Source organism: Jaculus jaculus, chromosome 3 (assembly GCF_020740685.1).
Source record: "Jaculus jaculus isolate mJacJac1 chromosome 3, mJacJac1.mat.Y.cur, whole genome shotgun sequence".
NCBI lineage: Eukaryota > Metazoa > Chordata > Mammalia > Rodentia > Dipodidae > Jaculus > Jaculus jaculus.
This window is the reverse complement of record NC_059104.1, coordinates 105,130,711-105,274,889: the sequence shown is the minus strand read 5'-3', so window position 1 is coordinate 105,274,889 and position 144,179 is coordinate 105,130,711. Positions and strand designations below refer to the sequence as shown.

The 144,179-nt window shown below is 40.6% G+C and overlaps 2 protein-coding genes across 3 annotated transcripts; both read left to right on the top strand.

Annotated features, from left to right (window-relative positions):
- The first annotated feature begins 50,703 nt into the window (after positions 1–50,703).
- C3H11orf53 (chromosome 3 C11orf53 homolog) lies at positions 50,704–91,356 on the top strand. Its single transcript, XM_012950664.2, has 5 exons — positions 50,704–50,732; positions 60,161–60,270; positions 87,194–87,236; positions 89,769–90,046; positions 90,696–91,356. Exons 1-5 carry the CDS (start codon positions 50,723–50,725, stop codon positions 91,095–91,097), a joined length of 843 nt encoding a protein of 280 aa, XP_012806118.2. The 5' UTR covers positions 50,704–50,722; the 3' UTR covers positions 91,098–91,356.
- Positions 91,357–101,662: 10,306 nt separating this feature from the next.
- On the top strand, positions 101,663–111,372 carry Colca2 (colorectal cancer associated 2). 2 transcript variants are annotated; one of them, XM_045146185.1, is made up of 5 exons: positions 101,663–101,770; positions 103,578–103,708; positions 107,427–107,481; positions 109,078–109,307; positions 110,711–111,372. In XM_045146185.1, the coding sequence occupies exons 1-5, from the start codon at positions 101,764–101,766 to the stop codon at positions 111,077–111,079; spliced, it is 792 nt and encodes a 263-aa protein (XP_045002120.1). In that variant the 5' UTR covers positions 101,663–101,763; the 3' UTR covers positions 111,080–111,372. The 2 variants fall into 2 exon arrangements, with proteins under 2 accessions (XP_045002120.1, XP_045002118.1); XM_045146183.1 differs by lacking the exon at positions 101,663–101,770 and adding an exon at positions 102,278–102,406.
- Positions 111,373–144,179: the final 32,807 nt, after the last annotated feature.

Below are 144,179 nucleotides of genomic sequence, written 5' to 3'. Positions count from 1 at the left end.
AGACAGAAACAAAGAAGAAACTCTCCAAAACACATTATAGTTAAAATTCTTAACAACAAAAACAAAGAGAAAATGTTAAATGCAGCAAGAGCGAAGTAATTCACAACATACAATGGAATCCCATCAGAATTACATCAGATTTATCAATGGAAACCATGAAATCCAAAAGGACTTGGACACTTCAAAGTCTGCAGAATTATGGCTTCCAACCCAAGCTACTTTACCCAGCAAAAGTATCCCTCATAATAGACAGTGAGAGAAAAACTTTCCATGAAAAAAAGTCAGCTCTATGATTATATTAACACAAAGCCAAATGTATAGAGAAGACTTGAGGGAATATTCTACACAGAACAGTCAAACTACCAATCTCAGGAGCCAACAGAACAAGATCACAATAACCAAAATGAACCAGGTGCAAAACAGTACATAACACAAGTAAGCACCCAACCCCATAAAACACCTCATCATGGCAAGAATTAATTCAAACCCCATAGTAATAACCTTAAATAGTAATGGACTTAACTCTCCTATTATTATTATTATTATTATTATTATTATTATTATATCACAATTATTAGAATGGATCAAAAAACTGGACTCTTCTATCTTCTGGCTTCAAGAAATCTACCTCACCACTAAAGATAGACACGTCCTCAGGGTGAAATGCTGAAAAATGATAATCCAAGCAAATGGAAATTAAAAAAAAAAACAAGTAGGTATTGCTATATTAACATCTGATAAAAATAGACTTCAAACAAAAAGTGATCTAAAATGTAAAAGAAGGCCACCTCTTACTCATCAAAGGAATGATCCAACATGAGCATACCACAATCATAAATATATATGTGCCAAACACAGGTGCACCACAGTTTATAAAACAAAATCTTCTCAATAAGAAAAGCAGAAATAAACAGCATCATAGTCAGAGACTTCAATACTCCAATCCCGTCAACAGACAGTTCACCCAAGCTGAAAATTAACAGGGAGATAATAGAGCTCCATATCATCATAGATAAACTAGATTTAATGGACCTCTTCAGAACGTTCCACCCCAACTCAACAGAGCACACATTCTTCTCAGTAACCCATGAGATGTTCTCTAAAATTGACCATGTATTAGGCCATAAAGTGTGCCTTCATAAAGTCAGGAAAATTGAAGTAACTTCATGCATCATGTCAGATCACAATGCATTAAAGCTAGAAATTAACAACAATAAAGTCATCAAGAACTCCACCAACTCCTGGAGACTAAACAACACACTTTTAAGCAATAATTGAATCATGGAAGAAATCAAAGAAGAAGTTGTAAAATTCCTAGAATTAATGAAAATAAAAACACAACCTACCAAAACTTATGGGACTCAATGAAGGCAGTCATAAGGGGAAAATCAGCCCTAAATGCCTTCATTACAAAGACAGAGATATCCCAAATCACTAACCTGACTGTCCACCTAAAGGCACTGGAAAAACAAGAAAGATCCAACACAAAGAGCTCTGAATGGAAAGAAATAATCAATACTACAGCAGAAACTAATGAATTGGAAACTAAGACAACAACTTTAAAAAGTAATGAAACAAAGAGCAGGTTATTTGAAAAAATAGACAAGAGAGACAAACCCCTGGCCAAACTGATCAAGAAAATTAAATTAAACAAATAAATAAAAAGTCTCAAATTAACAAAATCAGAAATGAAAAAGGAGAGATCACAACAGATATCAATGAAATTGGAAGACTCTTCAGGGCATACTTCCAAAACCTCTATGCCACAAAACTGAATAATTTAGGGAAAATGGATGAATTCCTACCCACATACCACCTACAAAAACTAAACTCAGAGCAGAATAATCTCCTAAAAGAACTCATCACATCCAATCAAAAACCTCCCCAAAAGAAAAGTCCAAGACCAGATGTCTTCTCAGCTGAATTCTATCAAACCTTCATGGAAGAACAGAAACCAATTTTTCTCAAACTCTTTCACATAATTGGAGACCAGGGAATCCTCTCCAATTTCTTTCATGAAGCTAGTATCACTCTAATACCAAAATCAGACAGAGATGCAACAAGGAAAGAAAATTATAGGCCCATATCCCTAATGAACTTAGATGCAAAGATCCTGCACAAAATCCTTGCAAACAGAATTCAACAACACATTAAAAGAATTATCCACCTTGATCAAGTAGGCTTCATCACCCAGATGCAGGGATGGTTTAACATATGGAAATTTGTCAAAGTAATACACCACAAAAATGAACTGAAACTGCTGGGCATGGTGGTGCATGCCTTTAATCCCAGCACTCAAGAAGCAAAGGTAGGAGGATTGTCGTGAGTTCGAGGCCACCATGAGACTACATAGTGAATTCCAGGTCAGCCTGGGCCAGAGTGAGATACTACCTCAAAAACAAAAAATACCCAGGTGTGTTGGCACACGATTTTAATTCCAGCAATCAGGAGGCAGAGGTAGGAGAATCACTGTGAGTTTGAGGCCACTCTGAAACTACATATTGAATTCCAGGTCAGCCTGGGCCAGAGCGAGAACCTACCTTGAAAAACCAAACAAATAAAATAAACTGAAACATACGAACCACATGATCATCTCAATTGAGGCAGAGAAGACCTTTGACAAAACACACCACCATTTCATGAATAAAACACTGGAAATAATAGACATGGAGGGTTTATATTGCAACAAAATGAAGGCTATATATAAAGTTCCTAATGCCCAAATAATACTTAATGGAAGAAAGCTCAAGGAATTCCCACTGAGATCAGGAACAAGATAGGGATGCCCACTCTCACCACTGCTCTTCAACGTAGTACTAGGAGCGCTAGCACAAGCAATAAGACAGGAGAAAGAAATAAAAGGGACTCAAATTGGGAGGGAAGATGTCAAGTCAGCTCTATTTACAGATGACATGATCCTATATATAAGTGACTTGAAAGTCTCCATCTCAAAACTTCTAAAGGTGATGAATTCCTTCAAGAAAGTGGCAGGACACAAAATCAATGAGCAAAAATCAGTAGCTTTTCTATATGCAAAGGATAAATATACAGAGAAAGAAATCAGTGAGGCTGTCCCATTTTTAATAGCAACAAAATAAATCAAATACAATGGCATAACACTAACCAAGGGTGTGAAAGACCTATATAATGAAACATAAAAACACTCAGGGAAGAAAGAGAGGAGGACTTGAGAAGATGGAAAGATCTCCCATGCTCCTGGATAGGTAGAATTAACATTGTGAAAATGGCAATTCTACCAAAAGCAATATACAGATTTAATACAATACCAATACAAATACCAGCATCATTTTTCACTGAGATTGAAAAAATGATCTCAAAATTCATATGAAATGGCAGAAGGTCTCAGATGTCCAAGCATATCCTCAGCAAAACAAACACCTCTGGTGGTATAGCCATACCTAATCTAAAGCTATATTCCAAAGTCATAGTGACAAAAACAGCATGGTACTAGAAAAAAAAAACAGAAACATTGACCAATGGAACAGAATTGAAGACCCAGAACTTAGGGCAAGCAACTACAACTGCTTGATCTTTGACAAAGTGGTCAATAATGTAGACTAGAGAAAATACAGCATCTTCAGCAAACAGTATTGGACAAATTGGATGACCATATGTAGAAAAATGAAATTAGATTCAGTCATTTCACCATATACAAAAATCAAGTCCAAATGGAGTAAGACCTCAATATAAGACCTGAAACTCATCAAGTACTGGAGAAAAGATAGGAGGCACACTCCACGATGTAGTACTGAGAAAAGACAAGGAAATTAAACAAGCACTCAGCCAATGGGATCTAATGAAGCTAAAAAGCTTTTGCACAAACATCCCATAAGCAGAGCCAATAGATTACTCACTGAATGGGACAAAATTTTTGCCAGCTATTAGCTGACAGAAACTTAATATCTAGAATCTACAAAGAACTCAAAATATTAAAATTTTAAAAATCAAAAAACCCACTCTAAAAGTGGGGCAGAGAACTAAATAGGGAGTTCTCAGAGGAAGAATTACAAATGGCTAACATCTACCTAAGAAAATGTTCACCATCCCTAACCACTAGGGAAATCAAAACAACTATGAGAATCCACCTTACCCCAGTAAGGATAGCAAACATCAAAAAATCTAAAATGAAAATAAATGTTGGTGAGGCTATGGAGAGGTAGGAACGTTCATTCACTGTTGGTGGAAATCAACCACTGTGGAAATCAATACGGAGACTCCTGCAATGAATGACTATAGAGTTACCAACAGCACCTGTTATTCCCTTAATAGGAATTTACCCTCAAAGTTTCACAGATTAGTTCAGAGATGTGTGCTAAACCATGTTTATAGCTGCTTTATTTATAATAGCTAAAAACTGGAATTAACCCTGGTGCCCACTATTGGATGGATGCATAAACAACATGTGGTATATCTGCATAATAGAATTGTACTCAGCAGTAAGAAAAACTTACACTTTCAAACTTATAAAAGAAATGGTCAAACTTGGAACAGATCATTCTAAGTGAACTCACACAATCACAGAAAGACAACATCACATGATCTCACTTATCTGCAGTTCCTAACCTGGATCAGCCCAAGTTGCTGATGTAACTTTCTAGAATCTTGAGGTTTGGATGGTAGGGATGGTAGGGCTTGGAGTAAGGAGAAGAGGTGGGGACAAAAACTGGGCCCAAACTGAACTGGCAGCATAGAATCCTATATCCTGGAAGTCAGACTAAAAGGTGGAACCCTTAAGAGGACCTTAGGGGGTGCACCTGAATTGAAAGGCCCTGGAGAGAGTAAGATTAAACATAACCTCAAATTTCTCCTGTTCCTCTTTCTTTACTGGCTTTTTCCTTTTTCTTTTCCATTGGTACTGGCCTATTATTCCCTGTACCAGGATGTGGTCTACATCTACAATGAGCTGTTGATCAGAGAGACCTACTAGAACTCCCAAAACAAACAAGATAAACATCTGTCAGATCACTTACTTACCCACCAGATGTAAATGGTAAACCCCTATTGCTGAAGACACCAAACACTGTACAGACCATGGAGAGACCTGGATAGAATCCAGAGGAGAGCCAGTCCCCAGACAATTAGCCCATCTAGTGCTTGAAAGCAGTAGGTGAGCTACCAGGAGAAAATGGCCAACATCTGAGCAACTCAAAGTCTAAGTGACTCAGAAGCAAACAATCTGATGTGATGCTCACATAAGTGCAATAGTGGCACACAGCCATGGTGGGTAACCAACTGCTTTTGGATTGACTATCAGATCCACTTAGTGGAAAGGAAACCATTTATGGAACAGGGAAACAAGTCAGAATCATATCCAGATAATGATTCTGCTTTCCATTGTCAAGCTCCCACTAACCTTAGACTATAAGAGGATCTAAACCCTTTTAATTATCTCTAAATTAATAATGGTTATCCCATTTAACCAGTGCTGACTTCATTCTCTATTTGAAAATCTGCTTCTCTTTTTCAGAGAGGAGCTAGACCTGAGGAGATAAACAACCAAATGCACTCCACCCCAGGCACAGCTGAAACCACAGAGGAATTGGGGAAATGAACAAGAGTGCTGCTTTCTTAATAAATCTGATATCAGCACAAAGGTGACACAGACGACACTCAACACTTACCGAGTCAGAGATCCAGAGGCTCCTATGTGCCCATCACTAAAGCAGACGTAAAATGAACCCAGCATGACTCAGGGATATTTGTGGAAGAGGTTGTGGAAAGATTGTTAGAGCCACAAGTTGGGACATTTTGCACAGAGACATTACCTCCCCGCCATCATGCATGACCCACAATCCCCATGGGGATGATCTGTATCCCCATTAAAATGGTTTCCTCAGAAAAGGACAGGGAGGAAGGGAATGATGGTACCAACATGTACTGTTTACATATAAAATATGTCCATATCTATTAAAAAAATAAGTAAAAACCATAAAAAATTTAAAAGTCAGACTTTAGTAAAATCAAATCTTATCTTTAAAAAATGTTGTTAGAGAATGAAAAGATGTCCACATTCTGGGTGAAAATCTTTGAATACGTATTCAAGGTACTTTTAAAATTCAACAATATTCCCTAATGAACATAGATGCAAAGATCCTGAACAAAATTCTCGCAAACCAAATCCAACAATGCATCAAAAGCATTATCCACCTTGACCAAGTGGAATTTATCCCAGGAACACAAGGGTGGCTCAACATATGGAAATCTGTCAATGTAATACACCACATAAACAAGATTAAACATTAAAACCACATGATCATTTCGATAGATGCAGAAAAGGCCTTTGACAAGATATAACATCACTTCATGATCAAAACATTGGAGAGAATTGGCATGATTGGTCCATATCTTAACATAATAAAGGCAATATACAAAAAAAGCTCTGAAGGCCCAAATAATACTTAATGGAGAGAGACTGGAGGAATTCCCATTAAGATCAAGAACAAGACAGGGTTGTCCTCTCTCACCTCTGCTTTTCAATATAGTACTGGAAGTCCTAGCTCAAGCAATAAGACAGAGAAGGAAATAAAAGGGATACAATTTGGAAAGGAAGAAGTTAGCTCTGTTCACTGATGGCATGATTGTATATGTAAGAGACCCAAGAGACTCCATCCCAAAATTCCTGAAGGTGATTAACTCCTATAGCAAAGTAGCAGAATACAAAATCAATGCACAAAAATCAGTAGCATTTCTATATGCAAATGACAAAGATACAGAGAAAGAAATAAGGGACGTAGTCCCATTTTCAATACCAACAAAAAAAAAATAAAATACCTTCGAATAACGTTAACCAAGGAAGTAAAAGATCTATACAACAAAAACATAAAAACACTCAAAAAAGAAATTGAGGAGGACTTGAGAAAATGGAAAGACCTCCTATGCTCCTGGATAGGCAGAATTAACATTGTGAAGATGACAATCCTACCAAAGGCAATATATAGATTTAATGCAATTCCAATTAAAATCCCTACAGTGTTCTTCACAGAGATAGAAAAAAATGATCTCAAATTTCATATGGAAAGGCAGAAGGCCTCGCATATCCAAACATATCCTCAGCAAAAGAAATACCTCTGGTGGCATCACCATACCTGATCTAAAGCTATATTACAAAGCCATAATAATAAAAACAACATGGTACTGGCATAAAGACAGGAATATAGACAATGGAATAGACTTGAGGACCTGGACTTTCGGTCAAGCAACTATAGCTACTTGATATTCAACAAAGGCCTGAACAATATAGGCTGGAAAAAAGACAGCATCTTCAACAAATGGTGTTGGACAAACTGGATAACCATATGCAGGAAACTGAAACTTTATCCACACATTTCACCATGCACTGCACTCAAATCCAAATGGATCAAAGACCTCAATATAAGACCAGAAACTCGATTACTACTGAAAAAAAAAAAATAGGAAGTACTTTCCATGATATAGGAATGGAAAAAGACTTCCTGAACAAAACCCCAGTAGCTCATGATCTTAAACACTCACTCAACCAATGGGATCACATGAAGCTGAAGAGTTTCTTCACAGACAAGCACACAATAAGCAAAACCAATAGATTACCCACAGAATGAGAGAATATATTTGCAGGTTATTCAACTGATAGAGGCCTAATGTCTAGAATCTACAAAGAATTCAAAAATCTAAACAGTAAGAAGTCAAACACCCCGCTCACAAAATGGGGCAAAGAGCTGAACAGGCAGTTCACAGAGGAAGAAACACAAATGGCAAACACACACTTAAGAAAACGTTCATGATTCCAGTTAAGATGGCGGCATAGGCAGTACACCAAAGCAGTTGGGGGGGGGGAGGCCAAAAAACTCTCAGCAAAATACACACTTTTGCTAAAAAGTGAGGTGTATGGGAAATTGAAACAGCAGTGGAGAAGTAGAAGAGATTCAGAGCATCCAGAGCCCACACAGGCTGGCAAAAATGGCTCTGGCAGGTCTGCCGACTGCGGCAGCAACGCACCAGATAGCCACCAGGCTCAGATCGAGCTGCAGGAAAAGCCAGGTGTGGGGAGCTTCCACTCACACCAGAGCTCTCCGCAACTCAAGAAACGTGAATGGAGGGTGACAGTGAACAATGGAGGAGCAGATCACAAGGTAGAAGAAAACATGGAACAGTGAGAGAACTAGAGCAGCTGCGGCTCCTTCCTCTCCCCCACCACCTCTACCCAGCAAACAGAGCACCGGTCCCGGGACCAGTCATGACAGTGGGACCCAAGCAGGAGCAGAGTCTGGCAGCAAAATCAGTGGCTCTCAGCAAAAGCAACAGCAGCCCCAGTGGCAGCAGATCCAGCAGCAGCAGCGGCGGCAGTTTCAGCAGCTTCAGAGGCAGCAGCGGTGGTTCCAGGAGTGGCAGCTACAGCAGCAGCAGGAGGAGCAGCAGCGATGGTGGTGGATCCAGCAGCAGCAGCTTCAGCAGCAGCAGTAGCAGTTCCAGCAGTGGGGGTGCCAATCTGCAGGGCCACAGTTGACAGGCTCGGTTTGCCCCACAGGAAAAACCAGTGCCCAGCTCCAGAAATCAGAACAGCAGCCGAATGACCCAGCAAGCAACTTGACTGAGACCAAAACCATCCTAAGAGGTAACTGGGATTGTACCAGGGAAGGGTCTCACTTGGTCACAAGCTGACTTGGATCCCTCAACAGACCAGAAATCTTAACCTCATTGTTGATAGAGGATCTGGTTGTTATAATAACTACTCTTGCATAAAAACTCAGTGCTGTTTTTGATTGAATGTGTACAGTGCTTAGTTAAATTTTAGAATCTACCTGTATTTTATTCCACTCAGCCTCCTTGAATACTCCCATAGCAGGGAAACTCAACCCCTAGGAACATCTTTGTAGATACTCTGAGAGTCTTAAGAGCCACACCTAACACCTTAAGCTCCTACCCTGAAAATATATAACATCAAATCAATTGCTACAGCTAAGAATACCCAGCTAGCTAGAAAATCCAAGCATTAACTTGCAAAAAAAATATATACATTATAACACAAGAAACACTGAAAAGCAAAACAATATAAATCCACCTAAAAGTATTAATGAATCAGAAATGTCCTCCAGTGAAAACCTGTTAGAGGAAATTCCTGAGAAAGATTTCAAAAGAATGACTGTAAATATGTTCAAAGAAGTCAAAGAAGAAATCAAAGGAATCAAAGAAGAAATCAAAGAGGAAATCAAAAGAATCAAAGATGAAATCAAAGAAGACACAGGAAACCAATTTAATGAAATAAAGAAGGCAATAAAACATAAATAAGGAAATAGAAATAATAAAGAAAAACCAGTCAGAATTACTAGCAATGAAGAACATAGTTAATGAAATAAAAAAACTCTGTAGAAAATCTCACCAGTAGAATGAATGAAGGAGAGGACAGAATATCTAAGCTAGAAGACCAGGTGGAAGATCTAATACAGTCCAACAAAGAGAAAGGTAAACTTATAGAAAAGTATGAGTGGGAATTTCAAGATTTTTGGGACACTATGAAAAGATCAAATATAAGAATTCAGGGCATAGTAGAAGGAGAATTCCACTCCAGAGGCATAGTAGGCATCTTCAATTAAATCATAGAAGTAAACTTCCCCCAAATTGAGAAAGAGGTGCCTTGCAGATACAGGAAGCCTTTAGAACACCAGCCAGACAAAACCTGGAAAGAACCCCTCCTCGCCATATTATAATCAAACTACCAAACACACAAACCAAAGAAAAAATATTGAAAGCAGTTAGAGAGAAAAATCAAGTTACATACAAAGGCAAGCCCATCAGGATTACAGCAGATTATTCAACACAAACTTTAAAAGCCAGAAGGGCTTAGAGTGATGTATTCCAAGTTCTGAAAGATAACAACTGTCAACCAAGATTACTTTATTCTGCAAAGCTATACTTTCAAATAGACGGAAAATAAGGATATTCCATGACAAAAGCAGGTTAAAGGAGTATTTGAAGACAAAACCAGCTCTACAGAAAATACTTGATAGAATCCTCCATGCTGAAGAAAAGGAAAAGCACACATATAAGGACCCTGGAAAAAAAACAAGCAATCCTCAAATACTAGTTAACACAAGAGAGCAAAGGTAGAACCAGAACCACAAAAAAAAAAAAAAAAAGGCAGACATAAATACGTACCTTTCAATAATATCTCTTAATATCAATGGCCTCAATGCCCCAACTAAAAGACATATGTTTACAGACTGGGTTAAAAAGCAGGATCCTACAATTTGTTGTCTCCAAGAAACTCACCTTTCCACCAAGTATAGACATTATCTTATGGTGAAAGGTTGGAAAATGGTGTTTCAAGCAAATGGGCCCAGAAAACAAGCAGGGGTTGTTATCCTAACATCTGACAAGGTAGACTCCAGTCCAACATTAGTCAAGAAACATAAGGAAGGTCAGTTTATATTGACTAAGGGCACACTCCAACAGGAGGACATTACAATCCTAAACACTTATGTCCCTAACATGGGGGCTCCCAAATTCGTCAAACAAACACTATTAGAACTAAGGTCACAGATAACACCAAACGCAGTGGTGGTGGGTGACTTTAACACCCCACTCTCATCAATTGACAGGTCATCCTGGGAAAAATAAACAGAGAGGCATCTGGACTAAATGAGGTCACAGAAAGAATGGACCTAACAGATATATACAGGACATTTCATCAAAAGGCTGCAGAATATACATTCTTTTCAGGAGCACATGGAACAGTCTCTAAAATAGACCATATATTAGGACACAAAGCAAATCTTAACAAATTCAGGAAAATTGAAATAATTCCTTGCATTCTATCTGACCACAATGGAATTAAACTACAAATCAGTAGCAAGAAAGGCTATAGAGCATACACAAAATCATGGACACTAAACAATACACTACTAAATGATGAATGGGACAATGAAGAAATCAAGAAGGAAATCAAAAAATTTATAGAGTCAGGGCTGGAGAGATGGCTTAGCAGTTAAGCGCTTGCCTGTAAAGCCTAAGGACCCCGGTTTGAGGCTCAGTTCCCCAGGTCCCACGTTAGCCAGATGCACAAGGGGGCGCACACATCTGGAGTTTGTTTGCAGAGGCCGGAAGCCCTGGCACGCCCATTCTCTCTCTCTCCCTCTATCTGTCTTTCTCTCTGTGTCTGTCGATCTCAAATAAATAAATTAAAAAAAAATTTATAGAGTCAAATGATAATGAGAACACAACATACCAAAATCTCTGGGACATACATAAAGGACCCTAAAGACTCTACTAGCAAACTGTTCGAGCTGATAAAAACCTACAGCCATGTAGCAGGATACAAAATAAATACACAGAAATCAGTAGCCTTGCCTTCATATATGCTAACAACAAACACACAGAGGATGAAATCAGAGAATCACTCCCATCCACAATTACATCAAAAAATAAATAAATAAATAAAGTACCTTGGAATAAACCTAACCAAGGAAGTAAAGAATTTCTACAATGAGAACTTTAAAACATTCAAGCGAGAAATTGCAGAAGACACTAGAAAGTGGAGAAACATCCCTTGTTCCTGCATTGGAAGACTCAGTATTGTGAAAATGGCAATCTTACCAAAAGCAGTCTACATATTATTGCAATCCGTATCAAAATTCCAAAGGCATTCTTCATGGAAATAGAAAAAACAATCAAAAAACTCATTTGGAATCACAAAAAACCTGGAATATCTAAAATAATACTGAGCAACAAAAATAAGGCTGGTGGTATCACCATACCTGATTTTAACCTATACTACAGACCAATAGTAACAAAGACAGCGTGGTACTGGCACAAAAACAGACATGTAGATCAGTGGAACAGAATAGAGGACCCAGATGTAAGTCCAGGTAGCTATAGCCACCTGATATTCGATAAAAATGCCAAAAATACTCATTGGAGAAAAGACAGCCTCTTCAGCAAGAGGTGTTAGGAAAATGGCTATATATGTGTAGAAGGATGAAAATAGATTCTTCTCTCTCTCCATGCACAAGAATTAAGTCCAAATGGATTAAAGACCTTAACAACAGACCTGAAAGTCTGAAACTGCTAGAAGAAAAAGTAGGGGAAACCCTTCAACATATTGGTCTTGGCAAAGACTTTCTGAACACAACCCCAATTGCTCAGGCAATAAAACCACAGATTAATCACTGGGACCTCATGAAATTACAAAGATTTTGCACTGCAAATGACACAGTGAAAAAGGCAAAGAGGCATCCTACAGAATGGGAAAAAATCTTCGCCAGCTATACATCTGATAGAGGATTAATATCTAGGATATACAAAGAACTCAAAAAGTTAAATAATAAGGAATCAAACAAGCCAATCAAAAAATGGGCTATGGAGCTAAATAGAGAGTTCCCAAAGGAAGAAATACGAATGGCATATAAGCATCTAAAAAAATGTTCTACATCACTAGTTATCAGGGAAATGCAGATTAAAACCACATTGAGATTCCATCTCACTCCTGTCAGATTGGCCACCATCATGAAAACAAATGATCATAAATGTTGGCGGGGATGTTGAGGAAGAGGAACCCTCATACACTGCTGGTGGGAATGCAATCTGGTCCAGCCATTGTGGAAATCATTGTGGAGGTTCCTATAACAGCTAAAGATTGATCTACCATATGACCCAGCTATAGCACTCCTAGGCATATATCCTAAGGACTCATCTCATTTCCTTAGAAGTACGTGCTCAACCATGTTTATTGCTGGTCAATTTATAATAGCTGGGAAATGGAACCAGCCTAGATATCCCTCAACTGATGAGTGGATAATGAAGATGTGGCACATTTATACAATGGAATTCTACTCAGCAGTAAAGAAAAGTGAAGTTATGAAATTTGCATAAAAATGGATGGATCTGGAAAGGATTATACTAAGTGAGGTAACCCAGTCCCAGAAAGCCAAGTGCCACATGTTCTCCCTCATATGTGGATCCTAGCTATAGATGACTGGGCTTCTGCATGAGAATAAAAATACTTAGTAGCAGAGGCCAGTAAGTTAAAAAGGAGACATAAAGGGAAGAGAAAGGAAGGGAGGAGGGTACTTAATAGGTTGGTATTGTATATATGTAAGTACAATGATTGTGATGGGGAGGTAATATGATGTAGAATGGAATTTCAAAGGGGAATGTGGGGGGGGGGGAGGGAGAGTATTACCATGGGATATTTTTCATAATCATGGAAAATGTTAATAAAAATTGTGAAAAGAAAAAATAATAAAATTAAAATTAAAATTGAAAAAAAAGAAAATGTTCATCATCCCTAATCATCAGAGAAATGCAAATTAAAACAACTATGAGATTCCTCCTTAGCCCAATAAGGACTGCAAACATCAAAAAATCAAACGAAAATAAATGCTGGCGAGGATATGTAGAAGTAGGACCTCTCATCCACTGGTGGTGGAAATATAGGATGGTACAACCACTTTGGAAAGCAAGATGGAAACTCCTGAAAAAGCTGACTATAAAGATACCAACAGACCCAGTTATTCCCTTACTGGGCATCTACCCTACAACCTTCAAACCACAGGCAAGAGAGTTTTGTTCAACCATGTTTGTAGCGGCTCAATTCATAATAGCTAAGAGCTGGAATCAATCCAGATGTCCATCACTAGAAGAATGGATAACTAAGAAGTGGTATATATACACAATGGAATTCTATACAGCAGTAAGAAAAAATGACACAAAGAAATTTGAGGAAAAATGGGTGAACCTGGAACAGATCATTCTCAGGGAACTTACCCAATCACAGAAAAAAAAAATCACCGCATAGTCTCAATTACCTGTAGCACCTAAACTGAATCTACACATGATACCTTACATATCCAGGAAGCATCTCATGAACTAGATACTAGGATGGATGGGAATGGAGGGGAGGGCATCGAAGGGGTGGGAAACACTAATCTAGACCCAAATGGCAATGGTACCATAAAATTCTACTTCCTAAACGGCAGGCCAAATGGTTGAACCTTCACCAGGCCCTTACAGGAAACACCTGAACCACAAGACACTGAAGAGGGTAGGATCAAGTCTAACCTAAACCTTCTACATCTTCCCTCCCTCCCTCTCCTCTATAACTCTTGTATATTAGTTATATTTTTCCGCATTTTCTTAATGGTCACTGACCTGGAACTCCCAGTACCAGCATGGGGCTGTAATCCACAATGAGCTTTTGATCAGAGAAACCTACAAGGTTTACTAAAAGAATGGCAGATTTCTGTCAGAGTACTTGATGACCCACCAAAGGTCAGTGGTAAGACCCTATTGCTAAAGACACCATATGCAGCTGACACGTAAAATGGAATGGCATGGCTGGAAGCCAGGAGAGGGTCAGTCCCCAGACAGTCAGCTTATCTAGTGCCAGAAGGTACTACATGGGCGACAGGGGGAAATGACCAATATCTGTCCAAGCAACTCATGGTAACCTACTTAGCAACAAATAACGGGTTGTGATGCCCACATAAGTGCAATAGTGGCACACAGCCATGTTGGGGAACCAGCTATTCTTGATTTGGCCAACTGATCCCCTCAGTGGTATGGGACCCATAGCTGGAGCTGGGAAACAAGTCAGAATCATATCCAATCATAAGCCCTCTCTCCAATATCAAGCTACCATCAATCATGGGCTACAAGAGAGTCTACACCTATTAAACTCTCTATTAAAAAAAAAAAGTAAGGGTTATTTCATTTGTCCTGGAGTTAACTTACTCTCCATTGGAGAATCTGCTTCTCTTTTTCATATAGATGCAAAGCCTAAGGAGAGAGCCACCATATCATACCTCAAAAGGGCCCTGGCGAAACTAAGGAAAATTGGTGAAACAAGCAAGGGTGCTGTTTTCCTGATGAACCGGATACCAGCACAAGGGGGAAGGAGACCAACACAGAGAAAAATAAATGCCTACCAAATTAGAGAGCCAGAGCTTCAGAGGCCCCCAACACCTCATCACTGAAGCAGACCAAAAATGAACCCAACATGGCTCAGGGAAATTTTGCGGAAGAGGGGGCAGAAAGAATGTCAGAGCCACATGTTGGGTCATGATATACAGAGACATTTATAGTACCAATAACTGTGGGCTAACTCCACAACGCATGACCCATATACCTCAACAAGGAGGGACCAATGGGGAGGGGGTAGGTCACGGATGAGCCTAATAATGGTACCAAACTGCCTGTATTTGCTGAATAGAAAACTAATAAAAATAAATAAATAAAAATAAATTCAACAATAATAAAGTAACCCCTAATTTAAAAGTGGATAGAAAATGTAAACAGAGCATCCCCACAGAAGGGATACCACATAAACATATGAAAAGTTGTTCAACACTATTTGTCATTTGCAGAATTACAAATACCAGTACATACCTATTAGGATGGCTAAAATGCAAAAATTATGGCAATACAATTTGTCAGCAAGGACGTGAATCAGTAAGAATTCTCATTTCCTTGTTGGTAGGAGTGGTGGTTTGAATGTAAATTGTCCCAAATATCCTCATATCCTCATGTTTGTGATTAAGCCTCATACTTAACCCCCAGCTACTGGAGCCTTTGCTGGAGGAGGTATGCCCCTGGAGGCAGGCTTTAGGATTTTATAATCCAGCCCGTCTTCTCAGTGCTAGCCAGCTAACCCTCTCTCCTTCCTGCCTGTTGATGGGGAGATGCAGCCCCTAGCTATCTGTTCCTGCTATGCTTTTCCCACTATGATGAAGTTTCCCCTAAAAACAAGCCAGAATGCACCCTTACCTTCTATATGGTGCTTCTGGCCAGGTGTTTTATCCCAGCAATGAAAAGGAAACTGCTACAATGGGCAAATAACAATGGAAAACAATTTGGCAGTTTCTTATAAAGCCAAATAGAATCTCACACTATCATAAGTATTTATGCAACTGAGTTCAAAATATGTCTGTACAAAAAACCTCCACACAAATGTTTATAACTGCCTTATTTATAATTGCCAAAAACTGGAAGTAACAAAGATGTATTTTAATAGCTGAATAACTAAACTGTGAAGCACCCATATAATAGAATGTTATTCAATAACAAAATGAACTGAGCTATCAAGAAACACAAAAACATGGGTGAATCTTAAATGCACATTGCTAAATAAAAGAAGCCAGCCTGAAAAGGCTACTACTCTGTTATTCCAATTACATGACATTCTGGCAAAGGCAAAGGTATAGCAATCATAAAAATATCAGTAGTTGCCAAAGATTTAGTGGAATGCTTGGAAGATTGACTAGGTGAGACACAAGGGAATATTTCAGACCAATAAAAATATTCAGGTACTAAAGTTTTAGATGCATGACGTTATATATTTACAAAATTCCATAACGCCTTAAAGCACAGTGAATAACATAATGTATGCAAATATAAAAAGTCCATTTTGGGGGCTAGAGAGATGGTTTAATGGTTAAGACACTTGCCTGCGAAGCCAAAGTACCCATGTTCAACTCCCCAGGTCTCATGTAAGCCAGATGCATGAGGGCCATATGCATCTGGAGTTTGTTTGCAGTGGCTACAGGCCCTAGAGTGCCCATTCTCTCTGTGTATATCTTTCTTCTCTCTATCTCTGACTGTGTGCTTGCAAATAAATAAAGTTTTTTGAAAAAGTTATTTTGGGAGTTTACAGAGAAGCAAATGTAGGGGAAAAAAGACAAGATTACAATATTCCATTCTATGCGGCCATGGGTTAGTCAGAGAGATAAGTCTCAATTCATGGTTAGCTTAGTATGGATGCAAATGGTTATAGCTACACACATGTATAATCAGGATCATAATAGATTCACTTTTTCTGTCAGCTGAGAGCACCTAGAAAGAGAGACCCCAGTAACAACAAGCACATTCAGCTTTAATAAGTAAAACCTTCCAATAAAATGCCTTTTGAAGAAATGGATGATTATAGGACTGAGGCAAGAAATTAAAAGATGAGCCTGGAATATTCTATAATGACAGAAAATGGGGACATACTCAAAAGATAGAAAGAACACAAACACATGTGCATAACTCATACACATACAAATCAGAGACATGGAAATGAGCTGAAAGAGCCTCCATGGCCAAGGCTGTAACAGTTTGGGTAACACAATAAGATAGTTTTGGATTACAACACAAACTATTCAGTAAATACCCTTGATCCACACATATTAAATGAATTACTAAGTAAATAAATACCTCAGAGGAAACAAATTTCCAGTGCATAATTCTAAATAAATTATAGATATACCCTCAGGGAGATGGATCTTAACCCCCTCTGTTTTTTTGGGGGGTGGTATTTTGAAGTAGGGTCTCAGTATAGGCCAGACTGACCCGGAATTAGCACTCTGTGGTGGTCCTTCCCTACCAAAAATATACTTTAGTTTCATCATGATAACAATATATATAAGATAAATACAAATTGGGATATATTCCACAAAACATTTTTCCCAGCACTTCACAAGTTTGTCAAGGTTATCAAAAACAAGGAAAGAATGAAGAGCCAGAGCCAAAAAGAGTATGAGACATGTCCACCAAAGGTAAAGTGCTATCATGACTGGGATCCTGGACTAGAAAAGGAACATTAAGTAAATACAAAGGAAATCTGAATTAAATGTGAACACTAGTAAATAACAATACATAAAAATGCATTGTTATACACACACACATATATAATATATATATCATAAATGAATCAGACATTCTGATGACTAAAGCTGTGTCATCACTCACTCTTCCCTTCTTAGTGAAGTCTACAGTGACAACAGGGAAAATGAGTTATTTTTCTTTCACACTGCTGCCATATTGTCTACCTACCACCCCTTTGGGATCATGTAGGGTGAAGCAAGAGGACAGAAAGGAGGAGTTGAAGTTCATATTAATAGGCATAACTACTACAGACACATCGGGCTGGCTGCCAAACTGGTTTGAAGCTAAAGAGTGCCTCACTGGAGTCTTTTAGGAACCACTTGAAGATTCCCCTCTGATCCCAGGTTCCCAGAGGCTGGCATTCCCTTCATCTCTTCTCAGCCCTGTGTCTTGGAAGCTCTGATTTTGTCACAGCCTGGGGATGCCCCCACAGAAACATACAAACTCTCTGCTTTCTTCTTCCCTACCTGCAAGAAACATACAGCACACATTATGAAGGATCACCAGAAGCCCCAACAACACAGTTATACACACACACACACACACACACACACACACACACACACACACACTCCACACAGTTAAAACTAAAATGTCTCCAGTGAAATGTCTCAGAACTCTGGGCCCCTTTATTTCACTAGGTGATTTTAGAATCATGAGATTCTTCTTAGCCACTACTTTGTAAAATACCTGTATTTCTTTTCTCACATCCCATTTTTAGTAAACAACATCTGTTGTCTGAGTTGGAGCCTAAATTTTAATGCACTGTTATAGATGTACATACTAAGCACGTATTCAGGGACCAAAAAATGTTTGTGAGATAGCTAGGCCATGAGACAATGCTAAATATAGAACCATTAACATTATAGTTTACACTTGAACTAGATCAGGAAGCCCTCAAGTCCTATAATCACATCTTTGATATTTCTGTGATCATACACACAGAAGCACACAGATATAATTTATATCCTAAAATTAATTCCAGTAATCCCAGTAGCTGCTTGATAATATATCTATGTATAATAAATTCTACAACAGCAATCAAGCATGGATTTGGGACTAGAATACATAATTTTCAGCCAGGAGTTGGACTGTTATTTTCCAGCTAAGCCTTCAATTATAGCCACCTGCAAAGTTGGCATTACCAGTCACAGACAAGTCCAGGTCAGAAGCAAACCCTGCAGACAAAGGGGATTACAAATGATGCCTCCTGAGTGAACTGAGTGCCCAAACACACCACTATCACATGTCATCCAGGTAAAATATCCGTTTGTACCTTGTAATTTATTTGAATCTGTAAAAAAACAATAATATTCCAATTGGAAGATTAGCCCCATAGAATTGGCAGGAATAGAAATATTTGAGTGGAATGTGTCATTTTCACCCACAAGGTAGCAATACAGCTCTAATCACACCTAAATGTGTAATAATTGAGATCATGCCCATGGATTGCCTGGTTCAAAAAGGAATCTATTATTATTAAAAGTTCTTCCCTGGGGAGGAACACAGTTTTTCTTTGGTAGCCTTTCTTTACCAAACTCCTTAGGGATTTCTTTGAAACCCAGGACTATAAGCTGCAGGCCATGTGTGGATAATGGATGGAGTGGTGAGTTTGGAGGACCAATCTCCTGGTCCATCTTCAACCATCACCATTACTGGTTGTCATTTCCCCACTTCAAACACTCCAGGATAATTTGTCTCTCCACCTTCACTTCCCTTTTCCCAATCTCTGAGCTTGACTGATCTTTGTAAAACTCTAGCTGGAAAACATACATGCATAAAAGTCTCTCCTTTCCCAGGTAGGCCAACAACTCTAGAGCCTGTGTCTGCCTCTGTCTGGGCTGTGGAAGAGAAGGTAGGCCAGAGTTTCCATGACACATCACAGAAAGATACATTGACCCTAGAAAACACACCATGGAACACCTCAAGCTATAGCTCTGCCATAAATGCTTTCCAACCAGCATCCTGTCTCCTTTGTAAACATTGCTATGTTTATTCACCTTTGATGCCATGTTCTTTGAAAGCAAAATTGTTTGAAAACAAACAATGAGGGGTTGTATGTGTTGCTTAGTGGTTAAGGCATTTGCCTGCGGAGCCTAAGACCCAGGTTCAACTCCCCAGTATCCATGTAAGCCAGATGCACTGGGTGTTGCATATGTCTGGTGTTCGTTTGCAGTGGCTGGAAGCCCTGGCATGCCCATTCTCTTCTCTTCCCTTCTCTCTCTCTCTCTCTCTCTCTCTCTCTCTTTCTTTCAAATAAATAAAATTTAAATTAAAAAGACAATGATTCAATATGAACATTTTCAATAGTTCTAGTAGGCACAGTGACAATCATGCACAAAGAGAATTTAGTTAGATTAAGCTGATGTCATAGTCTGAGGAAATAGACAAAAGAATACTAGCCAGGCAGAACTAAGGTCACTGATAGTGGTCAGTGACCAGGGAAAGAAAGGAATCAGTGAGCAAGAGAACATGCCTAATGCAAATCCATGTCAGGTAGACACACCCAACCTGGTTGAGGTGAAAACTAAGCACCACGGGGCTCCATTACTCTTTAAAGAATAAAGTGACACTCCTAGGAGCTAAGCTGTAAGACAGATGTAGGTTCTAGAATAATTTGAAAGAAGATTTTTAGAAGTATTGGGGACTATCAATCTATGTTAATTTGTTTTATATTTTGTTAGTTTGGTATGTGTTTGTTTTTTTGATATTTTAATGATAACTTCCATGATTGTAAACAATATCCTATGGTAATTCCATCCCTCTCTCCACCTTTCCCTTTGAAACTCCATTCTCCATCATATCCCAACCCCGGTTAGTCTGTCTTTTATTTGGATGTCATCATCTTTTTCTCCTATTATGATAGTTTTCTGTAGGTAGTGTCAGGCACTGTGAAGTCGTGGATATCCAGGTCATTTTGCATCTGGAGGAGCACATTGTAAGGAGTCCTACTCTTCCTTAGCCCTTACATTCTTTTTGCCACCTCTTCCACAATGGACCCTGAGCCTTGGAAGGTGTGATAGAGATGTTGCAGTGCTGGCCACTCCTCTGTCACTTCTTCTCAACACCATGGTGCCTTCTGAGTCATCCCAAGGTCACTGCCACCTGAACAGAGAAGGTTTTCTAACCAAAAGTGACAGTAGCATTAATATATGGGTATTAACATTAAGAGAAGGGACTACTGGGTAGTTTGATAAGCATAGTATATACATGTAGCCAGACAGCAGCAGATGTTACTCCCATAGGGTTCATGACTACCCCTGTTGTAGGCTTTCGGTATCAGGGATGTATTCCCTCCCATGGAGAAGGACTCCAGTCAAATTACAGGGAAGTTGGTTTCTCCCATAACAGACATGCAACTATTGCACCAGTTGGCTCATTTGGCCTGACTGGCCAAATATAAGGTTTGTAGTTTTCACTGTTGAGTATCTTGACTGGTGATTTCTCTCTCTCCCATTGAACTGCGTGCAGAGTTGCTTTTTTCCAGCTTTCTGTCAGCTGGTCTACATAAGGAGGTTTTCAGCTCAGCTCCAGCAGGATTTCTCAGTGACCTTGCAGCCCAAGTATGTGGTGTCTTCAGCAATAGTGTCTTTCCATCTATTCCTGGTAGGAAACCAAGGGCATTGGCAATGGCCTGTAATGTTTTGGGGGCATCAGGAACCTCCCTGGCCAACCACTCACTGAAAGGTATCCCATCCCTGGCACTAAAAATTTTCTAGTAACAATTTATGACTCCTGAGTGCTCAATTGTCCACAAAAGTAAGTTTCCATATGACTTATTTATATTTTCTTAGATTTTGATCAGACCTCTCTTCACATTTCCTATACTCAATCTCTTCCCCTGACCTCACTTAGGCCTTTTCACCCCCATTAATCTGTTCTTCTACTTACATGTATATAATACCATCCTATTAAGTACCCCTTCCTCCCTTTCTATTCCCTTTATATCTCCTTTCTAGCTTACTGGCATCTGTTGCTTGATTTGTTTTTGAGACAGGGTCCTCAAATCCTCCTAGCTTAGTGTCCTCCACCCACAGTCCTAGGAATGCAATCATGAGTCCATAGCCCCCGCTGAATCTGCTTTTAAAAGGCAAGTAAAGGAAGTTTAGGCCAGTGATAATAAATATTCACTGTTCAAAAGGGACAGAACTCTTCCAGGAACCCAATATCAAACAATGTTTTTAAATAACAGCTTTGGATAAAGACATTAACATTGGGGGGCGGGGGGGAACTGTCTTTGCATCCCAAAGCTTTTATAACATCTTACTTAGAAAATCCCAATTTATCTACAACCTATACTATCTTTTTCTTTTCAGATACTAGTGTACCTTGTAGAACAAGGTGCGTTTACAAGGTTTATAACCATTATGTTGCTCCCTCTCAGCTCAATGATGTATGAACATGGAGCAGTTTTAGTTTGTTTTTAATTTAATCCCTGCCTTAACCCAAGCTCAGTTCAACCTATGCTTTGTATTTCTGTTTTTTTTTAATTATTTATTTATTTATTTATTTGAGAGCAACAGACACAGAGAGAAAGACAGATAGAGGGAGAGAGAGAGAATGGGCGTGCCAGGGCTTCCAGCCTCTGCAAACGAACTCCAGACACGTGCGCCCCCTTGTGCATCTGGCTGACGTGGGACCTGGGGAACCGAGCAGGGAGAAGGGAAAGGATGGTACCAGCATGTGCTGTTTATATACTAAATATGTCCATATAGAATAAAAATAAATTTTAAAAAATCAGAAATTGACTTGATATAATTCCAGAGACTGGGATGTCCAAGTTCAAGTACCAGTATTTGGTGTCCAATAAGGAACTTCTTACTGCATCTTGTTCATGTGGAAGGAGGAGTGAACACTGTTAGATGACAGAAGATGGAGGGATGAAATAGTCACTCATTACTTCCTTATAGCTCACTAATCTCATCACTAAGGGTAAAGTCCTCATGACTAAATCACCTCCAAAGACAGCACCTTTATTTTTTTTAATCACATTGGGTCTTTTGTTTCAACCTAATGAGTCTTTGATAGACACATACACATATAATAAAACTCACAGAACTGTCACCCTAAGTTTTCTTAGATAAACTTGAGGGAGTGAATTGCGAGTGTTTGGGGATGGTAGTGATACCGGATCTGTGGGGAGTTCAGGAAACCCTTGAGCCCTGTATCCTAGGTTTGGGTTTGTATTTAACCAAAGAATAGGAAAAAACAAACTGAGAAGTATAATTATTATATTTATTTAGGAAAGTACACCACCAAGGAAAGGAAAATAAATACATCCACATGGTCTGAGAGCCCATGTGGACCTAGAAGAAGTGTGAAAAAAGATTTAGAGAGAAAAGAAAAAAAAACAGAGAGCTCCTGCCATATGGAGGGCAAGAGAGGGTAGAGAGGGGAGACGGGGGCTCAAGAATAGGGGAGACTTACCAGATCCTGGAGGTACAGGAGTGATGAACAAGCCACCAAGAGAGTTTGTCCTCTCCTCATAAACATATTTATAACTTTACTGTAGTGGGCTTTACTTTCTGGCTCAGGTGAGCCATGGTGACAGTTGATTGGTCTGGGCTACGGGCTGGCTCATGAAGAGGCCAGCCATGATGCAAAGTTCTGGAGGCTGAACTTGACTAACCACAATGCCAGGATTAGATTTAAATTCTAGGAAAGGGGACCTCCCACCCAGGAGGGCCTCAGGTTGTTTGTGGTAAAACAGGTCTAGGGAACTCTTTTAGGCCAGACATAAGAAGTAAGACTGTGAAAAACAGGTCTAGGGAACTGTTTTAGACAAGATATAATAAGTCAGAACCTTTGATCTTTAGCAAGGGCAGATTATGAGGACAGATATTCCTGCCTTTACTTTCAGGAGCCCAGTCACCTTAACTGCCTAACAAAGCTCCCTGACTCCCACTCAGTAGGATTGTCCAGTGCTTCTTAATAAGCGCGGGGGGGCGGGGGACGGACTTGATGACTCTCTCTATAATGAGAGACAGCTCATATTTGTTGTTTTCAACTGCTAGTCCTACTGCCCATTGGAGGTATTAGGAAAGGAACCACCCAGCAACATCCTTCAGCAAGCTTCAACAGGAAAAAAAAAAAAATACAATGGTTTCAAAAACAAATAAATAAAAGGAGGACAAAATATTTGTACCAAAGACTCCACTTGCACCTGGCCAGCTACTGTGCAAGTACATTTTGTGTGTGATAGGCATCTTTCCTATTGTAGTTCTGCATCTACAGCAGCTACTTGGAGAACTGATAACTCTGTATTCCCTACCATCCGCTATGTGGACATACCGAAAAACTGGGCTCTCCTCCTAGACTGCTGGAAGTGAAGAAGCACTGCCCATTAGCAATGCACAAAAAATATACCAGCTTAATGGCTGGCCAGAAAAGCCACTGAACAAGTCTATCAAACCAGACCGTGTTCAAAGATGTTTGGTCTAGGGCTGGAGAGATGGTTTAGCAGTTAAGGCGTTTGCCTGAAAAGCCCAACAACCCAGAGTTCAATTCCCCAGTACCCATGTAAAGCCAGATACACAAGGTGATACATGCATATGGAGTGCATTTCCAGCAGCTAGAAGGCCTGGAGTGCCCATTCTGTCTGTCTCTCGTCTCTCTTCTCTTTCTCTCTCTTGCAAATATATAAATAAATATTCTTTTTAAAAAGATTTTGATCTAATAGAGTGTCCAGCTATGGAAAAAAAAAGTATTTTAAATGCTGGAGAGATGGCTTAGCAATTAAGCGCTTGCCTGTGAAGCGTGAGGACCCCAGTTTGAGGCTCGGTTCCCCAGAACCCACGTTAGCAAGATGCACAAAAGGATGCATGTTCTGGAGTTTGTTTGCAGTGGCTGGAGGCCCTGGTGTGCCCATTCTCTCTTTCTCTCTCTATCTGCCTCTTTCTCTTTCTGTCCGTCGCTCTCAAATAAATGAATAAAAATAAACAAAAAAGTATTTTTAAAATGCCAGTTACATACACAATGGTTACAAAGGGAGGATATGCCAACAAAAGGACTCTGGACTACGAGGGTTCAGGGAGGGGCTAGAACAGATAACCTTGAGTGTTATCATGCAGAGCATCTTCCCCCAAGGATATAGTCACCTAGAAGCAGGATAGGTAGAGAAGAGCAAGCTAACATTCCTGTGCCAGAATTCTGGTCAGACATAAAGGTGACCCTGTCCTGTGGGCAGGAGGCATAGCTAGGTGCCTTAGAGAAAAGACTAAGAGAAAAAAAAAAAAAAACATGCACTTGTGCTCTATCCATAGGGCACCAAGATGGTAAACTGAGCCTACTAAGGAGTTTTCTGGGTGTGATCTAGCATGTAATCTGAAGTGTGCTGATCAATAATAGCCACATTACCACAATGCAACAGTCCCAAGGCAATACACCACTCTTCTCCCCATTTTTCACACGAGGAGAGGAGGGCCAGTGAAGAGTAGAACTGGGTAGAGACTGGAAAAATGGCCTCCTTTCCTGAAGCCACTCATGGAAGAACCTTTTAAGTTGACTTCCTGGAAGAAAACAAATACACTCCCTCCATGTCAATTCTCAAAAAGACCTTGCTTTTAACCCAGAAGTCAGAACAGGTTCTTTAGTGAGCTATGCATAGGGTTGAGCCTCCACCTAGTGGCTGAAACTGAAAATATTCCCAAAAGGAATGTATTGACTAAGAGGCAAGGAAATAATGATCTTCCCCAGGCAAGAAAAAGAAACCAAAAGCAACCTTTCCCTTCTTTCTGCACTCTCCTGTAGCTGACAGCTACACATCATTAAATATGTCTTTTTAAACTTTCAGCCTGTTCAAGAACTGTAAGTTTTGACTAGTGTGAACCAATTAAGTGCAAAGCAAGAGCCAGCATGCAAGAGATCTAAACTCCACAAGGAGTCACTTACTCTCCTATATGTTGTTCCCTAAAATCTTGTCCCAGGAATTAGGACAATCCTGAATATCTGTGGACCTTGATCAACATCCGGGAAACTTCAATATATAGGTCAGTGCAAAGGAGGAGCAGGGAAAGAAAGAAGAAAGAGAAAGTTCAATAAGTTCAATCACAGAACAGTTTTCTGCCAAGAGTGGTGGCCCGTGCCTTTAATCACAGTACCAAAGGCTGAGATAGGAAGATCACCATGAGTAGAAGGTCATCCTGGGGCTACAGAGTGAGTTAAAGAAAGAAGGAAGGAAGGAAGGAAGGAAGGAAGGAGGGAGGGAGGGAGGGAGGGAGGGAGGGAGGGAGGGAGGGAGGGAGGGAGGGAGGGAGGGAGGGAGGGAGGGAGGGAGGGGAGGGAGGGAGGGGAGGGAGGGAGGGAGGGAGGGAGGAAGGAAGGAAGGAAGGGAGGGAAGAAAGTTTTCTGGTGAGCGTCCACAGAAACTCAGGTCCATCCAAAAAGGGAATGACACTATAGCCAGGCTGTGTTCCTCTGTCTTACAGTTGTAAAAGCTACTGATGGGTTACATCTTGCCACCTTACTTCCTACATTTTAAGGAGCAGCCAGAGGTGACCAGAGTAAGCAGGAGTAAGACACTTTACTTGAGGCCAGAGGACCAAGCACCTTCTTGGAGAGGTTAACGGGTCAGATAAGTGGGTCCCAAAGCCTCCAAAGAACTGTGATCTGGATGAGGCATGCGACTGGGAAGTATTAATGGAGAAGGACATCTAAGAGATGAGGTCTGGGGGAACTGGATTAAGTACACCTCCTAGGACTCTGAGCAATGTTGATGGTTTGATCTTGGATGCAGATGAGACTATTAACTGGTAAGACAAATTCAGAGTGACTTAAGATAGGTTTATACTGGAGCTCAACCCCAGGAAACCAGCAAGCTGACTGGGCTGCCCCCACAGTATCTCTGGAAAACTGGAGAGACAGAGAAATTCTGAGCACTCTGCATATCAGACAGGAAAGATGTAGACAAGATCAGATTCAAAGAAAAAGCTCAATCTCATGCCAACCAATATCAATGTCAGGTTGAATTTCAGTCCATCTATACAAACATGGCTCCAAATCAGTCCATGATGGTCTCACACTGGGTGTGAAAGAACACTGACCCCATAGGAACCACATTTCTGATGTTTCCCATGAATTAAGTTCCAGATGTTTTTATATGGCCCTAGACTAAGCATTGGAACATTTGTGATACAGGCTTCTCAGCCCCTGAAAAACCCAGCATGCAGACCAAGACAAGAAAAGACATTTCTCCAACTTGACCTTCAAGATTTCTGACATGTAGGTCTATCAGGAATGGTGTTGCAGTTCACTCTTTGGCCTTCCTGTCTCCCTCAAGTCCATGATGTGCCAGGCTTCCTGTCCATGTTCTCTATTATCTGTTTCGTTTCACCTTTGTATTTGCTTTTCAAGGTCACTCTGTTGTTGCACAGAGCATGGCTTCTTTATCTATTGTAATAAGCTGAACTCAAAACCTAACGATACCAATGGCTTTATGGACTTCCTGATCAAAACCATGTCAAAACATTCTCCATTCCATGCTGAATATCTGTCTCAGTTACCCAGACTGTTGCCTAACTCTAATGTAAAGCTTTAGACCACTGAAGAACTCCCTAAACCTAGTCAAGCTAACAGTCACCTCTAGGTGTTTGTTTATTTGTTATTCACAACTAACTAGCCTTCCAAGATATCAATGAACAAATGTGTTATCCTCGTATATATCAATGAATCACCTACTCTTTTATGTTCCTTGATATATTTGTTTGAAAAGTTGAGATGTACTAAAGAAGTACCTTAAAGTTTTTTTCTCTCTCAAGTTACAGTTTAGAAAAGTAGCAGGCTCCTTTCTGGGCAGTCAATTTGGAACCCTCCCATTATTTTTTCTCTATTATCTTTTAGAGAACTTTTCTGGATTCAGTAAATATTTAAACACATCACATTCAATGTTCTGGGTTACATTCCACAGGTGATTCATGTTCTCAGCCTTCTCAGAACCCATGTTCTAATGGGATGTCAAAGAGAGTAAATGAGTATGTATAGTTCAGAGAAGAAGAAACGATGAAGTTAGAAGATATGTAGGTATTACATGAGGAAAGGATAACCTCCAATAAAATATGAGAATGGATAGGAAAGAAACATTTAATTATGTATTCATTCATATATACATTGCAAAACAAATAAAATGCCTAGTTCTTTAAGTATTTATACCAACTTTGGAGTACCTATGTTCTTTTCTGAATGAATTATTTTTATTTACATAGAGCTCTTTTTTTCCACTACAACAGTGATTAAAAGAAGGAGCAAGAAGGAGAAAAGAAGGAAGGAAAGGAGGGAGGTAAGGAAGAAGAGGAAAGTGTCACTTTCTGAGTCATTAGGAGGGAGTTTGGTGTTTATCAAAAAGAAACATGAAATGTAAAATGGTCAAGGACCTGCATGGGAATATAAATACCCAGAGAGTGGGAAAAATGATCTCCAAATGGTACATTTTTAAAATTAAGTAGAAACTTCATATGGATTTGTTACTCTGATTTTCCTCCTCCCTACCCCAACTCCACTGAGGGCCCTTTTTAGTGGGATTGCTGGTATTCACCATGGGGTTGTGGGTTATGAATGGTGAGAGCAGCAATCAGTCACTGTGGTGGGGGGGAAGCCTCTGGATATTCCCTCCCACCCTGTGGCTCTTGCAATCTTTCCACCCTCTCTTCTGCAAAATTCCTTGAGATTTGATGGGTGTGTCTTAAGTCTACTTTAGTGTTAAACTCTCAGAAGCCTCTGGAGTGAGATCAGGACAGGTTAAACAGGATAGGCATTGCTAGTTTAGAGAGATTTTGATGGATGTAGCCTCACATTTGGCCAAAGACTAATGAGAGCATCTCGTTTTCATAGTACATTCTGATCCTTCATAGATTTCTGTCTCTTCTTCCATTAAAAAATGAATCATCAACTCACTGGAGGTATCCCATCCCTGGCACCAAAAATTTTCTAACAATGATCTATGGATCCTAAGTGTTCCATTGTCCAAAACTGGAGGATTCCATATAATTTATTTGTATCCTCTTAGATTTTGATTAGCCCTCCCTCCACCTTTGTTTTACTCAATCTCTTCCCCTGACATCACTTTGGGCCTTTTCATCTCCAGTGAGTTCTTGGCCAGGGAGGCTCCTGATGCCTCCAAAACATTATAGGCCATTGCCGAGGCCATTGGTTTCCCATGAGGAATAGATGGTAAGACCCTATTGATGAGGACTCCACATACTTGAGCTGCAAGGTCACTGAGAAATCCTGCTGGAACTGAGCTGATAACCTCCTCCATGTAGACCAGCTGACAGAAAGCTGGAAGAAGCCATTCTACATGTAGTTCAATGGGAGGAAGAGATACCCCCAGTGAAGATACTCAACAGTGGACACTGCAAGCCTTATAATTGGCCAGCCAGGCCAAATGAGCCAATGGGTGCAATAGTGGCAGGTCTGTCATGGTGGAAACCAACTGCCCTCCAATTGGACTGGAGGCCTGCTCCAAGGGAGGGAATACATCCCTGATACTTAAAACTTAAAACAGGGATAGTCATGAGCCCTAGGGGTGTAACATCTGCTGATGTCTGGATAAATGTATATACTATGCTTGTCAAACTGCCCAGTAAGCACTTCTCTTAATATTCATACCCTTATATTAATGCTACTCTCACTTTGGGTAGAGAATCTTCTCTTTTCAGATGGCGTGACCTTGGGATGACCAGAAGGTGTCATAGTGCTGGAAAGAAGTGACTGGAGTACTGAGTAACATCTTGGTCACACCTTCCAATGCTCAAGGTCTAATGCAGAAGAGGTGGCAGAAAGAATGTAGGAGCCAAAGGAAGGGTAGGACTCCTTACAACGTGCTCCCTCCAGACATAAAATGGCCTGGATGTCCATGACCTCATAGTGCCTGACAAGACCATCATAAGAAGAGGAAAAGATCATGACATCAAAATAAAAGAGAGACTGATTGAGATGGGGAGGGGAAATCATGGGAGGGAGGGTATTACCATGGGATATTTTTTATAATCATGGAAAATGTTAATAAAAATTGAGAAAAAAAATCATCAGGGCATAGTGGCACACATCTTTAATACCAACATTCAGGAACCTGAGGCAGGAGATCACTGTGAGTTCGAGGCCAGGCTGAGACTACATAGTGAATTCATAGTCAGTCTGGGCTACATAAAGGCACTACCAAAAAAAAAAAAAAAAAAAAAAAAAAAAAAAAAAAAACAACTCAGCAAGAGAATAGATTTTATAGTTTACTTCCACAAAGTATGTGTATTCATTGTTTTTACATCATCATGATCAAATACCAGGTAGAAAAATTATAAATGGGAGGAATAGTTTGTTTTAGCTCACATTTTCAAAGATGTCAAACTGTCATGGCAGGGAGGGTATGGAAGAGCAGAACAGTTTATATCCTGGTGGTGAGGAAGGGAGACAGGCAGGGATCAAAGACAAGATCCTTCCATGAATGTTCCCACAGTGACTGAGTTCCTCCAGCAAGGCCCAAATTCCCAAGCCATTTAAAACACTTCAGTAGTACCAATAGTACCAAGCACATGAGCTTGGGGGCCAGGGGTAGCACTTCATAGTCAACCCTCAGAGTGGTAATCTACCTGAAGAACTAAGTGAAAACTACCTTGTGCTCCTCTCTAGAGAAAAGATATAGGGAAATCAACATTTAGGCCCTGCAGCATCCCCAGAGGGGCAGTGCCAACTATCTAAGTAGCAGTTAGGGTAAAGCCATCCCTGCCTACATCATTGCATCTTAGTCACACATACCTGTCATTATATCACCTCAGTTGAGTCACCATGTGATTTTGTTTTCTAAACTGATACTCTTTTGAGGGACACTAGCTAGAGGAGATATCACAACAAATGAAAATGGGACAATCCAAGAAAATGTGAGTAGTCACCCTAGTAGTTAAGTGCCTTGTTAGTACCATTTGGGTTGGCTAAATATCAGTCAAAATGGCTTCTAAAAGAGTACACCATGATAAGCATTGAACACCCAAAATGATCATATCCACAAAAAGCATAGACATGGCCATAAACAGACATAAATTTTATATTTGTAAAATAACTATTTGATTTTGAAGAGATAAATAAAATTCCATGTTTTCTTATAAAGCAAAATCTACTTCTCATAGAAAGGAAAGGAAATGCCTACAAGTACATAAGGTTGGAAATGTGCAAGACTATTGCCTCTTAAATGTCACATAATGTAACTAAAAGCAAAAGGCAATGCTAAGTCCTTTAAAACTGTTTTAAAAAATAAAATAAGGACTGGGGAGAAGGTTCAGTGGCTAAAGGTATCTTTTTGCTGGGTTCAATTCTTCAGTACCCATGTAAATCCAGATGCACAAAGTGGCAAATATGTCTGGAGTTTGTTTGCAGGGACAAGAGAGTCTCTGTCTCTCTCTCTCTCTCTCTCTCTCTCTCTCTCTCTCTCTCTCTCACACACACACACACACACACACAAAAAAAAAAAAAAAAAATTTGTAAAGAAAATTTAAAAATCTTCAAAGTAGAGGTTCTGTGACTAAGCCATGTAGCATGACTCTTGTTGTTCATACACAAAGCCACAGTGTGTTGAATGATCAACGATAACTGAGCTTCAGTGATGTTGCAGCCAGGTTCGCATTGCTGGCAGAAATCACCTAATCAAGAGCAGCTTGTAGGGAAAAAAGGATTATTTTGGTTTACAGTCTCAAGGAGAAGCTTCACGATGGCAGGAAAAATGATGACATGAGCAGAAGGTGAACATCACCCCCTCACCAACATCAAGTAGACAACAGCAATAGGAGAGTGTGCCAAACACTGACAAGGCGACACTGAATATAAGACCCATAAGCCTGCCCCAACAATACACTGCCTCCAAGAGGCATTAATTTCCAAATCTCCATCAGCTAGAAACCTAGCATTCAGAACACCTAAGTTTATGGGGGACACCTGCATAGAACCACCAAAAGTGAGATGCACTATTGTGTCCTAATCCTGAGAAAGACCATTGCATCAACACATATCTGGATGTACCTAGATCAAGACTATTTCTGAAGGTGATTTATGCCCCATTGGTCCTTCCTGGAAGTGAGCTCAGGCCATGTTGAGGCTGAGTCCTGGGTAGAACACAAGAGTCCTTCACTGGGATTATCTATGTCTTTCACTTAGTGATGTCTTTTGAAATTCCAGTAGAAAGTAATATGCATGCTTTTTAAAACTGCCCTAGCAAACCATGACATTTAGTGTGACATGTAAGCCTGACTATTATTTCATATTACATCAGAGCATTTTACAAGGTTGCATAATAATGACATCACCAAACTGTCACTTTGCAAGCTGAATCCAGCAGTCTGCTATTTACAATGTCTCAATGACATGGAGAGGTGATCTTATCACTCCTTCCCAGAGCCTCCTGCTCCACATCCAGCTCACTATATGGCACCTAAGGATTATCAAATGAAATCTCAACTTGAATATATTTCACCAAATCTATTTCTTGAATTAAGTTCTCCAGCTGCCATCATCAGGATATTGAAATAAATGGGAACTTGATGATTCTAAAATCCTAGCATTTTTTTTGCAACCAATGAACACCTCTGTGTTAGGAAAAGGGCTTAGTTGTTATATCCCTCGCCCTCACCACTGTTGCTTCCCCTCACCATACGGTTGGTTGTTCAGGGCCTCTGAGATAGCCTCTCACCAAGGAAAAGGTAATTGAAGCAAGGGTTGGATGGGCGGACTCTCACCTCCTGAACTATGTTCCAACTTACTTGGTTTCCCCCTCGTGGATCACTAAACCGCTTTCTCTCCTGGCTTCTGGGAGTGGACTTGGAGAATTGGCTGATTTGTTAGTATGAAGTTCAGGATCAAGACTCTTCATGGGTCCTGTGCACTGTTCAACACATAAACACATCCTCTCTTCTACCTCACAGATACCTGAGGCTTTCTGCAGAGGAAAATGGTTGTCACAGAATGGTGGAGCCATTTCAAAAGCCATCATTACAGATACAGTCCCGATGGTTGTGGATCTATCCTCCCTGAAGTATGCCCTGCTATGAAAGCAGCACCCCTAAAATCTGCATCTCTAATAATAACAAGCAGAGGTCATGATCAATTTCATCATTTCTTTAGCAGTGGTAATTTATTCTGACCTAGCAGACCCAGGACTGTATTTCCTCATGTTTAAACTATTCTATAGTGACAGCTTCCACATACATGCCCAAATAAAATGGTATTTGCAAAACAGCTGTTTTCACATTCAAAGGAAAGCTTGTGGTCATGAAACTGGCTGCAGATAGTGGAATCCAGATGATTAAACAGCCAAGTCACTCCACTCCAAATCCCAGGCAGAACCCCTCTGGAGTTGTCACTCTGACAGATTTCCCTTCCTACTGCTATATCCCTCCAGCTCAGCAATATAATCCATTCAATATTTTCTCAAGCCTGAACCACTGTGCCTCTGGGAATGGAAGATTCCAATAGCCCAACTCACTGAACAGCCCTAACCATCCCCTAGCACCCTTCATCATAGAGCCTGAGAAAAGTGAAATTGTGAAGACCTTAAGAAAAAGGCAGGGTGAAGGAGAGACTGCACTTTGGCTCCCACCTGGGTGTGTTTGCTCCCCAGTGCCTTACCCGTTCCGTCACATCTTCATATCCATTGTATGTCTCACAGTGAACTTGTCAAGAAAGCTCCTGCCACATAATCAGGAGCTACCTAGCCCCCAGAGCAGGGGCCCAATCCTGGAAAGAATAAGATAGGTACTACAGAAAGGCTATGTATCTGAGGGATGTTTCCCAAATGAGGTAATGAAGACACATACTTACAATGCCTGTGCTCTGTGGATCTGTGTTTACCAAAAACTACCCTGGCCAGCTGTGGTGCTGCACTCCTTCAAGCCCAGAATTTGGGAAGCAGAGAGAGAAGGATCCCTGAGAGTCCAAGGTCATCCTGAGAATACATAGTGAGTTTCAGGTCAGCCTGGGCTAGAGTGAGACCCTACCTTGAAGAAAGAAAAAAAAAAAAAAAACTACTTTTGGGTATCTGGCTTTACATGGGTACTGGAGAATTTAACCTGGACAGCTTTATAAACAAGCACCTTTAACCACTGAGTCATTTCCCCCAAAACTACCCTTGAGTGTTAGCTACTTTTCTCATTGTTGAGACCAAATATCTGACATGAAGCTGTTTAAGAGAGTAAGGCTTTATTTTGGCTTACAGCTTAAGAAAGGGTACAGCCCATCTTGGCAGGGAAAACATGGCAGCAGGGCAGGAAGCAGAGAGAAGACAGAAAGTGGGGCAACATGGGGCCAGGCCATGCACGGCAACCTTCATCACACAGGCCTAGGTGTATGGATTTGGGAGCCAGAAAGAAAAAGTTCCACATGCTTCTATGTCTGCATGGATCTGAAAAGTTGTACACACAGTTTAGCGGGCCAAGGTCTGAGCTACGGCAGCATTTGAGATTTTGATAACTGTTTATATGCGTTGAAAACCAAAATGACGTCTTTTTAAAGCTTGCCCATAAGTAAACATAGATGTCTTTTATAGTGGAAAAAACACATGGGAAAAAATCATCTATTTTGATGCAGCATTTGATAATGATAAAGCCTTCACACCTCACTCCTTATAGTGCACAAAATGAATGATGTCTGGGCCAGTTAGAAAACAAAGGTCTTTGTTGTTTTTGGTTTCTTTTAGTACATTTTACCAGCTTTTAACCAACTGACATACATAGTAGACACACTCTCATAGTTAAGTTCAGCACTTGTCTCCATTTTAACATAATGATTTGCTGCCATTTTCTTTTTTTTTTTTAATTTTTTATTTATTTATTTGAGAGCAACAGACACAGAGAGAAAGACAGATAGAGGGAGAGAGAGAGAGAATGGGCGCGCCAGGGCTTCCAGCCTCTGCAAACGAACTCCAGATGTGTGCGCCCCCTTGTGCATCTGGCTAACGTGGGACCTGGGGAACCGAGCCTCGAACCGGGGTCCTTAGGCTTCACAGGCAAGCGCTTAACCGCTAAGCCATCTCTCCAGCCCAGCTGCCATTTTCTATATGCAGTCTCTTTCTCATAAACATGCTGTGCAGGTGCAATTGTTGCTCTTATATTTTTAGAAATGTTATTTTCCTCTAAGTGAAATTTCTAGCCTGCCTTTTGATGCCATGTGTGCCCTGTGTCTTTCAAAGTCTTAAGTTTCCTTCTGGTCCTCTCCTGGGAAGCCTTCCTGGAGACCTTACCCCTAGTCCTCTCCTGGGAAGCCTTCCTGGAGACCTTACCCCTAGTCCTCTCCTGGGAAGCCTTCCTGGAGACCTTACCCCTAGTCCTCTCCTGGGAAGCCTTCCTGGAGACCTTACCCCTAGTCCTCTCCTGGGAAGCCTTCCTGGAGACCTTACCCCTAGTCCTCTCCTGGGAAGCCTTCCTGGAGACCTTACCCCTGGTCCTCTCCTGGGAGTCCTTCCTGGAGACCTCACCCCCAGCTGTTTGGACTTTTTTCTTCTTTAACTAATTTAACTACTCTTAATTACTTAAAAGAAGCTTTATGATTTTCATAACTTATTGCTGATTTTAATGTGTTGTCAATTTAAGCCCTGTAATTTTATTTTGTTTAGAGATGGCAGGGCAAGAAAAAAAGAAAATAAAGGCAACCATATTTAGCAGTGCAGTTGAGTTGTGTGTTAATGTTAGACTGTCTTTTTGTGTGTGAATAGCACTTTAACAGCATTCACTGCTTCTATATATGGAAGTGTACCATCTTGGCCATACATAAGGCCTGAGCATATATACTCACTTGTCCTCACCCTACGCCTCCAAAAGTATTTTTTTCCTTGTTGTGCTATATTTGAATGAAAGAGATTCCTTTTGAAGTAGATGTGTGAAAAACTGCATGCATGTAGAAACCCGACATGAAAACTTGCTACTCTTCAGGTGCTAGGGACTTAATGAAAAAATGTAACAAAACAAATTCGTTTTTGTCACCCAGGAAAATTATTTCTGCTTTCACTTACAATTATTCCTGGCCAGGTAAAATGCGCTCTCTATATTTCTTTGCTTTGGACCTTGCCAAGTGAGACAGTTTAAAGGGTGTTATGCCATGGAAGTAAATGGAGGGCTGGAGAGATGGCCTACCAGTTAAGGCACTTGCCTGCAAAAACTAAGGACCCAGGCTTGATTTCCCCAGAACCTATATGTAAGTCAAATGCACATGGTGGTGCATGGATGTAGATTCATTTGCAGTGGCTACAGGCCCTGACATGCCCATTCTCTTCGTCTCTCTAAGAATAAAATAAATAAATAAATAAATAATTTTTAAATAACCAAGCCAGGCATAGCAGTGCATGCCTTTAATCTCAGCCCTTGGGATGCAGAAGTAGTAGGATTTCTGTGAGTCCAAGAATACCCTAAGACTACCGAGTGAATTACAGGTCAGTTAGGGATAGATCAAGATCCTACTTCGAAAAACTAAAATCAAAAAAGGGAAAAAACTAAAGGGAAACCAATGAGTGAGGTTCTATTCTGTTATCACCATGGTATTAATTGGCATAACCTTAGCCTAGGGCTGAGACTTGGAACATCATTCTGGCCAACTGTAGGTGTTGCCATTTTGCTATGTGTATGCAGGATGATGGGCGGATACAAGCCTATAGTACACACTAAAACTGCCTCCTCCCCAGTACTTCTCATACTGTTTTATAGTGGAGGTGGGGGAGGGGGAAACATGACAGACTGTATGATATAGTATTTTTTAAAAGACACATTGACTTTGAAGAAACAAAATTAGGCAAGAAATAAAATCTGAATAATGAGAAAAGGGAATGGCACAAGCACTTTTAATATCATCATAAATTGTTGGGAAATTCTACTTTAAACCCAAGGCTAAATTCATTGAACAATTTTTATGAAACTCAAGTCAGCAAATCAAGCATTAATTTTTAAAAGCAAACATTCTAACACAATACAATCAAAAAATCTACTAATTTTATAGCTACATGCTAAATACTAGTAAAATATTAAAAGTCTTGTTTCCCATAATCAAACCATTATGTTTCTACAAGAGCAGGAAATTTTGTGTGTACGGTAAAAACACTGCAATTCATGACATACAATAGTCTAGAATTTGAGCTGAGGTGCTTCAGGCAGTATGCATTGGTATTATGTGGTATGACAGCACACTCAATACAAGGTTCACTTGTTTTGCATTCAGAACCAGCACTGCACTGAGGTCATGTCATGCAGCACAGGTAAACACAGCCCAAAACACCAGTCATTGCCTGTTTCATTTTTAGTTATTGCTCTTCAGTAATCTCTTACTATTAGAGAATTTTTTGCAATCCCCACATTCAGTTATGTGACCCCCACCCCCTTATAGTTTAAGAAGCTAGGCACTAGAGATATTTTAAAGAGCAAGCAAATATTGCAAATCAATTTCTAACTTCAATGTATTTCAGTCCTTCTGCTGACACCTAATATGTAAATAGCTTCTTCAGCATGCTGCATGTTTCTTTTTTAAAAAAATTTTTTGTTTATTTATTTGAGAGCAACAGAGAGAGAGACACAGAGAGAGAGAGAGAGAATGGGTGCGCCGGAGCTTCCAGCCTCTGTAAACGAGCTCCAGATGTGAGTGCCCCCTTGTGCATCTGGCTAACATGGGTCCTGGGGAATTGAGCCTTGAACCAGGATCCTTAGGCTTCTCAGGCAAGCGCTTAACCACTAAGCCATCTCTCCAGCCCATGCTGCATGTTTCTGAATTCTACTTTCTCTGGAAAATCATTCTGCCTTTGATTTTTTTTTTTTTTTTTTAGAAACGGGACCAATCTACAAAGAGATAGTTACCAGCTCTACATCATTATATTAGGTTTGTGGCAAGAGAAGGGAAATACTCATGGTAATAGTTCTTTTCCATGAAAAATAATATCCTATCCTTTGATGTGCTTTTGTTTTTCTATATTGCTACTTGCACCCAGGAACCACGATCTCTGATGGACTCCATGAATGGCTCAATGGGGCTTGTGCTCTGGAACCTTATTGCAGGCCTCGCACAATTAACACTGTTAAGTGCTGTGTGACCATGGGGAAGAAGAGAGAGAAAAAGAATACCAGCTAAGGTGAGGGATCACAAGCAAACCAAGGACAAGGAAGGAAAGCATATGGACAATTAATAAGTCAGTCAAACAAGTAAATGAATGTTTAAAAATTTATTTTCATTAATTTTCAGAAGTTGTGGTCTTGTATTCCCTCTCCCCTAGTCCCACTCTCACTTTCCCTAAGGCCTCTCCTCAATAGGGTTACTGGTGTTCACTGTTGGTTAAATAAGGTCTCAGTCCATCTTTGGCAGGGTGGGGTTGGGGGCATGACTGTGTATCTGGATACTTCTATCCACCCTGTGGCTCTTGCAGTCTTCCTGTTCCCTCTTCCACAATGGTCCCTCAGCCTTAGTGAGTATGTTAGCAGTCTGGTTTAGTTTTGAGTTCCCATAGCCTCTGGGTTTCTGATTCAATGTATTTTGATCACCCATTGTATCTGTTGCCTTTCCTTGGAGTTTGTTGTCAGGCTAGCAGTGGGAGAAATAGTTTTGTTGACATTTTCTCTGCAATTTTGGGCCCCTGAAGATGTGGTAGAGGTGGCATGTCTTATGGTAGACAATGGCCATTTTTTCTTGACATGCTGATGGGTCTTGAATCTCCTCAATTTTCTCAGCCATCTGAAAAAGAAAACAGATTCTCCAACCAAGAACGAGAGCAGCTTAGATTAAAGGGATTATACACAGCTATTGAATGTTTTGGTGTGTACGCACACTCTTCTTGTTCAGAGAGCCATAAGGGCATCTCTCTGGAGTCTATGGGTTTCCTGTCAGTGAGATACTGACTTGGTTTCCAGTACCAGATATGGGTTCCACCCCACTAAGTGGGCCTCATATTCAATCAGGGAATAGTTGGTTACCCAAAAAGGCTATATGTCACTATTTAACAAGTGTATATTTATTGCTCAGCTGGATGATTTCATAGCTTTCAAGGATCCCTGCTTATTCATGAGAAGATAGCATCTTCAACAAATGGTTCTGGAAAAAAATTGGACAACTACATGCGAAAAACTGTATGCAGACCCACTTCTCTCATCCTGCACAAAAGTCAGCTCTAAATGGATTAAGACCTCAATATAAAGACTAAAACTCTAAAACAACTAGAAGAAAAATTAGGGAGAACTCTCCATGATACAGGTATAGAGAAAGACTTCTTAAATAAGATTCCAGTATCACAGGAAAGTAGACAAATACTCAACCATTGGGACCTCATAAAACTAAAAAGTTATTGTATAGACAAGAAAAATAGAATTCAACAGAATCAATAGACAACCCACAGAATGGTAGAAAAACTTCAACTATACTTCTGACAGAGGCCTGATATCTAGAACCTATAAAGAACTCAATAAACTTAGCAATAACAAACCAAGTAACCCAATCAAAAAAAGAGGTAGAGATTTGAACTGAGAATTTTCAAAGGAAGAAATACAAATGGCCATTACATACCTAAGGAGATATTCAACATCTTTAGTCATCAGAGAAATATAAATCAAAACAACTCTACGATTTCATCTCTCTCCAGTCAGGAGGGCATTCATCAAAAAATTGAATGGCAACAAATGCTGGTGAAGCTACAGGGAAAGAGAAACTCTCATCCACTGTTGGTGGGAGTGCAGACTTTATACAACCGCTTGGAAATCAGTATGAAGACGCCTCAAAAAGATGAAAATAGATCTAGCATTTGATCCAGATATACCACTTCTGAGCATATACCATAAAAACTTCATTCTTTACTGTAGATATATTTGCTCAGCCATGTTTGTGGCTGCTTTACTCACAATAGCTAAGATTTGGAACTAGCACAGATGCCCATCAACTGCTGAATGGATAATGAAGATGAGATACATTTACTCAATGAAATTCTACTTATCAGTAAGGAAAAATGAAATAATGAAATTTGAAAAAAAATAGATTAAATTAGAAAAAAAATTATTCTAAGCAAGGGCACCCAGACACAGAAAGACAAATGCACTATATACTCCCTCATATGAGGTTCCATCTGGAGATAAATGTAAGTTGCAGCAAGCATCAGGCATATGGATATGAAACTAGAATGAGACCAGGAGAAGGAAGAAATAGGGAGAGAGAAGGAAATATTCCATAGGCTAGGTGAGGGACAGGATAGAGGGCATGGAAAGGGATGGGGGAGTAGGGTGGAGAGAGTGGTGAAGGGAATTCCATATAACTGAAGATAACCTGAATAGGTTCCTTAGAAACCCTCCTGGTAACCATTTTACAAGATATAACCACCAACAAAAGGGGTTTAGACAGAAGTGCCCTGTTGAAAGAGGAAAAAGCAACATTAAAATCATGGGATCAGGTAGTGGGTAATCCGAGGACCAGAATTGAATTAGCCCCCACAGGGAGCTGTTTGTCAGAGAGATCCATGAGGTCCCCAAAACAAAACAGGCCTTTGCCATAACACTTGATTATCTGAAAGCGCTAAAAGGTAAGATCCTACTACCAAAGACATCACAGACTGCAGACTGCAGAATGCAGTCACAGGTTCTGGAACTGAGAGGAAACCAGTTCCCTCTGGCTAGGGCTCAGAATGTTGGAAAATGATATGGGAGCTGCTGGGAGACAATGGTTATTAACAGTATAAATAAGGAGGGGACCATAAAGCAAATGAATTTTTAAATTTATTTTTCATTTTAAATAGATTTTAATTTATTTATTTGAGAGAGAGAGAAAGAGAGAATGGGCATGCCAGGGCCTATGGCCACTGCAAACAAACTCCAGATGCATGCGCCCCCCCCCTTTTGCATCTGGCTTACGTAGGTCCTGGAGAATCAAATCAGGATCCTCTGGATTTGCAGGCAAATGCCTTAACCACTAAGCAATCTCTCCAGCCCATTTTATTTATTTTTAAATGCATTTTAAAAAAAACAGAAAGCATGAGAAATCATTAAAAATGAAATCAGTGTCATTACAGAGAAGCAAGGAGCATCAGGAAATGGACCATTAAGTCAATCTTTGTGATTATACATGCAAATTATCAAAAAAAAGGTGGGTTTGGGGGCTGGATCTTGAAAGATCTATAGAAGTTTTAAATTTTATTTTATTTGAGAGAGAGAGAGAGACAGAGAAAGAGAGAAAGTATGAGTGCTGCAGGGTCTCTTGCTGCTGCAGAGGAACTCCACACATGCACCACCTGGTGCATCTGCTTTACATAGATACTAGGGGATCAAAACTGGGTCATTAGGCTTTGCAAGTAAGTGCCTTTAACCACTGACCAATCTTTCCAGCCCATGGTCATACAATTTTAATAAAAAAAAAATCAGAAAAGGGTGCTTCAACTGTAGACAGTGCTAGAAGCAAAATAGAAGATATAAAAGCCCACAGCTTTTCAAATACATTGAGCAGGGCTAGAGCTGGAGTTCAGTTGATAGGGCGTTTGTCTAGCATCCAAGAGACTTACCACATCAGATACCAGGCAGGAGGGCCCAAACCTATAATCCCAGTGTTTTGGAGGTGGATTCAGGAGGATCAGAAGTTCAAGGTCATATTTGACTACATAGCTGAAGATGCATGATATCCTCGATAGATAAATGAAAGACAGATTGATAGATGCCAGATGATAGATATATAGATAGATAATAGAAAATAGGTATGGATGGATGACAGATGAAGGGTGGATGAGCATATGGATAATAAACGAAAAACACTGAACAATTTGTTGTATCTACTAAGGGCTATCGGCTTTCAAGACTAGAGAATGCATGGAGGATAATCTTGTCTAGAATGCATAGCCTTTGATTGCCTGAAATTCTAATAGAGTCTAGCATAGATAGAACCTTTAAAGTCAATTCCAGGGCCTGGAGAGATAGTTTAGCAGTTAAGAACTTGCCTGTGAAGCTTAAGGATCATGGTTTGAGGCTTGATTCCCCAAGACCCATGTAAGCCAGATGCACAAGATAGCACATGCATCTGGAATTCATTCATAGTGTCTGGAAGCCCTGATGCACCCATTCTCTCTCTCCCTCTTTCTCTGTCTGTCACTCTCAAATAAATAAACCTTTTTTAAAAAATGTCAATTCCAAAGTGATTCTGGGCATAATATACGAAGATCCACACAAGATGCATGCTGCTTTGGAAAAAGCAGTAACAGACAGGGTTGGGGTAGAATGAAGTCAGATCACATAGAGCTCTCAGTGCTAAACTAAGAAGGTTAGTATCTATTCTACCAGCAATACAAAATCAGATATGGGTTTTAATACGGTGCTGTTCTACTTAAAATATTTAAATTGTTCCAGTCACTTTTAATAAAATATTAGAAGGAATTCAACAAGTTCAGGAAGTCACAATGGAAACAGTGGTTAGTTCGCTTAAGAATTTTATGGAGACTTCCAGTTAAGATGACAGTGTAGGTACCACGCCAAAGCAGCCTAGGGGGGAAAAAGACCCAAAAAACTCAGCAAAATACACACTTTTACTAAAAACTGAGGTGTATAGGAAATTGAAGCGGCAGCGGAGAAGTAGAAGAGTTATAGAGCATCCAGAGCCCGCACAGGCGGGAAAAGTGGCTCGGGCAGCTCGGCCAACCGCCACGGCCGCGGCGCAGCAGAAAACCGCCAGACTCGGCTCAAGCCGTAGGAAAAGCCAGGAGCAGGATTTTCCCCTCACAACGCGCTCTCTGTAACTCGGGACACGTGAGGGGAGAGCGGCAGCGGGCAGCGGAGGAGCAAACCGCGAGGTAGAAGATCACATGGAGCAGCGAGACAACCAGAGCAGCCGCGGCTCCCTCCCCTCCCCCACCGCCTGAACCCAGCTCCAGCGAACACAGCAACGGCCCGGGACCCGGCCACGCCGACTTGGGCTGACAGCGGGACCCAAGCAGGAGCAGAGTTCGGCAGCAACTTCAGCGGCTCCGGCACCGGTACCAGCGGCCCCAGCAGCAGCAGACCCAGGAGTGGAGGCAGCGGCAGATCCCGCAGCAGCGGCTTCGGGGGGAGCAGCGGCGGTGGACACGGCAGCGGCAGCTTCAGCAGCGGTGGTGGCTCCGGTGGTGGCAGCTACGGCAGCAGCAGAGGCAGCAGCAGTGGCTCAGTTTGCCCCGTAGGAAAAGCAAGTGCCCAGCTCCAGAAATCAGAACAGCAGCCCGACGACCCAGGCAGCAACTTGACTGAGACCAAAATCACCCAAGGTAACTGGGATTACACCAGGGAAGGGTCTCACTTGGTCACAAGCTGACTTGGATCCCTCAACAGACCAGAAATCTAAACCTCTTTGTTGATAGAGGATCTGGTCATTATAATAACTACTCTTGCATACATACTCGGGGCTGTTTTTGATTGAATGTGTACAGTGTTTAGTTAAATTTTAGAATCTACCTGTATTTTATTCCACTCAGCCTGCTTGAATACTCCTATAGCAGGGAAACTCAACCCCTAAGAACATCTTTGTAGATACTCTGAGAGTCTTAAGAGCCACACCTAATACCTTAAGGTCCTACCCTGAAAATATATTACATCAAATCAATTGATACAGCTAAGAATACACAGCTAGCTAGAAAATCTAAGCATTAACTTAATCCAAGATGCAAAAATATATATATTATAACACAAGAAACACTAAAAAGCAAGACGATATAAATCCACCTAAAAGTATTAATGCATCAGAAATGTCCTCCAGTGAGAAAGAGTTAGAGGAAATGCCTGAGAAAGAGTTCAAAAGAATGATTGTAAATATGTTCAAAGAAGTCAGAGAACAAATCAAAGCAGTCAAAGAGGACCTTAAAGAGGAAATCAAAGGAATCAAAGAAGATGCAGGACACCAATTTCATGAAATAAAGAAGGGAATACAAGACATAAATAGGGAAATAGAAATAATAAAGAAAAACCAGTCAGAATTACTAGCAATGAAGAACACAGTTAATGAAATAAAAAACTCTGTAGAAAATCTCACCAGTAGGATGGATGAGGGAGAGGACAGAATATCTAAGCTAGAAGACCAGGTGGCAGACCTAATGCAGTCCAACAAAGAGAAAGACAAACTTATAGAAAAGTATGAGTGGGAATTTCAAGATATTCGGGACACTATGAAAAGATCCAATATAAGAATTCAGGGCATAGTAGAAGGAGAAGAACTCCACTCCAGAGGCATAGTAGGCATCTTCAACAAAATCATAGAGGAAAATTTCCCCCAAATTGGGAAAGAGGTGCCAATACAGATACAGGAAGCCTTTAGAACCCCAGCCAGACAAAACCCAGAAAGAACCTCTCCTCGCCATATTATAATCAAACTTCCAAACACACACACCAAAGAAAAAATATTGAAAGCAGTTAGAGAGAAAAATCAAGTTACCTACAAAAGCAAGCCCATCAGGATTACAGCAGATTATTCAACACAAACTTTTAAAGCCAGAAGGGCTTGGAGTGATATAATCCAAGTTCTGAAAGATAACAACTGTCAACCAAGGTTACTTTATCCTGCAAAGTTATCCATTCAAATAGATGGAGAAATAAAGACATTCCATGACAAAAGCAGGTTAAAGGAGTATTTGAAGACAAAACCAGCTCTACAGAAAATACTTGATAGAATCCTCCATGCTGAACAAAAGGAAAAGCACACATATAAGGAACCTAGAAAAAACAAGCTATACTCAAATACCAGTTAACAGAAGAGAGCACAGGTAGAACCAGAAACACACACACACACAAAAATGTTAAACATAAATACACACCTTTCAATAATATCTCTTAATATCAACGGTCTCAATGCCCCAAAGAAAAGACATAGATTTGCAGACTGGGTTAAAAAGCAGGATCCTACAATTTGTTGTCTCCAATAAACTCACCTTTCTACAAAGGATAGACATTATCTTAGGGTGAAAGGTTGGAAGACGGTGTTTCAAGCAAATGGGCCTAGAAAACATGCAGGGGTTGCCATCCTAATATCAGAGAGGGTAGAATTTAGTCCAATGTTACTAAAGAAAGATAAGGAAGGTCACTTTATATTGATTAAGGGCACACTCCAACAGGAGGACATTACAATCCTAAACATATATGCACCTAACATGGTGCTCCCAAATTCGTCAAACAAACACTATTAGAACTAAGGTCACAGATAACACCAAACACAGTGGTGGTGGGTGACTTTAACACTCCACTCTCATCAATTGACAGGTCATCCAGGGAAAGAATAAACAGAGAGGCATCTGGACTAAATGAGGTCATAGAAGGAATGGACCTAACAGATATATACAGGACATTTCATCCAAAGGCTGCAGAATATACATTCTTTTCAGCAGCACATGGAACATTCTCTAAAATAGACCATATAGTAGGACACAAAGCAAATCTTAACAAATTCAGGAAAATTGAAATAATTCCTTGCATTCTATCTGACCACAATGGAATTAAACTACAAATCAGTGGCAAGAAAGGCTATAGAGCATACACAAAATCATGGAAACTAAACAATACACTACTAAATGATGAGTGGGTCAATGAAGAAATCAAAAAGGAAATCAAAAAATATATAGAGTCAAATGATAATGAGAACACAACATACCAAAATCTCTGGGACACAATGAAGGCAGTTCTAAGAGGTAAATTTATAGCCTTAAGTGCCTATATTAAGAAATTAGAAAGGTCGCAAGTAAACGACCTAATGCTTCGCCTTAAAGCCTTGGAAAAAGAAGAACAAGGCAAACCAAAAATCAGTAGACGGGAAGAAATAATAAAGATTAGGGCAGAAATTAATGAAATAGAAACAAAAAGAACAATCCAAAGAATTAATGAAACAAAGAGTTGGTTCTTTGAAAGGATAAACAAGATTGATAAACCCTTAGCAAATCTGACCAAAAGAAAGAGAGAAGAGACACAAATTAATAAAATCAGAGATGAACAAGGTAACATCACAACAGATTCCAGAGAAATTCAAAAAATCATAGGGACATACTATAAAAGCATATACTCCACAAAGTATGAAACTCTGAAAGAAATGGATGATTTCCTTGATCTATATGACCTACCTAAATTAAACCAAAATGAGATTAATCACTTAAATAGACCTATAACAAACATGGAGATCCGAACAGTTATCAATAATCTCCCAACTAAAAAAAGCCCAGGCCCGGATGGATTCACTGCTGAATTTTACCAGACTTCTTTTTTTTTTTTTAATTTTTAAATTATTTATTTATTTGAGAGCGACAGACACAGAGAGAAAGACAGATAGAGGGGGAGAGAGAGAATGGGCGCGCCAGGGCTTCCAGCCTCTGCAAATGAACTCCAGACGCGTGCGCCCCCTTGTGCATCTGGCTAACGTGGGACCTGGGGAACCGAGCCTCGAACCAGGGTCCTTAGGCTTCATAGGCAAGTGCTTAACCGCTAAGCCATCTCTCCAGCCCCTTACCAGACTTTTAAGGAAGAGTTAACACCATTGCTTCTTAAGCTTTTCCAGGAAATAGAAAAAGAAGGAATTCTACCAAACTCCTTCTATGAGGCCAGCATCACCCTGATACCAAAACCAGGCAAAGATAGAACAAAAAAAGAAAATTACAGACCAATCTCCCTCATGAACATAGATGCAAAAATTCTCAACAAAATATTGGCAAACAAAATACAAGAGTATATCAAAAAGATCACTCACCCTGACCAAGTAGGCTTTATCCCAGAGATGCAGGGATGGTTCAACATACAGAAATCTATAAATGTAATACATTACATAAACGGGTTGAAGGACAAAAATCACATGATCATCTCATTAGATACAGAGAAAGCATTTGACAAAATCCAACATCCCTTCATGATAAAAGTACTACAGAGACTGGGAATAGAAGGAACATATCTCAATATAATAAAGGCTATTTATGACAAGCCTACAGCCAACATATTACTAAATGGGGAAAAACTGGAAGCTTTTCCACTAAAATCAACAACAAGACAAGGGTGTCCACTGTCCCCACTTCTATTTAATATAGTTTTGGAAGTCTTGGCCATAGCAATAAGGCGAGAGACACACATAAAAGGTATACAAATTGGAAAGGAAGAAATCAAGTTATCATTATTTGCAGATGACATGATTCTATACATAAAGGACCCTAAAGACTCTACTAGCAAGCTGTTAGAGCTGATCAAAACCTACAGCAATGTAGCAGGATACAAAATAAATACACAGAAATCAGTAGCCTTCATATATGCTAACAACAAACACACAGAGGATGAAATCAGAGAATCACTCCCATTCACAATTGCATCAAAAAAAATAAAGTACCTTGGAATAAACCTAACCAAGGAAGTAAAGAATCTATACAATGAGAACTTTAAAACACTCAAGCGAGAAATTGCAGAAGACACTAGAAAGTGGAGAAACATCCCTTGTTCCTGGCTTGGAAGAATCAATATCGTGAAAATGGCAATCTTACCTAAAGCAATCTACACATTTAATGCAATCCCTATCAAAATTCCAAAGGCTTTCTTCATGGAAATAGAAAAAACAATCCAAAAATTCATTTGGAATCACAAAAAACCTCGAATATCTAAAATAATACTGAGCAACAAAAAAGAGGCTGGTGGTACCACCATACCTGATTTTAACCTATACTACAGAGCCATAGTAACAAAAACAGCATGGTACTGGCACAAAAACAGACATGTAGATCAGTGGAACAGAATAGAGGACCCAGATGTAAGCCCAAGTAGCTATAGCCACCTGATATTCGATAAAAATGCCAAAAATACTCATTGGAGAAGAGACAGCCTCTTCAGCAAATGGTGTTTTGAAAACTGGATAAATATCTGCAGAAGGATGAAAATAGATTCTTCTCTCTCGCCATGCACAAGAATTAAGTCCAAATGGATTAAAGACCTTAACATCAGACCAGAAACTTTGAAACTACTAGAGGAAAAAGTAGGGGAAACCCTTCAACATATTGGTCTTGGCAAAGACTTTCTGAATACAACCCCAATTGCTCAGGCAATAAAACCACAGATTAACCACTGGGACCTAATGAAATTACAAAGATTTTGCACCGCAAAGGACACAGTGAAAAAAGCAAAGAGGCAACCTACAGAATGGGAAAAAATCTTCGCCAGCTATATATCTGATAGAGGATTAATATCTAGGATATACAAAGAACTCAAAAAGTTAAATAATAAGGAATCAAACAAGCCAATCAAAAAATGGGCTATGGAGCTAAATAGAGAGTTCTCAAAGGAAGAAATACGAATGGCATATAAGCATCTAAAAAAATGTTCTACGTCACTAGTCATCAGGGAAATGCAGATTAAAACTACATTGAGATTCCATCTCACTCCTGTCAGATTGGCCACCATCATGAAAACAAATGATCATAAATGTTGGCGGGGATGTGGAAAAAAAGGAACCCTTCTGCACTGCTGGTGGGAATGTAATCTGGTCCAGCCATTGTGGAAAACAGTGTGGAGGTTCCTAAAGCAGCTAGAGATTGATCTACCATATGACCCAGCTATAGCACTCCTAGGCATATATCCAAAGGACTCATCTCATTTCCTTAGAAGTACATGCTCAACCATGTTTATTGCTGCTCAATTTATAATAGCTGGGAAATGGAACCAGCCTAGATGTCCCTCAACAGATGAGTGGATAATGAAGATGTGTTACATTTATACAATGGAGTTCTACTCAGCGGTAAAGAAAAATGAAGTTATGAAATTTGCAGAAAAATGGATGGACCTGGAAAGTATTATACTAAGTCAGGTAACCCAGGCCCAGAAAGCCAAGCGCCACATGTTCTCTCTCATATGTGGATCCTAGCTACAGATGACTGGGCTTCTGTGTGAGAATGAAAATACTTAGTAGCAGAGGCCAGTAAGTTGAAAAGGAGACATAAAGGGTGGAGAAAGGAAGGGAGGAGGATACTTAATAGGTTGATATTGTATATATGTAATTACAATGATTGTAACGGGGAGGTAATATGATGGAGAATGGAATTTCAAATGGGAAAGTGTGGGGGTGGGGAGGGAGGGAATTACCATGGGATATATTTTATAATCATGGAAAATGTTAATAAAAATTAAAAAAAAATGAAAACCAAGAAATGTAAAAAAAAAAAAAAAAAGAATTTTATGGAGTTACAGTATGTAAGGATGAATTGCCACAATTGCTTGGAAAACTCTGCTAGGGAAAGGACACAAGTCACAAGTATCTGTGTGAGTATGCTCCTTCCAAAGAAAGCAAGTACACCAACCAAGAAATTAAGATATTTTACCTTTTTTGTTTTCTCCTAGAAATTTAGAAAACATATGAGGTACATTTATAAAAGAGAATCACAGACATGAAGTGCATAAATGTGTGTATCAGAACCCACCAGAAATTCCTTATACTGTGATGTTCTTCCAGATCTTGTTGTTCCTCAGGATCCTTAACTAGAAATTATTAGGGTCCCTAAAGGCTTCTTATAAAAACATGTTATAGCCATATGTTTATTTTATTAAAATTGAAACTAGGAATATTGAAACTTTATTCATTTGAAATAAAGCATTTCAGGTTGGAGAAATGACTTAGCAGTTAAAGCACTTACTAGTGAAGCGTAGAACCCATGTTCAGCTCTCCAGGTCCCACATAAGCCAGACACACAAGGTGACACATGCATGCAAGGTACACATGTGCACAAGGTGACACATGTGTCGAGTTCAATTACAGTGCCTAGAGGCCCTGGTGCACCAATTCTCTTCCTCTCTCTCTTTCTCCCTCTCTCTCTTTCTCTCATAAAAGGTCAGTGTGTTGCCTTAATATTTTTTAAATGAAAAAGTAAATCATTTCACATTAGCATAAACATTCTTTAAAAAAAATCTGTATTGCCCAAATCCTCCCCTGAAAATTTTTTTCAGTGTGAAAAGTGGAATTGTTTTGCATTTTTGAAAACTGCTTTATTGTCTGGCTTTATCACAAACACCTGGAGACTTATATCCATATCCCCAAACTTGTAGTATTGTGTCATGAAGGCTCTAGATAACTCTTTTGTGTGCCTATGACGTCTGGAAAGGGTAGAGAGAGGGAAAATCATATATTACTTTTATGACGAAACATTGTTTAGACTTTTCAGAACCCCTTAGGTCTCTCTGGAATACAATTTTATTCTAGATTCCATTTATCTGACCATGGGTACTTGATAACCAGTGGATGATGTCCATGAGAATCCTTAAAAGACTAATTTTTGTGCCAACCCAGAATGACTAGAAAAGCTACCCGGAAGATGCCTGGTCCTAGCCCTGTTTAGAATCAGGAGATAAAACCAAATGCAGGTTAAGCAATAACTGAAGGTAAAAATAAGTGAGAGAGATGTCAAAACATACAGCTTGTTTTCTTTAAAATTTTCTCTAGTGGAATTCATGACACTGACTACGCACCCCCAAAAAAGATTCCTTTTCAAACATTGAAACATTGTTTTAGAAGGTAACAAGTGATCCATGTCCTACTTTCAAAGATCCTGACCCAACCCCTCCACTGGAGTGTAGCAAAGAGATTTTTAACCAGCTTCACAGATAATTATTGTAGGAACTCCTGCTGTACTTTACACACTTATTTTAGAATTAAAAATGTGATCTGGTTGTATTTAACTTATAATGAAAAAGAATCTTGTATGTATAATCCATGTATTATAAACATAGTACGTACTGGCAAATATGAACTTTTCATACACTATACATACCATGTTTTAAGATTTAACCCTGAATTGGAGGGATGAAAAACTATGACTGCTATTCATGAAACAAATAATGGATGCCTTGTTTCCATAACAAACAGTTTAAGAGAGTTGGTTCCTAATGGAAACTCATTGTTATTGAATAAAAATCCTCTTAGAAAAGGAAAAAGTACCTACATATATAATCTACATTGGGGATGCAAATTGGACAGAGACATACACCAAAGTATTTGCATTTAATCAAATCTACAGCAAGTCATTTCAGAAGCATCACTCCATGTGCAGAAGGCTTTCCCTCCAGGACCAGGCTGAACTCTGCAAGAGACTGAGGCCTCTCACCAAGGAAGCAATCTGCCAGAGGCCTTGCACTGCTGTTAAGAAGAAAACCCACCACAACCATCCAAAATGGAAAGTGGTAAGTCAGTGGCAATTGTTATGATGTTGAAAAAACTTCAGTATTTCTAATTTGTATTTTTTTTTAATTTTTTTTTATTTGAGAGCGACAGACACAGAGAGAAAGACAGGTAGAGGGAGAGAGAGAGAGAATGGGTGCGCCAGGGCTTCCAGCCTCTGCAAACGAACTCCAGACGCGTGCACCCCCTTGTGCATCTGGCTAACGTGGGACCTGGGGAACCGAGCCTCGAACCGGGGTCCTTAGGCTTCACAGGCAAGCGCTTAACTGCTACGCCATCTCTCCAGCCCTCTAATTTGTATTTTTGACATCACAAAGTCGTAACATAAATCAGATATAAAGAACTGACACTAACTTTAATTGGAATACATAAAAATATAAAAACATAGGCCAGATACCAATTATGGGTCACATTTTTATAATTCTAGTCACACTTGATTATTCATAGATTTTGTTTTGCTGAAAAATAAACTCAACCAAATAATATTTTAATAAAATTATGACCTGAATATCAATGTATTTTTAAAATATAGTGAAATATTGCAAAGTAATCACTTTTGTTAAGCCTTTGATTATAAAACAAGTATGGAATAGGAATTCACAATTGTATAGAGCTATAGTATCTTTTATTTGAGGATCTGATTGTAATCTCCTCAGGGCTAATGGTCAAAGTTATTATTACCTATTAACACATGGTAATGAAGAGACTGGGCTGTTATCTCATAAATTCAAACTATATATATAGACTTTTCCCAGGTTGTTCATCCTGAAGACATGTGTTTTAATATTAATATGGAGAAAATTTCATGTTCAGAAACAAAACAATATTTAAATGTTATCATCTTAAGTATTAATAAATGATAACAAAAGAAATATTTCAAAGACCCAACACACTATATTTCTTCTACATTGTGTGGGACCTCATTTTTGACACTTTCCCTAACAGATAGAAAATGGGTTCAATGTGTATGTTATCCATCAACAACCACTCCTTCAGCATTTTTATTGAGTGACCTGCTAGTGTCCAGAGGGACATTAATTTAGAGACAATATACACTGATTTCATTGTGCTTATCCAGTGACAGAACTCAAGATATAGTTTCTTCTTTCCTAATGGTACAGGTTTTCTCTTTGTTCCTTTCACATGGTCTCTTTATTACATTATGTCACAAGCACCTACTTAGGTATTCTAAAGAATGTAAGAAAATGTACCTCACAAAATTGAATTTAGAACAGTTAATACGACTATGTTTCAAATATCACTTATCATTTAATAGCTAAAAATAGTTTAGAAACCTGGGTATGATGGTATACACCTGTAATACCAGCACATGGGAGGTAGCAGCAAAAGTTCAAGGTCTTTCTTGGCTGCATAGCAAGTGTGAAACTTGTCTACCTGACATGCTGCTTCAAAAAGAGAGAAAGAAAGCAAGAAAAGGAAGGAAGGACAGAAAGGAGCAACAGAGGAAGGGAGGGAGGAGGTTAAAGAAGAAAAAGAAAACTCAAAGTTAGGTTAGGGGTCACCTGCCCGTAAGTATGTAATCAATTATAGACTATATGAGTCTGATTTTTGAAGAAAATGTTTGACCTTCAAAAACAAATGATAGTAGATTTTTATTAGTGCTGTTAGTAGGATCAAATTCTCCACAAACAAGGGAAATAAGGGGACAATGTGACTAAAACAATTGGCTGCCTACACATAATCACAATCTTGCAGTGTAAACTTTTTTTTTTCCAAATTCTAAAGGACAAATTGATTCCTATTGATAAATTTGCTTGTGCTTTCTCTCCGGAAACACTTGTCTTTGTTTTCTCAACAAGTGATCTGAATGCAAGTTTGTACCTAGAGTATTTGAATAAAGTCTCTTAAGCTTGCCTGGTTTACGCAGGTGTGGATTCTTTAAATAGACACAATTCAGAGGGCAGAAAAATGTCTTGGACTAGGAATACTGGCAATATTTTTGAACTTTAAATAGCCAAAACAAGGAGCATGGAATAATTATGAAATTTCCAGAATCTTCAAGGTCATTAAGACTATTCCAAGTTGGATTTTGAAGACTTTGTACTAAGTTCCATTGCTTTGTTAACATCCATTTTTAAGTGTTAGTCCACTATATTTCTATTTTTATTGACAATTTTCATACATCTACATAATGTATTTTGATCATAATCTCCTCCTATTGCCTTCTTTTGCCCCCCTCCCTCATCTTCACCACTCCCTTTCCACTGAACCCTTTCTTCTTCCCACCTGGCATCTCTTCTACTTTGGTATCTTTTGCCCTCCTCCATCATCCATGACAATATGTTTATGGACCCAATATTGTTTAGGTCTTGGGCAGGTAACGACATCGGCTTCAAATGTAATGGCTACTTTATATCTGTGTGGAAGACTGCATTTCAATACATTCTCCCCCATCCTGTGGCTTTTACATTCTTTCTACATTTTTCCAGATGTTCTCTGAGCCTGGAGGACATGATCAAGATACCTCATTTAGTTCTGAGCTCTCGACAGCCACATATTCATAGCACTTTGATGAGTTTTGATTCTTTTAAATAGTCATTGCTATCTGTAAAAGAGAAGTTTCTCTGAACAAAGATGAGGGCAGCATTAATCTATAGGCATTAATATATTTAGTTGATATACTTAGGTGAGGCAACTGGATGGGTACAACCTGTCTATTAAACCAAACAACAGTAATAGCTTCCCCCTCTAGGGCTTCTGAAGTTTCTAGTCACAAGCTTTTTCAAGGAGCAAACAACTGACCTCTAAGTACCACTAAATGATGAAATTATGCAGGACTTTATGAAGTAAGTGCTACACTGACATAACATAAGGAAAAGGAACCTGAGGTTTGATGAGGAAGATACAACTTAAAATATGCAAGACTTGAAGGAGATAAGGATAGTTAGCATGGGAAGGAAGGGGTGGGGAAAAGAAATTTCCAGATAGCAGAGACATCAATGAAAGTGATCTTGGTACATTTCAGAAATGCCCTGGAATGCAGGGAGCAACAAATTAGGAAGTAAGAACAGAGGAACCAGAGAATGGGGTCATGGTGGGCCACTGTCAAGACTTGGGCTTGTACTCTGAGTGAAATGAAGAAGCACTATGGAGTTTTGAATAAAGCAGTGACATGCTGGCCTTTCTTTCTAAAGGACTACTCTGGCGGTTGTGAGACTAGACTAGGGCAGGTGTGCATGCTAGAATCAGGAAGCCAGTTAGAAAGCTGCTGCCATAATCAACACGGAAGAACAGTACATTTAACTTGGATATTTACCATGAAGGTGAGGAAAAGTCAGAAGATTCTACAGCTGTTTTGTATGTGCATCATCATGTATTCCTAAAGGATGGTGGTGGAGTGTGAAAGAGAGTAGTCAAGGATTACCATATAGAGGGAAGGGACAGATGAGTGGGTAAAGTGCTTTTGGTGCAAATATGAGGAATTGAGTTGGATCCCTAGCACCCACATAAAATTCTCAGTGTGGCAGCATGCACCTCTAATCCTAGTGTTGGGGAGGCAGAGGTATCTCCAGGGCTTGCTAGTGAGCTATTCTAGCTGAATTCATGAGATCCAAGTCCAATGTAAGAGACTCTATCTAAAAAATAATAAATTGGATAAGCTACAGGGGAAGACACCCAATGTCAACATCTAGCCTCCACATGCACACCGACATACACACATATGTATTCACCCACATGCATAAGAACCTGTATACACACATGTATGCAAACCACTCACACATGCACAATCAAAAAAAAAAAAAAGAAGAAGAATGACAATATATCTTTGATGAGCAACCATAAGGATGTTGTTGCCATTAACTAAGGGAAAGTTTCACATTAATTGAAAGGGAAGAATGATGCTCCTGTTTAAACATGTGGCACTTGTGATGCCTGATAGTCATGCAAGCAAAGGTGACCATCCAAGTCTGAAGTCCAGGTGAGAGCTGGGGATCTCTGTTTGAAAGTCATCTATATATAGATACATTTAAATATCACAGATGCAATTACACCCTTCATTATACCTTCCTCAGCACAGCTCCATCCTGCTTCTTCACTTCTGCTCATGCATGCCTGCTAGCCACAAGGCCTATCTCTCTCCTTCCAACCAATTTGCATCGTTCTAAGTCTGGCCTAGGCCTCATGCCCTCCCACAAATCTTTAGGCCCTTCCTACTCTTTCACATGTAAATGTCTCATTTCTCTCACTAAAATAGAATCTCTTTAAGGACATCTGCTATATGTTCTAAGTTTATTTTGCATTCCCTGTGACATATAGCTCCATGATTTGCACTGTCAGTGCCAACAGATACATAAGACTGTTTTATGTCAAAACTTCAAAAGTCTTCATCTGGCTCTTTCTATCTTATGAAATTTATTCCTCTATTAATTACCTGATAGTTATTTATTAAACTTATTTAAAAGAGATGTATTTCCCCAAGGCTTCTTGGTATACATATAAAGCATAAATTGCTAATTCAGATTGAAATAATCAACTACAATGCCCTTCAGAGAAAAGGAAAGTCAAGAATTGTGCAAACACAAAGGACCCAGCATGGACCTCTTCACTTCCCCTCCTTCTTCCCAGGCTGAATCTATACCTACCATCAATCATTCAGTTGTATCCTTGTTGCTTAACAAGAATGTCAAGGTGAGAGTCCCCCTATGTGTACATACAGGATTATAGATGCCTTACTGGTGTGTATATTCAAGATTCTCAAATTCCAGAGGATATCAGAACTACCTAGAAGGTCAGGCCCCATCCTTAATGTTTCTGATTCAATGGTATGGAGTAGAGTCCTGAGAAACTGTACTCCTAACAAGTTTTTCACCAGTGCTGATGTTAAAAGTCCAGGGATAATACTTTGAGAATCACTGAATACATAGTACAGATATACATACGCATATACATACACACACACACACACACACACACACACACACACACACACACACACACACACATATATATATATATATATATATATATATATATATATATATATATATACATACATACATACATACATACATACATATATGTCCTTGATTTGTCAGGCTTTGACACTTGTTTTAATCCAACCTTTCCTATCCAAGGTACCCTTCTTCTCCAAGCTATCTGATGCATATTAGAGCTGTCTTGATCATTAGCTGGACCACCTCACCTATCCTTTTTTATTCCATTTTCATAGGTTGACAAGTAATATGTGCCTTTGATTCCAATTTATTTCTTCTCTATTCCATCTAACTCTTAAAAATCCTTACTACTTCCTTCTGTCCTATTCAAGTATATTCAGTTCTGTCCCATCCATAGACACACATGAAGACCATGTAAGTGAATTTCTCCTTGATGATTACAGTCATCATCCAATGGCCTCCTTTATTTATGTATGTATTTATCTATTCATTTATTTATTTATTTGACAGAGAAAGAGGGAGGGAGAGAGGATGGGTATGCCAGGGCCTCTAGCCACTGCAAATGAACTCCAGATGTGTGTGCCCCCTTGTCCATCTGACTAACATGGGTCCTGGGGAATTGAACCAGGGTCCTCTGGCTTTACAGCCAAATGCCTTAACTGCTAAGCCATCCCTCCAGCTCTGCTTTTCTTTCTTATTCAATCTTTAAGAAACAGACTCCCTCCCTCTCCCCACCCCTCCCTTGACATTGTTATTTGATTTGTGGCCACTCTATGCCACATTTCTGAAATCTCTCTTGCTAAAGCCAACTCCAACCATTGAACTGAAAGTAAAGAATAATTTTCTGTCATCCTCCTGGACCATTCCACTGCATCTAAGCACTTTTTCTTTGTTCTTGAAATATATTCCCTTGTGTTCTAGAGGCCCTGGTCCTTTGCTTCTTACTGGAATTCCCCTTCCCTGCCTTCTTAATAAGGTCCACTCCTCTTCCGCCCTCCCTCCTTCACCAAATCCCTATAGGTAGGAATGCAGCCCAAGTCTCCATCCCTAATTATCCAGTCCAGGACTTCCCAACCTGGGTCGTAAATCAGTACTTATACAATGGATTTTTATTTAGCCATAAAGAATGAAACTATGTTATTTGCATAAAAATTCTTGCATCTGGAGTTTACCATATTAAGTAAAATAATTCAAACTTATAAAGACAAACATCATGTGTTTTCTCTCATTCTTGGAACCTAGACTTTAGAAACATAAAATGATTTATATACATATATAATACATATGAATGAAAGTATAAACAAGACTTGGGAAGGGACAGGAATAGCAGGACAGGGGAAAAGGGAGAGAATAGGGAATTGACATGGTCAAAGTGCATGATATATTTATATGAAAATGTCTTTACTAAATCTATCACTGTATAAAGAATATATGCAAATAAAAATTTTAAAGATACACATATACACACATATAGATATGAAATCAGTGATATATATATATATATATATATATATAGAGAGAGAGAGAGAGAGAGAGAGAGAGAGAGAGAGAGTTAGAGTTGCAGGCATTACCAAGAACTTGGCCATCTTAGCCCTTGGGAGTATCCTAATCTGTGTATCCCAGGGTGCCAAATGCAGGCTATAGTTACTTATGTCTGTCATCATGTAATTCTGTTTGAACCCTCCCTCAGGAAATACTTCCACTTCTCTTCTCTTGATTGTCATCAACAGCATCATGGCTCCAAAACATATACCCTAGAACAAAGCTGGAAACTTTGGAATTTCCCTTGAGTCCTCCCTCTCCTTTACCTCCTACATCTAAACAATTCTCAGTGTCTGATCCTGCCTATCCTGCCTGCTACCATTCAGGCCCAATGACCTCTTGCCTGAATTATTCTAGAACTCTCTAAGCTTATCTCCCTGAGGCTTTGTGATTCTCAAATCCCCTTCACACAGCTGCCTGCAGAGCCCATCTGAAATGCAAATCTACACACACCACTCCCTGGCTTCAGAGACTCCCATGGCTCACTGACAACAGGATGAAGTCCAAGCTGCTTCTGTGTACCAGAAGCATCATGGTAGAACGCTGCTCTCTAGCCTCCCCAGACTCCTTTCTTATCACTTTCTCCATACCTCCTTCTATTCTTGCCTCCAGATCTTTGCCAGGCTGTCTTCTACACCTAGAATGTTCTTGGTCATTTTGCCCTCACCGTCCTCCCACCTCCTCTTTTGAACCTTGGCTCTGGCTTCCCTGACTCCCACCTCCCTTCCCCCATGGGGAAGTAAGTGTGCAGCGTCTGTTGCCCTGAGTAGTCTAGGCATATTTCCATTGTTGCACATAGTATACTTGCCATACAATTATCTTTGAAATGTCTCTTTCTCCACTAGGTAGCATGCTCATTAGTATTCTATTGACAAATAGAAAACTGTCAATTAATAACTGATAAATAAATGAAATTTATGCCTTATACATGCATAAATGAATTCTAGAAGCATTCTAGAACTCGGTTCTAGAAGCAATACATAGAGTACTTTGGAACAAACCTCAGGCATTATGCTTTATATTAGTAATTGACTTAAAAGTACTGCAAGCCTCCTTAATTAAAAATATATAGACCAAATCCTATTAAAATTATACCAAAATTGCATGTCATCTTATTTGAATTATTGACACTTTGGTTTGAAACCTACTTCTGTTTTCCCTCTCTAATTATGCACTGGTGTTTGGTGAAACCTAATGGTTTCAAAGCACTTACATACATGTATGCTATTGTTTCCTTATAAATATCTAGAGACAGCTAAAAACAAATTATATCCATCTCAAAGATGAAAAAAGTGGAGCTGAATGATGAGGACTTTCTCACACCAGTGACTAATGTGTGACTGCTTGTCATGACCCTTAAACCACAAGCAGTCTCTTCCACCCATCCCAGGACCTGACCTCTGGCTATAGCTGACCTGCCTGCCTTCTTCTTTCCTTTCCTCCTTCCTTGATTCTTTCCTTCCTTCCTCCCTTCCTCCATTTCACTCTTTTTTGTAATTCAGATTGGTTTATGTATCATATATATCCTAGACAGTCTACAAATTCCACCAGAATAGAGAATACTTTTGGTGATGTACCTAGATATGTATCCATTATGAGTATGTTCCACATACATCAATACTAAATCCTGTCCCAGATGAATTTGCTGATATGCCAGCAACACTTCAATTAATATGGATCAACACCATTCAGCCCACTACAGAACAATTTCAGAGTTTAAAAATATCTTAAAATATGTCTAGTTCAATAACTAATTTGATACTCGGCTGCTCTAAGAATAGCCCGTGCCAAAGATTCTCTAGTCATAGCCTAGTGATCTTCACTAACAAAGCCCACTAGAAGCCACAGTGGTAAGCTTTAGAATCTTGAGGAGAAGTTCTCTCTATGTCTATCTGCCTGTAATTTCTCCTTAGTGACATTAAAAATATCGGTCTGGCAATTAGTATTACAAACTAACCCAAGTCTGAATTAGAGCTGTATTACTTATTAGTAACTGTGAGACCTTGGTGAATAACTTAGCATCAAACCTCAGTTTGTTCATCTGTAAAATCCATCATGTGAAATAATTCATGAAAATTTCCAGGCATCAAAATACCATCAGGAAGTCCATGTAGTACGTAATCAAAAATATTTTCTTAGACTGGAGAAATGGCTTAGCAGCTAAGCGCTTGCCTGTGAAGCCTAAGGACACTGGTTTGAGGCTCGATTCCCCAGGACCCACGTTAGCCAGATGCACAAGGGAGCACACACATCTGGAGTTCATTTGCAGTGCTGGCATGCCCATTCTGTCTCTCTCTCTCTCTCTCTCTCTCTCTCTCTCTCTCTCTCTCTCTCTGCCTTTCTCTCTGTGTCACTCTCAAATAAGTAAAAAAAGTGAACAAAAAAAGTTTAAAATTTTTTCTTTATCATATAGCCTAATTTTTAAAGCAATAATCTCTCATGTCCAATCACCATATTTTCAAAAACAAAACGAGTTTACTATAGTGAACAGATCACAGATGCTTTTCCTGTTAGGATCACAGTCTTAAAACAGTCCACTTAGCTGCCCCCTCACATCCGGTACAAAGATGCTGAACAGGAACACTGTTAGGTTTGCACTGGCTCATCCAAATCTAACTTCTGCTAGTGTCATAAGAAGCATTATTTCGAATTGATCCAATCCCTAATATAGGATTAAAGTATAAATTGCAAATATTACTGGAGTAATTCTTGACAAATCAGAGTAGAAAACAAGAAGTGACTCTGAAGAGTCATTGTGAAGAAGATAGAAGTGTCTCTTCAACCTACTCAGAGCTTAGTGGAGTTTCTATTAAGGATCAGTAAATGTCACTCCTTTGAATCCACTTTGAGCTCAAGATTTCTCTTATTATAATGAAAAATATCACCATCATTTTAGCCATTGCATACATCACTTAGCAAGTGGACCGAATGACTCCACCAACATCCAATTGTGACTCTCCCATTTTCTTAAGTCCCAGGGGATTACAGCAAACGTGTATACCAAGGCGTGAGAGTGAAGCATACAGTTAAAGATCTCCTGGCGGAAAAGCGATCCAGGCAGACAAATAACTCCAGACTCAATGTAAGTCTCTACTTAATGTGTTCTGAAGTCCTACAGGCTCAAGGTCTCTGTTAAAATTAGCCATCTCCCCTCTTCCTATAGTCACATACCATTCTCACCTCTGGGTCTGATTTTCTCAAGAGAAAGCCTTCCTTCATCTGAACACACTATAGAAATACTTTTTTTTTTTCATTTCTCCCCACATGGGCAATCTATACCTGCCAAACACACCCATTTCATATTCTCCTGTTGCTCATTTAGTGGTGCCTGTGTTTGTATTTTAACTTTTACTCTCCCAATTGTCATCTTCTTCTTATCTTAAAGTGGTTTTGTATCATTTTTGTATCAAGAGTGTTTATGTCCCTATTTATTTGCTATTGATCATATGCCCCAAGAAAGAGAATTTGTATTCCTTCATGTAATATAAACTGCACTCCTTAAATGCTAGTCTTCCTTCTGACTAAGGAGTGTGATGGGAAGGAAAGAATCTGGTGACAGGAAGCCATGGCTTGCCAGGACTGATGAACCCTGAGAAATATAACTTGACTTCTCTGGATTAAACATGAAATGTATCAACAAAAATGACCTCCAAGGCTCCTTACAAGATAAAAATCTGATTATCTTTAATATCATAACAATCTGCACACACCTACGTACACATTACACATTGCTATCTACCAACAGTGATCTGAGATCTGGGAATTTTTTTTGCATTTGTATGTAGGGTGTATGTGTTCACATGTGTGTGAGTACATGTAGGGGAGGGACATGCACAAGTGTATGTAGAAGCCAGAGGTTGATGTCAGGTGTTTTCCTCAATGGCTATCCACTTTGTTTACTGAGGCAAGGTCTCTTGCTTGAACGCAGGGCTCACTCATTCAATTAGTCTAGCTAGCCCGTTGTTCCAGTAATCCCTGTCTCCATATCCCAAGTGCTGATATTACAGGCAGGCCACCATGCCCGCCTGGCATTTATATGGTTGCTGGAGATCTTAACTCAGGTCCTCATGCTTGTATAGCACATGCTATGTCACTGAGCCACCCCCCTGCCAGCACCAAGCTCTTTGACCTTAATCGTGCCCTACTTCATCTAGTGACAATGAAAAGATGATATGTCCTAACTCTCTTATTTGCCAGTCCTTGATTAACAAAGACTGTGGAGATAATTCTGACCTTCATCTATGTAATATTCTAAATCTGATAGACATTACTCAGAATAAATCTTCTTTGTAGCATATAAAATCAGATTTTACATCCTGATAGCAGATGCCTTGAGTTTGCCATCTATGTCTTTATAAATAGCTCAATTTTGGGCCTAAAATGTTACATAGATGTGTCCAGATCTCCAAAAATGATTTGAGAATGGCAATGATCAACAAATAATCATCTGTTGCCAGGTGTGGTAGCACATGCCTTTAATTTTAGCACTTGGGAGACAGAGGTAGGAGGATCACTGTGAGTTAGAGGCCAGTCGGAAACTACATAGTGAATTTCAGGTCAGCCTGGGCTAGAGGGAGAAAAAAAGCATCACCTGTCCCATGAAACATAGCACATAAGCGCTGAACACCTGCAGATGAGCAGGAGTAGTGGGGCAGCCACACTGAGTTTCAGGTTCAGGGCTGGTACACAAGGGCACTGCTTCCACCCGCATATGTGCTGAGTTTGTTAATCCATGTTTAATTCTGCTCTGATAGCAAACCCCGGGAACATATTTCAACTGACCCAGCTCCCTATTCAGCTTCTAGATCCAAGAAAACCTTTTACTTTACATTTTATACTGTCCAAGCAGAGCTTTTCTAATAGAGAGAAATTTGAATAATTGGTTCCTTATCTGCTCCTCATTCAGTGTTTCTCAGAAGCATCTAGAGTGTGTGTTACTAATATCATTATGAGACTCTTCTCCCGAGAGTGAGTCAGATGAGGGGTGTTCTGAGTCTACTCAACATGAGCAACTTCAGGTACAAGTCATGTCAAATGCTTGGCCACAGCTACAACTCCAAATAAGAGAACAACTGAATTTTGAGGCTTAATAAAAGTCCCAGGCAGTGTCTGAGGAGATGGCCCAGCAGCTGCATGTGTTTGTCATGAAAGCATGAGGGCTTGAGAGGGCCTGAGTTCAATACCTAGTATCCACATAAAAAGCCAGATATGGTCACACGTGCCAATAACCCTAATGGGAGAATCACTGGGCTCTCTGACCAGTCAAGCCAACCAAAATTAAAAATTGAAAACAGCAGTTCTGGATTCAGTGCAAGACTCCTCAAGGAAACAACGTAGAAGAGCAATACAGGACACCCAATGTTCCCCTCTGCCCACCACACACATGTGCACAGGGCACATGCATCATGATACTCATGGGCATATACTATACATACAACACACACACATGTGCATGTGCATATGCAAAAAAAAACTTTCCATGAAACACTCAATTGGGAATATGAGAATCACCCATAAGAACACGACAATGAGTTGACATTACATATGTGAATAAGGATAGAATGCACATGTTGATATCATCAATACAATGCAAATTGATAAGGCCACATACCAGAGTTCTATGACAGCACATGTTATATAAAAAGATAAGAATGTAGACTATATCCAAATGGTGGGAATATATTTTTTTTTTCTAGAAAATTTTACCTAATTTGACTTCTTGCTTAAGACATGTGATTGCCACTACAGACTTTAGGTTTTCCTAGTGATTTCTTTCACTTTTAAAAATAATTTTAAATAATAAGCCATATTATTTTACTTCATTTTAAAATACAGATTCGTGGGTTTTTCTTGTGTTTACTAACAGACTTATTGGTCTGTGTCAGAGAATAGTAAATTTGCCACTTTTTATAGGCTCTATGAATAATCTTTTGCATATAAGTATTTGCAAACTTTGTCCATAGAGCAAAGAACAAATGCCTAAACTCCAGACAGCAACACCAGACCTTTTCTTCTACTCAGACAAAACCTAGCTAAGCTGCTGCTGTTGACCTAATGACACTGAATTACTAAGAAAGCAGGAACAACATATGTGGAAGACATATACAGTCTGTACCATCAAATATTAAGTAAGTTAGGCTCATTTTAAAACTACACAACCCTATGGCTAAGCACTAGACTGAATATTAAAGAAAAAAGACCAGGCTGTATAGCCATATCCTATTAAAACCACAATAATATTTATGTCAGGACCAGGTTAGGGAAATTTTCCTGTATATCATTTCATTTCATTAGCCCAGTAGTTTATGATACTTATATTTACTTTTTCCCATTTTACAGGAGACTATGTTGCTTCCAAAATGAACATTTAAAAAGGAACAGATCTTTTGATTTCTAATTCCATATTTGAAAAGAAAAATTAGGGGCTTAGAGATTGCCAAATGTTAAAGTTCTCACCTCCCAAGAGTGTGGAGCTGAGTTTGATTCAGGTAAAATGCCTAGCATGTCAGCACACACCTATAATCCCAGTGAGACAATGGCCAGGTAGAATAGCCTAAGTAGCAAGCTTCGAGCCAATGTAAGACCCCATCTCAAAAAGGGGTGGATAGTGTTCCTGAGGAATGACACCCACAATTGTCCTCTGGTTTCCACATGCTTACACACACTCGTGCATACACACACACACACACACAGAGGCAGGCATGCACATCACACACAAAATAAGAAATTAAAAGATTAATGGGGATTAGACCATAATAACATCTGATACATGGAAATAATAAAATTGAGACATAAACTATAAATATGAGTATCAGATAGAAAGAATTATGGTACAACTCAGCTCGCACCATGGTAGTGACTCTCTAATATCAAATGCACATGTGGTACAAACTCACCTTTAACTACATTCCTATTGTATTACCTAGCATCACAGTTCTAATAGTTTGCCCTCATCCTCGCTTTAATTATTTTTTTTTAATTTGGGTGATTTAATGTGTAGCATCCTACATGGAATTAATAGGACTTCAGGTATCTCAATAAATTGATTTTACAATCAATTTGCTCATACTTCATCCTCTATTTAAGAATACTTAGAAGTCAATAGAATATTGTAATCAATCATCCATTCTTTTTATTTGTGCATGTGTGTGTGTTTAGTCCAGAGGACAACTTCAATGTTATCCTCAAGAATATCATCCACTTCTTTTTGACAGGGTCTCTCACTGGCCTGGAATCACCAACTGGGGTAATCTGGCTGGTCAGTGAGCCCCAGAGATCATCCTGTCTCTACATCCCCAGTTCTGGCATTACAGGTGTTTGCAACTATGCCTGGAATTTTTACATATGTTCTGGGGATCAAACTCATATCCTCATATTTTTTAAAGCAAGTTTGTCACCAATTATCTCCCCAGTCCCATCATCTACTCTTACAGCCTATTTCTATCTCTGCCACACATGCAATTCAATCTGCAGAAATCATGTTATCAGCAGACATTCACTATGGGGTTCTAATTTTGTTAATGGTGCCAAGACTGCCTCCTCTTCTTCACACTCATGCAGTAGGAACAAAAAAGAGTCTTCAATCTCAGATTAATTCAGGTAAGTGTATACTGCCAATGAAGAATATTCATAATTTTAGGCCACCAGCCTGGCTAACAATCAAAAGCCCTATTACACATTTTGAACATAAGCACATTGTCTTTGGCCCCTGCCCTCAAAAAAGGAACCACCAAAGGTACTGTGTCAACATTTTTGAACTTGTAAATGCTGCATTATATTGTAAAATATATGTATAAGAATGTCTACAGGGGGCTGGAGAGATGGCTTAGCGGTTAAGTGCTTGCCTGTGAAGCCTAAGGACCCCGGTTCGATGCTCGGTTCCCCAGGACCCACGTTAGCCAGATGCACAAGGGGGCACATGCGTCTGGAGTTTGTTTGCAGAGGCTGGAAGCCCTGGCGTGCCCATTCTCTCTCTCTCCCTCTATCTGTCTTTCTCTCTGTGTCTGTTGCTCTCAAATAAATAAATTAATTAATTAAAAAATAAAAATAAAAAATAAAAAAATAAAGAATGTCTACAGGGGGCCTTACCTAAAATCTGAGTAGGCACTCTATAATCATCTTTGTGAGGGGCCATTTTGAAGCAAAACTTCATATAAAGAAAAGGAGACCTAAGAGAAGAGGCAAAGTAACCATTTCAGCAGAGGTTGTAGAGATGTGGCTGTAAGTTAATGAATCCCAGCATCTGTCCAAAGGTGAGAGAAGAAAAACACAGTCCCCTGTAGGGCTGATTGTGAGCACAGCCATGCTGCCCTGATTCGGGTCCTCTGGCCTTCTGAACTATGAAAGAGTGCATTTGGATGATTTCAAACTTTCCTGTTTGTAACTGTTCAGTATAGAAATCCTAGGGAAGCTAGGCATGGTGGTACATGCCTTTAATCCCAGCACTCAGGAGGCAGAGGTAGGAGGATCACCATGAGGTTGAGGCCACCCTGAGACTTCATGCTGAATTCCAGGTCAGCCTGAAATAGAGTGAGACCCTACCTTGAAAACAAAACAAAACAAAACAAAAAATCCTAAGGAAGTTGTGTGTCCCCCTGAACAAGTATATAATGCTCACATCACTGCTCTGTTCCTTGTGACCACACTCTGGCAATACTATTTCTCTCAAGAACATCTGCCTTGGATACCATGAAATGCTTTTCACATCTTTTCAGTAGACTTAAAAAGAAAGAAAGAAAGAAAGAAAGAAAGAAAGAAAGAAAGAAAGGAAGGAAGGAAGGAAGGAAGGAAGGAAGGAAGGAAGGAAGGAAGGAAGGAAGGAAGGAAGGAAGGAAGGAAAGGGAAGGGAAGGAAGAAAGAGAGAAAGAGAGAAAGGAGGAAAGAAAGAAAATCTTACACCAAATAGATTTTCACCAAATACTAGAAATTAAAACTGCCTCTATACATAGTAACAACTCCTATGTATTTTGTATTTTTAAATCATTTTTTCTATTTTTCTTTCCCTTTTTTCTGCTATTCTTTACTACTTTATTAGTTTTCACCAGGATTAATAAATAGGGGCCACTCGCAAACATCTAGCACCAAAAATATATAATTAGATTTCTGACTGCTGAATTTTTTGCAATTAGATTATGTCAATTGACTTCCATAAAAGCTAATATTTGAACATTTTAAATGACATCACAAAATTCAATAAGCTGTTATTTATAGAGAAAAAAAGCATTAAACAAAATTGCCACAATTCTGCTTAGAAATTCAGTGAGTGATTCACAGCCTCTTTAGCTTTCTGAACAAGTTTTTCTTTAGTAATCATAAAGATTCAACTAAAATAACTGAATAAACCACAGCTGGCATGAGAGGGAAATTTTTAAACTTGCTGAATAGGAAATCGAACTCTCTTTGGAATTTAAATCGTGTGTGAGAAAGAAGGAGTATCATGTAGAATGTGGAAGATGAAGAAGGGTCCTGGACCAGGTCTCATGAGTGATCTGCCTCATTGATTGATGGATATGCTAATAGCTCTCCTGCTCAGCCCATTCATCAAAATGCTGCAGTCAGTAACAATAGCAAAACAGGTATGAAAGTCCAAGTTAATATTTTACATAAACATGAGGAAAAATAAGTAAGGATGTTAGGCTGCTCTTTGAAAGCCTAAACAGAGAGAAATATTGATGAGAAATTTCTCAGGTAGCAATTATATTTGACTCACAGTATCTTCATTTATATATGCTATATGCATAAAATAAAATTTGTTTCCACATGACCTAACTCCTTAATACCAACCTCAAATGTTTATTTCTCACATCACAATTACTTACAGTTAATTTCTCTTTCTACACATTCCTAAATCCTTATGTTCGAACTAGCTGTTCACCTCTTTATGTCAAGGACATATGAGATAAGGCCATATTGTCAGCCAGAATTCTTGGTTAATAATTTGTCTTATTTTTGGAGTGAAAATACTCTAAGTAGCGGAATGATGCATGGCAGCAGCCCATATCTGAAGGAAATTTTTGGAGGAACAGAAGGCAAATGAGTGCCTTTATGGCATGGAGTCATTGGAAATGTTTGATCTTTGGCAAGAGGTGGAAAAACTAACTGCAGAACAGATGTCCACTGGCTAACTAGTTCCTAGTAACTGTCTTTCCATGGGACTGCTAGCTGGAGATTTGTTTAGTTCCCTACCCAGCTGCTGATCTGTTCTACCAATCACATGCATACTTCATTTACCACTGTGATGTCCAGATCTGTGATTTGCATCTGGATTTCTTGTGAAGTATTAAGGAAAAAATCCATAACTGGAAACTGTACATTATGTCATCTCAACTTTTTGGACACCCTTGAAAACACAATTGAGATATCCCTACTTCCCCAAAGAAAAATTGCTACTTAGTCTGTGAATCTCATTATGGCTGGTTATAAGTGGTTTTGGGAAACTGATTTCCTTTTCAATATGAGTGGAAGGGACTAGAGAAATGGCTCAGGAGTCCTACGTGCCTATAATCCCAGCAGTAGGAGGCAGGATCCAGAGGATCCCTATGGCTTGCTGGCTTGTTGATCCTGATTGGTAATATCTAGGATCATTGTGAACCATGTCTTAAAAATAAGATGGAGAGAGACTAAAGAAAATATCCAGCATCTACCTAAGGCCTCCACGTATATGAATATACATGAACATACACACTCCCACACATACATGTGCCCATACACATGCATAAGGGGAGAAAGTAGAGTTGAGCTATCTTCCTATCATCTCATTAGTCACTTTTAAATAATTTATCGTGTATATTTTGAGGTTTACATGTAGATATATGGGTTACATGTAGCTCATAAAATGTTTACTATAACAATGCAACTTAACACACAATATATATGCACATACAAATCACATGCATGTGTCATCTCACATAGGTACTTTTCTGTCATAATATCAGAAAAAAAAGTGTATTTATTTAATAAGATCCCTAACACTGCAGTTTTATTAACTGTGCACTAAAATTCTAGACCAGCTCTGCCTGTCGACTTCATGCCCTTTGAACTATAACTTTGTACTTCACTTTTTTAAAACTATTTTTTAATTTATTGGAAAAAGGGGGGAGAGAATGGGCTTGCCAAGCTCTCTAGCCACTACAAATGAGCTCCAGATACATAGCCCACCTTGTGCATCTGGCTTATATGGGTCCTGGGGACTTGAACCTGGGTCCTTAGGCTTTATAGGCAAACATCTTAACTGCTAAGCCATCTCTTCAGACCTCCATTTTACTTTTGAAGTAGGGTCTCACTCTAGCCCTGGCTGACCTGTAATTTACTATGTAGTCTCAGGGTGGCCTTGAACTCACAGTGATCCTCCTACCTCTGCCTCCTGAGTGTTGGAATAAAAGGTGTGCACTACCACGCCTGGCTTTATTTCACTTTTAAGACTCAGCTCTTAAAAAGTTTATCCTACTCCTCCATTTTTTTGTACTGGTCATTCATATTTCAAATATGACTATCTCACTGTTAGGAATTTAAAATATATCTGAATCTATAAAATCTAGTTTGTACCTAATTTGGAGCAACCTTGAGCTAAAGTGATCTCATTTACCTGAAACCCTCCAGCATTTAGGTTTACTGAAGTTCACCTTTAAAGACAGGAAAAAGCATGAGAAGAGTTTAGGCTTCGGATCCAGGTGATCTAAATTCCCATCCCAGCTCTGCCATCTGTCAACTGTGTACTGATGGTAACATTATGTAGCCTTGCTTTAAAACTCTGTGAGGTTATCATAAAGGTCACAGCTAATACAATATTTGCAAAGGGCTTGGCACAGATAGGTGTTCAATCAATGCAGTTGTTATTAAATACTTACTATATGCAAGGAACTATGCAGATGAGAATTCAAAGGGATATAAGACAGCCTTTGACCTGTGAAAATGTACAGTTCAGTATGAGAGAAGGACTACTATGTGAAGTAAGTCATTAAAATACCATGATAGCTTTGTGGCCATCAGTGAACACTACCTAAACTGGTCAGTGACCACTACTGGGGTTCAGGCATGAGCAGTGCATGGCATGGTGAGTGGAAGATGACTCATGAAGGATGATGCACCTTGGGCTACACTCTGAAGATGAATTAAAGAGGAAGCAGGAGGCCTGACCTTCAAAACTCAGTTCTAGGGCATAGGGAGATGGCTCAGCAGGTAAGGTGCCTGCCACACAAGCATGAGAACCTGAGTTTGGATCCCTAGAGCCCACATAAAAATCCCATCCCTGGTGGTGTGAATCTGCAAACCCAGCCCTGCAAAGGTAGAGACAGGAAATCCCAAGTGGTCAGCTCTAGGCTCAGTGAAAGATCTTGTCTCAAATAATAAAGTGGAGAGTGACTGACAATAACTCCCAATGTCAGCCTCTGGACTTTGCATGCACACGCACATATGTCCACACACATGTATATATACACATATGCATGCACGTTTGTTTTCTTAAAACTCCCCCAGTTGGCTATTGGCTTACTATTTGTGCTTTTCTCGTAAGGAAGGGTGGCAGTGTGGCAGAGTAGCTAAGAGTTTGTCTTTCAGATTCAGATGCTCTGACTCCAATGTGAGAAAAGGTCCTAAATTCTCTTAGTCTCAGTTTTACTCCCATATAAATGAGAACAGCAATAACCCCCATAGAAGGTCATGTGAGTGATGTGAAGTGATGTCTGCAAAGCACCTAGCACACTGGCCTTTGTTCTTAATGCTCAGCACATGGCAACTTTCATGATTTTCTTGTACCTGACACATGGCAGCACTTGATCAGTACCATAGGAAAGGTGTGCCAAAGATGGACATGCACTCGATTAGAGAGAACCGTCTTGAGAGTCAGACATTCTCATCCTTGTTACTACAAATTCTGATATCGCAGAAATATAACAAACCATTATATTAGAGGACAAGTTTATAGGTAAGAAAAGGTTATTTGCTAAAAGTGAATGAAACAACAAAAGGGTAGAGTCAAGGATTAGCAACCTGAAATTTTGTCATCTTTGTATTTGAATTGGCACATAATTAGACATACTTATGAATTTGAGTGTGATACTTTAGTATACATATACAAACATATAATAATCAAATCAGAGTGATTGGCATACCTACTCCCCCAGGCTTTTATCATTTCTTTTTTGTCAGAAACATTCAAGATAGTCTTTTTTAGCTACCATGGAATATATAATCCGTTGTTACTGGTGGCAGTCATTCTACTGTGCTATAGGACTTTGTGAGTGACTCCTCCTGTCCAGCAGCAATCCTGCACATTTTAGCCATGTGTCTCCATCTTTCCTCTCCCCACATATTGTCGTGCCATGCTGTCTGCTGGAGTTCTTGGTCAATAATTTGTCTTAATTAGTTTGGGAGTGAAAGCATTGTAGCTGGTGAACAAAGCATAGCAGCAGTCCACATCATGTAGCCACTCTTCTACCCTGAACTTCTATGAGATGGAATTGTTTGCTTTCCAGGCATGGCCAAGAACCTGTGGTTGCTGTTGTTCTGTGACAGACTTACTTCACTTAATATAATGTACGCCAATTCTACCAGTGTTGCCAAAAACGTTAGAATTTCCTTATGGCTGAATATTATTCTATGACGTGTATATGCCGCACCTTCAGCCATCAAGGTGTACCTCAGATACTAAGAGCAGCAACCTGAAAATGGCTAGAGTAGAAGTTCTATCTCAGTGCCTTTCATTAGGATCATTCTAACTTCTCAATTCTAAAGTCCTAAGTCTTGAGACGTAGCAACTTTTAGATTACAAACTCTTACTTAATCCAGCATAAGCTACCATTTCATGAAAAATTTCACTTCAAATGGCAGAAAGAAGGAAATAAAAGTCCTGGCGTTTTGATCAGGATTTGCTACCCATTTACTGGCCTGATGTGACTTTCTGAGGCCTACATTTGCCAGTGTAAAGGGATCTTATGAGCAGTGTATGCTGAGTCAGTGTTCACCAATCCTCAGAGGGTTCTCTTATCTCCACTGGGCACAGCTGTTTCTCTTTCTGGTTCAACAGATCTCTTCAGACCTCAAAATAGGCCCTTTCCATGGACACCCCAAACTATAACCCCTAATCTCCAAGGCTAAACCAAATCGCTTCTGTTTTCTGATAAAGGTAGGTCCTTTTTCCTGTAACTCAACTGAGAATTTTTCAAATTGAGTTGACAATGAAAACAGAGAGCAGACAATTCACATGAAGCACAAGAACAATTTCATGAGCCACAAATGCCCTGATACTAATATCTGGTCAAAGACTGGCATGAGTGATATAGTAGAGGTAACTTTCAGGCCTGAGTCTACTTCCACCAGTTCAGTCTCTTCAGGATAAATAAAAGATAAAAATAGTAACAATAATAATAAATAGCTGAGAATATATGGTGGTACATACTTGTAATCCCAGGACTCACAAAGTAGAGAATCAGCTAGGATCAGGTGTCCATAGCAAACCCCTGCTACATAATGAGTTGGAGGCCAGCCTAAGCTGCATGAGGCCTGTCTCAAAAATCAATGATAATGATAATGATAATGATAATAACAATAAATCTGGAGAGATGGATCCATAGTTAACTGCACTTCCTGAGCAAACATGAGGGCTGAAGAGGGGCCTGCAACTGCTTGAGATTGAATCTTATAAACCCATATAAACAGCTGGGTGTGACCATGCACATCTTTCACCCTAGTCCTGTGAGGAACACAGAATGCAGAATCACTGGGGATGGCAAACAGTAAGCTTGAGGACCAGCAAGAGACTCAACCACAAAGACAAATATGCAGATGAGCAATGGAAGGGCATACCTCACATTGTTCCCCTGTGAGTGCACAGAGCACCACATCAGCACATGTACACTTGCATACATCACACTACACCTGATACACAAAGCACCTTACAAAGAGTTTTCTCTACTGTAAAATATATTTCATGTATCAATGAGATCCCAAAAGCCTCAAGAGAAAACTAAATGAGCAAAAGGAGAATCAGGTAGATTAGATGTGGTCCAGATTTATGGGGCTACAAAGTCTTTCACCTCTTATATTGTCTGCCTAAATTTATGTTTTCACAGCAAGGGAGGATGGGCTTTGGAGTAGACATGTTGCTTCAGGTCCTCCTGTTCAACCCTCCTACCAGCCTTCAGACTTCAGACATAATGTGACATGTGTATCTCCCTACCTGTCATTTCAGCATGTCCAGAGGAAGCCACACCCAGTCCAAACTAGAACCAGATCTTCCTTTCCTAAGACACCCTAGAAGAAACTAGATCTGCTACCACAGTTTCTCACTTCCTTCTAGAACTTTTTCTAGTTCAGTCTCAGAAAGTGCTGCTGTAATACAGACTGTTTAATCATTCCCATCCCTCCTAGACTGCCTGTTTCTGGTCTCTCCATTGCCCCACCCTCTGTATAGCATCTATGCTCAACCCATAATTAAATCATACCACCCATCCACAGACCTTGAGAAGCCTTTTTTTCTCTTCTAGAAATCTCTAGGGCTTGCCTCACATACCCACTTCTCTCTGATCTTCTCTTCTAGCTTATGCTCAGGTCCTGATATCTTGTGACTACCACTCTGACCTGAGAACTAGCATCCTGTGGCTCACTCCAGGGATTAGAGGCTGAATAGCACTTTGCCCACTTAAGGAAAGTTTCTTGAAACTGCTCTTTCTCCCTGGTGATCCATTCCATTGATATTCTCCTATTACACTGTCCAGAATCCCTCATGTTTATTTACATGAAAGTGCTTTACTTATATACTTAAGAAATATAATAGCCACTGAGGAAAGAGAAAGGCAACCTACTTTTACCTTACCTTCTGATGGAAATATGAGGGAAGACAGGGAGATGTAAACCACCACTGCTCTCATTCCCTGGTACTCCATGCTGAAAGATAGATAAAATCTTTCCCTAATCTAGAGATCTAGTTTTAATCAAGGTTTATTCCTCCAAACCTGCTAAAACTCCAGCAATCTATACACTGCATTAATTCTCTTTGTTATTCTAATGGTTGTGTTAACCAACAATGCAAGACCAAAAGAAGCAGTAACTGAGTGTAAATTTACAAATTCATTACTTATGCCTTAGGATTATGGGGTTGCCCATATATAAATTCAAGGAAGAAATCACATTGATGATTGCCTAGTCTCATCATCTGAGCACACAACACAGAGATGGCATGTGGCTCAGTGGTGAAAAGAGCACAAGCTTCAGACCAAAGCACCCCAGGCTCTACAAACATAGCATATAAAACAAGTATCAGTGTCATGGCTATTTCAGAAAACGTTCGTGTCTGTCTCTGATTTCCTAAAATCAACCATAACCAGAATTTATCTTTTCAACTCATAAAATGACCCCATCCCACAATGCATTTTGTGGGTATTAATATCCTGTTGGCTTGGACAAAACAAATGGTCATTGAATGGTGAGTGTATACTTTCCTGATCCACTATTTTTTTATGTTTATCATTTGCTATATATTTTCTTATATTTTAAGAAGTATGTTTCCTTAGATGTTTGGTTACTAAAGTGTTTAGAAATACCACATTTTAAAAATAAATAAATGTCATTTGATCATACTAGTTTTTTCTGAATTGCCAGAAGAACCCATTTCTAACTACCTATAATTATTTCAAGTGACTAAAAAAGGGGATTCTGTGTCTAACACAATAGTGTCTCCTCTACAACTTTTGCTCATTCTTGAGGTGCCTTACTTTGCATACTGCTTGTTAACATTGTTGACTAACCCCCTTCATGTGCCCTGAAATAATCAAAAAAGGAAAACATTTTTCTGAGCAGGCAATGTCTTATAAAGTAAAAATGCCATTTGTTTGAATTCAAGGATACACACTATATACATGATCTTCATTTGAAAGAATGCTTTATTTTCTAAGGCTTTCCAAATGGCCCATTGTCTGACTTTAATTAGCCCACTGTCCTGCCCTATTTAGAGAACTGAACCACATTTCCAGGGCTTTCTGTGATCCACACCCAGCCACCTGCTCCTGCACAATTGCAGAATATTTTTAAATAATAATAAAAGTGAACCTTTCACAAGGAACTTATTTTTTCAGCTGTTCTATTGGTTCTGAAGGTTTTTGTTTTAAATGTCATGAAATTTAAAATCAGTCCTGGTGGTGAATTCTTCCTTGCAGCTTGCAAAAATAATCAGTTTTGCAACAAAACAACCATGGCAAGACCATCTGGCAGGACTGAAGCTCTGCAGATTCTGTTCTGACCAAAGTGCATCCTGGTGGCTCTTGTTGTTCTAACTGAGCTACATAAATACAAATAGCATTCCGAAGGCACACCAAGAGCCAGGGGTACAAAAATATGTTTCATTTTGTAACTCAGGCAACTGCAATCACTTTCTCACTGAGACAGCCTGGACATAATTTTGTGCCAAGCAGGAGAGTTGTTAAAATAAAAAATTCAAGAAACTGTCAGGAAGTTGGAATATGAGCTTTCCAAAAGACATAAAATAGCTCATATCCCAAAAGTTTAAGATACTTGGAATCATAAGTTTTTTAAAAGTTGAGATTAACAATAAAGATATAAGTCTGAGCATCCATTTTTAATTTTTATTAACTAGTTGACTTCATAAAAAGAAAAGGAATGTGTGGGCTGGAGAGATGGCTTAGTGGTTAAGTGCTTGCCTGTGAAGCCTAAGGACCCCAGTTCGAAGGTCGATTCCCCAGGACCCATGTAAGCCACCTGCACAAGGTGGCACATGCATCTGGAGTTCATTTGCAGTGGCTGGAGGCCCTGGTGTACCCATTCTCTCTCTCTCTCCCTCTCTCTCCCTCTCTCTCTCTCTCTCTCTCTCTCTCTCTCTCTCTCTCTCTCTCCTCTTCTCTCCTCTCCTTCTTTCTCTGTCTGTTGCCCTCAAATAAATAAAAATAAACAAAAAATTTAAAAAAGAAATATGTTGTGAAAATTCAAACAGAATCAAAGCCTATAAAGCAAAAGAACAAAGTTTAACATAAAAGTCTGTGGAAGTCTCCACTACTCACTTGTTATACATCCCAAGGCCAACCATATTCAGTTGCTTATGCATTCTCATAGATATTGGCTCTAATGTTATATTAGAGACAGACTAAGACATACCAAGTTGGTACATTGACAAGATAATAATTCTTGGTGTATGTTATATAAATATAACCACTATTATAAAAAAAAAGTTCATGTTTTCATAGTAATTTCTCTTCCCTCAGAGAAACCTTGAACATCACTTTCAGTCTTCACTTTACCTCTATACATTTGAAAACCTTAAGTAAATCACTTAATACTTTTCTATTAAAAGCACATAGTCCCTGTTGCTGCCCAGGCTTGGGATAGTGAGGACAAGCTGCACAAAACGGTGCCAGCTCTTCCGGTGTGAGATAAGTCCTCCATAGCCAAAGCTTTATAAATGCAAGGAAATGTTTATTAAGGATATTTTTTTCAATATTCCTACACAATGTACCATTAAATGAAATCATTAAAGAATTTTGCAATTTTTTTAAACTTTCCAAGCAAGGCAGTGTGAGGGAGAAATTCCAGCACCTTTTGAACATGCAGACATCAATGAAAGGACTCTCAATGATGAAGAAAATAGAGAGTGATCCTGGGGAACTGTACGGTGGCCCAGACAGATGGCCAGTGTCCCTTAGCACCTATGGCCATAAATCAGCCCTCCAAATCCATCCTCTAAAGAGTGGTGCACACCTTGCATCCCAGCACTTGGGAGGCAAAGATAGGAAGATTGCCAAGAGTTTGAGGCCACCCTGAGACTACATAGTAAATTCCAGGTCAGTCTGGGCTAAAGTGAAACCCTACTTCTAAAAGCAAATATAAATAAATAAAAATAAAAGGATTCCAAACAGATGTAGACAGAAATGCTACCTGCCAGCCTCCTGAAATCCTTCCTGGCTCTCAACATTGTGTCTTTATGAACCTGCAACAGTGCATACACTCACCTCTTCAACTATTCCAGACATAACCTTTTAGCATCAGAGTCAGTTTTTTATAACACTGCTTTCACCTTACCTACACTGATAAGAAGCTTCTGAAGAACCACTGGACACTAGTGGTCAAAGTCCAACTCCTAAGCATCGCTCCAGAAACCCCTCCTAAGTCCAGCCCTGCATTTCCCTCCAGCATCTCATCAGATCGCCTACCTTCACACATCCATCTCTATGCCTTTGACATGCTATTCCACACGTCTAAATCTTTGGTTTTCCCCATGACAATACATCTTTATCCTAGCTGCTTACTACTTTCCTAACATCCTTCAAAAGTAGACTCAAGATGGGCATGGTGGTGCATGCCTTTAATCCCAGTACTTGGGAGACAGAGGTAGGAGGATCACCATAAATTCAAGGCCTATACCAAATTATAGATCTAGATTAAAACCCATGCTGTGTCACATACTAGGTTTGTGACCTTGGACAGGTCCTTTAGGGTATCTAATTTACAGAGATGATACATTGTAACACTCCATTCCAGCGACTCATGGTGAGGATCTGATGAGGTCAATGCATGTAAGTCACTAAGCACACTACACAAAATATAAAATGCACAAGAATTAGTTGTCATTAAAAATAAGACACAATGCCTGACATATAGCCTAACATGAACTAGGTATTGAGAAATGCTTGTTGCATCAATCTTGAATAGTATTTTAATTATTATACTAGTTATATCCACATTTATGAAAATTTTCCATATTTATATATCTATAATATACTGATTACAGAATCCATGTTTTATTCTTCTTTGTATTTCTGCAGACAAATTGTATTTGTGTTTCTTTGCATTACTACTATCCTAGAATACAGTAGTCACATGGGATATTTAATCAACAAAGTAAAACTTTTCCCGCCAGCAAACCAACTTGCTTATTATTCCATGAAGAAAAGCTATGCTCTCCCTCCCCGGTATGTGCTTCATGAAAGTTCTCACACTTGGAGGCTTCCTTGTTCCTCTCTGTGTTCTGTGTTTGGTACTCAATTCAAATCCTCCATATAGTCACTGGCCTAATTTTTGACTTCCAATTTGTAGAGCATGGATAACTCAGAAGCTCTTGCTCTCTATCACAAGCTACTTTTTCCTGGGCAGGTCTGTATCTGATGCTTATTGCTGCATAAGAAACTGCCTGATCTTAATAGTCTAAAACAATTGAGATTATCATTACTCAAAGTTTTGCATGCCAGTTGGAAGTTCCTCTGATATTTCCCAGGGATTCCTCCTATGGTTGGATTTAGCTGATGTTGGAGGCCTGGATGGCCCAAAACAACTTTCCTTGACGCCTTTGGTAGTTGCTGCTAGCTGTTGGCAGGAGCACCACACCACAGCCTCTCATCATTCGGGAGGTTAGGCCCACTTCCTTATAAGGAGGTCAAAAGGCAGCAAGTGAAGAAAGCTTCAAATCTCCTTGAGGTCTAGGCTCTTAAACTTTCACATTGGCCATATTTTATTAAGTCACAAAGTCATCCTAAATTCAGTGTTCTGTGGAGAAATGACTCTACTTCGTGAAGGCAAGCACTGAAAAAAAAAAGTGTGTCCCTATTTAATTATCCACAGATGTTGGCCTCCTTAAGTAGGTTCTAATCTGAGTAATAGATTGCATTTTTTTCCAATGCTGTCCTTCCACATCAGCTGTGGCCAATAAATCTCATGGTTCAGTTGAGGAATCAAGAGAGAGAAATTGCTTACAATGTCCTGGACAGGTTAAAGAAAAGTGATTCTGGGGAAGCTTGAGTCTAAAGAATAATTGTCTTATTTACTGGCTGGTTAATTTGGGAGGTATATAACTTCTCCTATTCTTGATATCTTCTTTTGTAAAACTGAGATAACATATCTACTTTCTACCAAGATGACATTATATAAAGCACTTGGCAAATAATACATGCTTATCCCTGGAGTTTTTTTTTAATAATTTTTTTTAATTTTTTATTTATTTATTTGAGAGCGACAGACACAGAGAGAAAGACAGATAGAGGAAGAGAGAGAGAATGGGTGGGCCAGGGCTTCCAGCCTCTGCAAACGAACTCCAGACGCGTGCACCCCCTTGTGCATCTGGCTAACGTGGGACCTGGGGAACCGAGCCTCGAACCGGGGTCCTTAGGCTTCACAGGCAAGCGCTTAACCGCTAAGCCATCTCTCCAGCCCCTGGAGTTTTTATTATGGAGTTTTTTTTTTTTCTGTTTTGATTAAATGTATAACTCAGAGCAACAGTGTGAAAGTCAAAACCTGTTTCAAACTTTGAAGAAGTAGTAAGATTTATTGGAATATGACTGGGAGTACAGGCACCATGTAAGATTTGACACCAAAGAAAAAGCCTCTCCTATTATGGACTTATCACATTAACTTATTCACTTGATTCTTTATGCCCATTTTTTTCTGAGAAGAAAATGTCCCAATCTAACAGTGGTATCAATTTAATGACCACGTGTGCTAACAACAGCATAACTTTATGTTCATTCCGACATTGGCTGACAATCATATGACCTATGGTGAATCTTGATTCAGATATTAAAATGCTATGCTATAAATTTCAATGTAATATCATCAGATCTACCTGCCTCCTAACCATAGATATAATGATAATGAGAAATTAAATGTATGAAGTTTTATGATTCCTTGGAGATATCACCTACTCACAAATGGCCATGATTATTACTATTTAAGCATTAATAACAGTATCTTTAAGTTTAAAGAAATACTTTCTCACCTAGGTAATTCAATTTTTTTTAAAAAATGACTCAGCAATATAAAAAGTAGTGCCAGTACCTTAGTATATTCCTTCAACAAGGTTGGCACCTAAAAATATTATAGGGTCATAAAAATGGTAATAAATGTATTCAAAGGAAACTCCTAATCTTATCAATTTACTACCTTGGTGATCTATTAGTTCAAATTAACTCATTTTCATGGGGGGCTTTTGGGGCAGCTGTGAGGCTACTCTGCTTGCTACAGGAAGTTGCAGACTGGCAAATTTCATTCAAATCTAAACCTCTAAATTTGGCTACCTGGCATTGCAGGATCCTGTTGTTTGCAGTATGCAAAATTAAAATTATATACTGTCTTGTATGGTCAAAAGCTAGGGACTCTTAAATAGTAATTTCAGTGTTATTTCTGAAGGATTAGTAGTATTAGAATAACTGTGGATACAATATGTTGAACATGGACTAATAGGAGTGAGTTTTCCCTCCACATGGGGAAAGAAAGCATGTCTGAATGAGGCCATTCTCTTGCAACCTATAAAATCTAAGAAAGGGATAGAAAAGTAAATAATAGCTCTGAAATCTGTCTAGTGGAATCCTCCCCAGTCCCACATAAACCATTTGGACTAAGAAATGAACTTAAGAAGTGTTAATTGCTGATTTTATGTTAATTCATCTAAATAGTTTTCTGGTCCCCACATAGGGGACAACACCAATTATAACTGCAAAATAATTAATAAAATGTCTGTAACATGAATCTGGTACTTGGTCACAAGAGTTCAAAATTTGTTAAAATGCTTTAAATTGTATGGTTAGAATTTCTTAATTTTATTATATGTAAATTATACCTCAATGTATGTGGCCTTCTACAAAATAGAATATAACTTGAAAGATTATATATATATATGTGTGTGTGTGTGTGTGTGTGTGTGTGTGTATCTCCTTGTGTGTGTGCATATATACCCTGGACGCATACATTACATGCAGATATCTCAAAGGAGTAATCTACCCAATTTCAATTGATGTTTCTGTCAGCATGTATATAATTATATGATCTCTCTAATTGTCTTTAAGGCTTTTATACTAAATGTTTCTAAAACTATGATATTTTTACTGCTGTTTCCAAATTATTTAACTTATTGGCAGTAAGCTGTGGTTGCTAAGAAATAGGCTCTGGAGTCAGAGATCTGGTTGGTTCCGCTTCCTTGCCACCACTGCACCAAACCTTTCTAGAAGGGAGCTTCCTCAGTGTGTTTCTCCAGTGTCTCAGCCCAGAGTCAGTCAAATGAGAATAACACTCCTTTTCCTCTGGGATTGTTGTGAGAGTTAAATAAAACAATACATAGTGGTGGTAATATTTGTATCTGTAAAAGTACTACACATAACTGCTTATGACTTTCTTGGATTACAATTGAACTCTGCTGGAAAGTGTTTGAAATCATGGAGAGATAACAGCTTTTGTGCTGCTTAAACATAGGAAAGTATCTACATCTAGGTTCATTGCTTAGGTGTTCAATCCTGGGATGCTAGGTGGTCTGGAGAACTCTCCCACAACAAAATAGGGTCCTTTGTAAAATAAATTGTAGTGAGCTACTGAGCCAGATAAAAGGTAAGGGAACTGTCAGATGTTGAAAGTAGGAAGACAGGGTCAACATGTGAGGTGGGGATAAGGTTTGACAGGTATTAAGGCGTTAGCAGATAAAAAGATGATCTTCCAAAGGGGGCATTCACTGCAGACAAGTATCCAAAGTGGTTTTGTGTGTGAAGAATGGTTCTTGAGAGATCACCAAGGTCAGGAGCTTAATGAATCCTGAGGACTGAATGATAAAGTTCAGCAATGTGGATGAATCTGGCTCCCAAGACATATAAACATAAGTCTTCATGAGGAAAATAAATGTAATTTATGACCCTGCCTTTTCATAGACAATAGTCAACAAGATAGGAGCCTCCATCAAAGGTCATGCATGCATGAAGAAGCAACCCATTGTGACTGAGCCAGTATGAGTAATAAATAAATTCCCAAACTTTAAGACATTAAAATTACCAAACACAATGCATATACTAATTTATCTGATAAGAAGCTAACAAGAATATAATAAAAATTTTCAAGTAGACTTTAATAATAGAGTTGATCAGAATTTAAAAATACAAAATCATTGATATAGAAACCCAATGAAGAAGTTCAGAAGCAAATTACATTGAAGAATTATTGAAGTACACATAGATTTAAAGAAATTTATAGCAACAATAAAGAGCACAGAATCATGGATATAGGAAAAAACAAAGAGAGACTATGATTACATAATATAGAGGGTAAAAGTAAAAGCTCTGAAATATATCTAAGCAGTCTCAGAAGGATATAATAGGGACACTAGAGATAAGGTAATATGTGAAGAGATGATGGTTTAAATTTTTCCAGAACAGGTGAAAGACCTGAATACCCAGATACATGAAGCACATTGTATACCAAATAGCATAAGTCTAAAGAAATTTAGTCTACATCTAGATAAAGTGAGATAATCTTTAAAAGCTTTAATGACAAAAGAAGTATGTTAAAAATAATCAGAAAGATATAAACCAACCTTCCATGATGTAGGAATGGGAAAAGACTTCCTGAGCAACACCCCAGTAGCACAGGATCTTAAATAAGCACTCAATCATTGGTTTCTCATGAAGCTGAAAAGTTTCTTCACAGATAAACATATAATAAGCAGAGCCAATAGATTGCCTACAGAAAGGAAAAAAATATTTGCTGGCTATCCAACTGACATAGGCCTAATTTCTAGAATCTACAAAGAACTCAAAACACCTAAACAATAAAAAGTCAAACGACCCGCTCACAAAATGTGGCAAAGAACTGGACAGGCCATTCTCAAAGAAAGAAATACAAATGGCAAACACACACTTAAGAAAATGTTCATCATCCCTAATCATCAGGGAAATGCAAATTAAAACAATGATGAGATTCCACCTTACCCCAGTAAGGGGAGCAAACATTAAAAAACAAATGAAAATAAATGCTGGTGAGGATGTGGAGAAATAGGAACCCTCATCCACTGTTGGTGGGAATGTAAGATGGTACAACTTGGAAAGCAATATGGCGACTCCCAAAAAGGTTGACTATAGAGTTACCAACAGACCCAGTTATTCCCTTACTGGGCATTTATCCTAAAAGTTCCATGCCTCAGTTCAGAGAGATTTGCTCAACCATGTTTATAGCTGCTCAATTCATAATAGCTAAGAGCTGGAATCAACCCAGATGACCTTCATTAGACAAATGGATAACCAAGGTGTGGTATATCTACGAGATGGAATTCTACACAGCAGTAAGGAAAAATGACAAAATGAAATGTGAAGAAAAATGATCAAATCTGGAACAGATCATTCTCAGTGAACTCACCCAATCACAAAAGATAACCGCGGCATAGTCTCACTCATCTATGGCTCCTAACCTGAATCTACCCGAGATGCTGACATACCTAATAAGCATTTCAAGGACCAGACAATGCGGTTGGTGGGTTGGGAGGGGAGGGTAAGTGTGTGGGTGGGGGTCACAAAACTGGACCAAAATGTAATGGTACCATAAAATTCTACATTCTAAAAGACAGACTAAATGGTGGTACCTTCATCAGGCCCTTAGAGGGAACACCTGAATCACAAGGCCCTGGAAAGAGTATGAAGACTGACCTTAATCTTCTCCTGTTTCTGTTTCTCTCTCTCTCTTATGTTACTTATCTTTTTCTTCCTTCTCTTCTTGGGTGCTGACCTGCAACTCCCAATACCAGCATGTGGCTAACATCCACAATGAGCTGTTGATCAGAGAGACCTACAAGGTGTTCCAAAAGAAGACAGATTTCTGTCAGAGCACTTGATGACCTAACAAAGGTTATTGGTAATACTCTACTGCTGAAGACACCATATTCTGTTGGTATGTAACATGGAGTGACCTGACTGGACTCTGGAAGAGAGCCAGTCCTCAGACAGTTAGCTCCTCTAGTGACAGAAGATGCTTCATGAGTGGGAGAAAATGACCAACATCTGTCCAAGCAACTCATGGTCTAAGATACTCAGCAGCAAACAACTTAACTCAATGCTCACACAAACACAATAGTGACACATAGCCATGGTGGGAAACCACCTGTTCTTGATTTGGCGAACTTATCTGCTCAGTGGAATGGAACCCACACTGGAGCTGGGGAACAAGTCAGAACCATATCCAAACATGAGCCCACTCTCCATTATCAAGCTCCCACCAACAGTGGGCTACAAGAGGGCCTACACCTATTAAATTCTCTCTAAAAAAAAAACAAAGTTTATCCCATTGGAGTTAACTTCACTCTCCATTGGAGAATATGCTTCTCTTTTTCAGACAGACACAGATTCTGAGAGAACCAGCCCATCACACCTCAGAAGGGCCCCACCTGAAACTAAGAGTAATTGGGGAAATGAGCAAGAGTGCTGCTTCCTTGGTGAACCTGGTGCCAGCACAAGGGTGAAGGAGATAGACACAGAGAACACTCAACTCCTACCAAACCAGATATCCAGAGACACAGAGGCTCCCAAGACCTCATCACTGAAGCAGACCTAAAATGAACCCAACATGGCTCAGGGAAATTTGCAGAAGAGGGGATGGAAAGAATGTTAGAGCCACATGTTGGGTCATTATGTACAGAGACATTGCCTCTTTCCCATAACTGATGGCTAACCCCACAATGCACTTCCCATATTCCCCAACGAGGAGGGTCCCTGTGGAGGGGGAGGACAAGGAGGAGGCTAACAATGGTACAAACATGACTGTATGCACTGCGTACATAACTAATAAAAAATAACAATAATAATCAGAAAGAAAAGATTGCCACAAATAATAACTGGAAGATTAATAGCTGACTTCTTAACAGTAACCATGGAAGCCAAAGACCTGATACCTTCCAAGTACTGAGAGAATAAATACCATAAAGCTATGATTATAAACCCAACAACATTATCTAGAGAAAACAAAGTCAAAATAAAGCATATTTTCAGATAAATAAAGCCTGAAATGATTGGCACAAATACCATCTGCATTTAAGGAATATGCTAAAGAATTATTTCAGAAAAAAATGTAATTAATGTAGAAATTTTGGAGAAGATTAAGCCAAGAAAATGATAAACATACAAGCAAATATTATTAGATTTTAATTAACATAATTATGTATAAGTTGTGAGGGCTTAGTTATTTAAAAACAGGCTGATTGGACAAGGGAGATAGCTGGCCCAGGCCCAAGTACAGGTTTGATTTTCCAGTACTCATATAAAGCCAGGCCTACAAAGTGGTACATGCATCTGGAGTTTATTTGCTGCAAGAGGTCATGGACTGTCCATTCTATTTCTCTCTCTCTCTCTCTCTCTCTCTCTTTCTTTCTCATACATAAAAATATTTTAAACACCAGCTAATGTATATGAAAATAACATATTAGAAGAGTTGTAAGAGTTAATGTCCCTAGGTGCTTGTATTTCAGTGGGAGAATTAAGATATTCTTTGTAGTCCTTGGTAACTCTCCATAATAAAGTTTTATGACTAACCATAAAGGATGGAAGTAGTGTATAATTGCCATAAAGGGTGAGAGCAGATAGGGAAAAAGAACACAAGAGGCTTCATTTTGGTCAAGCAATAAACAAAATCAACTAGGCTGGCAATTGTGATGAGGTTTGTTATAGAACCCTACTGATAGTTCTATAGTAATTATTAAACCTGGGCAGAAAATGGAGGAGACATTGTATAAAATGTTAGAGATCGGGGATGGTAGATGGGAAAACGAGAGTGTTTACAGCAGAATTAGAGAAGGAGGACGGGTATGCGTCTGTACTGTACACAGTACCTTGTACACAGCCTGGGCTGAATCCAAGCCAAGCTGATGATGGCTGCTGAGTGAGAATACAATGTTGCTTCAGAAGTTATGGAACAGGTTCTGAAGTCAGAAAGGTCAGGGCATCAACTGAAGTTTTGAGCTCATGTCCAAAGAACTGTGTGCTGATGGTTCCTAACTTCCTTCTCTGTTTTCACCACTTGTTTTGCTCCAGAGCAGCTTGGAATGAGTTTTACAGTTGTAGTAGTCTAAGACTCAACATACCTAGATGCCTTCATCCTGCCCCAGCACAGCCAGATCAGCTTAAAGGAAGCAGAATCAGAGGGTGGGAGAACAGTAGAATCTCTCTGAGCCGCACCCGGGACAGCTACTGCCCCACCACACCTTACTCTTTCTGGACATGAGGCCTGAGACTGACACCGGAAGGTATTAGGGTTCAGCACAGTTCTATGAGAGACTTCATCACACAGAGCCAGTCAGTAAAACTCTGGAAAGCACAGGCCCTGGTTGCATGGAAAAATGTGCCCAGGCACAGACCATCTGCACCCACTTCTGACCACTTACATGCCCAGGACTTCTTTTTTGCCACTTAATATTTAACTTAGTTGAGTATAGTGGTACATGCATGTAATTCCAGCATTCTAGAGGCAGGGGCAGAAGGATTATGAATTCAAGACCAGCTTGGGCTATCTCCTAAGACCCTGTCTCAAAAATAATTCATGCTACAATAATCCCTCATCTTTTAGTCATGGTTTCATTTTCTAGTTTCAGTTACCCACAGCCAACTGCACTTTGAAAACATTCAATGGAAATTTTCTGAAACAAAAATTCATAAATTTTGTTTCATACTGAGTAGACTGATAAAGTCTCTGCTGGCTCAGGACATGAGTCCTACTTTTTCCAGTAAAGTCATGCAACTAATGCTTCCTGAACATCAGTCACTCACAAGGCTTCCCATTAGGGCTGGGATGTTGGAAGAGTGCTTGCCTAGCATGCACAAGGCCCTGGGTTCAATCCCCAAAGACTTCTTGGCTATCAGATCAACTTGGTTATCAGATCAGCACTCTTATTTTACTTAACCATGGTTCCAAAGAGCAAGGGTAGCAATGCCAGCAATTTTATTGTAATATATGATGATGGTGATGATGGTACCTATTATTGTCAATGTCTTTTTGTGCCAAATTTACAAATTAAACTTTGTTATACCATGTATGTATGAGGAAAATATAATATAGAGTTCAGTAATATCTATGATTTTAGGCAGCTATGGCGGACTTGGAAAAATTCTGCACATATAAGAAGGAACTTATATAACAGTGGCTAAGTAGTATATACTGCCTACTCTGTGCCAGCACAATCTATTCTATGTGTTCCACAACCATGCTCTCATTTCATGGTCAAGTGTCCAAGATGCCATAGCTAGTGAGGCAGAGCTACAGTTCAAGCACAGACATGCTGGTTCTACAGTCCTAACTCTTAGACACAACGCTGCCTCCAAGTACTTGAGTGATATCTTACTTGGAGTACAGGATTCAAGATTAAGGCTATGGATTGGATGGTTGTGTTCTCAAAATTCATTTGTTGTAGCCCTTATCTCTGATGTAATGGGATTTGGAGACAGAGACATAAGCATAATTAGGACATGAGAGATACAGTAGAAATGATGTCTGCGTGTCGCTCACATAAAAACATAATGAGAAGCCAGCCTTCTGCAACTAGAAAGAGACCTGATCGAGAACCAAGCCATGACCTCCAAGAACTGTGAACTAAAGTATTATTTAGGCCACGCAGGCTATCATATTTGCTTTGCAGATAAAAATATGGTAAGAAGACAGCTGTGAAACTGTTATCTTCAAATATTTGAAAAACTCTACAGAAAACAAGATTTAAACTTATTCTATATGAGCCAAGAGATATGAAGAAAAGATATTCTTTTCAGTCTACTTTACAGCCATCATAAATCCCAAGGGAAAGAGAGGGAGGGAGAGAGAGAGAGAAAGAGAGAGAGAGAAGGGGGGGGAGGGAAGGAGAGAGGGAGGGAGGGAGAGAGGGAGAGATATGCTGTCATTGTATATTATATGCGAGGTGACAGTACATAGGGAGAATTTAAGCATCAAGTGGGTGTTAGAACAAGCTTCTATAAGTTCTAATTCTTGATGGTCTATAGGACTATGAGGGCATTGACATAATAAAACATTATTATGTCTCATCTAGACAGTCTTTGTTGACATGTTTACCAGAATCTAAAAGTTTTATTTCCCTCTGGTTCTTGTAAAACCTCATTCCATAGTACTCAAATATCCACTCTCCATTACTTCTGCCCATCCTTCAGCCCAACTCTTCAAGGAGTATTTCTGAGTATCAGAAAATAAAGGTAGGGAAACATATTCTTAATTTTTTAATTGAATTCAGTTGTGTAACTAACAGAGCCAACACCTGCATTCTGTTTGCCTTCCAGGGCAGTGTCAGTCCCTCCCAGCCCCCATTCGTCCAGATGCCAGGTGAGTCCTCCTAAGCTGGAACTCAGCGTTGGATATTTGTTGTTGTTGTTGTTGTTTTGCAGTGTGGGAGATAAACCAAAGCCAGAGTCTGGAGCATGCTGTGCCAGATCTGTAGCCACGGGCTTCCAATTTTTTTTTAAATAATTGCCTCACATTACTTTCATGTCTTTTCTTCTTCAAAATAGCCATTTTTAAAATATGTTATTTATTTATTATTTGCAAGCAGAAAGATAGAATGGGAATGGCAGGGGCTCCAGCCACTGCAAACGAACTCCAGATGCACCGGGCTTTATGTGAATACTGGAGAATCGAACCCAGGTTGTTATCCTTTGCAGGCAAGCACCTTAACAACTGAGCCATCTCTCTAGTCCCAAAGTAGCCATTTTCAAAAATACATTCAGTGAAGATAAACTTTAATCAATCATTCTTCAACTCAAAATCCATTGTGATTTGAAGGCAGCCTTTTGATCCCTTGCCTAACAGAAGCTTTTAGAAAAAGGCAGTACTAGGCCTTTGGTCTATCGTCAGAACACCTGCAGTTCCAACACCATGTCTGGCAGGTGATGTACTTGCTTTGCACAGAATGGGCTGGGAACCGTAGGGCAGGACGTACCACTCGGGTGCTCTTGGTGTGTCGCCCACCTTGTTTAGTATGTGGTACGCATTTTAGTCTCATACCTTCACTCAACCCTCCTGTGGGGATGTGAAAGGAACGCTCCTGATAATAGTGGTGGGCACCCTTGTACACACAGCTCTCCTCCTCAGGAGGGCTTTCGCCCTTTCCAAACTGCATGGAGAACGGAGCAAGGGCTAGTGAGGCTTCTATATGTACCAGCGTCTTTACACTGTGTTTCCATACCATATTTACTGCCACTGGAACCTAGTTGCGTCTGTTCTTCCACTTAGAATTTCCTCCCTTTCTCTTAATAAGGAGAATTAGATATGCCTAAGGGAGGAGAGAGTTTTTTCTTCATTACTGTTTATACTTTGAAACTGGAAATATAAATACAATAGCCTACAAGAAGCCTTGTTTACCTATCCACCTTGCCCCTCAGTCTTCACCACTCCTTTCAATATGAATTCATGACATGAAGCAGAATCTTATTTATTTCTGTGCGGACTTTTATTTATACAGAGGTCTCTCCCAGGGAAGTTTGCTCATAATTAAAATTGAAGCTGCAGAGTTCAAATGTACAAGCAGATTGGAAGTTAGTGAATGTGAAATGAAAGCGGAGTCTGGAGAAGCATGTTCGGGGTTTCAGTGGGGAATTTGATTGCCTCCTCTGACTGAATAAATTTACATGTCAGGTTGAAAATAATGTTCTACTTCTGGCTTTACAGACAATGTGTAAATCCTGATCTGCCACCTAGAAGCTTGCAGGCCGACTGGGAAGATAGTGTGGAAGGGGAAACACTGATAGGCACAGTATTAAATTCCTATCGTGTGGGAGGGGCCAAAGTCATGATAACAAAGAGGAGGGGTCACCTCCAACAAGGATGGGAGTGGGAAGCAATGGCACTCAGAAGGCCTCCACAGCAGTTGGGAAAAGGTAAATAACCTTAAAGGTAGATAACCTGCATCTTCTCCCAAGCTCAGCTCTCTCGTGGTCTCTCAACTAAGCCACACCTTCATCCGGAGGAATATTGAAATCATCACTTATACAGACTGGAATCTGTGCCCCCAAACATTCTAATTGGACGTGCATGTCCTGCTACGGCAGGGTCAGGAAGTGTTCAGAAAACACACATACTCTCTTCTGAAACCGTTTCATTAGTGTTGCAGTTCTTTCCTCTAAGGGAAACGTTCTTCCTCAGCTTGCGGTGTCCTGGTGAGATGTGTGGGCACAAGGGGGCAGCAAATCACACGAGGATTGTGGGGGCCAGAAAAGCTCGTGGCTTCTCCACGTTGTCTCAAAGCCCATTTATTGATGGCTGCTAGATTCAAGACACCATGTTAAAGAATTAAAAGACCATCTACCCCTGACTCGAGGTGGAATCATCTAGAGGTCAGAATCGCCGATAAGAACCCGATAAACAGCCTCTTGGAAGCAGTCCTGTGTTGGGGACTGTACTCGGAAGCTGTGAGGAGATGCTTAGCTGGGTAAAATGTAAATTCCAGAGAATCCATTGACTTATCTCTTTAATCCAAATCGCTTCCTAGTACAGTATCTGCCACCTGAGAAGATATATGGTAAATGTATGTTGCCTGAGTGAAGGATAAATTACCGTATTCTTTAAATGAGGTCATCCCTAAAGCTAGAACGAACCTTACAAGCAAACCCCTGTTAACCCTGAGCCATCTCTCCAGCTCCAAGGTGAACTTTAGGTCTGTCCATTGCAAAAGCAGGGGTGCAGGAAGATGGTTGTGCCTGTCAAGCTATTTGTGTTACGTGATGTTAACTCGTGTGTTAGCAGCACCATTTCACACATAGTGATGCGGGGTAAAAGAGATTCCCTGACTTTCCTGGGAGGAAATTTTTGTCCTCTTTATTTATTGATTGATTGATTGATTTTCTCTCCATTTGGCCTCAGGCTCACCGGTCATGTCAAGTTACTATGGCGTCAGGAGATCTTTCCTGTCCGACTCAGACTTCCACGGCAGTAAATCGTTCTCAAATGACGTCTACACCTCTGGCGTGCCGAAGCCGCTCGCCTGCGAGTCTTCCGCGGGGCAGAGCCACAGCGCCCTGCTCGAGTCCTTCCTGGCGGAGCCGTACGGAGACTACCGCGCGCCAGGCTCGCTGTTCAGCGCCTCCGCCCTGCCGCCGCTCCTGCCGCCCTTCGCCAGCGACCCCGCGCACTTTGTGCTCGTGAGTACCGCAGGGAGGAACGGGAGGCCCAGGCTCCTGCGGATCTGATCAGCCTGCGCGCTGAAAAACCAGGGGGAAGCCAGGAGAGCCTCGCTCACCTGGAGAACCCCACCCCCGAGGCTGCGCTCCCCACGCTTGGAGATGCCAAGTCAGGCCCACTCTGCCAGGACACTTCTGAGAGAGTGCTGCTCAGAGATTATAGTAACCATAACAGCAAGTGGGTATCTTAGGCATTTGAACCAGGAAAACTGCAGGGTTTTATGACACGAATTTTGTTACCATTGTATGCTGATTTTGCCAAATGCTTCCAACCCATTAGCGCAGGTCTCCTCTGGCCCTTAGGGAAGGAATACTTATGTGATTGGAGGTCTGCTCCTCCCACAAAGGGACAAGATGCTGACCTTCCCTACTTGTGAAGGTTATTCTAGTACCAGAGATGCTTGAGGCACTCGTCCCGCAACAGAAAGGAAACCAAAGTTTCCTGACCAGGACAAAATACCAGAGGGTAAAGTGGCACAGTGGGCGGGCTTCTGCAGCAGCAGAAAGGAACCAAGGGCTGATCTGGAGGCTATGGTCCACTGGCTTTCCTGTATCCATCCACAGAGCATCTGCTAATGAATTACCCCTGTGACCTTGCCATTCTCCTCAGAGAGACTCCTGGGAGCAGACTGTACCTGATGTTCTCAGCCAGCCAGACCCTGTGTCTACTGATGCCCTCCAGACCTTGCCACCTAGCACGAGTTGCCTCTCCCAGCTGGAGTCAGGAAGCAGCACTCCACACAGGAGCAGTGGCTGGGGGTCCTCGCTTGCTGGAGCTCAATCCTACTCCCTGCATGCGCTGGAGGATCTACACCACACACCAGGGTACCCCACCCCGCCTCCCTACCCCTTCACTCCTTTCATGACAGTGTCCAGTGACCTGCCTCCCAAGGTGGTGCCCCTCTCCCTAGAGGAGGGCTCAGACACTTCTTCCCTTCATGACCCTTCACCTTGGATGAAAGAAGATGGGAGCATGACCTGGGGGTCATATGAATGCCGCAGAGCTTACTGAAGGGTGGACCAGAGGACTCCTGCACTCTTCGTTAAGTTCTGTAGCCCACAGATTCTTGGGGGTGTGCTGGCTCATCCAGACCTGAGTGCTCACTGTAAGCCACAGCGCTTCCCTTTGCTAATGGACAATGGGATTTCTTTCCACGCTTACCCACTCTATCTTGGATTGCATTCTAGCCAGACTGCCTTACAATGAGGTGTTTTTTGGAACTTTGATAAACCTCTATACTCTGAATCTTCTGTTATATTTGAAGCATGTTTTTGGCACTGATGAGTTTTCTTATATTACATTAAAAAGTTTATGCACATCATAAAACATATGCGTTTCCTGTCTAATTTTCATTACTTGTAAACTATGTGTATTAAGCAAAAGAATAGAGGAAAGGATGTAATATAGTTTGGAGCACATAAAACAAATCTCATTTTATGCCATGTGACTTTAAAGAGAAAAGTGTTATATACATTTCCTTCTTTATAGGGACTTATAAAGGCCTACTTAAAAAAATATATAGCGCCAGATATAAATGTTTTGTTGTCAATAAAATAGGATGAGGACAGGAGACTGGTTTTATAAACACGAAATTTTATCCAGGATGTCCAAAACTTATTGTAGCCACCCAAAATAGACCAAAAGTTTTCTCTGACCCATGACAGCGTCAATTAAACTAAACTGTGACTGCTTAATGGAATAACCCTACTGAGTACAGTGTGCATGATGTGATCAAGTAACAACCTTGTGCCTTGTAAAGAAAACACAGAAGGAAAGGCTTAACTGTTCACAAGCAACAGACCACAGAACACCAAGGCACAATGAGGCTTGGGAGAGGACACCATGGCAAGTACAAGGCAACAGCTCCACACACATCTCCAGTTCTGTGAAGGAAGGCCTCACAGGCTTATTGATCAGAGATACACAGCTCCTGCTATGTACAGATGAAGAAAATCACATCTGAAACATGAATCTGTCTTATATAAAAGTAATTGGTGTGGCCTTCTTTGCCAAGCCCAGACTAATCCCCACAAAGCAATGTGGCTATCTGTAGGCCATTATAAATGTCCTGCACAGACATTGACTGAAGATGAACTAATCAAGGCCTCTGTTCTTCCTCTTTTCTTTTGTCACTATCCTTTCTTTACTTCCTTCTCACACTTCTCAGACCCCTGTGGACCCTCTTGACTTCTGGAAGCTGAAATTCTCATTTTCTACCTGGATGCCCAAAGCTTCCCTTTGGGAAGTCCACCAAAACAGTCTTTATCATGGCCTCTGCTCTTATTTCATATTCTAATTCAGCTAGGAAGAGGCCCAGAAATTCAAGTATGAGGGTTAATTCACACTTGGAACAGAATATAGTATGTTTCACCTTCTTTAGTACTCTGGGGGCATTTCCTGGTTCAGCAAACTGCTCTTAATGTATGGAGTGCCAACAAATGCTGGGCTAGAGAGTGAAGAATGGGCATTAGTGGCTATTGGGTGACATTCTCTGACTCCCCTGCTGGCTTCATATCTCTCTCTCTCACTCTCTCTCTCTCTCTCTCTCTCTCTCTCTGTAGCTCCTTTTTGGCAGCTTGATATCTGTTTTCCTTCTCTCACATTTCACTGCATATGATAATTGTACCCATCTATGGGAATACAGGATGATGTTTCAATATATACAAATATTACAGAATGATCAAATCATGATAATTAGCATGTCCCTGATCTCCACCATTTATCCTTTCTGGTAGTAAAATAATAAAAATACTCTCTTTATAATTAAGGAGCTGGGGAGATAGCTCAGAAGTTAAAAGCACTTGCTGCTTAAGCATGAGGGCCTCTCAAGTTGGGAACTTCCAAGTTAGACTCCCCAGAATCCATGTGAAAAGTTGGGTGTGGCCACGCACATCTATAACTCCAGTTTACAAGGGGTGCAGATGTCAGACCAGGGAATAGCTGGTGTTCATGGAAGGACAGCAGCTCTGTGTTAAGACAGAGACCTTGTCTGAAGGAAAGAAACTGCTAGATGAGTAAGAAGAACACTTTCACTCTCCTCTGGCCTCTGCATGCCTGCACATGGGAGAACACACCTACACATACATGCACATACATACACAACACACATACTCTACACACATCCATATGCAAAAAAGTATTATAATTAAAAGGATCATCTTGTCTAGCTTTTTTAGAAACAAAATGCTATTATTAATGATGGCCGTCCCTCTGAACAAGGGCACACCAGAACTTACTAACCCTGACTATAACTTTATATCCACTGACCAAATTCTAAAGCCACCCTCCCTTCACCGGTCCCCAGTAACCATTTTTCTACTCTCTTTCCATGAGAATGATGCTTTATATGTTCCATACATGAGTGAAATCCTGCAGCACTTGTCTTTATGTACCTAATTTATTTCACTTAACATATGTCCTGGGGTCTGCCTACACTGTTACAAATGACAGGAATTTTTTATAGCTGAATAGTATTACATGTGTGAGTGTGTGTATGTGTGTGTGTGTGTGTGCACGCACACACACACACACACACATTATTTTCTTTATTCACTCCTCTACTCATACTTAGATCGATTCTGCATCTTAGTCATTGTGAATAGATCACAGAAACATGTGGAGATGCTCTTGAAGAGTACAAATTCTTCAAAAACATAGAAAAAGAGCTGCTACATGACCTAGAAATCCCACTACTGGGTTTGTACTCAAAGGAAATGAAGTCAGCCTGACCTGAGACATTCTTCTTAATGTGTGCTTCCATTGAAAGGTGGTCCATTGTGGGGGTGAAGAGATGTTCTTTCTTAAGTCTGTTAAGACCTCAATCCTGGTTTCCAATAGCTGTAAAAGACTCATCTGTTATCCAGTTGTTTCTCACACCTGGGAAGCAGCCCTCACATAATAAAGAAGAGATCTGAACCTCTGTAGATTTAGAGTCCTTATGAGAGCCTCAGTTATGTTTCTTGATTGGTTGTTTAAATTTTTAATAACTATACTCACCCACTACTCACCATCCATTACTAAGTAGCAACAAGACAATATCGTTTGTATAAATAATACAGAAATATAAGCCCACATAACTTTTCATTTTTCTTGGCTTTAATGCTAAGTATTAAATATGCTTGTCTAACTTTCTGTGTATTGACCATTTCATACATTATGTTCATTCAACTCATAACCTAAAGATACATTAGTAGACAAATGAGTAGAGCCCAGCAGCCAGACCACAGAACAAAGGAAAGCCCAGAGAGTGCAAAGATGTCCACATTCTTCACTTACATTTTATTACACAGACCATTTTCATGCAGGTATATCATGTACTGTCTTCTTAAAGTATCTAACCCCTTTCTTAACCTATTAATAAAAGGAGACAAACACAGGCCCACACTTCACTTACTATCCACTTCAGCTACCAAATATAAAGCAGATTATGACTAGAAATAAAGCTAATATATTCCAAATGGCAAAAGATTTTCTGTGTGTATGCATGTTCATGTATGTGGGCCCAGGTGTGCAGATGTACAATGCGTGTGTATATGCATGTGTTTATGGAAGCCAATTCCTCAGGAACATTGTCCACCTTTTTCTAAAACAAGGTCTCTCATTGACCTGGAGCTCACTAATTAGACTAGGCTAGCTAGCCAGCAAGCCCTGGGGAGCCTCCTGTTTTCAACCTCATCCCTGCACTGGGATTATAAGTATGCCCCACCATGCCCAGCATGGAACTCAAGTACACATACTTGTGAAGCAGCGTTTTACAGATTGATCTTTCCTTCTGATGATTTTTAAGAGTCTGCTTGACAATGTATTTCTGTATTTCATATATGTTAATTTGGTCCTGTTTTGTTGTTCTTAGAATGTTTCATTTTTAATATGTTTATTTATTTGAGAGAAAGAGGCAGAGAGAGAGAGAATGGGCACACAAGGACCTTCTGCCACTGCAAAACATACACCACTTTGTGCATCTGGCTTTACATGGGCCCTGGGGAATTGAACCCAGGCTGTTAGGCTTGGCAAGCAAGCACCTTTAACCACTGAGATATTCCTTCAGCCCCAAGTGTTTTGTCAACAACAAAATTATAATGGAGAAAATAATTACATTTCCCTATCCTATTTACTATTCCAGTACTCCAAATTTTCTTCTGCTTGTGAAGAGCACCCACACCGTTGGGTAAACAAGAATGACATATAACAATGCATTATTCTCTCCCCTTCCTTCCTTAAACCTGCTATTTTGTGACTCACAGCTCTCTCTTACTTGCTCGTGCGCTCCCTCTCGCTCGCTCTCTCCCTCCCTCTCTCTCCCTCTCTCTCTCTCCCTCCCTCTCTCTCTCTCTCTCTCTCTCTCTCTCTCTCTCTCTCTCTCTCTCTCTCTGAAGAGCCAGAGAAAATTAATGAGCTCAGACTCAGAATTCCATCTCTTTCAGGTCCTGCTAGGATTCAGGACATTTTAAATATTTAAAACAGACAAAGATAGTGGTGCCAAGTTCAAGCTACTTAAGAAAACACAAAAAAGAAGCCAAAAGTGAAATTTGAAATTTGTCCATGTAGAAAATGTTATATTGACAATCATTCCATGAATCACTGGAAAAGACACCACATGTCATTGAAAGTGTTTGTGTTTCTCTTACAATGTTATTCAAACCTCAAAGAACGAGAGAATAAAACCACATCTTTACTGTGTTTATTTAATGTACACTTTTTAAATGGTCATGATGACTTGCCACAGCTCGGCTAATAATACAATAGCCTGGTACTATTGTGGTAGAGAAAGAAGACTAAAATGGTCTAGAAAAAAATTCTCAGGGCTAGAGAGATGGCTTGGTGGTTAAGGTGCTTGCCTGTAAAGCCTAAGGATCCAGATTCTATTGCCCAGTACCCACAAAAGCCAGATTCACATGGTGGCACATGCATCTGGAGTTTGTTTGCAATGGCAAGAGGTCTCTCTTTCTCAAATAAATAAATAAAAATAAAATATTTTTTAATTTTTTGTTCATTTTTATTTATGTATTTGTTTTAGAGTGACAGAGAGAGAGAGAGAGAAAGGGGCAGATAGAGAGAGAATGGGCATGCCAGGGCCTCCAGCTGCTGCAAACAGATGTGCGCGACCCATTGTGCATCTGGCTAATGTGGGACCTGGGGAATCAAGCCTCGAACTGGGGTCTTTAGGCTTCACAGGCAAGCACTTAACCACTAAGCCATCTCTCCAGCCCTAAAAATAAAATATTTTAAAAAGAAATTCTCAAAGGAAAAAGAATTACTGACCTCAACATCATTACACATATATATATATAATGCATATAGATCTGTTATCTACACAAAGAACAGTATCTTTGTGATCCATACTTATATTTAAAGTACTAAAGTAGTAACAGACAACCAAGATTTAAATCATAGTGATATTATAGGGATTCTATGTACCACATACCAATAGCTATTAGGTTCTGTTAAAAGTATTTTATTTATGAGTTGGAGCAATGGCTTAGCAGTCAAGGCATTTGCCTGAAAGGCCTAATGACCTGGATTCAATTCCCTAGTATCCATGTAAAGGCAGATACACAATGTTGTGCTTGCATCTGTAGTTTATTTGTAGTGGCAGAAGGCCTTGATTAGTATGCCCATTCCCTCTCTCTCTCTCTCTCTCTCTCTCTCTCCCTTCCTTCCTCTTTCTCTCCCTCTCCCTCTCTCTCTCTCCCTCTCCCTCTCCCTCTCTCTCCCTCTCCCTCTCCCTCTCCCTCTCCCTCTCTCTCTCTCTCTCTCTCTCTCTCTCCTCCTCTCTTCTCTTCTCTTCTCTTTCTCTTCTGTGCTTGCAAATAAATAATAATAAAAGCATTTCATTCAAATTATTACGTTGCTCATCTTCCATGCCACAGTCACTAACCACTGGCCATAGAGAAGTCAAATGCAAAATAATACACTCTAGATAAAGAGCAAGTCTCTAGCTAAAGAGACTCAAGGGAAGGGGTCCAGAAAGGTTTACTTCTTTGTCCCTAGCACTTGGCTCAGGGGCCAGCATCTTATAGGTGCTCGGTAAACCTTTGTTAAGACTGAACTACCCCACTAAAAGCAGTTCATGATGGAATTTCCTTATTTAAATGATCAAATGCATGTTCCTCAAGAAAACTTCTTAAAGAAAGTTAAAATTCTGAATATGTACTATGATGAGAAACTGAGTAGGCACAAACTATTAAATAATTTCCATATAATAGTTTGATTATCATTTTGAAATGGACCAAAACGTTTATCATAGTGGCCTGTATTTATTTTGTTCCCCATATTCAACTTTTTGGAACTTGATAGTCCCCACAAGGTTTGGTAACAATGTCCTAAAGTCAAAGTAACAAAAGAACTTTGCATTACTAAAGAGAATGTAGGGTTGTAATGAAATGTGAAGGAATAAGCAACACCTTTTCCTTATCCTGAAAGCCTTTTAATATACATGTGTCTAAGTTTAATCAGACCTACTTTAGGGACAAAAACCATAATGTTCTGTAGGATAATTTTCATTAAAAAGACTGATAATTTTCTGTTATAATATTCCACTTAACATGTTTTAAAACATCTATTCTATTCTACTCACTCCAGATGTTGCTGACTGACTTTACAACATCAGGAACAAACTTAAGGATTACTGAGCTTGGTAGCAAGTTTAATCAGAGACCTGGAAAGATTTATGAAGAACTGGAGAAACTGAGAGAGTGTTTACAAAATGAAAAGACCTGGGTCAAAAGCAGGCATGCAGCTTCTTCAGTCCAGAAAATTAGCACATGATTGATAAATGAATGAATGAACTGCCAGAAATGGTGGCATGCATGTGTCATCCCATTACCATGAAGGTAGAGATCCCTGGGGCTCAATGCCAGTCAATCTATCCTAATTGACAAGCACCAGGCTAATGACAGACCCTGTCTTAAATAAATGAATGATGTTCCTGAGGAATGGCATCCAACATTGTTTTCTGACCTACACATGAATATGTGTATATGCCTCTCTTTCTCTTACCCTCTCTCTCTCTCTCTCTCTGCCTTTTGATTTTTCACTGAAACCCCAAAGGGATCATTGGGATTAAAGGTGGACATTCTAGAGGTAGATTACAATGCCCCTGTCAAGAAGATACCAGTCTGAGAACCACAAACTGTAGTTGGCATAATGAACAGCTTGTCCTAACTTCCAGCTGGCTTCTTTTTCACAATTCTATATTTTTAGAATATTGTCACATCAGTATACTGCACTTTGGGAACCTTAGACACCTAGATTATAAAACAGATTGCATAGTACAACAGTGAGAGATGCATTTGTATAACCTGGTAATTTTTAAAATAAATTGTTAAAAAATATTTATTTATTTTTGAGACAGAAAGAACAAGGCAAATGGTGAACATGCACACTAGTGCCTCCAGCCACTGCAAACAAACTCCAGACACATGTTGCCTTGTACATCTGGCTTACCCGGGTACTGGGGAATCAAACCTGGGTCCTTAGTCTTCACAGGCAAGTGCCTTAACTGCTAAGCCATCTCTATAGCCCAACAGTGGCATTTTTCTAATGCTAGTGACAACCCATTATTGGACTACCATTAATGATTCCCAATCACCACCTATTTCTCATAAATGAATCAAAATGGGTTAGGCTATGAGGCTTTGGAGTGCTTTATACATACAGGAATACATTGTTTCATGAATAGTTTGTTCTATAAGGGCAAATATTGCTGCAAATATATGTGAACATGTAGATAGAATTTCTTATTGTGGACTGAAGACTTAAAAATTTAAGAGCTTCTGCTCTAAAAGATCAAAATGACACCAATGATAGACAAGAGTGGGGGTTTTAGAGTTGGGCTTAGCAATGTGCTTGCTAATCCTGGCAAGCTGCCCATCCCTCTTTCCTCTTCTGTGAAATGGGGACATTATGCAGCACATTACCTAGCATCCAATAAACAACAGATGAGAAATATAAAGTCTCCCGTGGGGTTAGGAATGTACTGCAGTTGTACAGTGCTTACTCAGCATGCATGAGACCCTAAATTCCATTCTGACACTGTAAAAGATAAAGAAAACAAAATAAAGTCTCCTGTGAGGCTTTATGGGCATCTGTGGTACCAGATAGAAATGGCTGGCTGCTCTAGGCATCACCACACATGCAAATCTGCAAGGAAGACTACAGGATTCACTGAGAAAAGACCATCCCTTGCTACGCAAGCATGACTTTCTGCTCTTAAATGCCTTTGATGGGGTTTTATAGTTATAAGTAACAAGAACCAAAACTCATTCGTGTTGGGCTAACCACCAATATAGAGTAAGGAAAGGCTTATTTCTCAAAATGGGGCTCAGGTCTGGGGAAGTTATGGGACAACAGTGACATTTGACCACCCATCCCAACAACAACACCAAACCAGATGCCCCAGGACTTTTGGCATGGTTCACACAGAGGTTTGAGGTGGGGGGGGGAGAACAGGTTTTTTTAATTTTTTTTTATTATTATTTATTATTATTATTATTATTATTATTATTTATTATTATTATTTTGCTTTCCCTGAGACACAAGGCCTTCCAAGAACCTTCCATCTTTCATATTGGCTTGCCTTCCCCAGAGTACCCAGGCTTCAGCACCAAGCTCCAGCCATAATATTACCAAGTAAACACAGTAGCATCAGGGCATGGCCAGGTGAGCAGAGAATTGAACATGATTTGGCCTGAAAGAATTAGACAGCACTCCAGAAATAGGAAAATAGAGACACATAGGGAAAAAAGGAGAAAATAATAATGCCAATAGGAAATGAAGGAAAGTGATGAGAACAGCATGTGTATGGGAAAAATTAATTAAAAAGCCAAAAGGACAAAGAAAGCTTTCTTAAAACAAGCTAAAAGGGAAAAGGGTAAAACAGAAGCAATGCAAGAAGCTACAAGGACACAGACTACTAATTCCAAGCAGCGCCCAAGCTTAACAAAGGGCAGGGGAGTAGTGCCAGAGAGAGGGACCTCTCTAAAATCCCATTGTCATTCTACTCAATTCTGGTCCTAGCCCAGGCTTGGGAGAAATTGGCTCCAATAGATGATGAGTTCCAGCTGGACTGAGAACAAGTACACTGCCCTCCTCTGCCAGGTGCCACTTCAAGTGTCCCCAGCCCTGATCCTCTCCCCAAGATGTGGCTACACCAGCCTAGAAATTCCTATTTTGGCCTAGATATTCTCGGAGCAACTATTTATTTGAGTTGTTGGATCCTGCATCTGACACATTTAAGGGCTTTGAGTATTTTTTTTTCCAAAGGCCTTTGAGGCTAAAGGTTTTTTAGTCCCGCCTCTCCCCCCACCCTCCACATACACACACTGCCCTGCCTTGCCCAGAGAATGCAGGGATTAAACAGACTTATCAGATTCTCTGGTTGGTATTTCTGGGACCATCCTGGTTATTTGAAAAAAAAAAAAAAAAAAAAAAAAAAAACAACTCCCTGTCTGTCTTCAAGTGTTGCCCCCTTCTCTTAGAAGATAAAGACGACTTTGTCTGGCATGCACCCAGGCCTGTCTCTACCACTCCCAAATCACAGGCCAGAGAGGGGCCGGCCAGTGCTTGGAGATGTATCAGCACAAGCCCAAGGCACTTGTGAGCGGTTGTGACCTGGACCAGGGACCCTGGCACCCTGACCCTGTGGTCTGACGCCCCAAATTCAACCCAACTCTCCCCTAAAAGTGAGAAGCCTTCAAAACAAATCCACACCCTTTCAGCTAAAACGTGTGAAGCATGAATGCAGGAGTGGTTCCACATGGGAGAAAGACAGGAGAACAGGAAAAGTCACAGTACAGTGATGGAATGCCAGCCTAGAAAAACTCTGATGGACAAAGCCCACAGGCATCTAACCCTGCGGAGGAATAAGGGGCTTAAGGAGCAGGCACTGGAGGCTGAAGCCCTCCGTGTTTGGGACTCAGGAGAAGGGAGGATATAAAGGGGATGGAAGCCCACAGGCGGCCAGGGCAGGGTCAGAGGGATGCGAAGTGCAGAGCGCAGGCCTCTGCTGGCCTTTGGCCTGCAACCTAGGCCGCAAGTGACCCTGTGCCATGCCACACCCACCTGCTGCCATATTCACTCCCCAAAACCTGAGATTTACCCTTAAAAATGAGAATTGGCATATGAGAATAGTCTGGCTGGACAGTGTGGCTCAGGGAGGGTATGGAGAGCAGCCTGAGTCACTGGAAATTTCTGGGCTACCTTGGAGGAAGAAATACAGGGCATCTTTGAGGACACCTGCTCTGTCTGTGGGAAGGTGGATAAAATGCTCAAAATGGGAGAAAAGGAAGGTTCAGAGCCCAAAGAGGTCTCACTCCCTGTTTCTCTGGACTCTCTCTGGGATGCCCATGTGCAGGATTTCTGCAGAAGATAGTCCATTTTGTTAAGCCTTTGAATATTCAAATTGAAAGTATCGCGCAATCATTGATTGTCAAATCATGGGTTTCTAGAGGTTTTAAATACTTGGCATGAGGGGGGAAAAACTCAAACCTATACCCGAAGGTATAAAACATTAATTCTGTGTGTCTCCTGCTCCAGGGACCTGGGTGCAGCCTGATGCTTTGTGAAACTTTAAAAATGTCGCATCTCTGCCTTTCTCCCTGCACAGGAGACCTTCTAGGTGCTGAGTCCCTGCAGCTGCAGCGTCCAGCCTCCTCGGATCCAACTCCTGCTGACCACGATGTCTGGTAATTTAGCTGCTTCTCCAGGGGTCGGGTCATGTGGGCCAGGGGCGTTTCAATCCGGTTGTGTTTTCACAGCTTTACCTGCATACAACAGAGAGGCGCAAAGTCAGGGCTGTACAATCAGGGCTGGGTTTGGACCCGGGAGAGGGAGCTGGCCCGCTGTGGCTGCTCCCTCTGGGGGCCTGCTCCCCCAGGCAAATGCCCAGTGGGTCGCTAGGGACGTCTGCGTACCCAGGCCCAGGTTTCGCCCTCTGCCTTTTCCAGCAAGCCCTGGGGGCAGGCGGCGCCGAGCTTGCGCGCCCAGCAGCGGCGGCGCGGGGGAGCTAGAGGCTCACTGCGAGACCCGGGCGCGAGCCGGGCGTCTGGGCTCGGGGAGCTCGGCGGGAAGGTCTCCGTGAGGACCCCAAGGCGCGTCCGCGGCCCCAGGAGGCCGGACCCGAGCGGGGAGGTGGGGATGGGAGGGATGGAAACTGAAGTGGAGAGGTCGCGGCGCCCGGGCGCTGCGGCAGGACGCCAGATTGCCAGGGTCTGGGCGAAGCAATGCGCAGCCCTGTTGGTTAGAAAGACCCCTGGCTCTGGGGATCTGGCCTGGTGTAGGGGGCTCTCCGATGTCCAAACTGCGGTCCCCGCAACGTCCAGGTGAGGCGCTGGCACCCTGACCCTGTGGTCTGACGCCCGGGCCCCGGCCACAGCGCCTGGCCCCTCCCCGCGCGACTCCCCCGCGCACTCGGCGCTCCAGGGTCGAGGTCAGGGCAGGAGACTGCCGGGACTCCTGCGGCCAACCCCACTTGGAAAGCTCGTGGGACCGAGCCCCGCCCGGCCTGGCAGCCAGCACGAGCTACTCACTGCGCTGTGACGAGCCTCAGGCTCGTGGCCAGCCCCGTTCCTAGCTCGCACGGGATCCTCTCCGCGGACCCCCGCGGAGCAAGCCGGGCCTTCGCGGGCCTCCGGGGCCATCCGGCCCGGCCCCGCCAGCTCAGGGGCGGCCCCTTCCGGAGGGCGGCCTCCCGGCGATTGCGCGGTCCTCGGGAGCCTCGGAACGGTTTTTCCCCCAGCTGTTGCTGCGAGGACTCGCCCCAGAGCCCCAATGCACCTAGAAAAGTCTGCACTTGAAAGGGAGGGGTTGAGGAGAGAGATGAAGAACGAGAGAGCCGGGCTGAAGGAGGAAGGAGGAAAGACGGAGAACCAGAAAAATGGAGGGAAAGGGCGAGGGGGAGACTGTAGAAGGAAGAGAGGCACTGAAGGGGGTTCCCTAGACTTGGCACTTTTTGTAGGGTCAGGTCCCTCACTAGGGTCAGACTGACCCATTGCCCCAGAGCTGGCTTCCAGACCTAGGGCACATAGAGGTGTAGCCTTCCCATCTTGGCAGGGTGGGTGAAGTCTGCTGCTATCCAGTTGAGAGTGTCCCAGGCCCATAATGCACTCCCAGGGACTGCAGACTGAACCCAGAACCCCAGATCGCCCTATCTTAGCCAAAGTGGTGGACTTTTCTGACTTGCCTCCACATCCTGAGCAAAACAAACCTGTGTGCAACCTGTATACAGTACTAGGGATTAGACAGGGACGGAGGTCGGGGAGTGAATGGCTACACAGATTTACACAGGTTTTGTTCCCTAAAAATTCGACTTCTTTCCATCCTTTCAAGTTTGAGACACGTGGGTGCTTTAGAAAGGCATCTTGTAGCATTCTCTTTGTACTCTCCAACCCTAGAAAGTTGGTCTTGGGTGGCACAGCTTTATAAACAGAGCCCTCTCCATGACCTGACATCCAACCTTTGGCTTGACCACTGATTGACTTGCCTTTCTCCCAGAAAAACCCAAGGTGTATCAAGGTGTCCGGGTGAAGATCACAGTGAAAGAGCTGCTGCAGCAAAGAAGGGCCCACCAGGCTGCCTCAGGGGCAACGGGAAGCATGAATCCCTCGCTCACCCCCCAGTCTATGGTAGGCTTCATTCAGCACTCTGAGGATGGGCAGGTCACACACACAGGCCACGCCTTCCTAAGGTGTTCTTACAACTTCTGTTCCAAGCTTCACCCCAGGTCATCACAGCCACAAAAACATGTTGCGCTCAGGATCTGGGGGAGCCCGTTCCTCACTGGTCGTAGTTGAGTGTAGAAAGCTTGTGAGTCTTCTGTGGGGAGACAGCCAGCCAGCAGGTAAGTAGGTTGTTACTATGATGTGAAAATGGCACAGATACCACTCCAACATACTCATAGAAAATCTTTTGTTGAAGTCTACCTGATTTAGGGGAGCTCTTTCCCTTGTCCCTTGTTTCTCTAGGACCCAGCCTCCAAAGTCTATCAGTATAGCCACTGAAATTCCTCAGCAGTAAAGGGTCATGTCTCTGGAATACACATAGAGCTATTTCCATAAGATGTACTAAAGCCTCCCATAGTTCCAGATCATTACAAAATTGATGTGGGCAATCATAATGCACCTGACACTTTGTATCTAGCTTCCTGAAGCAGTTAAGTGCTGCCAGGAGTGCTTGGGGCAACAGTAGAACCAAATAAATTTGGTGTGGTCATCCACCAAGAAAGAAGATCATTGCAAATAGCCCTCAATACATGGCACAATTGCTTCTAGTAAGAGTAGGTACGAGGGTGTGGTCAGTCAGCTGGCCCTGTGATGGCCTATGTTAGTATCCATCCCTTCCTAAGCCTGTGGGCATCTGTTCCACAACAACTTTAGTGCCTGGTAGTGCTTTTGTACCATGTCTGACTTCATCAAATTGGCCTTTGAGGATAGAGCTCATGAAATAGAAGGATGCAGCTTTAGATAGGGTGATGAAACAAATTTCTGGACCAGAGGAACTGGGATTAGTTCTCAACAACACCAAAACACAAAGCTTTCAACAAATTAATCATGTATGCCTGTTTTCCACATCTTTTAATCAAGCATTATAGGATTTTATTCAGGTTATATGTCTTCTTGTATATAAGGCACTTGGAAGAGTATTTTCCACACTCTGAATGCCCAGTAGTTATTTTTTGAGAAAGACAACTAAAATAAAATTCCAACCAAGGATTACAAACCAGCTATACACTAATTTTTATTATACCTTTGGCTCAAAATTTAGAGTTCAAGTATGTTTGCTATGATTTGGGACATACAGCTGGAGAAGTTTGTTGTCTCCATTTGTCGAATTTTAAGTAACAGTAAAACACCCTTTTATTTGTAGGGGGGTAGGGTCTCACTATAGCTCAGAAAGACCTGGAGCTCACTCAGTAGCCCAGGCTGGCCTCAAACTCATGCACATTCTCCTTCCTCAGCCTCCAGTGTACTAGACTCAAATATATTAATCAGTAGGATTATTATACCTGACTTTGGTTCTTTCTTTCACAGAAGCTTTGCATTAGTTTATTTAGTCATGAAAATCAGAGGAAGATAGACCAGAAGTCTATTCTATGATAACCACAATTTACAGCTAGTAATGGTAGAGCTAATGGTAGAAAGAGTATGATCTTTTTGTTTTTTCAGTATAAAACCCTTCCTGCAAATTGGCTCTCTAAATTTATTGGCCTTCAGATACAACCATACTAAGAAGGAATCTAATGATCTCAATTATCCATGTTATATAATAAAACCATGTCTAAAGAAACTGGAACTAGCATTTAAAGACAAAAGATCATAGTGTTTGTAACAAAGCATAGTCTGTAATTAAGGAGCTTTGGTACTTGGTACCCTGTTCCAGCTGCATTTAGAGATATCCCATGTAGGTCAAGTAATGCTATTACTGTTGGGTCCTTACAGTTGGTGTGACCAATGTTGACTTTTAGGTGAGTACAGGAGACAATGAAAGGAAAGCATTTCAACTTAGTATTGGACCAGGTTCTGTTCCCTGAAGCAGTTTGACTTGACTTTTTCCTGGGTTAGCCCTGAAAATAAAGCAGGACTTCTAAGCCATTGCCTTGCAAGAACACATTCTGTTTTGCTGGAATACACTCTACTTCCTTGAATATTATCTCATCCCTACCCTTTCAAGCATAGAGTAACACACATTGAACTTTAGTAGGAGAGACAGATGTAAATTTCCTTTCTGGGAGTCATTGGAAGGATCAGGGATATGACTACTGCAGGAGTATGTGGCGGTTGGCAATGATGACAGACAGACAAGATCCTGGAGGAGAACTTATACCTGCTCTTTGGTGTAAACCTTTCTAGTTTAATAGATTATTTCCAATTTGTTTAGTTGATAAAAGACAACACAGGGGAAATTAAAACACAGGAGATAATTGTATTAAATATTGCAAAGCATGAAGAAATTTATATTATGTTAAAGTCAGAGTAGTCTCTATTGACTATTACTTGTTTTTTTAATAGCCCTGATGTAATTTTTATTAGTTGTTGATTGTGGATTTGTGCACTGTTTGAAATCTAAGAGCAAGGTGCTACTCTCTGTATTCTTGAAGCAAAGTAGAAAGTAAACCTAAGACTAGAAAGATAATATCAAGCAGGATATTGTAAACATAGCATCGGGAGAGAACAACGGGATAACAGGGAAGCAGGCAAACAAGCCAGTCCCCAGGGAGAAATAGGGGGTTAAAGTGAGCTCTACAATGAAGCAGATTTTAAAACCCCACTCCTTCCAAGTCCTGAAGCTCAAGCTGCAGCCGCATATTTGCATAAGGAGTTGGTAAAGGCTTCCAGCTTCCTGGTTCATGACATTACAGCATGGATCATTTTCAAAATTAACACCACCTCCTGTTTCAGCAGTGGCTGTTCGTGCAAGGCTCCCAGTGGCTCAAGGAGCAGGAGTGAGTATGCCCTACAGCCCAACAGAGGTGTGGTGAGCTCGGCTTCCCAGCCAGAATCCCAGAGCAAAGCTGGCCCTTTAAACTTTAAAGCCACCACCTGAACTCTAATAAAAGAAAACAGAATCCTAATTACTCAGTTTATATAATTATCCATTCAACTGGAAAATACAAGCTGCTAAATCTAAAGGATTGAAGGGATTATTCTCAGAAACTTTTAGTATTTATACAGTAATAAAAAATCAGCTTTCATAAGAAATAGATTTTTTTAACTATAAAGAATTTAAATACTTCCTAGCCATAAGCTTATATGTTTATAGGCTCTGACTCACTGACTACAACTTTAAGAAAATCTTTTCTTTTTGAAAACTCATAAAGCATAAGAACATATGAATTTTCTAGCTACTCAAGTGTTTAAAACTTAGGAATGATGTTTCATTATTATTTATTTATTTGAGGGAAATAAATTTCTAGGGCCAAGAAACCCAAAACTTTGAGAAAAATTATTGACTAATTCAAAGATGGGTTAAATAAATGTTAGTCTTTATTAATTGCAAATTAAATAGCTTAATAGAAAGGATGTTTACTGAGTTTATTTTACCTGTTACATGTCTATAACAAGAATTATTTACATTAGTTTTTATCAAAATTAATAACTTAAAAACTTAGCAAGTAATCAAAATGAGAAAAAAGTTCTAGGCAAACAGACACAAAAGTCAAATCTTAAATAAATTACATTAGTTGTGTTTAAGGAAAGCAACTGTTGTTAAAAGGAAGACTGTGCCTTACCTTGGAGCAGAAGAAAACGTAGTTCCCATCAAAATATCTTGTCCTGCTTTCCCTGTACAGAACTACAGAACTCCAATGCTTCTCTTTGCTTCATGGTCAAATTCTTGCTTTGACAGCTGTCCGGAGGCAGCAGTATCCACCATTCAGACCCCATCGCACCATCCCCTGCAGGTCAGTACAGCGAGCATTACAATGCCCTCAAAAAACCTTGAAAAGTCCATCTCGGAAGCCTTTCAGTGCCTGACTCGGGGGTTAAGAGAGGCACCACCATTTAATTGGAATCCAACCAATCAGAAGGTGAAAAAGGCATAGTGACTCCAGATGTAAGTTCAGCACAGAAACAAGGGCAGATTTTATCTGCATTTCTGAACTGTCTATACCCTCCTGTCTTTGTGAAGACTGTGCCCTACAATTTATTTCAGTTTCTCATCTTCAAGAAACTAAGCTTCATTATAAAATCAGGATTTTTTCGTACTCTTGTGATTCGTTAGATGGAACACAGAACATCCTGAGGCACTGGAAGAATGCCTTTGCTCATGTCTGTGTAGCTTCTAGCCAACAGGGGCTTCCCTCTCCACCACCTTTCTTTCTCTCTTTCCAAAAAGCAGTGCAAGTAAGTGTAAGTTTTCCCAACCCAATAGGAATACTTCTATTACATATCTCCATCTTATGCCACTCACCAGCTCAGAGTTTAAGGAGGTCAGATCTAAGGAAGCTTGTGCTTAAGACAGCTCCCACTAGATGTGTCTCTTTAACACAGCCTGAAAGGAACTTGAAATCCAAAATTTCCCAGTGTCCTGTGTCGTCTTATGTAGGTGCTCCCTAAACCTCTCTTCTGTATGTCTTTCAGAGTAATTAACACACACTGGGGCTCTTCATCCTAATGTGGAAAAGAAGTGATTGTTTTAAAGTATGTTTCTTTGTCCTGTACTGTTTTATTTTTTATAAATAAATTATCTTTTAAAATATTTTTTATTTATTTATTTAAGAGAGAAAGAGGCAGAGAATGAGAGAAAGAGAATGAGAATGGGCACACCTGGGCCCCCAGCCACTGCAAACAAACTCCATGTGACCCCTTGTGCATCTGGCTTAAGTGGGTCTTGGAGAATTGAACTGGGATCCTTTGGCTTTGCAGGCAAAGGCCTTAACCACTAAGCCATCTCTTCAGCCCTCAAGTTTTATTGAATTATCATTTTAACATGACCACTAAGAAAACATGCTTGCATTTTATAATTTTTCATAAGTCATATTAATATTTACTCCACATTCTGAGTTTCCATTTCTAGTACTTGCATTATCACTTATATCTCTTCTCAAAATATGACCCTAAGTTACTAAGTGAAAAGTTTAGACAAATAATAGCTCTAATTGAAGAGCATAGCATTAGAAACTTTCTCAAAGCCTCATACAGATCAGTTACTTCTGAGATGTTTACTTTAACTGCTGATAGAGGCTGGATGTCTGTGCTGCTACATTCCAAGAACTGGACCTTGGCATCATTAATTGACAAATACAGGTTGGGCTACCATGGTTTAGCTTTTGCCCTAACCATATTGACAGCCAACCACCATATGAATCAAAGTCAGTTCACTGGCACTTGAACTAACAAAGCCAACCAAATGTCCAAATTCCCACCATGTTTACTTTTCTGTAATTTTTCAAGCACCTTTTCCCTCTGTGTTTAGAATATAGAACAAACTATCCAACTATTCAAATCCATTATGCAATTTTTAAGCCAAAAGAAAGTCTTTTTCTTTTCTCTTCTAGAACTATATTTTGAACCTGAACCAGTGTCTTCCACATCCAATTATTTTCAACCCCGAGAATTTTCCACATGTATTTCTTGTGAAGAAAATCCAAGCTTCCTGGATCAGATCTTTGATTCCTACCTTCAGACAGAGACACTTCCAGAACCTTTGCTCAACTCCACACAAAGTGTTCCCCACTTTTTCCCAGACAACTTCCAAGCAGCTCCTTTCTGCTTCAATCAGAGCCTGGTAATTCATCTGCATCCTTCATGTAACTGGATTTTTGCCTACTATGGGGTAGGGATGCTTTATAGGAGGGTTTGCATCATCTCGTGAGAAAGCATACAAAAGCTATCAACAAGGAAACAATCAGGGAAGCATTCAAAGCTCAGTGTGTGGGCACCTTGCAGGGCATAAACCTTTAAATACACATTAAATTAAGTCGACATGTCGCTATTGAAAGGCTCGTGTTTTTCATTGTGAAGTTAAAATCTCAGCTAATTTGGAAATTAATAATTTTGATGATTTTGAGCTCTTGAAAATGAGATTAAGGCTGTATCTGCACAATGCCAAACATTCTTATAAGGGCTGCTCTTGTTACTTAATTGGCTCCACTAACTGGCTGGTTTGGTCTGCTGAAAACACAAGGACATTTTGAGTCTGAGATGGTTAGCAAAGCTGAAGTCCTACGGTGCATACTTGTAACCTCAGTACTTGAGAGGAAGAGGCAAGAACATCAGGAGACAAGGCCAGTCTTAGCTACATAGCAAGTTCAAGGCTAGCCTGGGCTAAATGAGACCTTTTCTCAAAAAAAGAATTGATAAAAGTCCTAATTTTTGAAAGAAAAAATTTGAGTTGTCTGTTCTAGATAGATGTTCAAAAATGTGTTATGCTTAAAAATGAATATGGTTTCTATTAGTAGGTACTAATTTTGATATTTTTAAAGACATGTTTAAAAATTTAAGGTTTGCATTTTTTAAAGAAATATGAGTGCTAATTTCTATTAGTTAAGTGTCTGTAAGAAGCAGAATGAATTTCCAAAGGGACAGGAAATTAGCTCCTCACAATTTGTATGTTTTCATGGGGGACATACACCCAGCTCTCGCCCAGCCTCCAAGTTAGCAACTGCAGATTGTCTTTAGAGAAGGCAGTCAGTACCTTTCTCCTCAGGGGACAGGACTGTGGTGGGGGGAGGGTGGGGTTTCTCACTGTGGTATGGCCCAGAGACTGGGTCTTTGAAGACCTGCTTTTTCCCTTAGCACGTTTACCTGATTCTCCACCATCAATGGTGTAGAGATATATTCAAGGTGCCACCTGCAGCCTATGCTGTGGCCCACACGGGGATTTGATGTGTCAGTCGACCTGAAGCACCATAGGATTTTGTGGCTTAAGAACAAAACAAAGGAAGTCAGTGAAGCAAAGCAATTGATTGTTGGAAAGGAAATAGGGATAGGGAGCATGTGGTGTCATAGAAATCGTAGTCAGCAAAAGAGATTACCTCTGTGGACTTGAGATGGGTGTTCCGTTTTGTTTTTTTTTTTATTTACCCCTAATTTTCTCTCTGTGTATTAGTAAATCCACACTGTTCAGTTCTTTTGATCCTATCTTAAGTTATCAAGCTTTCTTTTGTTCCCTGGTTTTCATTTCTCTAGACTCCAGGATCTCCTTCAGATTCCTCCAGTCTCTCTGGCTCCTTCGACTACAGCTGCTCACCAGCCCAGCTGCCTTCGTACAATGCAGAGAGTTACACCTCTCCTCCTCTGGACACCCTGAGCCATGACTGGCCAGCGCAGGACTATTCCCACCACCACTTGCCCTCACACACCCAGCACAGGTACTTCGGCCCGGCCACACCCTCTGTCTGCTACTGTGCATCCTGTGAGGCAGAGCACTTGAATGTGCTCAGGGCAGCAGAGTACTTCTCCCACACAGGCACAGACTGTACAGACTTTGTCCCCTCAGAGGCCTGCACCAGCAACTTCTGTAAGAAGGAAACAAGCTGTGACATCTGCTACAGTTAGTAGAGTCACATCATTTGGAACATGGAATAGGTATATCTATTTTTCTACCACATCTAGATGACACTTTGCAATATGCAACCCACTGACAAAATATCCCATGCAGTTTACATGTCACTTTTTCAACTTGCTGACACTAACACAGGCACCCGTATGTCCTCAAACCTGGTCCTAAAAGTCACTCTTACTTTACATGCTCATGGTTAAGATGTCTGTACAGAACTTTCCATTGTTTTACTTTTCTGTGTAAGGAACAAATATATCTTTTGTAAACTAATAAATAATTTTGTACATGATGAGTTGTGGGGTTTTTTAACTTTCCACTAGTAGTATCTACTTTATTTCAATATTATCAATAGCTATATTTAAATGGTCTCATCTTACTTATTCATTAAATTTAAATTACTTGAATGTAGTAAGATTGCCTTGGCTGCTGTGGGGTGGAGAGTAGAAAGGGCCATAGTGGTGGAAAGAGAAAATCTACTTTGTCCAAATGAACATGCACATGTAGAGCAACATCAGAAAAAGATATGATGACTCATTAGTTTCTTGGATCCGGTATTAGTCAGTGGAATGTTAATATGACCAAATGAGTGCACCTTACCTACAGCAGTGTTAACCTGGAGATACTATTGTTTTGTAAACTTTCTTGGCAAATATTGATCTTCTTTCCCTTGGCATCTGCCATATAGTGGATGTGCCCCAAAGTTTATATTTGTGGTTACCTTCTATGTTTTTTTAAGGATTTTTATTGGTTTATTTGACACACACACACATATATTATATATATAATCATATATTACATATATTTATATATATATATATTATATTATATGCAATATGTGTGTGTGTGTCTGTGTGTGTGTAGAGAGAGAAAGAAAGAATGGGTGCACCAGGACCTCCAGCCACTGCAAATGAACTCCAGATGCATGTGCCACCTTGTGCATCTGGCTTATGTGGATCCTGAGGATTCAAACAAGGGTTCCGCTTTAGGTTCTTAAATTGTCACTCATGGTTATCCGTTAATTTATAGAAGTGGCCATGTTGTTTACATAAACTCTTAGAGTTTACTTCCTCTAATTAATCTATTTAAAGAAGTCCAACTAGTCTTCAAGGTCCAGAGGAATTACTTAAGTGATGCTAAACTATGCTAGGACATCTTGTTTGCTGAGGCTATGTGAAGCCTAGGATTTAATCCTTGAAGTGAAATCTGGAGTGTCTTTCCTATGTTCTACCTTTTAGAACCAGAGTACAGTTCTTGGACCACAGCTATAATTTTCTGAGCCCTTGCTATATACCACATTGTATGCAGGTTTCTCATACATGTATTCATCATGACAACACTGAGAGAACAAAGAAGTATGAGGGTTCAGAGAAGTAAAGTCACCTTCCCAGGCTTCCCTTAGCAGTAAGCAACCAAGCATGAGTCTAAAGAAACCTAAAGCCCTGCTTCTTACTCTCTGGTGGTGAGACGTTTGAGCCACTCTCTGTGAAAGTCTGATCAGAGACCTATGATGTCAAACTGCAAACCAAGGTGCATTCCCATCACAAATAAAGCCTCCCTAGAAGTGTCCAGATATCAAGATGCCAAGCATAAGAACTTCTGGAGTCCTGCAAGGGCAAGAAACTAACTAACCGCCACCCAAGTGAACTTCTCCATCTGAGGAGATAGCAATCCTTTCAATATGATACTACCTGTCATCGCCCTGGGGACTTACGTAAGAGTTGAACAAATAGGACAAGTTCTAGCTTGCCTCATGGAATAGTTGGGCCAAGGAAACAGAACAATTGCTGCCTTTCTGAGGTGCCAATAAAACTAGATTCTAATAGCTTGAAACTAAATTGAAGCTGGCCTATGGTTAACAAATATCTATTCATACAGTTCAAGGATACTTCATACTCTCCACCCCTTCCCCAGCAGCTGCACCCAGGAGAGAAGAGCAGAGAAACCACAGCTACCCAGTGGTTGACACGAACATAACTCCTTCCTAAATGCTACTACCATTATTCCTTATTCTCCTCTTTCTCCTTTTGCTTCTTCTGTTATTCCTCCTCCTCTTTCTATTTCTCTTCCTAATCTTCTTCCTTGTCCTCTTTCTCTTCCTCCCCCATCAATCCAGTACCTTCTGATCAATCCCCTAAATACTTTGCCAGAGCATACTCTGACCTCCTTATTTTTGTGTTCTTTCTTCCCATACTCTGTAGTTTTTGTCTAAATCTTGCATGGTAAAGGATTCCTAGAAGAACATGAGACAGGGCAGATATTGCATTACAACATTGAACACACACACTTCACCTTGAAAAAGTTCTTAAGACTTTTCTAAAATCAAGGCCAACAGGTCAAGAAGGGCATTGAGGGGCCGAGGCTGGAGAGATGGCTTAGCACTTAAGGCACTTGCCTGCACAGCCTAAGGAACCATGTTCAATCTCCAGATCCCACATAAGCCAGATGCACAAAGTTGAGGCAAGTGCAAGTGCAAGTTCACACATGTGCACTAGGTGGTGCAAGCATCTGGAGCTTGATTCAGTGGCTCAGGCCCTAGTGTGACAATTTTCTCCCTTTTTCTCTCTCTCAAAAAACCCTCTCCCTCACTCTCATACTCTCTCTAAAACATAAAAAGAAAAACAGCATTGTTAAGTAATGGACTCTGTGCTCCCCCATCTGCAGATTAGCTGCCATACTTACAGTGAAGACCTGGAGAAATTCATTGTCAGCAGCACTGGAACAGCCTAGAAAACATAGACAACATGAGATGCTTACATTTCTGTGAGAAAGCATGACCCAGGAAGTATGGGGCAGGGCCCAGACATCTACATGTTTTTAATATACACAACTTGTTTCTGGTCCTTTGTCTACACTTGAAAAATACTGGCATACTCAGTGCCTAAATCGTTCTGCTAAAGGACCTACTAGCACAATACTAGTAGCTTAAATGGGTTATACTCTTTCTATGGGCAAGTGCTTTGGATATCATCTCATTTAATCTACAAATAATCACACAAGGTTGAAGTTATTATTGTCTTCCTTTTGTAAACAATAAAACTGAAATTTGGAGAGATTAAATAACTTGCCTGAAGTTACAATACCTATAAATCAGGTGAGCATTGCCCAACACAGCTTGTCTGGGGTTATGGTCTGAACTTCCAAAAGTCTCAGTTTACATTCCATGCATTATACCTGGAAGAATAATCTTTTTGCCTTATTATAAGTGTATCTTAGATGGTTCCACATACCAAAGAGGCTTTAATAAAATGGAACTTTAAATGAATAAATAAATCAAATTTGATTAAATGCTTACCATGTAAGACTTATCACTCGTCTTCAAAATGGAAAGTGAAAGATTTCAAAAAGAGGTGCCTTTTAAAATTTAGATCTGTGAAAATTTTAGTTACAATAGGCATGATATTCAAGTTCTTTGGAAATTTAAATTAGGGGCCAACTCTTGGAACCTGAGAGAGATGACTTGGAACCTGAGAGAGATGGGATGAGATAAAGCAAAAGCTAGTGAACATTTGGAAACCATTACCTCAAACAATAGCCTGGGCATGACAACTTGGCAGCTGGCCTAAACCTATAAATAAAATTTGGGAGCCAGGCTGGAGAGATGGCTTAGCGAACCCATTCTCTGTCCCTCTCTCTCTCCCTGTCTCTGTCTCTTATAAATAAATAAATAAAAATAGATCTTTATAATAAAAAATTTGGGAGCCATGTGTAAGTAGATAAAGTCAACTTAAATGATGGAGCAGTGGAGGAAGAGGAGCATACCTGTTGATACAATGCATTTTTAATGCAGGTGGGCTGGGAGGTTTTCATATGAGTGTAGGCTCACATGTGTATGTAAGTGAAAATGTGTTAATATGCATGTGGAAGCTATTGAACAATCTCAGGTGTTGTTCCTCAAATACCATCCATCTTTTCTTGGGACAATCTCTCACTGCCCAAGAGCTTGCCAATTAGACTGGACTGGCTTTCCAGAGAGCCCGCAGCATTCTCTTGTCTCTGTCTTCCAAGTGCTGGGACGATAAGCACATGCCACCATGCCTGGAAGCTTTTACATACATGCTGGAGCTCAAACTCAGACCATCATGCTTGCAAGACAAGTGTTTGACCAACTGTGCAATCACCTCTCTCTGATATAATGCATTTTAATAGTAATTATTCAGTCTAAAACAGATGAAGGCTAAAAATGGGAATTGTGAATAACTAAATCATAATAAACATGGCCTCACCATCATTACCAAATCCTTAAAGCCTACATATTTAATCCCCAGTTCAACCCACTACTGCTGTTGCTGCTCTGGAGTGTGGTTCCTGGTCTGCCACTCCTCCTCTTTCAGATAATAATATGGATGTGGTCAGTAGGATGGTTCAGAGTCTTGGATCTGGATTTTAGTGTGGCCAGGGAATGATCATTTAGAGCTCAGGGGCCCTGTGCTTTAAACACCAAGTGATTGGCCTCATTCTTTATGCACAGGTCATTGGCAATATACAGGAGCTAAAAGGCTAGCAAATTTGCAACACAGCTTTGCATGAAGACAAAGCACCAAAAATCACTGAGGTCAGGAACCTGTGCAATCTAGATCAGATTTGAGCATGTAGCTTTCCTTGCCAGGACTAGACCTGGAGCACCACAGATTGCCTCAGTGTTTTCTAGAGAAGCCGCCACCTCCTTCCCATTGAGAAAGTCTTGGCTAAGTCATACTTTGACAAGAACTTACTAGTATTACTGAAATCCACAGATTTCCTGGGTTAGGGAATATATGGATCCTAGTGAGGGATCAACTTGAGAATGAACATCCTTTCCCCTATGGCTCACAGCCAGCTTCCAATGTCAGTTTGACAGGAGCAACTTGTCCACTATGCCACTGGCTTTACGAGGCAGAACTAGACACAGATGATGAGAATCTCCAGAAGGCTCCTTTAAACTTCACTCTGAGAGTTTTAAGTATTCACTGGCAGCCAAGATGAAAAGGCCAAAGTGTTCTTCCTGTCCCCTATGCTTAACACTAAGGCAAACAGAAGGATTAAGGCTCTAGTGAGTTTGGCTAATCTTCTCCAGCCTTTATCCTTTCTTGCTAGAATGGATGGAGGACCACACTGCCTGTGGGTAATCGTTTCTGCCATCCCCAGGCCTAGCATATGGCCTCTCCTTGGCTGGAAAATAGGAATTCAATGACTATCTGGAGGAAGCCTTCTGCAGAGGACCAAGGGAACCTGTGATGTGGGCTTCAGCAATAGTGTTCTTTCCCACTCTCAATGCAGGAGAATGAGAGGGGTTATTTCTGCTCTTCTTTTGCAGTAGAAACAAAGAAAAGAAAAGAAAAGGAGAGGTACTCCAATAACCCAAATGCTGGCTCCATTGTCAAATAAATCAGTCTAGCCCATACCTAGAATAAACCTGGGCTTAACTCTATCCTCTACCTCTCATTTACTTTTTGACTTTGGAGAAGTTCCTAACCTCCCTGGGATACAATTTAGTGACCAAAGCACAGAAACTAATTGAATAAAACCTAAATATCCAGAAAACAGGTTTCATCTTGGAGGTACCTATGTGAAATTCTATTCTTCTTGCATTGACAACAAAATAGCACACCAGCTGGGCATAGTGGTACATGTCTTTAATCCCAGCATTTGGGAGGCAGAGGTAGAAGGATCACCATGAGTTCAAGACTACCTTGAGACTACATAGTGAATTCCAGCTCAGCCTGAGCTAAAGGGAGACCCAACCTCAAAAAACAGAACAGAGCAAAACAAAAAATAGCACGTCAGATGTCATCCCAAGAAGGTCACCTCCATCCCAAAGCCCAGAACATCCAAGAGCTTTAAAAATTATCCAAGACAATGAGACAAGAGACCTTCCTCTTTTGGAAAGATGAAAGCATCCTCAATAGCACAGAAGTCTGGAAGAGTCCTATTCACTTTGTTGGAAAGAGTTCTCTACCTAATTGGGTTTTGTATTTTTTGGTACGTTGAGATAAAATTGTGTCTTTACTAATTTCAGCTGGTCATCTTTGTAAATGCCCACTACTGTGGTGATTTGAATTTTACTTCATAGATGGTCATAAGTTTGGTGCACCAGGGTGCAGAATGTAATGGCTTGAACCAAATTTTCCTTACAAAATCATGTTTCAAATGCTTGGTCCCAAACTGAAGGCAATTTGGGTGGTGGAGCCTTGCTGGAGGAGATGTGTTGCTAAGAACAGGCTGTGAGAGGGGATAGCCAGCTCCCTCTTGTCTGAACTTGGCTCACTCTTGCTGCTATTGTTACCTGCTGTGGCAGAGGTGATGTCAAGCCTCTTCTCTGTTCATGCTATGCTTTCCCTCGCCATTATAAGGATTCCTTTCTAGACTGTAAGCCAAAATAAAACCTTTTCTCATGCCAGGAGCTTTTGGTTCGCAGCTTTATGCCCACAATGAGAAGGTAAATTATTGCTGAGTTATGATATCGGTTATACCCAACTCCCTGTTACACTGCATATATGTACCCTTCATTTCATTCTCATGCCCAGTCAGAAAGGTAGACATTGCTATACTATTTCTGCAAGGCAAATTCAGAGGGACTGAGCCAAATGACAATGTTAATGGATTAGTTTATAATCCATTGGATCATAATACCAACATAAATTTATATGATTTGTATAATCTATGCCTTACTTTCCTAGGAAATTTGGTCATGGATGCTTCTGGAACATAATTCTCCTGAAGTAGTTCACACGGCAAATCCACTCTCCATCCTGCTGAGGATTGTCCAGCATAATGAGGCACCATTTACTCTGACCACAGAATTCTGAATTGGAATACTTGTAGTAATACATGAGTACAAAACAGAAAGGATCTAAGTGATGTGATTAAATGTTATCATGGTCCCACTAAGGAAATGGTACCAGTGGAGATTTTGAAGTATGATTTTTAAAGGCTCTGAAGGAGGGGTAGAGAGATTGCTTAGTGGTTAAGCGCTTGCCTGTGAAGCCTAAGAACCCCAGTTTGAGGCTCTATTTCCCAGGACTCACGTTAGCCAGATGCACAAGGGGGTACACGCGGCTGGAGTTCGTTTGCAGTGGCTGGAGGCCCTGACTCACCCATTCTCTCCCTCCCTTTCTCTCTCTCCCTCTCTCCCTCTTTCTCTCCCTGTCTGCCACTCTCAGATAAATAAAAATATAAAATAACTTTTTTTAAAAAGGCTCTGAAGGAAAATGAAAATAGAAAGGCATTCTTGTAAAGAAAAAATAATGAACATTCTTGGAATGAGTTGGAAGTTTCCAAAGTGTTCCATTTTCAATAGACTTATATTCATTGTATTGCTGCTACACACACAACTCCATACCAAATATTACAGGTGCAAAGAGAATTAAGACACATTTCCTCCCACTTAATAAGTATTTTTTCACACTCTTATATGAATTTTTTTCTATCTAATAAGTCAAACATGCAGAAATTGAAGTGTGTGGTGGGGAGAAAGAAGTAAAGGGCCATTGACTCCCAAGTAGAAGCATTTAATAAGTGGTTCTTATTTTTGCTTTTCTTTTTAATAAGTGTATACAGGTGTCCAAATGCTTTTTTTGAGCTATGTTAAAGCCCTCATTTTGTAGAATGACGTGGAAAATTGTATGTCTTAGGTTGAAAGCAGGTGGTGTTAAATAGTTACAGTACCTGGAGTGTGCCAGATTCTTAGTTTCAAGTAAACTTTACTGTGCAAAATAAGAGTTTTCACTTGCAGTTGACCCGGGACACTTGGCTTAATGTCTGTGTCATAAGTCCTTTTCTATAAAGTGAGGATAAAAATAGTGCTTACCTCCTTGATTGGCTGCAAACATTAAATGAGAAATATGTGATAAAAATTATTTTAAACAAAATGTTATCATGAGTATATCATTGTTATCAATTATATCATAAGTAACTAAACATATTTTATTTATTGTTGCAAGTTATATCTTAAATAAATAAATATATTTTACTATTGCAAGGGTAGATGCATGTGCATGCATATGCATGAGTGTATGAGTGTTGGTGCATGTGTTGATGCTCATGTGTGTGCATGAGTGTGTGGAGGCAAGAAGTTAGTTTCAGGTATCTTCCTATATTTCTTCTAAACCTTATTTTTATGAGCTAGAACTCAACCCAGAACCCACCAATTCAGTGAGACAACTATCCAACAAGTCCTTAGGACCCAGCTGTCTCCACTTCCACAGGACTGGGGTTACAGGCATGAATGACATGTGACATTTCACATGAACACTAAGGAGCCAAAGTCAGGCCCTCATGCTTACACAGCAAGCACCTTACCAGTCAGTCTAGCTCCCCAGCCCCTACATATTTTACAAATAATACAAAGTGCATTTCTATGGAAAGAAGGAACTGTATTGGGAATGAGTTATCTCTGCTTTCAGTTATTTCTTCTCCTGGAAACAACTCCTTAGTCCACATAACAATATCCCCATTCTGTGAGTACCTGTCATATGTTCATGTGCACAGGAGGCATTTGAGGGATCTTGTTCTTGCAAAAAGTCTAATTCAGCAAGTCTGAGCTGGGCCTGGGATTTCACATCTCTTTCCAGCTCCCAGTTGATGCTCATGTTTCTGATTTCTCACCAAAATGACTGTTCATATAGTAACACCCACAAAAATTCTAATGATGGTTTCTCGAGGAAGACAGTAAGCTCTTGTAGGTCTAGCCTAATGTGCCCAAACATATGATGTGAAGGCCACCATGTTGTTTCCTAACCTTTGAGCTCCTTTTACATTGGATTGTCCTGCTCTAAGATCTGATTCATGAAGCATATTAAAGCTTTAACTCTATGGCTTTAACTAGGAAGTAGAAAAACACAGGAGCCAAGAAAAGCAAAGAACCTGAATCATGAGCAGGAAGATGGCTCAGTAGGTAGTGGACTTGCTTTGCAAGTGTGAGGAACTGAGTTCAGATCCCCAGCACCCACATAAATGGCAGGCTGCAATGCCTATATGAATATAGATGGAGCCCTTGGGAGGAATCCTCACAGCAAGTTGGCCAGCTAGACTAGCTGAACTAGTGAGAGACCCTGCGTCAATAATGTGGAAAGTGATCGAAGAAAACACCTGATATCAACCTGCAGGCTTGCACGATGACCACGCACATGTGAACACATATGTACACCCATGAATACCATACATCAATATTCATGTAAATCATTTTTTTAAAAGAAGAACCTGAATCACTCCAATGTTTGAATCCCTGTGTGCCGACGCTTAGGTAAACTACTTAGCATTTCCTGAGCCTACTTTCATGTATGTAAAAATAAGCATCAAGATACCACTCCTTGGCTTCCTATGGACTCAAAAGAATGGTCATAAAGCACTTAGCTCAATGCCTGCCATGTAAAAAGCCATCAAAGGCACTAGGTTTCAATTTTTACCTTTCCAGGGAGAGTTCTTGCCCCTACTCTCATACATCTCTGCATTAAGGTCACAACTTATATTGACAAAAAAAAAAAAAAAAAAAAAAACAAGAGTTCATCCTTAAAGTCTGAATAATGGCATATGTTTGTTGGAACATCCTAGGAGTAGTCAGAGAACTCATATTTTTATTTTATTTCACTTTAATTATTTTTTTCTCAATTTTATTAACATTTTCCATGATTATAAAAAATACCCCATGGAAATGCCCTTCCACCCCCCACTTTCCCCTTTAAAATTCCATTCTCCATCATATCCCCTCCCCATCTCAATCAGTGTATCTTTTATTTTGATGTCATGATCTTTTCCTATTCTTATGATGGTCTTGTTTAGGTAGTGTCAGGCACTATGAGGTCATGGACATCCGGGCCATTTTATGTCTGGAGGGAGCACGTTGTAAGGAGTACTACCCTTCCTTTGGCTCTTACATTTTTTCTGCCACCTCTTCCACATTAGACCCTGAGCATTTGAAGATGCGATCAAGATGTTACTCAGTACTCCAGTCACTTCTTTCCAGCACTATGATACTATCAGGTCATCCCAAGGTCACTGCCAGATAAAAAGAGAAGATTCTCTACCCAAAGTGGAAGTAGCGTTAATATAAGGATATAAATATTAAGAGAAGTGCTTACTGGGCGGTTTGATAAGCATTTTTCCAGACATCAGCAGATGTTATACCCCTAGGGCTTATGACTACTCCTGTTTTAAGTTTTAGGGATATGTCCCCCCCCGCATGGAGAGGGCCTCCAGTCCAATTGGAGGGCAGTTGGTTTCCACCATGACAGACATGCCACTATTGCACCCATTGGCTCATTTGGCCTGGCTGGCCAATTATAAGGCTTTCAGTGTCCACTGTTGAGTATCTTCACTGGTGGTATCTCTTTCTCCCATTGAACTACATGTAGAATGGCTTCTTCCAGCTTTCTGTCAGCTGGTCTACATGGAGAAGGTTATCAGCTCAGTTCCAGCAGGATTTCTCAGTGGCCTTGCAGCCCAAGTATGTGGAGTCTTCAGCAATAGAGTCTTACCACCTATTCCTGGTGGTAAACCAAGGGCCTCAGCAATGACCTATAATGTTTTGGGGGTGAAAAGGCCCAAAGTGAGATCAGGGGAAGAGATTGAGTAAAGAAAAGGTGGAGAAAGTGCTAATCAAAATCTAAGAGGATACAAATAAATCATATGGAATCCTCCAGTTTTGGACAATGGAACACTCAGGAGCCATAGATTTCTGTTAGAAAATTTTCAGTGCCAGGGATGAGATACCTCCAGTGAGTTGTTGGCTGGGGAGGTCCCTGATGCCCCCGGGACTCATTTTTTAAAACCTTTGCTTTTGTTCTGTTTGGTTTGGACAGTCTCCCTATGAAATGTAGGCCTGGAATTCCTGATCCTCCTCTCTCTGCCTCCTGAATACTGTGATGAAAGATGTGTGCCACCTTACCCAGCTTGTTTGTGTTCTTGAGATGGATTGAGTTAGCAACTTAAGGCTCTGTGATATGTTTAGTTGTTCTAGCTACTAAAGTTTTTTATTGCCATCAGAGGAATAAAGAAATACCAAGAAGGAAAAACCTGAAAGTTGCTCACTTGTTACCTGTATTAGTTACATTCACACTGTTCCACCTGACAAAAGAAACTTAAGGAAGGAAGGAAGGGTTTATTCTGGCTCACAGTTCTAGGGTACAGTCCATGGTGACTAGGAAAATGTGGTAACAGGAGCATGAAGCAGCTAGTCACATTGTATCCACCACTAGGAAGTAGGGAGGGATTAAATGCTAGTATTCAGTTTACATTCTCATTTTATTCACTCCATGATCCCAACCCCTAGAATGATGCTGTCCACAGATAATGTGGGTCTGCTGATCTCAGTTAACTCTCTAGAAACATCTTTATAGACATGACCAGAGGTTTGTCTTCTAGGTGATTCTATTTCCCATTGAGGTTTACTGTCACACTATCCCACATGAATTCTTTCTTCTGAAGAAGGGAGTGGGGTCTGTTCAGCAAAAAACAAGTATCTAGGGTTGAGAACGCTGGGCTGGGGATAGGCATCAGCCATCCTAGAGAGACAGAGCAGCTGTTGCAGTTCCTGCTAGATTCTGGACAAGACACCCTATGGAAAGCAACTGATAGAAGAGAAGCTTTTATTTTGGCTCACAGATTCAAGGTGAAGTTTCAGCATGATGGTGAAAGCATGGCAGACCAGAGCGCTAGATGTCACGTAAACTTGGAGGAAGCAGCCAAAGTGAGGTGGCTCACACTGGCAAACGGGGCTGGATTATAAAATGGCAAGGCCTGCCCTAAGTGATACACCTCCTCTTGTAAAGATCCCACAAATTCCCCAAATTGCCACCCACTAGGATCCAAGTATTCAAAACACATGAACTTTTAGAGAGACATTTCATTCAAAACACAAAAGCATCCAAAAGATCCTGAAGCTACCTAAGCAACAGCCAGATTAAAAACCAGATGGGGGTGGGAGAGATGGCTTATCCATTAAGGCATTTGCCTGCAAAACCAAAGGACCAAGGTTCGATTCCCCAGGACCCACATAAGCCAGATGCACAAGGGGCACATGCATCTGGAATTCATTTGCAGTGGCTACAGGCCCTGGCATACCCATTCTCTCTTTGTCTGTCTCTCTTCTCTCTATCTCTCCCTCTGTCTACTTGCAAATAAATAAAAATTAAAAAAAAAAAAAACAAATGACAGGAGGCCTCATGAGCAAAAGCAGTGAGCTGGACAAATCTTTGCAGTGAATTCACAGTCCAGGAAGGTCAAACCTCTCTGACTAGTGCTTCTGGAAACCAGGTAGCTATGAGTTCAAAGCAGTCTCCTAACCTCATGGTAGGGTTAAAAGGGCAAGATATCAGAGATAAGAACCAAAATCAATATAGAAGAAGAAAGTGGAAACACTAAAAGAGAGATAAGAGGAGGTGTAAATCAAGGAAACAATGAATAAATCTATCAAAATTGATATAGAAGAAGAAAGGGGTACGTTGGGAGACAAGAGGAGGTGTAAATCAAGGAAACAATGAGTAAATATATCAAAATTAAATTAAATGCACTAAGTGAATTAAAGAGAAATGCAAATGAAAATGTTAAAGCATGCATCCTGACTCCAAGGAAAAGAATATGACTCTCTCCATAAGCCTGGAAAAAGAGGCATACCACAAAGAAATCTGACCAGAAGTAGCAGCTTGTCAGCCGAGATGGAAGAATCAGGTATGCTATGATTTGAAGACTTGTTTTCTAAAATGCAGGTATTGCCAACATGATAGTATTAATAGAAAATGTCTTTAAGAGGTAAGTGGGATTGGGTTCCTTGAAAATGGGCTCAGTTGAAATCTGCCCGCTTACCTTCTGCTTTCTCCCATGGGAGGACACAGCATCCATCTCCTCCAGAGAACACAGAATCAAGGGGCCACCTTGAGGTAGAGCACCCCTCAGCAGAGGCCAATATGTTGTGCACTGATCTTACACTTGTCAACCTTGAGAACTTGATAAGTTTCTGTTCTTTGAAAATGACCTAGTTTGGGATGTTCTGTCAGAGCAGCACAAATGGATTAACATGGGTTATATTGTCTTAAGTAGAGAATTCTTTGCTCTTGATACCTTTCAGAAACAGGCCACAGAACTGGAGAAGTAGCAGAAATTCAGTTTGGGAACCAAAAACTAAAAACCTAACTAGTACCTAAGCCTGAGTTAGAGACCTACAAAGCCTTCCATCATCCAAGCTCTGAGCCTGACACATAGAATCATCACCTGCCTCTTTCTCCAACCTTCTCTCCCATGTGGAATGGGCATTTTACCTGTATATCCAAATATAGAGCTGGGAAAATGTAATGGTTAATCTTATTAATTTTATAGGACCTAGAATCACCTAGGAGGCAAATCTCTGGGCATGACTGTAAAGAAGTTGCTAGATCAGGTTAACTGTGGCAGGAGAGCCACCTTAACTGTGAGTGGTCAGCATTCCATGGGCTTGTGTCCCAGATTGAATAAAAAAGAGAAAGCCAAGTGACTGGCTTTCATCACTCTCTACTTCCTGACCACAAGCACAGTATGACCAGCCACACTGCCTCCTATCACCATGCCCAGCCTGCTGCAGTAGACTGCCTTTCCTCAAACTATGAGCCAGAATAAACACTTCTGCCCTTAAGTTCCTTCTTGTCAGGTATTGAGTCACAGCAATGAGAAAAGCAACTAATGCACCACAGGAAGATTAAGCTGAAGTCCCAAGCGTGCAGGTTCAGCTGGGCAGAGATCTGTTCTTCCTAGTACCCTTTGCCATGGAGCCCTTCTTCCTTTGCTTGTCCACATCTCAGCGGCCAGCATCCACCTGCTCCTGCAAACAAGTGCAAGGTCAAGCAAAAAAAGGATGGCAAGGGTGCATCGACCAAAGCTACAGTATCTTGCTTATTCCCTGCAAATCTGCCCCCCCCCCCGCATTTTCTGAGGAAAGTAAAGTTCCTCCTTGACCTACAGGTCCATCACCTCTTGTGGGGTCACTCTGCTTTTGGCACCTCAGAGAAGAATCCTGACTTAACCAGAGCTGAAGTCCACCCTCTCAACTAAACCCAAATTATGACCGAGGCTTCAGAACTGGCAGCCAGTCAGCAAGGATCAAGGGTGTTTCAGATTGAATTAATATAATCAAAACCTCAAACTTCTCCAGTGACTCTGTAGAACCAGACCCTCCCCCACCAAAAAGATCTCCACAGAAACACTTTGCAGTCTGTTTTAAAGCTTTTTTTTACAACACCCTGAAATTTCCTATCTGGCCCATCTGCTCCATGGCAACCAACTGGCAGTGTCCCATGCAATTAGCCAACTTCTGATAAAATATAGGGTCTGGGCCTGAGATTGTTCTTGTAGATACACTATGCAAATATACAGCTGGCATCAACAGAGCACAGGAGAACACAGTGATTGAAGACCCATATGAAGAACTCAGGGCCTCAAGTTGAACAGCTGGCCCAGATGTTTTCCAGGGGGTTCCAGTGAGACCTGGATGAGGTTTTTAAACAGGTAGGGCTTGATCATGTTGTGACATCCTATTCTGGGTCTCAAATGAGTAGTCTTGAGCAAGTCACTTTAGTTTGTTTGCTCAAAATGATAAATATAATACCACCATTCACATGTAACTGTAGTAACCCTCTGTCCACTCATCATGCCTGTGCTCTATGAAAAAGTCAGAATCCTCGATATTCCAGAAACAATAATGACATTTTAGATTGTAATAAGGATAGTCTATGATGGGGAAATTTCATTTGCAGTGGTGGGATACTTCTCTGTGAGTTCTTGGTCAGGGAAACCTCTGAGGCCACCAAAACAATATAGGCTATTGTGACTACTCTTGTGTGCCCACCAGAACTAAATGGCAAGACTCTCTTACTAAACATACCACTTGCTTCAGTTGCAGGACACTGAGAAATCAAGGTGGAACTAAACTGGAAGTCTCCTTCCTGGTGAGCTGTCATAGTGCTGGAAAGTGTTATACAGGCTGCTGGGGAAGAAAAGTCATAAACAGTCTTAACCAGTGGTGGATCTTGCAAGCTATACAACCAAACAGCCAGGCAGGATATGCCCACTTAAGCAATAGTGGCAAGATGGTTGTGGAGGCAATCAACTGCTCTGATTGAATTTGAGGCCTGCTTCACTGAAGGGAATTCATGCCTGGTACTGAAACCCTAGGCAAAAACCTATGTCTTGGAAGACAGAAGCTGCCACTATTGTTTGGCTAAAAGGATATGTTGTGCCTATTGAGCTTCCCTCTAGTTATGTCTATGCCCGTGCATTAGTGCTTCTTTCACCTTAAAGTAGAGCTTCTTTTGCAGCTGGTAGTGACTACTAGGAAGACTAAAATCTCATCAAAATGCCAGGATAAGTGACTGTGGAGTGCTCACTACTAAATAAGATACCTGTATAACCCCTCTCCAAGGCTCAGGGAACATCATGGAAGAAGAGGTAGAAAGAATGTAAGAGCCAGATGAGGTGAGGGGTCTTCCAGACATGACATGGCCATTGTCTTGATGACGTCACAGCAGCTGTCCTTACCTCCACAAGACCTGTACAATATTGAGCCCATCAACATTCCATCCATCACAGAAAGAAGAATGTACCCAGTCAAAGAGTGATGGGGTGAAGGGAGCAGAAAAGGGTAATGATGATATTGTGATCAAAATACATTACATACAGGTATGATAATTGCCAATAAAAAATGTTAAAAAAAAAGAAAAGAAAGAATTGTAATGAGGGCTGAGGAGATGGCTCGGATGGTAAAGTGCTTACCCTATGCATCAGTTACTTCTTTGTGCCTATGAATAGATGCCTGACCAGAAGCAATTTAGTTTCCTTCTGTCTACTGTTCACTCTGACTTACAGTTCCAGAGGGCAGTGTCGATCATGGTAGAGAAGGCATGGCAGAAGCAACAAGCTGGTGTTACATTGCAGCCCAGAAAACAGAGAGCACATGGGGCCGGGCTATAAGACTCCAAGGCTGGCCCCCACTGACTAACTTTTCCAAGCAAACTTCCACCTTTGCAAACAGCACCACCACTGGGGACCAAGTATTCAAACACACGAGCCTGTGCCAGACATCTTACATTCAAACTGTAACATCTTGTAAGCATGAAAACCTGAGTTCAATCCCCAGGAGCTATGTGAAAATGCTGGGCATGGTGATGCATGCTTGTAATCCCAGCACTGAGAAGGCAGAGACAGTTCCCTTGGGCTCGCTGGGTAGATGAGCTAACTTAATTAGGCAGGTTCCAGATCAGTAAGAGACAATGTCTCAGAAATGGAGTACAGCATCTAAAGGAACAGCATCTGAAGTTGTCCTATAGCCTCTACCCACATGCACACACAGGTACACACACACACACACACACACACACACACACACACAGATGGAACTTCACAAATGTAGTGATTGGTATAGAGAAACTGCCATGGTAGGTCAGGCTCTTTATAAGAGTTAATATTCAAAACTAAACTAAAAGTAGGAATTTTCACCATTCTCATTTTAAAGTAAAGGAGACTGAGACCTAGAAAAATGATTTGACCTTGTCAAGGTCATTCACTTAAGAAAGGTGGGGTATAATTCAAACCCAAGTCCTCTTCCACCAGATCCAGTGTTCGTCCTGGGATTCTCTCAGTCCAGAGTAACACACCATCACACAGGCCTTCTTTTAGTCAGGCCAGACTCTCAAAAGTGCAAAATGTGCCAGATAGGCAGAAATGCAAATGTAGATCTGTTCTAACAGAGGTTACCCAGGTGGCCTCTTAGCCATGGAATGTGCCCAACCAGATAAGAAGGCAAATGCCTGGCACCTTGTGGGGTCAAGGTATGTATCAGGTTTCATTGCTGGGCTGTGATGTGGCAGAGCCCTGTGTAGTCTTCACCTGCTAGGACTGGCTGGCACTGATGTTCATAGCCTTCCATGCAAGAAGCAAAGCAGAGGGCCCTAGGGACCTTCTGCTATCTGAGCACTACTAATATCAGGGGTCACACTTCGTCAGCCTCACACAGCAGCAGAGACAGCAACAGACTCTTCTTGTTACCTCTGCCTCCCCGTACCTCACCCTTCTTTCAAGGTCAGCTCAGGTCTGCCCTTCATGGTACAGTTCACAGGCAAAATCTAGGCAACTCTAGTGACCTTGGATAATTTGTTTCAATCTTCTGAGCCTTGCTGTCCTTCTGGGAAGAAAATAGGCTTAAACCCCCAAGGCTCTGATAAGGATTTAGGGAATCTGTCCTAAAGAGACTGAGAAACAGCACATATTTAAGACAAAATAGCCTCTTTTCTGCATTTACATTTTTCTGATCACTGCTTCATTTATCTTAGATTTGTATTAAACACTTAGATTCGGCCCTATTTAACTCATTGTGTCCACTTATACATTGGTGTTTTCTTTTTCCAGAGCTCCTTAGAGTTAAGAGCCAAGGTTGGTGTTTCTCTTGCCTCCCCGTAGACACCCTGGCATAGCCTGGGATCATAACATGACCCATCTGGTACTGATGTCTTGGAGCTCCTGAGTGAAGAGACAATACTGCTCACCATTCTGCAAGAGAGTCTGTAAGTGTGGTGTGCTTGCAGTGTGGTTTATATCACTGTACTTTTCCTTCTGGCAAAACGAAGTAGACACTGCCTATATTCACTTTATAGGAAGCCTTATTTCATGACACAAAGTACCCACAGCCACAGGATAGGAAGTACGAAAAGTCAGGACTTAACTTCACATCTGTTCAGCTCTGAAGTTTGTGTTTCTAACCATTATTGTCATCTCAGTTATGTGGTCAGGTCCACTCCCCTGGTGGAACAGAATGTTCCCAAAAGCAAAGCAAAAGAAAGGGAAAATAGAGAAGGAAGCATTAGAACAAGCCCGGAGGAGGGGCGGTTGACTGCTGTCTTCCTGTGTGGCCTAGAACTGACCAACTCTCACGCTGCCCACACAACCCTACCTCTTGCCTGCTGAGCACACAATGACATGAGACGCCATTAAAATGCATACAATTAAAAAAAACTTTAAAAAGTTTCTTCTTAGCATTTCCTCCTTAAATTACCCCTCTTCAACACACTTTAAACCAACTGACAGAAAAGGCTTAATTTCTATAGGAAAAAAGTGCTAATTTTTAAGTTTGTCAGCTGTGAAAAAAAGAACTCCCAAGAAAGTGCTGGTTTCTCAATGTTAATTCCACCTGTCTGTCACACCTTAAATTATAACCACTTATATATTTGCTAGAGGGCTTTCAAATTCAGAAATCCATGGACTATTACTTGAAAGCCAAAAAATAAAAAATAAAAAACAAGCCAGCTTGGACTTGTTCAAGACTTGGCCACTGTGGGGCTGGGTACTTTCCCTTCGCAGACTGGCTCTGTGGCCTGGTCTCTGCACAAGCTAACCTCTCTTGTTGAGGCTTCTAGAAAGAGACTCGTCTGGCTTTTTCAGTCTGACTAAGCCCTAAACACAAGCACATGAGTGTTCCCAGGCTGCTTTGGGCCTTTCTTGATGCTTTTAGGTTCTAGGCAGTCAGGGCACATGGCAAGAGATGGTAGACTCAGACCTGTACCTTACTCGAGAAAGGAGTAACTCCAAAGACCAGAGAGGCCCTAAAGATTTTGTTCGGTTATGGATGGGAGGCATGAGAGATAGCTTAGTGGTTAATGTGCTTGCCTGTGAAGCCTACGGACCCAGGTTCAATGCCCCAGGACCCACAAAAGCCAGATGCACAAGGTGATACATGTATATGAAGTTCATTGCAGCTAGAGGCCCTGGCGAGCCCATTCTCTCTCTACCTGCTTCTTCCTCACTCTCTCAAATAAATAAATAAAGTATTTTTTTAAAGGTTAGTTATGGAGAATGTATAGAAACAGCAGTTGCATCATTTTGCCAAGACAGACAAGGAGGACAAGTTCCTCTAACTGAGCCACCCACAGGCTCAGAGGTCACTATATGATGATCTCCATTCAATAATTGAAGAAACTGATGCACTGGCAGGTGATATGAATTGTCCAATGATACAACAAGAGTACAGCTAAGATTTGAGCTGGTTATCCCTCCCCATAGTTGATTTCATGATGTTTGGCTGCTCCCAGACTGCCCTGAAAAGCTATTAAAGGCCAGCAGAGCAAGCCCGGGGCCTGGCCTGCACATACCGTAACTTGGCAGCTCAGTCACTTCATCCCTGGTCTGAGGTGAGATGGAACGATACCTGGGATAGGGGCCAAGCGAGATGGCCTCAGGGATCACCGTCTGACTGGTTCGATGTCCTTGTGATGATACTTGGTTTCTGGCAGTAGAAGCAGATCTGGGTGCATGCCATGGCCACAGTCCAGGGCAAAGGGCACACTCATAAAACTCTCTGAAGCCAACTGCCCCTTGGCTTGTTTCCAGCTATAGAATCTTGGCTTTCCAGGTCAGCTTTGGGCCTGGTTATGTCTCTCCAGGATCCTGTATCTGTTTAATCTTTGGTTCCAGTCTGATCTAGAGACAACAAGGAGCAATGCAGGTGGCTGGCCTGTCTCTCTCACTGCCACCAGCCATTCCCCAACTCAAGCTCACATGCAGCTCAGGCTTGAGAAGTCCTTCCCTCAATGTTGCTGAGGATCTGAGTCCAATAAGAATTCTAAATAGAATTCTGCCAGATGCCTCAGTTTTAGTGACAGAAGCAAGGGGGAAGAAGAGAATCAACAAGTACCATCCAGCTACTCACTGCTGGTCACTGTGGGCAATGGCTAGGAGGACTCGTTTGTCCTGGTTTATTTATGACAGTCCCTACTACGGCACAAAAATCCCATGTGCCAGGAATCCCCTTAGTCCCAGGCAAACCGGAAGAGGTATTAAGCCTGTGAACAGAGCACCTGGAGAAAAGAGCTAGAATCTCAGGAACTTTTCCTCCTCCACAATACCCTCAGATTCACCAGCTTTGTGTTAGGATAGCCCAAGCATTGGGCTCCATAAGAAAAGCATGTATTTGTGTTTTGTAAAGAAAGCTCCAGGCCTCCTCTGCCCAGAATGCCCAGCTCTCTTCACCTCATGCACTGTGAACTGAGAGCCCACTTCCACACTCAGGGCTGGCAAGCTTCTTGTTCCACTACATACATGGATACATTTGACCACAATGCCAGAGGAACATGCTCATGGTCATTCAACTGCTCACCACAATTCCAGGACACTGGCCTGTGCTCTTGTTAGTCATGACCTAGGTGGACAGGGCATCCATGTTGGCCTTTGGAGAAAGCGAAGATATATGCAAAACCTCCATAATAAATGATTTCCTTTAAAAAGCATGATGCTGGGCTAAAGAGATGGCTTAGTGGTTAAGACACTTACCTGTGAAGACTAAGGATGGAGGTTTGATTCCCCAGAACCCACGTAAGCCAGATCTCTCTCAGAAATAAATAAAAATTAAAGAGCATGATGCAGAGGGTTCGCTGGTAGGACACTTGCCTAGCAGGGCCCTGGACTGAATCTCTAGCACCACATACAAAAACAAAGTATGAGGGGTCAAGTGCTCTGAGTGGGCTTCTCCTGCCCCTCAGGAACAACTGATAACCTCATTCCTTGGAAAGGGAGGATTGCGTCAATGTCCCCAGAGATGTAGGGACACAACTGAGACTCCAAAACGAACACAGACACAAGCATGAAGATGCTCTTCAGAACTCTTTCTTTTATCTCTCTCTCTCTCTCTCTCTCTCTCTCTCTCTCTCTCTCTCTCTCTCTCTCCCTCCCTCCCTCCTTCCCTCTCTCTCACTCTCTCTCTCTCTCTCTCTCTCCCTCCCTCCCTCCCTCCTTCCCCCCCCCCCTCTCTCTCTCTCTCTCCCCTCTCCTCCTTCTCCTCCTTCTCTTCCTTCTCTGGCATCATGCTTTTGCTGACCTCCCAGGTTAAGTCTTGAGGATAGCCCTCAAGAAACTGAGGCAGGAGGATAGCCACAAGTTTAAGGCTAGCCTGAGCTACTTGTGAGTTCCAAGTCAACCTGAGATATAGTGTGAGATCCTTTCCCTCTTGTAGTTGTCTACTTTGTTCCCTCAGTATCAAACTCAGAATTTCCATCTCACAGGTGAAAACCAAGTCTGATAAGCTGCAAGGTACCAAGTGCTGCTTCCACCTGGGTAAGTTCTGACTTAGCTTTCAGTAGAGTATAAAGAAGAAGAAAGAGGGGCCAGGTCTTGAGCAATACTTTGGCACAAAGGACTCAAATGTCAGGAAGGATATTGTGGTTTTAAGAAACTCATGAGGAATCAAGAGCTCTAGGTTTTAGTCCCAACTTCCCATTTGAATGTATTATGCAGTGTACAGGGACCACTATGAAAAAATTCTTGGAATCAGCTTCTGGGAGATATGAGCCCTACTGCTTCCAATTTAATGGAGAATTATTAACAATGGCCTTATCTACCAGGCCTAAAAGAAGACCGCTTCTTGAGAGAGCTCAGTCCAGACCAGATGCTGGAGGTCAGTTAAAACTCTTGTCATATATTCACTTGTTTTCAGAAAATTTTATCCCTGCTATCTTCCTGGCCAACCAATCTCACAATCCATAAAGAACTTATTAAGAAAAGAATGTTTACACATGAATCAGACTGGTATTTCATGCTTCTCGTGGAGTGGGGGCTCTCATGCTAACAGCTATGGACTGTTCCCAGAGTCTTATTCATTAGTCCATCATTATTATATAGTACTATATTAGTATGTATTAGTCCCTCCAATGAAACTTCCAGAGCCAGAGAGACAGTAGGCCTCTTGCCCAAGGTCATGTTTGCGCTAGTGGATTTAAACCCAGATTTGCTTCCGGGAACCACCAGCTACTCACTTATTGTAAATATTAACTTAGAGCATAACAAAACAATGTGCATAGAATTAGTGCAAAATCTGATACATTTAAGTGTTCCATAAGCATTAGTTAGAATTTTTATATATATTGTTGTCATCCAGTTTTTACAAAGGAATGACACTTATTAAGGTTCCAAGGTTCAAGGTTTCTCACACTAAGTTAAGGTCAATGCCAACATCACTATGTCATACTATTAGCAAGAAAATAAAACCCACTTCCTGAAGGCATTTGTCTTTCACTGGAATTGCCTTAATAGCTGAAAGCCCTACATGTTTGACACACAAAACATCAAAGAAGTGAGAGAAAAAGTAAGGATATTTCAGAGTCAAAAACATGAGTATTGCTTGCTATATGATCTTCCTTTTCAAGACTGGGCTATAGAGAACTCAAAGTCATGGTCATGGCCAAGGTTATGGTTTGTGGTTTTTGTCTCCACTCTAAAATTGGCTGAATATCAATGCCTTCCTATGTAGTACTTCCTATAGGAGATTGCCATTGGTCTACCCTAGGTGTGGACTTGTTATTCCTAAAGATTTTCCAGGAAAGGTTTTTTGCTATAAGTTGTTCAGGTACCATCTCAATTAATCCTCACAACAGCACTTGGAGCTAGTGAGGTTGCAGTCTCCTGTTGGCAGGTTTAAACACTGAGGCTCAGGGAGGGTATCACCTGCCCACCTGGAAAGTAGGAAGCCACCACAATGCATACATCTTACCACCTCTTGCCTTGATGTTCACCCTACAGCAGTAAATGCATTTTTCTCTTAGGCCATCCTCTATCTACTGACCTTGTTTCTTCCCATACATGAGCATAACAATTCTTTAAAAGTTATGAAGTGGGGATTGGAGAGATTGCTGTTAAGGCACTTGCTTGCAAAGCCTAATGACCCAGGTTTGACTCCCTAGTGCCCACATATAGCCAGATGCACACAATTATGCATGCAACTGGAGTTTTTTTGCAACAGCTAGAGGCCCTGTCTCCCCCATTCTCTCTCTATCTCTCTGCCTATAAATAAATAAATAAAAACATTTTAAGTTATCAATTGGCACAACCAGTTTATAAGATCATTTCTCTATGTCTATTAAAATTTCAAATTTCTATGTTCTATCATATAGCAATTCTACTTCCTCTGGCCTAGGAAAGCACTTCCCAAAGTACACAGGAGTGCTGTCCAAGGGTCCTCACTGAAACAGAGTGATCATGGACATTTGATTACAATTTCAATATTAACTAATTAGAAAGTGACCAGAAGCAAAACAGAACAAATAAACAAACTCCCACAAAACTATAGTATACATTCATAACAGGAAATATGAACACTGCAGAGAACAAGGAATGAACCTGCTTATGGTTACATGGGAAGAGGGTCAAAATGTAATATGAAGTATATGAAATGTCAGAAGAATGTTTACAAGTGATTCTATGTATCAAAGAACAGCAAGAAAGGCTGATGTTTCATATGCATATCCATCTGTGTATAAAAATACAGGAAAAGAGTTGAAATTACATAAGGGCCAGTAGCAATAGCAATTTACCCATTGAGTGAAGAAAAATGATAGAAATAGGGAATATTGATCAGAGGGTAGTACGACCTTATCTGAATACTTTTAATATTTTTTCAGAATAATATTACCCACTAGTTATAGTGAATATAAAATACAATTATTTTAATTTTTTCCATTGGACAAAAAAGTCAAGTACATAGAAGTCAAGGATTCAGGGTACACTCAGGTAGAGCTTGACTTTCACTCAAGCTTGACCTCTCAATAGATATGTAAACTTAAATAAGTTACCAAGCCTCTGGGTCTCTTTTCCCTCATCTGTGAAATAAAGCTGTTAATATCTCTGAAGATATAGTAAGGAATTGAATGAAGTAATGAATGAAGCACTGGGTCCCATGCCTAGAATATAGTTCATAACCAGTAGTTATTGGTACATTTATTGCCCCTAAAGCCCTGTGAGGAATTGCTATTTGTTACCCAGCACTACAGGAAGCTGTTGGGGAGGACTAAGTATCCTCACAACCAGACAGCTTATGCCCATGACACCCTCCTCCCCACACACACATACACATTATGTAAGAAAAAAATGGAAGGGCAGGAGAGGTACATGAATCACATTGGGTGGGAAGCAAGTGTATACACTTGTGTGTTGAGATCAGTGTGCACTTAAGGATCAGAACATAGGTCCCAGCCAAAGGCTGTCTAATAGCCTGCTCCCAACATGGCAGGGCCCAGGACTCCTCTTCCTTCTGCAGTCAGGAGACCACCTCAAAGATGGCCAGATATCTAGAGTCATTTGTAAGTAGAATAGAGCAAACTACAAGAACTTGTGCTCAGTTTTTCTTTTTTTCTTTTTTTTCTTTCTTTTTTTTTTTTTTTTTTGTTTCTTTTGATATTTTTGAGGTAGGGTCTCACTCTAGCCAAGGCTGACCTGTAACTCACTCTGTAGTCCCAGGCTGACCTCGAACTCACAGTGATCCTCCTACATCTGCCTCCCAAATGCTGTGAATAAAGGCATGTACCTCCAAATGCAGCCTCATTTTTTCTCTTTTATAAGTCCTAATTTGGTTGACCCTGTTGAGCACAGCTAGGCAGAGTCTTGAAAGCAGAAAGAGGAGTCTAGAAAGTTCCAGTTGGGAAAGTAAGGAATCTTCATATAGAGTAAGTACTGAATCTACCAGCCAAGCACAGACCCCCAAACTCCACCATTGCTATTAAATATATAGGGCCCAGTTGTTATATAGCACAGGACATTTCATCTACAGTGCTCTGACTGACTGCGGGTCAAATAGCTATGTAATCTTGCCTTTAAAGCTCAGACCAGAGATTAATACTTTCCTTGGCTCCCAGCCAGAGTCTGCAAACACAGGTCCTAAGTGTTGCTTTGCAGAGCCGACTCCCATATATCCTGATTAAATATTGACAATAGTTCCACATGCCTTATCTTGACTCAAGGAAAGCCCAGGCCCTGAGGAACAGGGCACAATTTACTCCTATAGCACAACCATCTCTGCTGTCACAGATCAGCTTAGCAAAGATGCTGCCCTGAGACCCATAAAGTCTAAATCTGTACACCTCAGCAAAACCAGTTTTGTGAGTTATTAGAATCCAAAACAAAGGTCTTCCATCATCTGCTCTAGAGTAAAGGCAGTGAGGCCTCCTCGGGAACTTAATAAATTACTCATTAACTTCCTATCTGAAGATTAACTTGTACGTGGTAAAGTGAGCTTGGGAAGGCTCCCTTGTAGCTGAGGCTTCTTTAAATACAGGACCTCTGATCCTGCATGGGTTCAAAAGCATCAAAGAGTCCCAGACCTAAAGGAAAAGGTCAGCCTAAAGTGAAGTTCTAATGTAACCAAGGGACAGTTATCATCCTGTTCAGACCTTTTTCATTGCGTTGTTCCTGGGAACTTTTTCGGTCCTTGTTCAAGATTTTAGTTATCCCCTCAATCAAAAGGGCATGAATAGGATATGCTTTTCTTCCTAGAGATGATGAAGGGTGGCCCCTGTCCTAGATTACCTTGTTTATAGCAGCCATAAGGGTACTATTCTCAAAGGATGCTTCCAATTAGTGCCAGGAAGCCTGATAGCCAAGGAGAGTTGGGTATTCAAAAGAGTGGTAGGCTTTGATCCTTTAATCCCCTCAGATAATAGGGCATGGCTATGCACTTGAGAAAGAAAAATCCAATCAGAAACACAAACACACATGAGATTTTTATTTGGGCAGTCCCTGAGACTCTTCTCATAGGATCTCTGGTTCAATGTAACTCTTTACTTCCTTCCCCCCTGCAACAGGTAGCAGATCTCCCGAGGACATGGGATCTTCATAAAAACAGACCTGTGAACACCTCTGAAAGAATCCAAAAGGGGACCATGCCTCTCTAGCATACTGTGGATGGTCTTCTGCTCAGATATCAGACCTCACAGGCTTCAGAGAGGTTTCCTCCAACATTGTCATCATCACCACAATCATGGAAGCCATGAGGTCCTAGGCTTTTGCATCCAATCTAGTCTAATCCTTGTGGCAATCCTTTAGGATATGTTTTACATATGGAAGCAGAAGGACACCAAGCAACTTGCCTTTGGTCACATAAATCTGAGTGATACAGAACCAAGTTTGACTCTAGATCTCTCTGACCCCATAGATCACAGCCATGGCTAGTCAGACGCCAACAACAGACTGCTGAGGCAGATTCAAGATGAAACTAGTCATATCTGTTGAATATTTACAACAGAGCCTGCCCCATAGCAAACGTTATATGAATATTTGTAAAAATAAGATACAGACAATGAACTTGCATATCTATGTCATTGTGGTAAAAATTAGGAAAGCAGAATAAAATGGAAAAGGACTGAAAAATTCCTCATCTCTTTGTGGCCTTTTTTTTTTTTAAGAGAGAAAAATAGAGAACTGGTACACCAGGACCTCAGACACTTTCCCTACCTAGTACATATGTGTGACCTTGCACTTGCATCACCTCTGTGTGTCTGGCTTACGAGGGATCTGGAGAGAGATTGAACATGGGTCCTTAAGCTTAACAGGTGTGGTGGTTTAAATCATGTGTCCCTCATAGACTTAGGTGTTCTGAATGCTGGGAAAGCTGATAGAGATTTGGGAATTAATGCCTCCTAGAGGGAGTGTATTGTGGGGGCGGGCTTATGGGTGTTACACCCAGTTTCCCCTTGCCAGTTTTTGGCACACTCTCCTGTTGCTATTGTCTACCTTATGTTGGTCAGGGAGTGATGTCCACCCTCTGCTCATGTTGTCATTTTCCCTGCCATCATGGAGCTTCCCCCTCAAGCCTGTTAGCCAAAATAAACCTCTTTTTCCCCACAAGCTTCTCTTGGTTGGGTGGTTTCTACCAACAATGTGAACCTGACTGCAACAGTAAAGTGGTACCTAGGAGTGGGATTGCTGCTAGACACCTGACTGTTTGGCTTTGGCCTTTTGGAGCTGATTTTCAACAGGAATGTAGGAGGATTTGAAATCTTGGCCTAAGTGATGTCTTGCAGTGCTGTAAGTACAGCTTGATTGACTATTCAGGTCAGAGCTGCAAGACCTGAATGCAGTAATAACTATGGACTGTGAAGTTTGGCTTATGAGGGTAAGAAAGAGCTTTTCTTGGACTGGGCTAGCAGTTTGTGTGAGAAGCTTACTCTTATGCCTGTGTCCTGAGAAGTTGTGTAGGGTTGCTTTGCAAAGAAATGAACTGGAGTGAGCAGCAGGATATGGCACAGAAGGAAAAATCTTTGGGTGAACTCCTGCCTGTTCATCTGCAATTGAAAGATTACAACCTTTGAGACTGGGATAGCTGACCTGCACTGGAACAACAGGAAGAATGTAGACTCTTTTGGAGAGGCCTGAGTGCTCAGGAAGTGTCCTGTTCTTCAAATTTTGCTTTGTTCCACCCTGAATTAACAAATTGGCACCCAACTTGGTATTGTGAAGTGTAAGAATGCAGGAAAGAGAGTGTCACTGAGTTTGCAACATGCTCATGTGCTTTGGAAATGACCATGGATGGTGTGAAGTAGGTTTGCTGGATGCCTGCATGGAGACCCCATGGGGCCATGAAGATGAACCGTGGCTTGCAGTGGAGACCCAGTGGAGATGCTGGGACCACAAGATGGATGCTAAGGAAAGCTGCCAGCCCCAGTGAAGTTTTCCAGGACTGTGAGTTGCCTAGCTCGAGGGGCAGAATTAGAACTCTAGAGACTTGTTCCTGGTTAGAATTATTGGGCTGGGAGATTTGTCACTAATTAGATTTGTTGGACTTGGAGCTACAGAGTTTGGTATTTGCCCTGTTTCAATGATGCATTGCTTGAGTATTTCTTTGCTATGCCCAATGCCATTTTTTGTAGTGTGAATGTTTATTCTGTGCCATTATGGGTCCGGGGGAGATTTTTTGGTATTATGGCTCAGTTAAAAGACCTTAGACTATGAGGATGTATGAAAATTATTGGAATTGATAGAAACTATGCAGACTTTAAAAGTTGGACTGAGTGCATTGTATTTTATATCATGTATGTATATCAGTTTGTGGGGTCAGGGGTGGAATGTGGTGGTTTGATTCAGACGTCCACCATAGACTTAGGTGTTCTGAGTTCTAGGTTCCCAGTTGATGGAGATTTGGGATTAATACCTCCTGGAGGGAGTGTATTGTTGGGGGTGGGCCTATGAGTGTTATAGCCAGTTTCCCCTTGCCAATTGCTATTGTCTGCCTTATGTTGGCCAAGAGGTGATGTCCACCCTCTGCTCATACTGTCATTTTCCCTGCCATCATGGAGCTTCCCCCTCAAGCCTGTAAGTCAAAATAAACCTCTTTTTTCCCCACAAGAAGCTCTTGGTTGGGTGATTTCTACCAGCAATATGAACCTCATTGCAATAACAGGCAAGCACCTTAACTGTGAAGCTATCTCTCCAGCCCTGTCTTTTTTTCCAAGTGATAATATGAGTTTATTCAATGATTCACCAAAGAACCTGCATTCTATAAAGCTTCCTTTTCTTTATTTTTTTAATCAAGTAGAAACTTTGTATGGAAGCATCATGTTTTGGTGCCATCATTTCCCTCCTTCCTGCCCCCACTCCACTGAGGGTCCTCCTTAGTGGAATTGCTGGTATTCACCATGGAGGTGTGGGTGGTGAGATGTGAGAGCAACAGTCAGTCATTGAGGGGAAGGAGTCAATGTCTCTGGATATTCCCTCCCTCCCTGTGGCTTTCACATGCTCTCTTCCCCCTTCTCCATAGAATTCCCTGAGCCTTGGTGGGTGTGCTTTAAGTGTTGGGCCCTTAGCAGCTTTGGGATTTCTGCTTTGGTGTGTTTTTAGTATTCCTCAGTGTCTGCCTCCATCACTCTGGTACAAGTGGTCAGGCTCACTGTGGAAGCAGCACTCTTGCTCATCTTACTGATTCCTCTTACTGGTTTCAGCTGGGCTCTGGCTGCTGTGCAAGGGGTGGTTCATCTCCTCCTGACTTTACCAGGAAGACATCTATCTATTCTGATCTTGTTGATAAATTTTAGTTGTTCTTTGTTCTCACTGCTTTTGAAAAGGAAAAACCAATTCTCTAACTGAGAGTGAGATCAGGATAAGTTAAAGAGAATAAACATCTTAACCTAGAGAGATTTTGATGGATATATCCTCACTTTGGGACAAAGACTAGTTGGAGCTCTCACTGGAGTCCATAATCTTGGTCTCCATAGGATTCTGACTTGGTTCCCAGTTCTAGCTATGGGTCTCTTTCCACTGAACATATCTCATAGATAACCATAGAGCCATTGGTTACCCACGTAGGCTGTATGCCACTAATGCATAGATGTGTACATCTTCTCAGGCTGGTTGGTTTCATATAGTATATCTGTATGCCCTGCTTGCTCACAATATTCTTGGCCATTTTCCTCCAGCATCTCATGAAGCACTTTCCAGCATGATATGGGCTAACCATCTGGGAACTGGCTTTCTTTCAGATTCAGTAGGATCTCTCAGCATTCTGCATTGGCAGCATGTAGTGTCTTTGGCAATAGATCTTGCCTTTTACCTCAGGCAGGTAATCAGATGCTTTGACAGATGCCCATCTTATTTTGGGGAATTTGTAGGTCTCTGATCAACAGTTCAACATGTGTTGTAACCAATTTTTGATACTGGAAATTACAAACCAGAGCCAAATGTTTCAGGGTTAGGCTTCATCCCACTGTCTCCAGGACCCTTCTTTTCTTTTTTATTTTTTTCTTTCTGTTGAATGGCAGTAGCCATGACTTTATTTTTTTTTTAAGTAATTTCTCTCTCTTTTTTTGGTTTTTCTTTTATTCTTTATTAGCTATGTACATACTCAGTGTGTAAACAGCCATATCGGTACCATCGTTAGCCTCCTCCCTATCTACCCCCCTCTGCAGGGACCCTCCTTGTTGGGGATTGTGGATTGTGCATTGTGGGGTTAGCCATCAGTTATGAGAAAGAGGCAATGCCTCTGTGCATAATGTCCCAACATATGGCTTTAACATTCTTTCCACCCCCTCTTCCATAAATTTCCCTGAGCCATGTTGGGTTCATTTTAGGTCTGCTTCAGTGATGATATCTTGGGAGCCTTTGTGTTGCTGGTTATCTGATTTGGTAGGAGTTGAATGTTCTCTGTGTCTATCTCCTTCACCCTTGTGCTGGTACCAGGTTCACTGAGAAAGCAGCATTCCTGCTCCTTTCCCCAATTATTCTATAGTTTCAGCTGAGGAGCTGAGGCCCTGTTGAGGTACAATGGGCTAATTCTCTCCTTAGGTTCTGCATCCATCTGAATAAGAGAAGCAGATTCTCCAATGGAGAGTGAAGTCAGCACCAGATAAGTGTCCAGGATCCTTCTTACCAGACAATCCTTCCATGCTTTTCTATTGAGGGTTGTATCTTTTAGTCTGCTATCCAGAAGGAAGGTTTCTATAGTACCAGTTCATTTAGATTTGGTTGGTTTTATGTACATCTCTCCACTCCTTCCATTTACTCTACCTATAAACCCTTCCATCCCTCTTATCTGTCCTCTAGTTGTCTGTAAGGTATCCCTGCAAGTAAGCTGTTCCAGTTTAGGGAGAACATGTATCATTTGTCTTTCTGTGCTTATGAGTATGTGCTTGGCATGGTCTATTCCAAGTCTATATATTTTCATCATGTAACTTTTCCTTGTTGTTGAGTAGAATTCCACTGTGTATATGTAACATGTCTTTACTGTCCATTCATCAAATAATGGGCATCGAGGTTTGTTCTAGTTCTTGGCTATTGTGAATTGAGCAGATATAAATATGCTTGAGCAAATATCTCTGCAGTGAAGAGTGGAGCCTTTAGGGCATATGCCAAGTAGAAGAATAGCTGGATCAATTAGTATCTCTATTTTCATCTTTTGTAGGTGTCTGCATATTGATTTCCATGGTGATTGTACAAGTTTGCACTCCTACCAATAGCAAATAAGGATGCCTCTTTCCCTGAATCTTCACCAACATATACTGTCACTTCATGTTTTAATGATTGCCATTCTGGCTGGAGAAAGGTGCAATCTCATAGTTGTTTTAATTTGCATTTACCTGATGGTTAAGGATGTTGAGCATTTTCTTAGGTGAGTATTATTTGTGGCCCCTTTCAACTCTTGACCTTTTCCTTAACTCTACTTGAAGAGGCTAGAGTCATCTGTAGGATAATGGTCACTGTAGAGAAGAAATCTGTCAGGCCTTTTAGTGCCCCTACTACTGTTTTAGGCTTGATGGATATATTATGCCCACCAAATTGCCCTCAAAACATTTATGCCTATGCCAATATATTAGTTCTATTCTCACTTTTATTTAGATAAGCTTCTCTTTTCAAATAGCAGTGACTACTTGGGAGACTCAAAACTCTCAAAGTGCTGAAAAATGACAGTAGAATTCAACACTAAGACATCTTTATCACACCTTTCAAGACTCAGAGAGCATTGCAGAAGAGGTGGCAGAAATAATGTAAGAGCCAAAGGAAGGGGAGCAGTACTTTAGAATACTATCTTCTAGATACAAAGTAGCCATGGCATTCATGACTTCAGAGTAGTGGATGCTACCTACACAATACCTGAATAATATGAGGGCGAAAAGTGATGACTAGTTGGAAAGGAGAAGGTGTTCAGTGGAGGGTGGGTAGTGGAGGGGAGACAAAGGAGTAGTGGGATGTGATTATGATCAAGGTATATTCTGAATAGGTATGGAGATTGTCAATAGAAGCTATAAAGAGAGAAGGAGGGAGGGAGGGAGAAATGGAAGAAAGGAAGAAGTAGGGAGGGAAAAGAAAGACAGTCTATTGAAAAATAGTGCATAACTGTCATAAATATATGTGTGTGTGTGTGTGTGTGTGTGTGTACAATCTAACAATAGAGATTCAAAATAGATGACTCAAAAGTCAACAGAATTTAGAGAAGAAACAAATTTGTTATTACATAGATTTTAGCAAGCTTCTCTCAGCAATTGAAAGAATAATGAAATAAAAATAATCAGTAAGTACGTACACAAATGTAAATCACCTTAACTGAATTAATATTCTTAGAACACTATTACTGAACAACAATTACCAAATTTACTCTTTAGAAAAAAAAAAACATGGCATATTGACCAAGAAAGACTGAATGTTGTCTGTAAAACACATCTCAACACATTTTAAATGACTGAGATGTTGCACAGCATGTCCTTCAACAATGGACTTAAATGGCAAATCAATCATACTATGATATCTAGAAAAACACCCAAATACTCAAAATTGGGGAGAATGACCTTTGGGTCAAAGAAAGAAGTACAAAGGAAATTTAAAAACATTTCTAGGGCTGGAGTGGAAATGGGATATGGTCGCATATGTTATTCTCAATCCAATCTACTTATCCTAGCTCCAAACTTCTCTTTCTGCTCTACTCACTGCCTCAGAGAGGTAAGGGTGGCCTTGGATTGTGAATGCTCATGTTACACAATTTTCAAACAGTATCACAGTAGCACTCATGGTCCTTGTCCCCGCTGGTTCCTGAGTCACTGGAAAGAGCTGGCAGGGTTGCCTAAAGTCCTTCAGTATCACTAGGATCTCTTGTCTGCTTGCTGGTCTTCAAGTGCATTGTCCACAGTCACTGTTGAAAAGGGAGCAACATGGCCAAATGATGCCACTCCAATTTATCCTCACTCACTCCCCCCATCCTGGGCAGAAAGAATGCACTTCTTTAGAAACCAGGTCTGCCATGGAGTTTAGAAAACAGCCACATGAAAAAAAAAAAAATCATCATTTCTAACTACGAGTAAAATGCATATTGAAACTACAATGAGATAGCATCTCACACTTCTCATAGGTGCTATTGTCAACAGCAAAACATAACAAATATTGACAAGAATGTGGAGTAAAGGAAACCACTGTACAGTTTGGGAATATGTTAGTAAAGGGCAATATGGGAAATTATATAGAAGTTTATTAAATGGTTAAAACTAGAATTATCTTATAATCTAGTCATCATACTTCTGAAAATGTACAAAAAATTGAAATAAATGTATCAATAAGTGTCTATACTCCCATATTTATTGCAACACTAATCATAATAGGTAAATCATGGAATTAACCTAAGTATCCTTCAACAGATAGATAAAGAAAATTATATTATTATTATTATATATATGTGTGTGTGTGTGTGTGTGTGTGTGTGTGTGTGTGTGTGTGTGTGTAATAGAATACCATTTGGCCTTTAAAGAAAAGGAAATTTGAAGAGCATTATGCTATGTGAGATAAGCCAGATACAGAGGGACAAATATAGTATGTTCTCACGTAGATGTGAAATCTAAAATATCAAACTCATGAAATCAGAAAGTGAAAGGTGTT

Excerpts from the sequence above, each read along its gene's own strand:
- Colca2 (XM_045146183.1), top strand. The coding sequence starts at position 102,376 with ATGTCCAAACTGCGGTCCCCGCAACGTCCAG. Across the intron at positions 103,709-107,426 it reads CGCTCACCCCCCAGTCTATG|CTGTCCGGAGGCAGCAGTAT; the intron begins GTAGGCTTCATT and ends TTGCTTTGACAG. Across the intron at positions 107,482-109,077 it reads CATCGCACCATCCCCTGCAG|AACTATATTTTGAACCTGAA; the intron begins GTCAGTACAGCG and ends TTTCTCTTCTAG.
- C3H11orf53 (XM_012950664.2), top strand. Across the intron at positions 87,237-89,768 it reads CCCATTCGTCCAGATGCCAG|GCTCACCGGTCATGTCAAGT; the intron begins GTGAGTCCTCCT and ends ATTTGGCCTCAG. Across the intron at positions 90,047-90,695 it reads ACCCCGCGCACTTTGTGCTC|AGAGACTCCTGGGAGCAGAC; the intron begins GTGAGTACCGCA and ends CATTCTCCTCAG.